This window comes from Crinia signifera, chromosome 1, assembly GCF_055691185.1.
Source record: "Crinia signifera chromosome 1, ASM5569118v1, whole genome shotgun sequence".
Taxonomy (NCBI): domain Eukaryota; kingdom Metazoa; phylum Chordata; class Amphibia; order Anura; family Myobatrachidae; genus Crinia; species Crinia signifera.
This window is the reverse complement of record NC_139217.1, coordinates 476,846,568-476,973,031: the sequence shown is the minus strand read 5'-3', so window position 1 is coordinate 476,973,031 and position 126,464 is coordinate 476,846,568. Positions and strand designations below refer to the sequence as shown.

Sequence of the window (126,464 nt, the reverse complement as noted above, 5' to 3'; positions counted from 1 at the left end):
GCAATAGGTAAACTGAAGTTGGCAAAGGCACCGGGTCCAGACGGATTCACGAACGAATTTTACAAAAAAATGTCACAACAAATTGCCGAACCCCTGACCTTATGTTTTAACGAAATTATAGAAAAAGGAGTACTTCCAGATCACTTTTCAGATGCCACGATTAAGGTAATCCCAAAATCAGGCCGACCCCTAAATTTAACTAGTTCTTACAGACCTATATCCTTGCTCAACGTGGATTATAAATTATTCACTAAAATTATAGCAGAAAGGTTAAAACCCATCCTTCCCTTGATTATACATGAAAATCAAACAGGATTTATAACCGGCCGACATTCAGTTGTTAATGTAAGAAGAGTCCTGGCGGCAATACAACACTCCTCGAGCCATTCTCTGGCCTCCTCGGCGCCCAGCCTGATTATCACGCTGGACGCCGAGAAGGCTTTTGATATGGTCCTTTGGCCCCACCTTTTTGAAACAATGAAAAAATTTGGATTCCCCCCTCTTTTTATAAGAATAATAGGTACTTATGTAGTATCTGGGCTGCCGATTTCTAAATCGGGTCGGATCGGGAGATCGCATCGCATCGCATGCGACCATGCGATTCGATGCGATGCGATGCGATGCGATGACCCGATTTTTCCATAGGAATCAATGTTAAAATGGACTGAGTCCATTTTAACATGGAATTCAATGGGAAAAATGGGTCCTTTTCATACCCCTACTATCCAAGTGGGCATGGAGTTGGATATAAACCTGTGGCGAGCGTAGCGAGCCACCGAGCCCGAAGCGTGGCGAGCGAAGCGAGCCCCGCGAGGGGACGAATACCGTCCCCTCGCGGGGCTCGCTTCGCTCGCCACGCTTCGGGCTCGGTGGCTCGCTACGCTCGCCACAGGTTTATATCCAACTCCATGCCCACTTGGATAGTAGGGGTATGAAAAGGACCCATTTTTCCATAGGAATCATTTTAACATTGATTCCTATGGAAAAATCGGGTCATCGCATCCGATATCGGATGCGATGCGATGCGATGCGATGCGATATCGCATCGCATCGCATCTGATTGTATGCCTTAACTTAAGGCATACAATCAAAAAATCGGCAGCCCAGATACTACATAAGTACCGAATAATACAAACATTATACAAATCCCCCTCTTCAAATATTTCTTGTAATGGCATACTCTCAGAACCCTTCTTGCTTGCCAGAGGAACGAGGCAGGGTTGCCCTATGTCTCCCCTCCTCTTTGCCTTGGCCATAGAGCCATTGGCCATTGCTGTACGAACATCCCCATTGATCACAGGAATAAGTATTGGTAATCAAGAACTAAAGATTGCGTTGTTCGCTGATGATACACTAATTTTTCTTACAGACCCGTCTAAATCACTCCCTGCTTTGTTGCATCTTATTCGCTCGTTCGGAGCTATCTCCGGTTATAAGGTCAACTTAAATAAATCAGAGATTCTCCCAATAGGTCAGAAGTGTGTAGATATAATTAAAACCTTGGATACCCCATTTGCAATAAATTTCTCCCATTTTAAATATCTCGGAGTACAAATCCCAGCTAATCTTGCCAAACTTTATCTTTTAAATTATCCCCCAATTATCTCCCAAATTACAACAAAATTGGAAGCCTGGAAAGATTTACCTCTTTCACTATTAGGCAGGTTGGCTGTAATCCAGGCCATAATCTTTCCGAAAATATTTTATAGCATGCAAATGCTACCCCTTGCTTTATCCTCTTCGGATATTGCTTGATTAGACTCAGTATTTTCCAAATTTATATGGCAGAATAAGAGGCCGAGAATTGCAAAACAAAAAATTAAAACTTTAAAAAAACAGGGAGGACTTGGATATCCTGATCTGAAAGCTTATTCAGACTCAGTCTTTTTTAGATATATATCTGACTGGATAATGACGTCTTCTAAATATACAGATTATGGCCTGGATTGCCAGATATTTATGCCTTACTCCCCCAGTGCTTTGATACATACTGATATAACGAATATTCCCCAAGCGCTAAGAACACATATCCTGCTCCGTGATGCGCATGTGGCTTGGACAAGCATGAATAAAAAGTTACATAGGAACCCCCACATTACCCATTATATTCCACTTTGGGGAAACCCCTCATTTCTTCCTTCTCTTCAGAACAAGGGATATAAAAACTGGATGGAAAAAGGATTAGATACATCATCCAAAATGTTTGATCCAGGAGGAAATCTTTATACATTCCAAAACCTAGCTGTTAAATATGACCTGCCTAACACCCAGTTGTTTATGTACTTGCAAGTTAGACACTTCTTATCATCCCATAAAACCCCCTTAACACCACTCTCTAGGAAAGGTGCTACATTACAGATAACGAACATAGACACATTGTTAGCATTTATTATAGAGAAGCCATATAAGGTTAAATACTTGTACACCCTCCTAATGACTATAGAAATGCCCAAAGATCCACAATGGACTAAACTTTGGTCTAAATGGAAAATGGACATATCATCGATAATAGACGTCACTATTCTGTTAGATTCGTATAACTTGACTATGTCTTCTTTAAAATCTGTATACCTCCAGGAAGTATATATTAGAACGTTGCACCGTGCATATATCACCCCCAATAGACGCAAATACATGGTCCATGAGGAAACTGGAAACTGCATGAAATGTCGAAAGCAAGTAGCAGACTTTTCACATTGCATGTGGGACTGTTATAAACTAAGACGTTTCTGGAACAAAACCTTACAATTTATAAATGTTGTTTTTCACTCCACTTTCAAGCCAAATTTGGCTGCATATATGGGATTATCATTCCAAGCATGGGACCTTCAGAACCTGGATAAACATGAGCTCTCGTTACTTGTAATGATTATAACTACAGCGAGAAAATGTATTTTAGTCCATTGGACAAAAAAGACTGCGCCAACTATACTGGAACTGAAGCACAAACTCCTTCAATTATTATCCTTCGAAAGAAGATATGCTCGGCTCGACTTACTGAGAGGAGCAGAACTCTTCCTCCAGAAATGGTGGCCTTTCATAAATTCATTGGACACTCATCAAAAGAATTTAATTCTTAAAGATATTTAGATATGTTTAGCTGTTGTGTTAGGCACCTTTTATCTTAGAGATTTCCTTTGCAGTGTCTAATATATCCTAGTAACAACTGTTTGAATCAGAAAAACGATACCGACCTAATATAAGAAAATCATAATCTGCAATTCCTCCCCCTCCCCCCCCCCCCTCCCCCCCTCCCCCCCCCTCCCTTTACCTCTTACCTTGTCTCCCCAGTCTATTGTCTAGATGTTATATGTTTAGAGTGTTAGATACAAGGGGCGAAATGTAATAGGGTGTGATTTTTTAGACATGTGCGATTTTTGGTCAAAAACGGCCGAAATCGCACATTTTCCGAAAATCGCACATTTAATAGGTTGAAAATCGCGGTAAAAAATCGCACTTTTTACCGCGAAATCGCACTTTTAGAAGTGCGATTTTTAGTCACATTTCAATTCGCATCCAGATGTTTTCCCATTATAAAGTATACAACTCGCAAATGTAATAGGGTGCGATTTTTGGTCAATGTTACCAAAAATCGCAAAAAAAATAGACCAGGTTCTGACAGGCGAATTTGACAGAACCATGCACAGATCATTGAGATCTGTGCATGGTTCTGTTAATAAAAATGTGTAAAAGTGTTTTTATAAAAAAAAAAACGGCGTGGGGTCCCCCCTCCTAAGCATAACCAGCCCCGGGCTCATTGAGCCGGACCTGGTTCCAAAAATACGGGGGGACAAAAATCATAGGGGTCCCCCGTATTTCTGAAACCAGCCCCGGACTCTTGGACCGGTCCTGGTTCCAAAAATACGGGGGACAAAAAATCTGGGGGTCCCCCGTATTTTGAAACCAGCACCGGGCTCCAACAGCCCGCGGTGTCATGCCACAGCCGGGGGACACTTTTTATACAAGGTCCCCTGGCCAAAACATGAGCACCGTGGCTGGTCAGCCTTGGACGGGGTACCTGGAGGAGTGGGGACCCCCCCAATAAAGGGGTCCCCCCCCCCCCAGGCTTCACCCGTCCAGGGCTGAAGCCCGGGGCTGTCACCGGCGTCCGTGGCCAGTGGACGCCGGCCTGATAGGGTTAAATCCATCATACATATCATTACATTGCTTTTTACTGGCGAACTACAAGTGCCAGCAGACCTCCCCCGCATGCTGGGACTTGGAGAACCACAAGTCCCAGCATGCCGGGCATTAATGGGCCCGCTGGGACTTGTAGTCCACCTGTAAAAAGAATGTTTATAAAAAACACACACACAGAGAAGTACAAGTTTATTACACACACACACCTCACTTTTACACCAGCATACTTACCATTCCTGGATCCAGCGCTGGTCTGGCTGCTTCACAGCCGGCTCCCCCCGCACTGACAGGCAGCGGGGAGAACCGGCTTTCTCCGTTGCCTGTCACCGGCTTTCTCCGTAGCTTCTGTAGCTCTGTCCGAGTGCTACAGAGGCTGAGAGCGCGATTGGCTGAGCTACAGTATGCGTCTCCATGGAGACGCATAGCTCAGCCAATCAGGACTGAGCTATGCGTCTCCATGGAGACGCATACTGTAGCTCAGCCAATCACGCTCTCAGCCTCTGTAGCACTGGGACAGCGCTACAGAAGCTACGGAGAAAGCCGGTGACAGGCAACGGAGAAAGCCGGTTCTCCCCGCTGCCTGTCAGTGCGGGGGGAGCCGGCTGTGAAGCAGCCAGACCAGCGCTGGATCCAGGAATGGTAAGTATGCTGGTGTAAAATTGAGGTGTGTGTGTGTAATAAACTTGTACTTCTCTGTGTGTGTGTTTTTTATAAACATTCTTTTTACAGGTGGACTACAAGTCCCAGCGGGCCCATTAATGCCCTGCATGCTGGGACTTGTGGTTCTCCAAGTCCCAGCATGCGGGGGAGGTCTGCTGACACTTGTAGTTCGCCAGTAAAAATCAATGTAATGATATGTATGATGGATTTAACCCTATCAGGCCGGCGTCCACTGGCCACGGACGCCGGTGACAGCCCCGGGCTTCAGCCCTGGACGGGTGAAGCCTGGGGGGGGGGACCCCTTTATTGGGGGGGTCCCCACTCCTCCAGGTACCCCGTCCAAGGCTGACCAGCCACGGTGCTCATGTTTTGGCCGGGGGACCTTGTATAAAAAGTGTCCCCCGGCTGTGGCATGACACCGCGGGCTGTTGGAGCCCGGTGCTGGTTTAAAAATACGGGGGACCCCCAGATTTTTTGTCCCCCGTATTTTTGGAACCAGGACCGGTCCAAGAGTCCGGGGCTGGTTTCAGAAATACGGGGGACCCCTATGCTTTTTGTCCCCCCGTATTTTTGGAATCAGGTCCGGCTCAATGAGCCCGGGGCTGGTTATGCTTAGGAGGGGGGACCCCACGCCGTTTTTTTTTTAACTTTTTTTTTTTTGCACAAAATCGCATTTATAAAAATGCGCACATTTTCATGACTGAAAATGCGCACATTTTCATGACTAAAAATCGCGGCAAATCGCAGCAAATCGCATTTTTTGCCGCTAATTCGCATCTCATTACATATGCGAATTCGCGGCAAAAAATGCGATTTTTAAAGGTGCGATTTGGTGCGATTTTTTTTTAGTCTAAAAATCGCACCCTATTACATTTCGCAGGAGTCTTACTAAATGGGGCAATTTGAAAAGAGAATCCACATCAGATTCTTATAACTACGTGTATAGTAATAACTAATAGATAATAACGTGAAGACATAAGACCAAGTTATAAAATAATGATGGCAAAATTGTATGTAATATAATGTCAAGAAAATTGTTACAGATAAGTAAGACTCCGATACTGGTTTGCATACCAAATTTGTTTAATTTCTTTCGCATGACAGAAAATTTCAATAAAAATTCATTTAAAAAAAAAAAAATATATATAATTTGTGATCATCCTCTCTGCGTTTACCCGTGACAGGTTAATTGCCTCTTTGACCCATTTGGTGCCATTGAATGGGGTATAGCGCGCTCCTCTGGAATGGGGTATAGTGCGCTCCTCTGGAATGGGGTATAGCGCGCTCCTCTGGAATGGGGTATAGCACGCTCCTCTGGAATGGGGTATAGCGCGCTCCTCTGGAATGGGGTATAGCGCGCTCCTCTGGAATGGGGTATAGCGCGCTCCTCTGGAATGGGGTATAGCGCGCTCCTCTGGAATGGGGGTATAGTGTGCTCCTCTGGAATGGGGTATAGTGCGCTCCTCTGGAATGGGGTATAACGCGCTCCTCTGGAATGGGGTATAGTGCGCTCCTCTGGAATGGGGTATAACGCGCTCCTCTGGAATGGGTTATAGCACGCTCCTCTGGAAAGGGGTATTGCGCTCTCCTCTGGAATGGGGTATAGCGCGCTCCTCTGGAATGGGTTATAGTGCGCTCTTTTGGAATTGGGTATAGTGCGCTCCTCTGGAATGGGGTATAGTACGCTCCTCTGGAATAGGGTATAGCGCGCTCCTCTGGAATGGGGTATAGCACGCTCCTCTGGAATGGGTTATAGCGCGCTCCTCTGGAATGGGGTATAGCGCACTCTTCTGGAATGTGGTATAGCGCGCTCCTCTGGAATGGGTTATAGCGCGCTCCTCTGGAATGGGGTATAGCGCACTCTTCTGGAATGTGGTATAGCGCGCTCCTCTGGAATGGGGTATAGCGCGCTCCTCTGGAAAGGGGTATAGCGTGCTCCTCTGGAATGGGGTATAGCGCACTCCTCTGGAATGGGGTATAGCGTGCTCCTCTGGAATGGGGTATAGCGCGCTCCTCTGGAATTGGGTATAGCGCGCTCCTCTGGAATGGGGTATAGCGCGCTCCTCTGGAATGGGGTATAGTGCGCTCCTCTGGAATGGGGTATAAGGCGCTCCTCTGGAATGGGTTATAGCGCGCTCCTCTGGAATGGGGTATCATGCTCTCCTCTGGAATGAGGTATAGCGCGCTCCTCTGGAATGGGTTATAGTGCGCTCTTTTGGAAATGGGTATAGTGCGCTCCTCTTGAATGGGGTATAGTGCGCTCCTCTGGAATGGGTTATAGTGCACTCTTCTGGAATTGGGCATAGTGCGCTCCTCTGGAATGGGGTATAGTGCGCTCCTCTGGAATGGGGTATAGTGCGCTCCTCTGGAATGGGTTATAACGCGCTCCTCTGGAATGGGGTATCGTGCTCTCCTCTGGAATGGGGTATAGCGCGCTCCTCTAGAATGGGTTATAGCGCGCTTCTCTGAAATGGGTTATAGTGCGCTCCTCTGGAATGGGGTATAGTGCGCTCCTCTGGAATGGGGTATAGTGCGCTCCTCTGGAATGGGGTACAGTGCGCTCCTCTGGTATGGGGTACAGTGCGCTCCTCTGGAATGGGGTACAGTGCGCTCCTCTGGAATGGGGTACAGGGCGCTCCTCTGGAATGGGGTACAGGGCGCTCCTCTGGAATGGGGTACAGGGTGCTCCTCTGGAATGGGGTACTGTGCGCTCCTCTGGAATGGGGTACAGTGCGCTCCTCTGGAATGGGGTACAGCGCGCTCCTCTGGAATGGGGTACAGCGCGCTCCTCTGGAATGGGGTATAACGCGCTCCTCTGGAATGGGGTATAGCGCGCTCGTCTGGAATGGGGTATAGCGCGCTCCTCTGGAATGGGGTATAGCGCGCTCCTCTGGAATGGGGTATAGCGCGCTCCTCTGGAATGGGGTATAGCGCGCTCCTCTGGAAAGGGGTATAGCGCGCTCCTCTGGAATGGGGTATAGCGCGCTCCTCTGGAATGGGGTATAGCGCGCTCCTCTGGAATGGGGTATAGCGCGCTCCTCTGGAATGGGGTATAGCGCGCTCCTCTGGAATGGGGTATAGCGCGCTCCTCTGGAATGGGGTATAGCGCGCTCCTCTGGAATTGGGTATAGCGTGCTCCTCTGGAATGGGGTATAGTGCGCTCCTCTGGAATGGGGTATAGTGCGCTCCTCTGGAATGGGGTATAAGGCGCTCCTCTGGAATGGGTTATAGCGCGCTCCTCTGGAATGGGGTATCGTGCTCTCCTCTGGAATGGGGTATAGCGCGTTCCTCTGGAATGGGTTATAGTGCGTTCTTTTGGAATGGGGTATAGTGCGCTCCTCTGGAATGGGGTATGGTGCGCTCGTCTGGAATGGGGTATAGCTCGCTCCTCTGGAATGGGGTATAGCGTGCTCCTTTGGAATGGGGTATAGCGCGCTCCTCTGGAATGGGGTATAGCGCGCTCCTCTGGAATGGGGTATAGCGCGCTCCTCTGGAATGGGGTATAGTGCGCTCCTCTGGAATGGGGTATAGTGCGCTCCTCTGGAATGGGGTATAAGGCGCTCCTCTGGAATGGGTTATAGCGCACTCCTCTGGAATGGGGTATCGTGCTCTCCTCTGGAATGGGGTATAGCGCGCTCCTCTGGAATGGGTTATAGTGCGCTCATTTGGAATTGAGTATAGTGCGCTCCTCTGGAATGGGGTATAGTGCGCTCCTCTGGAATGGGTTATAGTGCGCTCCTCTGGAATTGGGCATAGTGCGCTCCTCTGGAATGGGTTATAGTGCGCTCTTTTGGAATTGGGTATAGCGCGCTCCTCTGGAGTGGGGTATAGCGCGCTCCTCTGGAATGGGGTATAGCCCGCTCCTCTGGAATGGGGTATAGCGCGCTCCTCTGGAATGGGGTATAGCGCGCTCCTCTGGAATGGGGTATAGCGCGCTCCTCTGGAATGGGGTATAGCGCGCTCCCCTGGAATGGGGTATAGCGCGCTCCTCTGGAATGGGGTATAACGCGCTTCTCTGGAATGGGGTATAACGCGCTTCTCTGGAATGGGTTATAGCGCGCTCCTCTGGAATGGGGTATCGCGCGCTCCTCTGGAATGGGGTATCGCGCGCTCCTCTGGAATTGGGTATAGCGTGCTCCTCTGGAATGGGGTATAGTGCGCTCCTCTGGAATGGGGTATAGTGCGCTCCTCTGGAATGGGGTATAAGGCGCTCCTCTGGAATGGGTTATAGCGCGCTCCTCTGGAATGGGGTATCGTGCTCTCCTCTGGAATGGGGTATAGCGCGTTCCTCTGGAATGGGTTATAGTGCGTTCTTTTGGAATGGGGTATAGTGCGCTCCTCTGGAATGGGGTATGGTGCGCTCGTCTGGAATGGGGTATAGCTCGCTCCTCTGGAATGGGGTATAGCGTGCTCCTTTGGAATGGGGTATAGCGCGCTCCTCTGGAATGGGGTATAGCGCGCTCCTCTGGAATGGGGTATAGCGCGCTCCTCTGGAATGGGGTATAGTGCGCTCCTCTGGAATGGGGTTTAGTGCGCTCCTCTGGAATGGGGTATAAGGCGCTCCTCTGGAATGGGTTATAGCGCACTCCTCTGGAATGGGGTATCGTGCTCTCCTCTGGAATGGGGTATAGCGCGCTCCTCTGGAATGGGTTATAGTGCGCTCATTTGGAATTGAGTATAGTGCGCTCCTCTGGAATGGGGTATAGTGCGCTCCTCTGGAATGGGTTATAGTGCGCTCCTCTGGAATTGGGCATAGTGCGCTCCTCTGGAATGGGTTATAGTGCGCTCTTTTGGAATTGGGTATAGCGCGCTCCTCTGGAGTGGGGTATAGCGCGCTCCTCTGGAATGGGGTATAGCGCGCTCCTCTGGAATGGGGTATAGCGCGCTCCTCTGGAATGGGGTATAGCGCGCTCCTCTGGAATGGGGTATAGCGCGCTCCCCTGGAATGGGGTATAGCGCGCTCCTCTGGAATGGGGTATAACGCGCTTCTCTGGAATGGGGTATAACGCGCTTCTCTGGAATGGGTTATAGCGCGCTCCTCTGGAATGGGGTATCGCGCGCTCCTCTGGAATGGGGTATCGCGCGCTCCTCTGGAATGGGGTATAGCGCGCTCTTCTGGAATGGGTTATTGTGCGCTCTTTTGGAATTGGGTATAGTGCGCTCCTCTGGAATGGGGTATAACGCGCTCCTCTGGAATGGGTTATAGCGCGCTCCTCTGGAATGGGGTATCGTGCTCTCCTCTGGAATGGGGTATAGCACGCTTTTCTGGAATGGGTTATTGTGCGCTCTTTTGGAATTGGGTATAGTGCGCTCCTCTGGAATGGGGTATAGTGCGCTCCTCTGGAATGGGTTATAGTGCGCTCCTCTGGAATTGGGCATAGTGCGCTCCTCTGGAATAGGGTATAGTGCGCTCCTCTGGAATGGGGTATAGTGCGCTCCTCTGGATTGGGGTATAACGCGCTCCTCTGGAATGGGTTATAGCGCGCTCCTCTGGAATGGGGTATCGTGCTCTCCTCTGGAATGGGGTATAGCGCGCTCCTCTGGAATAGGTTATAGTGCGCTTCTCTGGAATGGGTTATAGTGCGCTCCTCTGGAATGGGGTATAGTGCGCTCCTCTGGAATGGGGTAAAGTGCGCTGCTCTGGAATGGGGTACAGTGCGCTCCTCTGGAATGGGGTACAGTGCGCTCCTCTGGAATGGGGTACAGTGCGCTCCTCTGGAATGGGGTACAGTGCGCTCCTCTGGAATGGGGTACAGTGCGCTCCTCTGGAATGGGGTACAGTGCGCTCCTCTGAAATGGGGTACAGAGCGCTCCTCTGGAATGGGGTATAGCACGCTCCTCTGGAATGGGGTATAGCGCGCTCCTCTGGAATGGGGTATAGCGCGCTCCTCTGGAATGGGGTATAGCGCGCTCCTCTGGAATGGGGTATAGCGCGCTCCTCTGGAATTGGGTATAGCGTGCTCCTCTGGAATGGGGTATAGTGCGCTCCTCTGGAATGGGGTATAGTGCGCTCCTCTGGAATGGGGTATAAGGCGCTCCTCTGGAATGGGTTATAGCGCGCTCCTCTGGAATGGGGTATCGTGCTCTCCTCTGGAATGGGGTATAGCGCGTTCCTCTGGAATGGGTTATAGTGCGTTCTTTTGGAATGGGGTATAGTGCGCTCCTCTGGAATGGGGTATGGTGCGCTCGTCTGGAATGGGGTATAGCTCGCTCCTCTGGAATGGGGTATAGCGTGCTCCTTTGGAATGGGGTATAGCGCGCTCCTCTGGAATGGGGTATAGCGCGCTCCTCTGGAATGGGGTATAGCGCGCTCCTCTGGAATGGGGTATAGTGCGCTCCTCTGGAATGGGGTATAGTGCGCTCCTCTGGAATGGGGTATAAGGCGCTCCTCTGGAATGGGTTATAGCGCACTCCTCTGGAATGGGGTATCGTGCTCTCTTCTGGAATGGGGTATAGCGCGCTCCTCTGGAATGGGTTATAGTGCGCTCATTTGGAATTGAGTATAGTGCGCTCCTCTGGAATGGGGTATAGTGCGCTCCTCTGGAATGGGTTATAGTGCGCTCCTCTGGAATTGGGCATAGTGCGCTCCTCTGGAATGGGTTATAGTGCGCTCTTTTGGAATTGGGTATAGCGCGCTCCTCTGGAGTGGGGTATAGCGTGCTCCTCTGGAATGGGGTATAGCCCGCTCCTCTGGAATGGGGTATAGCGCGCTCCTCTGGAATGGGGTATAGCGCGCTCCTCTGGAATGGGGTATAGCGCGCTCCTCTGGAATGGGGTATAGCGCGCTCCCCTGGAATGGGGTATAGGGCGCTCCTCTGGAATGAGGTATAGCGCGCTCCTCTGGAATGGGGTATAACGCGCTCCTCTGGAATGGGTTATAGCGCGCTCCTCTGGAATGGGGTATCGTGCTCTCCTCTGGAATGGGGTATCGTGCTCTCCTCTGGAATGGGGAACAGTGCGCTCCTCTGGAATGGGGTACAGTGCGCTCCTCTGGAATGGGGTACAGTGCGCTCCTCTGGAATGGGGTATAGCGCGCTCCTCTGGAATGGGGTATAGCGCGCTCCTCTGGAATGGGGTATAACGCGCTTCTCTGGAATGGGGTATAACGCGCTTCTCTGGAATGGGTTATAGCGCGCTCCTCTGGAATGGGGTATCGCGCGCTTCTCTGGAATGGGGTATCGCGCGCTCCTCTGGAATGGGGTATAGCGCGCTCTTCTGGAATGGGTTATTGTGCGCTCTTTTGGAATTGGGTATAGTGCGCTCCTCTGGAATGGGGTATAACGCGCTCCTCTGGAATGGGTTATAGCGCGCTCCTCTGGAATGGGGTATCGTGCTCTCCTCTGGAATGGGGTATAGCGCGCTCTTCTGGAATGGGTTATTGTGCGCTCTTTTGGAATTGGTTATAGTGCGCTCCTCTGGAATGGGGTATAGTGCGCTCCTCTGGAATGGGTTATAGTGCGCTCCTCTGGAATTGGGCATAGTGCGCTCCTCTGGAATGGGGTATAGTGCGCTCCTCTGGAATGGGGTATAGTGCGCTCCTCTGGATTGGGGTATAACGCGCTCCTCTGGAATGGGTTATAGCGCGCTCCTCTGGAATGGGGTATCGTGCTCTCCTCTGGAATGGGGTATAGCGCGCTCCTCTGGAATAGGTTATAGTGCGCTTCTCTGGAATGGGTTATAGTGCGCTCCTCTGGAATGGGGTATAGTGCGCTCCTCTGGAATGGGGTAAAAGGCGCTGCTCTGGAATGGGGTACAGTGCGCTCCTCTGGAATGGGGTACAGTGCGCTCCTCTGGAATGGGGTACAGTGCGCTCCTCTGGAATGGGGTACAGTGCGCTCCTCTGGAATGGGGTACAGTGCGCTCCTCTGGAATGGGGTACAGTGCGCTCCTCTGAAATGGGGTACAGTGCGCTCCTCTGGAATGGGGTACAGTGCGCTCCTCTGGAATGGGGTACAGTGCGCTCCTCTGGAATGGGGTACAGTGCGCTCCTCTGGAATGGGGTACAGTGCGCTCCTCTGGAATGGGGTATAGCGCGCTCCTCTGGAATGGGGTATAGCGCGCTCCTCTGGAATGGGGTATAGCGCGCTCCTCTGGAATTGGGTATAGCGCGCTCCTCTGGAATGGGGTATAGTGCGCTCCTCTGGAATGGGGTATAGTGCGCTCCTCTGGAATGGGGTATAAGGCGCTCCTCTGGAATGGGGTATAGTGCGCTCCTCTGGAATGGGGTATAAGGCGCTCCTCTGGAATGGGTTATAGCGCGCTCCTCTGGAATGGGGTATCGTGCTCTCCTCTGGAATGGGGTATAGCGCGTTCCTCTGGAATGGGTTATAGTGCGTTCTTTTGGAATGGGGTATAGTGCGCTCCTCTGGAATGGGGTATGGGGCGCTCGTCTGGAATGGGGTATAGCTCGCTCCTCTGGAATGGGGTATAGCGTGCTCCTTTGGAATGGGGTATAGCGCGCTCCTCTGGAATGGGGTATAGCGCGCTCCTCTGGAATGGGGTATAGCGCGCTCCTCTGGAATGGGGTATAGTGCGCTCCTCTGGAATGGGGTATAAGGCGCTCCTCTGGAATGGGTTATAGCGCGCTCCTCTGGAATGGGGTATCGTGCTCTCCTCTGGAATGGGGTATAGCGCGCTCCTCTGGAATGGGTTATAGTGCGCTCATTTGGAATTGAGTATAGTGCGCTCCTCTGGAATGGGGTATAGTGCGCTCCTCTGGAATGGGTTATAGTGCGCTCCTCTGGAATTGGGCATAGTGCGCTCCTCTGGAATGGGTTATAGTGCGCTCTTTTGGAATTGGGTATAGTGCGCTCCTCTGGAATGGGGTACAGTGCGCTCCTCTGGAATGGGGTACAGTGCGCTCCTCTGGAATGGGGTACAGTGCGCTCCTCTGGAATGGGGTATAGCGCGCTCCTCTGGAATGGGGTATAGCGCGCTCCTCTGGAATGGGGTATAACGCGCTTCTCTGTAATGGGGTATAACGCGCTTCTCTGGAATGGGTTATAGCGCGCTCCTCTGGAATGGGGTATCGCGCGCTCCTCTGGAATGGGGTATCGCGCGCTCCTCTGGAATGGGGTATAGCGCGCTCTTCTGGAATGGGGTATAACGCGCTCCTCTGGAATGGGTTATAGCGCGCTCCTCTGGAATGGGGTATCGTGCTCTCCTCTGGAATGGGGTATGGCGCACTCCTCTGGAATTGGTTATAGTGCGCTCTTTTGGAATTGGGTATAGTGCGCTCCTCTGGAATGGGGTATAGTGCGCTCCTCTGGAATGGGTTATAGAGCGCTCCTCTGGAATTGGGCATAGTGCGCTCCTCTGGAATGGGGTATAGTGCGCTCCTCTGGAATGGGGTATAGTGCGCTCCTCTGGATTGGGGTATAACGCGCTCCTCTGGAATGGGTTATAGCGCGCTCCTCTGGAATGGGGTATCGTGCTCTCCTCTGGAATGGGGTATAGCGCGCTCCTCTGGAATAGGTTATAGTGCGCTTCTCTGGAATGGGTTATAGTGCGCTCCTCTGGAATGGGGTATAGTGCGCTCCTCTGGAATGGGGTAAAGTGCGCTGCTCTGGAATGGGGTACAGTGCGCTCCTCTGGAATGGGGTACAGTGCGCTCCTCTGGAATGGGGTACAGTGCGCTCCTCTGGAATGGGGTACAGTGCGCTCCTCTGGAATGGGGTACAGTGCGCTCCTCTGGAATGGGGTACAGTGCGCTGCTCTGAAATGGGGTACAGTGCGCTCCTCTGGAATGGGGTATAGCACGCTCCTCTGGAATGGGGTATATCGCGCTCCTCTGGAATGGGTTATAGCGCGCTCCTCTGGAATGGGGTATAGTGCGCTCCTCTGGAATGGGGTATAGTGCGCTCCTCTGGAATGGGGTAAAGTGCGCTCCTCTGGAATGGGGTACAGTGTGCTCCTCTGGAATGGGGTACAGTGCGCTCCTCTGAAATGGGGTACAGTGCGCTCCTCTGGAATGGGGTACAGTGCGCTCCTCTGGAATGGGGTACAGTGCGCTCCTCTGGAATGGGGTACAGTGCGCTCCTCTGGAATGGGGTACAGTGCGCTCCTCTGGAATGGGGTACAGCGCGCTACTCTGGAATGGGGTATAGTGCGCTCCTCTGGAATGGGGTATAACGCGCTCCTCTGGAATGGGTTATAGCGCGCTCCTCTGGAATAGGGTATCGCGCTCTCCTCTGGAATGGGGTATAGCGCGCTCCTCTGGAATGGGGTATAGCGCGCTCCTCTGGAATGGGGTATAGCGCGCTCCTCTGGAATGGGGTATAGCGTGCTCCTCTGGAATGGGGTATAGTGGGGTATAGCGCGCTCCTCTGGAATGGGGAATAGCGCGCTCCTCTGGAATGGGGTATAGTGCGCTCCTCTGGATTGGAGTATAGTCAGAAAGTAGCAGTAGGTGTGAAAGTCCTTTTTATTTATAATCAATAACATATGTAATTAATGGATGCTTGACATGTCAGATGAAGAAACGAGAATTGTGTAACAAACTGGAATTGAAACTGATTTGAGGACTGAAGAATAAAGAGCAAAGACTGGACCGGATTTGGAAGCTGTAAAATTCTAGCTGAGGATTAACAGATGTGGCAATTCTCTCTCACTCCGTCAGCGTGCCATCCGCTCGTATCTGGTGGATGGCGAGCACCGGTAGATATGGACACGCGAGCGCGTCCATTGACAAGATTGGGGTGCACGAGCGTCTCTGATGTACGCAGGCCCCATTCGGCAGATGGTGAGGGCTGGCGGGCAGCGATCTGTAATAATGAGGAGCTCAGCACAGAGCTGCATGCACTTTTATAGTGACATTGTACTGGCAATTTGAGCCAGTCAGGAAATGGAAATTATAGGGTAGAGTCTGTGGTGATTGGCCATTGTGGTCAGCTGACTGAAAACTGCCCTCAGATTGGTAGTGGTGAGTCATGTGACAGTATAACTGGAGTTCTGTAAGGAATCTTGGTGTGCACTCTGAACCCTGCATTAATGGAGAGTGAGCTGAGCACTACAGGAGGTTGCGCACTGAGAGTATAGCGACAGTGCTGACCATTCCTGAGATGTGCGGACAATGAAGATGGCGCATCTATCCTAGTGTCACCCGCAGGCAGCTGGAAAACCAACATAGAGGTAAGAAAGCATTTAAAATAATCCAAATCATGACAACTAGAAGATGCGGACACCACAGTCACTGTATTATCTTTATTGTCACAGGACATAAATACAGATATATAATTATAAGGCATTGCTCTGTAATAAGACACATCCACTGTCATTGGCTGATGCAGAGATCCGGCATCACTGGGCTGGGGATCCGTCTGCTAGAGGCTGAGCTGGTGACATAGGCTCATTTGGAATCCCAGCCATGGAGTACATTGTGTCTGGCTGCGGACGGTCATATGGAATCCCAGCCGTGGAGTACATTGTGTCTGGTGGATTCTTAGGTGACTCCTACAACCAAGAAGCCATGAGAAAGTTGGGTGATTGATCTCGATCCTAGCACAACCCCATGTTACCACATGTTATTTTATTTTAAAAGATTTTCTGATTTTAAATGAATTTTTATTCAGTCTACTGTAAATATCTTATTGCAGCAATACTGTCACCATCAGGTAATACTTTATTGGAAGCATCATACCAATATACAGAAGGAGCCACGCTCGTCTAGCCTGCCTATGGCATATGGCCCGCCAATCCGCCACATTGCACCTAGTGTTTGGTGAATGGTGTTACCGGATTAGTGCAGTACCAGCGATCATCCACCAGATGTTGTTTTTTAAAATCACCACTGTGCATGCGTCAGATGTCTAATGCAACGCTACAGTGAAAGAATCAGCATTGCATGTGCATGAAGTGTCCAGTGAAATGCACTATAGCGCAAGAACTACTTCACTGTACATTACTGTACTGTATGTTAGACACTTTCTTCTGAAAATACGATCATTATGCTATTTATAATGGGCTATGGGGATACAGTACTTTCACAGAGAAAGTGTGTGTGAGATGCTTGTGCAAACAGCGCACTGAGAAGGTTCGCTGTGGTGCAAAAGCAGAAAAGACAACCGTGGATCCATATGGAAGATCCCACTTGTGTAAGGGCACTGCTGTCCGTGCGTCTCATTATGCTACACTGGTTAAACACAGAATTACGCTACAGTAGGAATGACAAAGTACGGGCAGGCCAGACTTGTACACTGAGGGGGTTAACAAAATGGCTACCGAGCCTGAACCATGGAGCGAGCAACAGATGCTCAGACAACTCCCCCATTGTCTGTGTTATAGCTAGCATAATAAGACGCTGGTTAATGCTGACTGGTCACCCCGACCTCTCCCCTTCCCGAGGAGACTGCTCTTTTCACAGTCAATGAAGCCAGTGTGAATACTCTAAACTTCATCCAAGTCCCCTAGCTTTCAGGGCACACTGACTGGAGGACGAGAGCTGCGGGCTGATCCAAGTCCCATAGCTTTCCGGGCACACTGACTGGAGGACGAGAGCTGCGGGCTGATCCAAGTCCCATAGCTTTCCGGGCACACTGACTGGAGGATGGGAGCTGCGGGCTGATCGTTGCGTCATCTGTGCTTTTGTCAGCAGCCCTTGTGTTTTGAAATAGCGGAATAAGACGCACCTTCAGCATTCCCCTTAGACATGCTGCTGCTCACTTCATAGATGTGGGTTCACGTTCGGTAGCCATTTTGTCAACCTGCTGGGTGCTTCAGTCTGGCCTGCTAGGAACAGTACGGTGACTGTATGCTCGCTCTAACCCCATAGCCCCTATGTGTTTTAAATAGCGAAATGAGACGCACATACAGAATTGCCCATACACGTACATGCATAACCCATGCAATAGCATTTTCTGAGAATATTATCTATATAACATACAGTACTGTACATTAAAGTAGTATGAATAACTGTATGAATGAGAGACAAAAAAAAATTGTCACTTAGAAAATCAAACCCAGGTCTCTGAGCAAGGAGAGTGGCACACTTATCCACTAGCCCATGACACCTGGTATTAGCGACCTGTGCTCATGAGTCTACATATGTACAAAGGGATCTCATGCCATCGGTTATACTTACTGTATAACCAGACTAACCACCTGACCACTGTACATTACCCGGCCCATGTGCCCGAGCTTGTATTGTACTGTACTGTACTGAGGGATCTCATGCCATCGGTTACTGTATAACCAGACTCACCACCTGACCACTGTACATTACCCGGCCCATGTGCCCGAGCTTGTATTGTACTGTACTGTACTGAGGGATCTCATGCCATCGGTTACTGTATAACCAGACTCACCACCTGACCACTGTACATTGCCCGGCCCATGTGCCCGAGCTTGTATTGTACTGTACTGTACAGAGGGATCTCATGCCATCAGTTACTGTATAACCAGACTCACCACCTGACCACTGTACATTACCCGGCCCATGTGCCCGAGCTTGTATTGTACTGTACTGTACAGAGGGATCTCATGCCATAGGTTACTGTATAACCAGACTCACCACCTGACCACTGTACATTACCCGGCCCATGTGCCCGAGCTTGTATTGTACTGTACTGTACTGAGGGATCTCATGCCATCGGTTACTGTATAACCAGACTCACCACCTGACCACTGTACATTGCCCGGCCCATGTGCCCGAGCTTGTATTGTACTGTACTGTACAGAGGGATCTCATGCCATCAGTTACTGTATAACCAGACTCACCACCTGACCACTGTACATTACCCGGCCCATGTGCCCCAGCTTGTATTGTACTGTACTGTACAGAGTGATCTCATGCCATCAGTTACTGTATAACCAGACTCACCACCTGACCACTGTACATTGCCCGGCCCATGTGCCCGAGCTTGTATTGTACTGTACTGTACAGAGGGATCTCATGCCATCGGTTACTGTATAACCAGACTCACCACCTGACCACTGTACATTACCCGGCCCATGTGCCCGAGCTTGTATTGTACTGTACTGTACAGAGGGATCTCATGCCATAGGTTACTGTATAACCAGACTCACCACCTGACCACTGTACATTGCCCAGCCCATGTGCCCGAGCTTGTATTGTACTGTACTGTACAGAGGGATCTCATGCCATAGGTTACTGTATAACCAGACTCACCACCTGACCACTGTACATTACCCGGCCCATGTGCCCGAGCTTGTATTTTACTGTACTGTACAGAGGGATCTCATGCCATCGGTTACTGTATAACCAGACTCACCACCTGACCACTGTACATTGCCCGGCCCATGTGCCCGAGCTTGTATTGTACTGTATAGAGTGATCTCATGCCATCAGTTACTGTATAACCAGACTCACCACCTGACCACTGTACATTGCCCGGCCCATGTGCCCAAGCTTGTATTGTACTGTACTGTACAGAGGGATCTTATGCCATCGGTTATACTTACTGTATGACCAGACTCACCACCTGACCACTGTACATTACCCGGCCCATGTGCCCGAGCTTGTATTGTACTGTACTGTACAGAGGGATCTTATGCCATCAGTTACTGTATAACCAGACTCACCACCTGACCACTGTACATTACCCGGCCCATGTGCCCGAGCTTGTATTGTACTGTACTGTACAGAGTGATCTCATGCCATCAGTTACTGTATAACCAGACTCACCACCTGACCACTGTACATTGCCCGGCCCATGTGCCCGAGCTTGTATTGTACTGTACTGTACAGAGGGATCTCATGCCATCGGTTACTGTATAACCAGACTCACCACCTGACCACTGTACATTACCCGGCCCATGTGCCCGAGCTTGTATTGTACTGTACTGTACAGAGGGATCTCATGCCATAGGTTACTGTATAACCAGACTCACCACCTGACCACTGTACATTGCCCAGCCCATGTGCCCGAGCTTGTATTGTACTGTACTGTACAGAGGGATCTCATGCCATAGGTTACTGTATAACCAGACTCACCACCTGACCACTGTACATTACCCGGCCCATGTGCCCGAGCTTGTATTGTACTGTACTGTACAGAGGGATCTCATGCCATCGGTTACTGTATAACCAGACTTACCACCTGACCACTGTACATTACCCGGTCCAAGTGCCCGAGCTTGTATTGTACTGTACTGTACAGAGGGATCTCATGCCATCGGTTACTGTATAACCAGACTCACCACCTGACCACTGTACATTGCCCGACCCATGTGCCCGAGCTTGTATTGTACTGTACTGTACAGAGGGATCTCATGCCATCGGTTACTGTATAACCAGACTCACCACCTGACCACTGTACATTGCCCGGCCCATGTGCCCGAGCTTGTATTGTACTGTACTGTACAGAGGGATCTCATGCCATAGGTTATATTTACTGTATAACCAGACTCACCACCTGACCACTGTACATTGCCCGGCCCATGTGCCCGAGCTTGTATTGTACTGTACTGTACAGAGGGATCTCATGCCATCGGTTACTGTACAACCAGACTCACCACCTGACCACTGTACATTGCCCGGCCCATGTGCCCGAGCTTTTATTGTACTGTACTGTACATAGGGATCTCATGCCATCAGTTACTGTATAACCAGACTCACCACCTGACCACTGTACATTACCCGGCCCATGTGCCCGAGCTTGTATTGTACTGTACTGTACAGAGGGATCTCATGCCATCAGTTACTGTATAACCAGACTCACCACCTGACCACTGTACATTGCCCGGCCCATGTGCCCGAGCTTGTATTGTACTGTACTGTACATAGGGATCTCATGCCATCAGTTACTGTATAACCAGACTCACCACCTGACCACTGTACATTACCCGGCCCATGTGCCCGAGCTTGTATTGTACTGTACTGTACAGATGGAGCCGCATTGCCTTTCATCCAGAATAAGACGAAAGAGCGGCTCAATTGCAATCATGTCCCATTCTCGGCAAATGGCAGAGCTCCATCTTTACTGTAAAATATATCAATCCGCCGCTGGATTAGTGGAGCATTAGAGCGCTACAAAAGTGGCATGCCAAAACCCTCGCCTAGGCGCACTGAGCTTGGCTTCATCTATATTTACAGAGTATTTGACAAGACGCAGAGGAACAGAAATGACAGAGAGAACAGCTACAGATCCCCGGCAGGTTCAACTATTCCAAACATTAACCCTATGAGTACCGACCTCTATGTGAGAGATGTGCAAAATATCTGCTAAAGACGTCAGCGTCTCTCACATTTGCTATATAAATTCTAAAAAAAATGTTATGTAAAAAAATTATATTTCCTATATAAAAGTTAACCAAAAAAGTCATTATGATGAATACAAATGTGTGCTGGGCAATTTACTGTATATACCTATTATGTCAAACTTACTTGGCACTCAAAGGGTTGAAAGGAAAACAATATGTATACAGATACAAAAAAGAGGGGTTATCAATCGCACTGGAAATTCAATTAATGGTTTAGGATCACCTCCTTATTCTTATCAAACTATTAATTTAGTATTTGACGCGGTGTGTTACCGCAAGACAGTAAACAAATACAATTGGGGAACCAACAGAAGGTCTTTTTTTGCGGTGCACAATAGAGAAAGAGATATAAAATATAACTTTTATGGTTCACATCTAAAAGTACCCTCATTTGACAAACACCACGTAGTCCTATATATTATTATTCAGATTGAATCACATATGCCCACCCCCGCAACAGTAGGGATATTATTTCCTTTTTAGACTATGTCTTCAGTCTATAAATTTTGTTTGTATGTTTTTAAATCTTCGCAGTTATTTTAGATGTGAACAATAAAAGTTATATTTTATATCTCTTTCTCTATTGTGCACTGCAAAAAAAGGCCTTCTGTTGTTTCTCCAAATGTATACAGATACAGTATATCCACATACATTTGTCCTCCTTGTGCATTAAGTGGTCCTTTTAGACGCACCACAAAATGATTCCATTTTTTTACATTATAATTAAAAAGATTCTTATTCTCATCACTATGTGAACATCATGCCACAAGCAGCTTCTGCTGAGTAAAATATGTGGCTTCTGCTATTCTGTGTGAGCCACAGCTGTATCTGCTACAGATTGCTACATTACAGTGTTTTCCTCACTGTGAATAAGAAGTATTTTAGCCAAAACATTCACCCAAAAAAGATGCTTGGTTCTACCGACTCACAGGATGGCATAGCAAGGATAGATGTATGTGCACCCACCTGTATATAATAATATTCACAGAATTATTCAAGCTTGGAGAGAATAAAAATGGGAGCGCTAAAGTATCAGCAAAGCAGCTTCTACCTTATATGTTACAGGCTATGATAATAGCTGGATGGATGGTAGTTTATCTCTCCCCGAGCTTATATTAGACCTTATTCTGATCTTATCACATGTTGCAGAGGCTCTGGTGAATCTATTGCAGCATTATCGGTGGGATAAAGCAAACGTTCAGACCCATTGTGCACTGCCATCAGTTTCCCTGGTCATTGCAAACTGCGCAGTGTGAAATTACCCAGCGGACATTATCCAGGATGAGCCCACACATCTGTAACCTGCTGCTGGATGCTGGTACAGTTATCCAGACTCTCCACGGGGAATTCAGCGGTTATCAGCACTGCAGCAGGTCCAGGATCTCTTGTAGCACAGAGCATGGCTGAACCACACAGATGGGTAATTTGGCCTCCTGCAGACAAACGCTCTGGGTATATTACTGATAGTTCTAGTTGGTTGATTCTTATCTTGATTAAAATCTATCATAATTAGGCTTTCCATACTAACCCTGTAAACCTGTATTATCTCCATGTTCTCTATATATTATGAAAAGTTTTTCTGTCCTGCATTGTCTCTGTCCTGCTTCAGCACGAGCGATAGTTTATTCTTCTTATTATATTATTATAATACTCACCACAGGCCCATCGTCTATATCCTGGTAAAGGTGGTGAGATTTGCTGAGTGCTGGTGAATCCCCGGTCACGTCTGGCTCATTGGCTGTGGCATAGACGGTCGTCACAGTTTTCTTTGGCTCCATCTGTCACAAATAACATCAGACTAATTGAATTAACTTCTATGAGGAAATCAGTAAGCGGCTGGATTTAAGGTAATCTGTTGATGTGATACTGCTTGATTTTGCTAAAGCTTTTGACACGGTTCCTCATAAAAGGTTATTAATGAAACTATGTAATTTGGGGTTAGGAGATAAAATTTGTAATTGGCTTAAAAACTGGTTGCACATTCGGGGACAGAGAGTGGTGGTAAATGGCATACATTCCATCTCGGGTAAAGTCCAAAGTGGAGTCCTGCAAGGTTCAGTATTGGGACCCACCTTGTTTAATATATTCCTTAATGATATAGGAAGTGACATAGTGAGTAAAATTGCAATATTTGCGGACTACATGAAATTGAGTAAGGAAATGAACTCAGGAGAAGATGTGGATACACTACAAAGTGATTTAAATAAACTGGAAAGGTGGGCAGAAAGGTGGAAAATGCAGTTTAACGTTGATAAATGTAAATGATTTAATTATGGGAGCAAAAAATGAACAAGCTACTTATAGGCTAAATTGAGTTATTATAGGGAATTCTGCTGTATCTGGGAATTCTGTGGTCATCATAGATAATAAATACTGTGTAATAGTGCACACTGCTCAAATGCAGCAGCAAAAGCAAACCAGGCACTGGCATACATTAAAAGGGGAATGGATTCAAGGGATACCAATGTGATAGTGCCTCTTTACAAGGCATTGGTGAGACCACACTTGGAACACTGTGTTCAGTTCTGAGCACCGCACCTTAAAAAGGATATACTGTATATGAATTGGAACAGGTACAGAGAAGGGCGACTAAGCTAGTAACAGGTCTGGAATCACTAGAATACACAGATAGGTTATACCAGGCTGAATATGTTCTCACTGGAGAAACGGAGGCTGAGAGGTGATATGATTAGTATGTTCACATACAGGATTGGGAATCATATGGAACTGGGAGATGATTGGTCACTAACAGGCCTATACTTAGGACACGCGGGCATGTACTGAGGCTTGAGGAATATAAATTCCATCCTGAATTAAGAAGAGGATTCTTCCCCATTAGAGCAGTAACATTCTGGAACTCATTGCCGGTGGGGTGGTTACAGCAACTACTAGTAATGAATTTAAATCAAAACTTGATACATTTGTGGCCACTAAGGGAATCCTACAGATATGACTTAGTTACGTCAGTAGTTACAAGTCAGATAGTTTGAACTTGATGGACTAACGTCTTTTATCAGCCTTAATTACAATGTTAATACTGTATGTATAAATAGAAGCTTGGGTGGAGGGCGCACTGTGGCATATGTCCTATGCCCGTTACTGGCCGCCATTGGCTGGGCTGGTATATTTCTGCACCTCTGTATACCAAGGACCCAGTGATGCCGTTTTAGACTGTCCGCACTATTTTGTGCGGACAGTTAAAAATGCCCACCCCCTCCCCACCAATACATATGGAAAATATTTTTTGGTGCTTGCCAACAGAAGTGTGAATTTGTGAAAATGGGTGTGGCCTTATGGCAGGGGGTGTGGCCTTTCAGACAAATTCTCACTTACCCCCCAGCCCCCTACCAACCTGCATGTATTACGCCCTGCCCCCCACCCTGCATGTATTATGCTCTGCCCCCCTACCCTGCATGTATTATGCCCCCCAACCCTGCATGTATTATGCTCTGCCACCAACCCTTCATGTATAATGTATTATGCTATGCCCCCACCCTGCACGTATTATGCTCTGCCCCCCTTCCTGCTGCCTAGTAATGCCGCTGGTTCTGCTGTGAGCTGCACTGCTACTGATCTTTCTTCCTTCCTCACTGGCTGCCTGGTAAGATGGTGGCCACTAATGCCTCTAAGGCGCCCCCTTAGTGCACAGCTATGCGCAGCCACCTACTATCCCCTAGTACTCTGCTCGGTGGGTAGATTTAGATGCCTCTGCATCCTCTCATAGCAATGTCCTTCAGAGTAACTCCGCCCACCAAGCAGAGTACTAGGGGTGGGAAGGATGAGGGAGAACCTGGAGCCGCTCTTTGCTCAGAGACAGTGTGTGGCGGTGGGAGGTGATTGGCCCAGCAGCAGCACTGCAGTAGTGAGTAGTGTCGCTGCAAGTGCGATGGTGCATCTGTAAGGAGGGCACTGCCATGACCACATTGTGCCACCTCTCATTATCTCATTTCAGTCATCTGTTTCTTAGCATTTGATGCACCCATGTGTGTCACGATTCATCACATGATCGACCCGATCTGAGCAGAAAATGATGGCTCTCATTATGTGTTTTAAAAATATATACCTTATAATCATTCTTTTAGCTTAAATGTGACCTAGGACTGGCACAAAATGGCTGTGTCCTGTGCTTTAGATGGCAAATTCTGTCTTCTGATTGGCTGCCAGACCAGGGTTGGAAATCTTAGTGAGGCTAGGATGTTGTCACTCTGAGGGGACACAGAACATATCTGTAGAGTACTCTGAAGTCAGTCTATCTGATAAGGATCTGAGGCCCCTTGTAACCCAGCCCCTGGATCGTCCTCATTCCAGTTAGGAGGGACAGGATTCAGATCTCATTATCAGACCTTGCATCCTGTCTGTTGCATTCCAATGTGTAAGGAGTTTGTACATGGAACTTAGAAGTATAGTGGAATCTTCCTTTCATGTGCAAAGGATCAATTATTTAGGGACATTCATTAGTGTCCAGCAGGGAAATGGTCAAAATCTCCAAGGTTGGGGGAGGAATCTGCAGGTAAAATTACTCTTCTCTCCCAATAACCTGTGTTCATTTCTTGGGGACTTCAGCTATATGGTGGGAATGACCATACCTCTTTATATGTCAAATTCCCCCACAGTTTCTTGGTACTTGGAGTAAGTTAAGATTCTGGATTTTCATTCCTTTTTCATTTTGTTTGAGATTGTTTTCTTCTGTGTGTATTAAAATATATTTAATCATCTTTGTGAGCATTTTTGTAACTAAAGCTCTAAAGTATTCTTGGAAATAATAATAATTATAATAATGATTCATATTTCTAGTCCTGAATCTGTGTTCTTAGGATCAATGCCTAGAGCGGTTTATGCTACAACCGACTTATAATATATTGTGTGGTCAGATGCGAGCAAGGCGTACCTTGCGCAATTTGGAAGCACTAAACCAGTCTTTGCTGGTGGCGGCATACCTTATGTCAGGCATGTCCAAACTGTGGCCCTCCAGCTGTTGTGAAACTACACATCCCAGCATACCTTGCCATAGGATTAGCATTCCCTAATAGCAAATCTGTAGCGTTTCTGTATATAATGTATACTGACTGTAATTGCTGATGTTACATGTATAACCAGTGTGTAAAATAAAGGTAATACTTTTGTACCTTTGCTATTGTGTATTTCTGTGCGATCTTTGGAACTTGGAAGGAACTAGGGTGCTATGCGAGAGGCATAAGGTGCGCTGCACAGCTGCATAGATCCTGGGGTCCTCACAACCCTTCCTCCTCATCCCCTATACCTTGAAAAAGCCTTCCTTACAGGCGAAACGCGTTGGTACCGTATGGTACCGTATGGACTGTTCTATATGTTCGTTCCCTCCCCAGAAGTTTTATTTACCCAAAGCACCTATTGCTATTACCTATGTATATCTACTTTTTACAGATTTTATAAACAATATTATTATTTTTTATTGTAGAATAATAAATTATCTCTATCCGATTAATATTGGCACCTATTGATTAATTTAATTTAATCTTTTTATCCACCAGCGCAGTGTACACCCCCTATTCATTTTGTCCCTCCTCATCCCCGGCCTGGTACCCTTCCGCTTCATCCCAGCTACCTTCACCCACTTCATTCCACTGAGACTGCCTTAGTGAAAGTCACCAATGACCTGCTGTCAGCAAAATCCAGGGGTCACTTCTCCCTGCTTATCCTTTTGGACCTATCTGCTGCCTTTGACACTGTGGATCACCCTCCCCTCCTCCACACACTCCAAAAAATTGGCCTCTCTGGCACGGTCTTCCTCTTACCTCTCCAACCATTCCTTCTCAGTCTCTGCCTCTGGCTCCACCTCCCCAACCTCCATCCTTCCTGTCGGGGTCCCTCAGGGTTCCGTTCTTGGCCCCCTGCTGTTCTCCCTGTACACCTCTTCTCATTTGGCTTCCAATATCACCTCTATGCGGATGACACCCAAATCTACCTCTCCTCTCTTGATCTGTCCCCCACTGTTCTCTCTCAGGTTTCCAACTGCCTCTCTGCCATCTCCACCTGGATGTCTGAGCGATTTCTGAAGCTGAATATGGACAAAACCAAACTTATTATCTTTCCCCCACCCAGAGCTATGCCCCCTACTGATATCTCTATCACTGTTAACAACACCATCATCTCACCCATTCCCCAACTCCGCTGCCTGGGTGGCACTCGCGAATCCTCCCTCTCCTTTGCACCCCACATCCAAGCCCTGGCCCATTCTTGCCAGTTCCAGTTACTTGCTCGCATCAGGCCTTTTCTCTCACAGAGTGCAACTAAGCTTATCATCCACTCACTGGTCATCTCACGACTCGACTACTGCAATGCTCTCCTCACTGGCCTCGCTCGATCCAAACTGGCTCCTCTCCAATCTGTCCTCAATGCTGCAGCCAGGCTTATATTCCACTCCCACTGCTCTAATTCTGCCACTCCCCTTCAACAAAATCTGCACTGGCTCCCATTCCCCTACATAATCCTCTTCAAATAACTCACACTCACATACAGGGCCATCTCTAATTCCATTGCTCCAAATATCTCTAACACCCTCCCGCCCTCTACAGTTGGCCAACGACTGTCGTCTCTCCTCCACCCTGATCACTGCTTCCCATGCTAGAGTACAGGACTTTGCCCGTGCTGCACCCCTTCAGTGGAACGCACTAACTTGCTCCATTAGACTCTTCCCGACCTTGCAAAGCTTCAAACGGGCATTGAAAACTCGCCTATTCATCAAAGCATACCCTTCCACTGCATAAACCAGCTGGTTCTCCGACCCCTTGCCTGTTTACATCCTGCTATCTAGCCACCACCCACTTGCTTGCACCTCTTGTAATCTGTCTGTCTCCCCTTCCTACTAGATTGTAAGATCCTCCGAGCAGGGCCCTCTTCCCTCTTGTTGTTAAAGCCCTCTTCTCTTCACATTTCACTCACAGCTCTCCTATACTCAAACACTCAGTAACCTTCTTCGTCCACATACTCATCTCCATCATTGGCCTCAAGCCTCTAGTTGTATGTTGATTGAGTCCTCACTACTTACATTTAAGCTGTGATACCTTCAGCTTAAAAATGCTCTAGGTACCCAATTTAAAGGTCAAGTCCCAGAATTTGGAACACCACCCATTAAAAAAGATATTAGCTAAAACTAATAAGATCTCTAATATATATAAGCACTTTCTGCAAGTTAAAAATGAGGACGGGCTGAGTAAAATAAAAGAGAAATGGGAGGAGGACTTTGGACAGATGAGCGGGGACGAATGGACTAGGGCCATGAATTCGATTTCCAACTCGACAAACTCAATCAAGGTACAACAAATACAACTATATATATTACACAGATCATATTTGTCCACAGGGAGGATGATGAAATTTAAAGCAATATCATCAGACAAATGTCCAAAATGTAACAATGCTCCAGGGTCATTTTTCCATCTGCTATGGGATTGCTGGGTGGTCCAGGACTTTTGGATAAGGGTTGAAAGGTATTTGGTTGAAATCGGGGTAAAAGAAAATATTCTTACGCCCAAATGTTGCCTGTTAAATATAGTGAGCGATGGAGGAATAGACAGCGATGAGAAAGCTTTTATTGCCAACCTGTGCTCCCTAGCCAAGGTAATGATAGCCAGATCTTGGATGGCGAAAACAGGACCAGAATTTGAAGGTTGGACAGCACTAATAGAGTACACAGCACGGCACGAAAGACATATTTACAAGAATAGGAAGACATTGGGGAAGTATAAAAAGATATGGAGTAAATGGTTAGTAAAAAACTAATGTCACATATACATAATTTAATTAATAATAATTAGTAGACGTAGAGATTAATCACAATTAGGTATAAGAAACTAAATACACAAAGTAGCTCAGATATACTAAATTAACTAAGTAATGTACACAATCACAAATATAAATACTACAATAATAATAATAATAATAATAATAATAATAATAATAATAATAATAATAATAAAAAAAAAACATATCTAATAAAACTTACATTTAAGCTGTAATGTGTATTGAACTGTGGCGCTTTTTATTTGTACTCTATTTTTGTTATTCATTCAATGTTATGCCAAGTTTTGTCTCCCTGTATTGTTCCTTTGTACGGCGCTGCGAAACACTTGTGGCGCCTTATAAATAAAATAATAATAATAATAATAATCCCTGCCTGGTACCCTTCCTACTCATCCCCTGCCTGGTACCTTTCCTCCTCCTACCCAGCCTAGTACCCTTCCTCCTCTTAACCACCCTTCATTTGCCAACCCTGCCTGGTACCCCTCCTCCTGCTACCCTTCCTGGGACCCTTCCTCCTATCCTGCCTGGAACCCTTCCTCCTCCTACCCTACCTGGTACCCTAACTCCTCCCACCCTGTCTGAGACCCTTCCTCCTCCCGCCCTGCCTGAGACCCTTCCTCCTTCCACCCTGCCTGGTATCTTTCCCCCTCTCACCCTGCCTAAATCCCTTCCTCCTGCCACTCTGCCTGGTACCTAACTCCTCCCACCCTGCCTAGGACTCTTCCTCCTACCGTACCTGGGACCTTTCCTCCACCTACCCTGCCTGGTACCTTTCCTCCTCCTACCCAGCCTGGTACCCTTCCTCCTACCCTGCCTGGGACCCTTCCTCTGGCTACCCTTCCTACTCCTACCCTTCCTGGGACAATTCCACCTCCTACTCTGCCTGGGACCGTTCCTCCTCCCACCCTGCCTGAGACCCTTCCTCCTCCCACCCTGCCCGGGACACTTCCTCCCCCTACCCTGCCTGGTACCGTTTCTCCTCCTACCCTGCCTGGTACCCTTCCTCCTCCTACCCTGCCTGGGACCCTTTCTCTTCCTGCCTGCCTGGGACCCTTTCTCTTCCTGCCCTGCCTGGGACCTTTCCTACACCTACCCTGTCTGGTACCCTTCCTCCTCCTACCCTTCCTGGGACCCTTCCACCTCCTACTCTGCCTGGGAGCCTTCCTCCTCCCACCCTGTCTGAGACCCTTAATCCTCCCACCCTGCCTAGGACCCTTCCTCCTACTACCCTGCCTGGGACACTTCCTCCCCCTACCCTGCCAGGTACCATTCCTCCTCCTACCCTGCCTGGGACCCTTCCTCTTCCTGCCCTGCCTGAGACCCTTCCTCCGTTCACCCTGCCTGGTAACTAACTCCTCCCACCCAGCTTGGTTCCCTTCCTCCTCCCACCCTGTCTGGTACATTTCCTCCTCCTACCCTGCCTGGGACCTTTACCCCTTCTCACCTGCCTGGCACTCTTCCCCCTCCTCCCCTGCCTGGCACCCTTCCCCCTCCTCCCCTGCCTGGCAAGCTTCCCCCTCCTCCCCTGCCTGGTACCCTTCCCCCTCCTACCCTGTCTGGTTCCCTTCTTCCTCCCCTGCCTGAGACCCTTGCCCCTACTACCCTGCCTGGTACCCTTCCCCCTCCTACCTTGCCGGGTACCCTTCCCCCTCCTCCCCTGCCTGGCACCCTTCCTCCTCCTCCTCCCCTGCCTGGCACCCTTCCCCCTCTTACCCTGTCTGGTTCCTTTCCTAATCCTCCTCCACCCTTGCCTGAAACCCTTCCCCCTCCCCCCATGCCTGTTAACTAACTACTCATCCCCTGCCTGGCACCCTTCCCCCTCCTCCCCTGCCTGGTTCCCTTCCTCCTCCTCCCCTGCCTGGCACCGTTCCCCCTCCTACCCTGTCTTGTTCTCTTCCTCCCCTGCCTGAGACCCTTCCTCCGCCTACCATGCCTGGTACCCTTCCCCCTCCTTCCCTCCTCCCCTGCCTGGCACCCTTCCTCCTCCCCTGCATGGCACCCATCCCCATCCTACCCTGCCTGGTTCCCATCCTCCTACCCTGCCTGAGACCCTTCTTCCTCCCACCTTGCCTGGTCCCCTTCCTCCTCCTACCTTAGTATAAATGACATTACTAGAAATGCTAGAGATCCGGGTCAGTAATAACTCACATACAACACTTACCTCCACACTGCTGTCACTTCTGGCAGAATACGTTCTCTGCTTACCTAGAAAATCAGCACACAATGGTATTATATTCCTGTACGAAGTGAATAATATATCCGAGACTCCATTAGGAAGTCACCCCACCCCTTGTATCCAGGGCTGGCATTAGAAATCTTGGGGCCCCATACATTGATATCTGTGGGGCCCCTACCCCTACCTAGTTAAGCACTAGCGTGGAGAGTTAGGCCCTAGTTGGGAGGGTTAAGCTGCTAGGGTAGGGGGGTTAGGCTGGTAGGGGAGGGGGACTAGGCTGCAGGAAGGGAGGATAAGGGGGGCAGGGGGAGGGATTCCAACACCTGTCATCCAGATGTACCCCATATACTGTACCTACACACACATATAAACATATATATATATATATATATATATACACACACACACACATATATATATATATATATATGTAAACCCCCCACACACACATGTACATACGTACACACATAAGCATATATACCTACACATATATACATTTGACATACTGTGAAATGGTGAGGGAAGGGTACTATGACCCATGGGTACTCACTGTTGGTACAGACAGGATGTCTCTTAGCTGTAGGGACCAAGGGCCCTCAGCCTTTGGCTGAAACTTTGTAAGAGTGGAGGCCAACTCGGACTGCGCACGAACCCCATCACTGCCAGGAGAAGATCGGGACGGGGATGTCCCTCGTATCCTCTGACATCTGCTTCCTCCAACTGCACCGCAGGCTGCGCATATTGCTGGGTGGGCAACGGCGCTAATGGCTGGCAGCGGGGCTCCTGAGCGGACACAGCGTTGACATCATGTCTCCTGACGGGGACAGTTCAGTGGTGGGGCTGCAGGGGGCTGACGGCAGCTGCTGCCACTGCCTTGCAGTAGTTCCTGGCGCAGGCAGGAGACGGGGCTGCTCCGCGAACATCCTCTGCGTCAAGTGATTTGTAAAGGTCGGCACAGCGTAATCGGAGCGGGACTGGGTAAGGGAAAGGGGAGGGATGTTGGTGCAGCCCCCGTACACCCTGTAGGTGTCCCTCATATCTGACCCTTGGGGCCCCTCTGACCCTTGGGGCCCGGTACGGGTGTCCCCCTTGACCCCCCCCCCTGTCGCCGGGCCTGCTTGTATCAGCTGCTAGGAGATATTTGTCACTTACGATGGCACTTGTATTTCCATAACCATAGGACAGCACCTGCTATAATCAGGATTAGCAGTATAAGAAGAATGGGTAGAAGGATCCGGCCGTCACGGGATCTAAGAAAAAATATATTATATTTGTGTGGCTGAAATGTTCTCTGTGCAATATAACAATGTAATATAATGTACTATAATAATATAACAATGAAATGTAACAATGTAATATAACAATGTACCATAATGTAATGTAACAATGGAATATGTTAATGTAATGTAATAAAGTAACAATGTGATATAACAATGTAGCGTTACAATGTATTTAAAAATGTAATGTACTATCACAATATAATGTAACAATGTAATATAAAAATGCAATATAAAATGTAAAAATGCCATGTAATGTAACAATGTAATATAATGTAACAATGTACAGTAATGTAACAATTTTATGTAGTAGTATAACAATGTAATGTAAGAGTAACAATATAATATAACAATGTAATGAAACAATTTAATGTAATATAACAATGTACAGTAATGTAACAATTTTATGTAGTAGTATAACAATGTACAATAATGTAACAATGTTTTGTAATAAAGTAACAATGTGATATAGCAATGTAATATAACAATGTAATGTAACAATGCAATACAGTGTAACTATGTAATGTACCAATGTAATATAACAACAGTGGCGCACGCAGGGGGGGTTTCTGAGTACCCAGAAACCCTCCAGAAGTCTAAGGGCCCTAGGCTGAAAGCTGAGAGTCCCCTCTTTCCATGGGTACAAGAATTTTAAAAATTGGCTATATCTCACTTCAAAGCAGTGGTCCCCATCCAACTCTCTCTGCACATTTTGCATATGCTCCCCTGCAGTGCACATGGTTTTGTCCATCTAAGAAGGATTTTGTCAGAAAGAGTGAACCAAAATAAGGCCCAATGTAAGGGTCAGTTATGTGATGGTGTACAGTAATGTAACAATGTAATGTAATATAACAATGTAAGGGTCAGTTATGTGATGGTGTACAGTAATGTAACAATCTCTTATATATTTGGCTACATCTGTCAATCAAAGTGTGTCTGGAGCTGTAACGCTGGGTGGAGCCTCTGACTCACATGACTGACTCACATGACAGAGAACCAGCCCAGTGAGCCCACAGACAGTGCCAGACACCCTCTGCCTCTCCATGTTACACAGCAAAGACACAGCTACTCACCAGACACACCAGGGAGGTTAATATGGTTGGTGCGGCCAAACGTGCGTACGTTCTATATTAGCGTACGCTCTCCGTACGCGGCCGTTGGGGTTAAGTCCACCCACAAATCAGCCGCATACGTACGGGCATAAACAACGTCGAAGGGGAGTGGCGTACAATTGAGCGTACGCCAACGTACACGGACGGATCAGCCCTTAGACTCCGACAACTGGCGTACAACAGAGCGTACGCCACCGTTTACGGACGTCTCACGTCCGTCTTCCCGCCGACTTCTTGCGGAAATCTGAACGTACGCCAGCTTGCACGGATGGGTCGCTATTGTTTTCAATGGAAAACTCAGCTTATGTCACCGCTCGTGAGAGTGAGCGTACGTCCGTGTACGCTGGCATACCCTTCACATAGATGGACCTGCAAATCTTGCCTTTCAACTATAATTCAGACAATTAATTAATTATTCTAATTGTTATTCAATTATTGTTTTCTATTAACTCAATTGTCTACCTTAATAAAGACCCTAATAAAACAACATTTTAACCCTCATTACATGTATATTTGTTATGTTCTAATGTGGCATTTTAATCACTATCTATGTGTCCCCACATTGCTTTTACTTGTAAATACATTTATGTTGGTGTTTGTGTATATGTACTAAATTATGTCCCTAATTAGTTTGATCTGATTTTTTTAACATGTATACCTACCCTGATGTTATGTGTGATGTTTTCATCTAAAAACAATAAAAAATCATGCCTTTTCACTATGTGTTATTTCACCCCAAAACACACACATTCACACATCATTCATTACCCCTCACCTCAAATGACCAATAAAACTTACATGACACATCTGTATGTACCTGCCCTTACAAACCCACTCACATAATATTTATGATTAAAAACACAGCCAACTTCTAACTGAACATCAACTTTTTTTATTAATAATAGAAATTAACAATATGAAAAAAAAATTAAAGAAGGGCCTGCAGTTGGGCGAAAAGAATATGCAGGTACAGGATGGTCAGGAACATTTCTTGGAGTATATGGGCCACCTCTTCCTGGTGCTGTTCAGTGTCTGTAGTAAAGGGGAAAAACACATTATAATTAATATATCATATACATAAATGTTTATTGCATTGTAACATAATATGAATTTGTGAGTTAAGTGTGAAGGCCACATACATTTTTCCACTACATTGAAGATGGGTCTGCTGTAAACATGGTCCAAAATACTATTCTGTTGACACACACATACTGTACATATTACATAAAAATATAAAAATTACTCCTTATTGGATGAATGTATGCTGTATCCCAATTGGTAGTTTGGTTTTGGGGGACTCACCTCTAACCTCACAATTAGGCTGTGCTATTTAAGGGTTATGACATTGTTGCGGCTTAACCACTCCTTACTTAGTAAAATGTTGACCATTGCTGTACAAATTATAGGCCTAAAGCTATGTTTGTAAAGCATGCATCCGCATGGCCTCACACACTATTAACAAAACAATCTATAAATTAATGTTGCACATCATGCTGGGAAGTGGAGTTACACAACACCTGGACCCACATAACCTCCACACCACTAATGTTGGATATGTCATTGGATGTACTGTTATGTCAATTATTCAAGGGGTGAGGCATGGCCACACTCCAAAAAACCACCAAGGGGACCCTTGTTCCTGGAGAAGGACAGGCCACACCTCATGGTCGCCCTGCAGTGATATGTTGCAACTAATGTTGATGTTGGATACACATATGTGGTTGTTGTGATTGTTTATGTGTAGAAATGTGTAGGTAAACATTAGCCACATTATTTACTTACGGCTAGTAGAGACATCCTGCTCGCCGCTGGTTGGGTCTGCGGTGGTTGGGGGGGTCAGGAGCAAGGGGGATGGGATAGGACTTGGGATACAGGTAGTGGGTTGGAGTGGGGATTGGAGAGGTTTGGGGGTGGGTGGTGGGGAGGTGTAGGGGGGTTGGAAATGGGGTGGGGAGGGGGTGGGGGTAGGGGTGTGGGTGGGGTAGGGGTGTGGGTGGGGGTGGGGGTAGGGGAGGGGGTGGGTGTAGGGGTGTGGGTGGGGGTGGGGGTAGGGGAGGGGGTGGGGGTAGGGGAGTGGCTGGTGGAAGGGGATGTGGAAATTTGGTGGTCACCAGCAGGACCCATAGTCTCCTCCTCTTCCTCCTCCTCTTCCTCCTCCTATTCCTCCTCCTCTTCCTCCTCCTGGGCTGCCTGCTCCCGGGCTGCCTGCTCCCGGGCTGCCTCCTCCTGGGCTTCCATGCGTGCCCTTGCCCGTGCTGAAATGTTAATGTTGATGGCATAGAAATCGAAGGTTGGGTTTCATAAAAATGGGGGAAAGAAAGATTTGCATTAGTCATGCTCATAACCTTACAAATTTTCATTTCTGTTATATTTCAGACATTTATCATGCTAAATAATTGATATGCTACACCCAAAAACAGAGCGACTAATTATACCCCCCCCTATACACCCCATATACACCCCTATACACCCATATACACCCCATATACCCCCATATACACCCCATATACACCCCCTATACACCCCCTATACACCCCCTATACACCCCATATACCCCCATATACACCCCCTATACACCCCATATACACCCATATACACCCCATATACCCCCATATACACCCCCTATACACCCCATATACACCCATATACCCCCATATACACCCCCTATACACCCCATATACACCCCATATACACCCATATACACCCCATATACCCCCATATACACCCCATATACCCCCATATACGCCCCCTATACACCCCATATACCCCCATATACACCCCATATACCCCCATATACACCCCATATACACCCCATATACACCCATATACACCCCATATACACCCCATATACACCCCCTATACACCCACATACTCATGAACATATTTATAAAAAGTACAGAAATCATTGCAAAAAAACGCAGACATACTAGTTAATAAAAACTTACATCGGGCAATATGGCGGTGAATCGAACTCAGCATCACTGGCTGGCGCCGGCGCAGGTCAGACCAGCGCCGCTCGACTTGTGCCAGGCTTCTCTGGACGCCGGTCCGGGCGTATATTAGCCGGCGGGCAGCATTATATGCCCGCCGCTTGTCCATGTTGGACACATATGGGCCCCTGGACCCCAGGCGCCGGTCCATGACCTCAACCAAGGCCACCAGCTCCTGGGTAGAAAACGCGCTAGCCCTGGTTGAAGTCATATTGGCAATGGCGCAGTTATTAATTGCAGGTACATATATCACTTTTGGTGCTTGCTGATTGGTCTAAAAACTTGTTTGTTTAGTATTAACTTTATTAATCCTTCTTACATTAACAAACTGGATGCGAATAGAAACTTACGCGGACTGTTCTGATATACACACACCATAACCAACAGCATGCTTTCAATGTATAGAGAGACGTACTGTATATACAGTGTGCTGAAAATAATACACGCAACCGTCTACTAATAAATACGCTGCTAAAAAAGGCACAATGCAACATGTTGGTGTATGACAATTTCATACTCATTACATATGTAAGGAAAGCATTATAACGTGATGTTTTGAAATGTCATTCAGAAAGCATACACGAACTCCAACAGATACCAGCTGACAACACTCATCATTGGAATGACAGGTGCACACATTTCACCATGTAGCACACAATGCTCCACAACCTGTGTATGTGCATATACAGGTGAATGTTCAGGTGCGTTGAGACCTGCGTAATTTAAGCGGGAATTATTGCCGGGAAATATCGGCGTAAATTAGCTACTACATTGCGGGGAAAAATATACGCCCCCTTGTTCATGGCAGGAGATTACCATATAAATATTCAGTCAGATGCATGCCAGAATTGCTGCAAACATGTCTAGCTCAGATGATTCCGCAGCTGAGGACGCTCTACAGAGAGCTACAGCAGAATCCCTGCTTGAAGCTTTGCAGAAGAGGGAACAGGAGCGGAGAAGGAGGGCCCAAGAGAGAAGTAGCCTGCAAGACCAAGTGGGCCCCTCACTAACAGGCCCTGTTCAAACTCCACCAGCTCCACAAGGGCCAAGCAACCAGCCAGAACAAGAGGTTGCATCTCTCCAAACAGGTGTGACCCAGCAGGTGCATGGTGAGAGAACTGGGGCCACCAGAAAACGAGCTGCAACATCTAGGGTGAGGACTGAGCAGGATACCACCACCAAAAAGAGAAACCCTGCATTTGTAGAGGCAGAATTGAGAATTTTAGTGCCCAGGGCACGCAAATGGATCGAATTGCCAACCAGGAAGCCGGGTGCCAGTGCAAGGAGAAACCTTTGGGACAAGATCACAGAGGAAGTGAACCAGGTGTCACCAGTGGTCAGAGATTGGCTAGCGGTGAAGAAAAGGCAAGTGTGTTTCTCCCCCTGATAATATCATATGTGTGTACATATGTTACATGTATGTTTTGAGAATAATAGGAAGGTGTGTTTGTAGATAGTGCTACACTTCAATGTCACATGTGAACACAACCATGTCTAATAACCCACATTTATATATGAAACATGCACCATTGGTGTGATGTGAGGTTATGGGCACAGTTATGCTCATGTGAAGTATGTGAAGTATGTGATGGGACAAGAGAAAGCGTGTTTTTGAAAAAGAGTTGTTGTAACATGTTCCATATGATGCTACTGAAACAAGAATGACCAAACTGTGCACATGTAGCTGGTGAGAAACTACACATCCCAGTATGCCTTCCCATAGTTAAATTACTCCATAATAACCACACTGTCAAGCTATGGTGGAATGTGTAGTTTCACAACAGGTGGAGGTGCATAATTTGGTCATGGATGATGTCATTTCTGCATAGTGATCTATGTATGTGCATTTAGTGGCCTAATGAATGAGATGAGACACTGAAATGCCTCCTAGTGGAGACATTAATGTGTGTGTGTGGGACACATATGGCTAAAAAACATAAGATCACCCACACTAGGAAATGTAACGTAGTCATGATGTTCACTAGCACAGTGGTGCACATATCTCATGGTGATATTTGTATTTTTAAACTTGTAGGTGGACAGACTTCAAAACGACACTGAAGAGGAAGATGACTGACCGGTACAACCACAGCATGTCCACCGGGAGGGGGCCTATGCCAGACACCTTGGAATATACCCCCCTGGAGCAGGAGGCCTTGGATGTAATTGATGTGGCCGAGGTCAGGGGGATATCCAATATGGATAGTGAGCTCCCGGTGGAGGTCTTTGCTGCTGCTTTTGATGGTAAGTCACAGTAATGCATTGTATTTGGAAAGATATTTTTTAGTGCGTATGTGATGGTGACATTGTTTTCAATTATTATCCTAGAAGAAGCAGAAACACAGGATGAACCGGCAGCATCTTCCTCTGCAGAGCCACAGGTGGAGCAAGTGGTCCAGCCTCCACCAACACGACACCCCCAGCCACAGGACACATGGGATGCCAGGTGGATGGTGATGCTGGAGAGGATCGAGAAGCAAGGGGTGGAGGCTGCGGTCCGTCAGCAGCAGGTTGGGGAATTTCTGGCGGATTGGAAGGCCACAAACAGGCAGCAGTGTGAGGCCTTCAACCGCACGAATGACACTCTGGCAGCTGGCATGCAAAGCATTGCCCAACAACTCAGCCGCCTGAATGAAATTCTGGTGGAGCTGCTCACCACCGCCAGGTCCCTAAGGGACAATCCCCCATCTGTTGGGCCACCCCAAGCTGCTCCCCAACCTTCCACCTCTGCTGACCCTCCTGTGTCCACTATGGGAAGACGCCGCAAGCCATCTGAGCCAAAGGCCCCTGTCCCCAAGGCCCCATCTAAAAAGGGGAAAAAAGGGCCCAAATAATGAGACCTGGTTCACTTCCTCTGCGGTTGGACCCCAAATGTTTAAATTGCACTGGACATCCACTTCCTGAGTTGGCCATCGATCCATTTTCGTGCCATGGGCATTAAAGTTCTTATTTTGACCTCTACAAATGCAGGATAAATTTTTGGTGGTGTGTATCTTGCTTAGTATTCACCCTGGTTGTTGCAGTACGTATTCTGGTGTCCCCATTTCTTTCACCATTGCATTTGCAGGGTAACACATGTTTGGAGATATGCAACCTCTTGTTCTGGCTGATTTTTTATTTTTGTGTATATTTTATTTGTTTATTTGATTTATGACATTAAAGTGTCAAATAAGCTGTGATGCTGAACAGCAAATAAATTTATTTTACCAATTAAAACACAATTGTTGTATGTGTAATTTCTTGTGTGAAACAAATACTACATTTATGTGTACTTACTGACCAGGGTATTTTTGAGCATTTCTTGAAGTGTGGTAGAAGTTTCCCATGTGTAACCCTCTCCATGGCCATTCACATGTTCCTATCCAACTTTTCCCTGCTAATTAGTTTGTGTCAGCACATGTGCAGAGCAACTTAATAGGTGAGAAAGCAGTTTGTGTGCAGGTGAGGTAGCTCCTACATTAGTAGGTAAAAGCAGGTCCAGAACAATGCTTTCCTCATGGAGTGGGTGAGGCAGACAAACAAGGGTCAAAAGGTACATTTGTGTAGGAATGCATATGTGTCCTCCCTAAAAAAAGATGTGTGAATCGGCCAAACATGAGAAAATTGCTTGTGGACAAACATGTTTAACTTTGTACATATATATGATTTTACAGTGTCATAAGCAGATGTAGGAATCCTTTGTTAGAGAGATGTGAGTGCAATAATGTGATTGGTGGCATCTTACATCCAGAGTGTAGTAAAATCCAATTCATAGCAGATCAGATAGTGGTACAGGTCTGTATTTTGGGTACTATACAAAGATTGTGTGCAAAATAGTGGGCATGGGCTTAAAACATTGCTGAAACATCCTTTGTAGGTGTTAGATGTGGTTTATGTTATTGTATCATAAATACAAAACCTATGTTTGTATTAGAGTGAACACGTTGACACATGTCGACTTGTGTAGATTGAGTGTGCTACTGTGTAAAGTCTATGAAAGCACGTAGTGAATGTGTATAACTGTTTAACAAATACCTACCTTAGCATATATAAGCAGGTCTTAAAAAGATTCTTACCTTAAATTAAACAAACCTTTAAATGTAGAGAAGTATAGAAAGATAAGCTTCCAATGTGTTTGAGTGCTGTGTGTAGGCTTGCAGGTAGTGAAATCATGGTTTGGACTTAATAGACTGCAGCATTGCTTATTACATTCAGGTGTATGTGTTTGAGTAGTAATCAGCGTAAATTAGCAAACCCAGGCGCACGCTGGCATGCGGTATCTGTAGGGGTGGTCTGAGGTGGCGGTTGGCGGCCGCCTGTTTTGTGTCCGAAATGAACGGTGCTTTAGCCGATCGTGCGGTAGTAGCACCGTTCATTTTTGGTGCACACCCCCGTGTACGCCCATATTTACGCCCATTTTCCCTCATTATTTCGGCCGCTCCCCTCATCACGCCCCTATGCCGCCCCCAATGCCCGTACTCTCGCGTACAGGTTTTTTCGCACGGAGAGACCCGTCCGTAAGCGTTGTGGAGTGTTCGCGCCTGCGCATTGGAGATGGTACGCATGCGCAGATCATTAAAAACCCCGGAACGTACGCATACGGGACGGCCGCACCAACCAGAATAAGGCCCCAGGTGAGCGCCCAGGGGCGTAACTATAGCACCGCAGCCCCCGCGACCGCTGGGGGGCGCTATGCATGTGCGGGCGCCGGGGGCTGCAGTGCTATAGTTACGTTACACCCCGCCGCCCGCCGCACCATCCCCAGTCTTTACCTGTGCAGGTGGGGGGGATGCTGCGAGGCGGCTGGGGGGACGGACGCTGCGGGGGACACAGCTGCGGCAATTACTTACAGCTGAGCCGGGCAGGGGGAGCCGGGAGCTGTCTGTACTGAAGAAGAAAAAAAAAGCCCATACAATGAATGGGCAGCCTGTGATTGGCTGCTGAGCGCTCTCTCAGCCAATTGCTGACTGGCTGAGAGAGCGCTCAGCCAATCACAGGCTGCCGATTCATTGTATGGGCTTTTTTTCTTTTTCTTCCGTACTGACAGTGACAGCTCCCGGCTCCCCCTGCCCGGCTCAGCTGTAAGTAATTGCCGCCTCTGTGTCCCCCAGCCACCTCGCAGCGCCCCCCCCCCCACCTGCATTGACGGCTACCTGGGGGAGCGGCAGGCAGCGTAGATGGAGACCGGGGGCGCGGCGGGAGACCGGGCGGCCGCTGATTGGCTGAGAGCTCAGCCAATCAGCGGCCGCCCGGTCTTTTGAATAGGATTTCTTCCTATTCTCCCGCCGCGCCCCCGGTCTCCATCTGCGCCGCCTGCGGTCCTCGCCTGCCGCTCCCCCAGGTACCCACAGATACAGTATATCCGATCTGAATGCGGGGGTTGGTGCGGCGGGCGGCAGGCGGAGAGGCGGGTGAGTGGCTGGGCGCCCTCCCTTTAACGGCGGGGGGGCGCCCAAAATGTAGTTACGCCACTGTGAGCGCCCCACACCTCCATACCTCCCAACATGACCCTCTCCAGGAGGGACAGAATGCTCTGTTTGTGGACTTCCATCTTAATTTATGATTGTCATCACCTGTTTTAAACAGGGTAATTGATAAGAAAGGTGGTTAAGCACAGGTGATGGTAATCCATAAATTAAGAAGAAAGTCCAGAAACAGAGCAATGTGTCCCTCCTGGAGAGGGTCATGTTGGGAGGTAAGTACCTCCCTCCCCCCCCCCCCATTCACGGCATCCCCATGATTAAATGGCACATGCAAAACACTGACATGGCTATGGTCGACAATGAAAAAGGTTGACAAGATTTATTTTTCACTTTTTCAATGTTTTCATATTCATTCTCATGTGTCGACATGGACACCAATGAAGTGCCACACTTATGTCAACATTTACATGTGTTGAACTTTCTGTGTTGATTTTTTCTTGTGGCGATCCGCGGCACCCCCCGCGACCCCCCACCCGCGATTTGCAGCACTCCCCCCTCAATTCGCGGCACCCCCGGTGACTCCCGCGATTCGCGGCCCCACCCCGTGACACACCCCCCCCCTGCGATTCGCGGCACCCCGCGACCCCCCCCTCCCGCGATTCGCGCCAACCCCCCGGGCCCCCCCTCACGAGGTTCACGGTGCCCCCCACGACCCCCCAACCGCGATTCCCCACCCCTGACCCCCCCTCCTGTCATTGCGGCAACCCCCCACCCCCGCGACCCACCCTCCCGCGATTCACTGCAACCCCCCGCCCCCCCACCCACGATTCGCGGCACCCACACCCCCCCCCCCGCAATTCACAGCATCCACCCATGACCCCTCCTCCCATGATTCGCGGACACCCCTCACCTCCTCCCCCCCACCCCCCACCCCCGCGGCAACCCCAGGATTAAATGGCACATGCACGGCTATGGTCGACAATGAAAAAGGTTGACATGAGTTTTTGGAGATTTATTTTTCTTTTTTTGAATGTTTTCATATTCATTCTCATGTGTCGACATGGACACCGATGAAGTGCCACACTTATGTCAACATTTACATGTGTTGAACTTTCTGTGATTTTTTCGTGTAGCAATTTTTTTCCAGTGACAACTATGTGCACGTCAACCTACACATCATCAACCAATTCTTTGTATAATATATAACACCTGTTCTGTTTTACTGTAGGTGTTTTAAGTCAGACCTTTTACTGCTACTATTACTGTTTATGTAAATGCATTCTGATTGACAGCAACATCCTACCATCCTTCTACAAGAATATATAACCAACTAGGTGATTCATCGCGCCCCTGCCCCCCCCCCCTCCCGCAATTCACGGACCCCCTGCACACCCCCCCTCGCGCAATTCACGCCCCCTCCCACGCTTTGCGGACCCCCGCCCTCTCCCGCGATTCGCCGACACCTGCGCCCCCTCCCTCCCTTGATTCATGGCACCCCCCGCACCCCTCCCGCAATTCACGGCACCCCTAAGCCCCTCTTTAGTCCCCCGTATACTCACACACCCCTATCACTACCCAGCTTCCTGCTCTCCTGAACCGTAACTTCCACCACTGGGGAGTCGCTGACGCTGTTTTGCCCACATGCCCCTATCATGCCTCATAGCCCAGCCTCCTGCTCTCATGCACCCGAACTCCCACCCAGTAGGAGGAGACACTGACTAAGGGCCACCATCCTGTACTCCTGTACTGCCACGCTGGACCCTCACCCACTGGCAGAAGCTGCACAGTATCTCCCACCCTCCTCTTTAGTCCCCCTTATGCCCACACACCCCTATCACTACCCAGCCTCCTGTTTTCCTGTGTCGTGACCTCCGCCAGTGGGGAGCCGCTGACTCAGAAACACCCTACTATACTATTGCACACACACACACACACCTAAACAACATGCACACACACCCCCCCCCCCACACCCACAAATGTCACTGTACCCTCCACACTATCAATGTACATCTTACTCTGTAACCGCTTTTTAATTAAACAAAACAATACACACCCCCTTCCAAATCATATGCTCTCTATTTAACACATTTCACCTATAACTCAAGTTGCAATACAGGCATCTTTCATACAATTCTAACCATCTTTCTCATATACAAATGTTCCCAAATTAAGGGGGCGCAGCCCCTTACGACGGTGTGAAGAGCGCCCGTAGGGCGCGATGAATCACCTAGTAATGTAATATAACAATAAGGGACAATTATGGGATGGTGTACAGTAATGTAATATAATAATGTAATATAACAATGTACGGGTCAGTTATGTGATGTGTACAGTAATGTAATATAATCATGTAATATAACAATGTAAGGTTCAGTTTTGTGATGGTGTACAGTAATGTAACATAACAAAGTAATATAACAATGTAATATAACAATGTACTGTTCAGTTATGTGATGGTGTACAATAATGTAACAATCAGTTATGTGATGGTGTGCAGTAATGTAATATAACAATATAATGTAATATAACAATGTAAGGGCCAGTTATGTGATGGTGTACTGTAATGTAACAATAATGTAATATAACAATAAGGGTCAGTTATGTGATGGTGTACAGTAATGTAATATAATCATGTAATAAAACAATGTAAGGTTCAGTTATGTGATGGTGTACAGTAATGTAATATATTCATGTAATATAACACTGTAAGGTTCAGTTATGTGATGGTGTACAATAATGTAACAATCAGTTATGTGATGGTGTACAGTAATGTAATATAACAATATAATGTAATATAACAATGTAAGGTTCAGTTATGTGATGGTGTACAATAATGTAACAATCAGTTATGTGATGGTGTACAGTAATGTAATATAACAATATAATGTAATATAACAATGTAAGGGTCAGTTATGTGATGGTGTACAGTAATGTAATATAATAATGTAATATAACAATGTACGGTTCAGTTATGTGATGGTGTACAGTAATGTAACAATCAGTTATTTGATGGTGTACAGTAATGTAATATAACAATGTAATGTAATATAACAATGTAAGGTTCAGTTATGTGATGGTGTACAGTAGGAGGAGTGTGCCTTTATTGTTGCCGGGGACTTTAATCAGGCTAATCTAAAAACGGTACTTCCAAAATTTGTCCAAAATGTGAACGTCCCGACGCGTGGTAATAACATCCTGGACCATGTGTATACAAACATCAGGGACGCTTACAAGACTATTCTGTGTCCTCATATTGGTCAATCGGATCATTCCTCATTGTTCTTAGTCACTAAGTATTTACCAGTGTTTAAGAAGTCTAGGCCAGTTATCAAGAATGTTACGGTCTGGCCTGAGGGGGCCTTGTTGGGTCTGCAGGGATGTCTGAAATGCACAGATTGGGACCTATTTTTTGAGGAGGCAACCTGTGGTTCTAGCATCAATGTAGACTCACTGGCTTCTATGGTTTTGATGTACCTTAAATTTTGTATAGAGGGTGCTACTAAGGAAAAGAGAATACGTATATTTCCAAACGAGAAGCCTTGGATGAATAGTGAGGTCCGTTCCCTGCTAAGATTAAGAGATAGGGCCTTTAAATCTAAAGACACAGTTGCATATACAGTTGCCCGTTCTAATCTAAAGAGGGGCATTCTGTCGGCAAAAAAGGCTTATTTGGCAAAAATTGAAGGTCACTTTAGAGAATCTGGGGATGCCAGATCTATGTGGCAGGGGATTAAAAATATCACGAACCGTAGTGGTTCCAATTCTGGTCTATGTAAAACTAATGGGCCTTCTGCGGATGAGTTTAATCAATTCTATGCCAGGTTTGAGGAGGAGAAATTGAATTCTGTAGTTAAATTACATAAGCGGGAGTCCCCACTGGAATTAACAGAGTCAGAAGTTAGGCTGTGTTTACGGCAAACTAATGTTAGGAAAGCCCCTGGCCCAGATGGCATTCCAGGCAGGGTCCTACGTGTTTGTGCTGACCAATTAGCAGGAATTTTTACAAAGATTTTTAATTTATCGTTAGCATCCTGTACTGTTCCACAATGTTTTAAAGTTACAAAAATTATCCCAGTCCCTAAGTTGGCAGGAGCATCTTGTTTAAATGATTACCGCCCGATTGCCCTCACCTCTCTAGTTATGAAGTGCTTAGAGAGAGTGGTTTTGAATCACTTAAAGAGCGTCATCCCGATGGATTTTGACCGTTATCAGTTTGCGTATAGGTCAAACCGATCCACCGAGGATACTGCTCTTCATAGGATTCTCTGTCATTTGGAAACTAGGGACTCCTATGTTAGACTGCTATTTGTGGACTATAGCTCCGCTTTTAATACGGTTGTGCCTGCGGTACTGATTGCTAAGCTTCGGGAGATAGGTTATAGTCTTCCCATCTGCGACTGGCTGATGGACTTCCTCAGTCAGTTAGGGTGGGTTCTTCTTCCTCGTCAGAACTTGTCCTGAACATAGGTGTCCCTCAAGGGTGTGTCCTAAGTCCCTTTTTGTACTCTTTGTACACTTCAGACTGTTTTTCAAACTCAGAGTCTAATCTCATTGTTAAATTCGCTGACGATACTACAGTGGTCGGTTTGATTAGTGGGGGTAAGGAAGAAAGCTATAGGTCAGAGGTGCAGCATTTGATTGAGTGGGGCGAGGCTAACAACCTACTCCTGAATAGTAAAAAGACCAAGGAGGTGGTTGTTGATTTTAGAAGATCCAGAAGTTCAATCACCAGTCCTTTGGTCTTAAATTGTGAGGAGGTGGAAAGGGTTACAGACACTAAATTTTTGGGTATTACATTTTCGGAAGATCTGTCCTGGTCCAAACATACCGCGTTGGCAGTTGGGAAGGCTCAGCAACGCCTTTTTTTTCTGAGAAGATTACGAGCAGCTGGTCTATCTAGGCCCATGCTCATGAATTTCTACAGCTGTGTAATTGAAAGTCTGTTGACTTATGCCATTGCGGTATGGTATGGAAATTCCAGGAGCTCTGATCGAAGATCTTTAGACAGGATTGTCAAGGCTGCTGAAAAAGTTATTGGCCAACCCCTACCTAGGATGGCAGAAATCTTCTTAAAGAGAGGGAAAGCGAAGGCTACAAAAATTATCTCAGACTCTAGTCACCCATGCTATTCTCTTTTTTCTTTGTTGCCTTCTGGGAAACGTTATAGGTGTTTGAGCTGCCGTACGAGTCGGTTGCGGAATAGTTTTTTTCCATCTGTTGTTGTATGTTTGAATTGTAGTATGTGATGTGATGAGTATTTTTTCCTTATCTCTCTTCTCTTTTTATTTTGAATTTCACTTATGCATTTTTTTATGTTGTAAGTGACAATAAATTATTATTATTATTATTATTATTATTATTAATGTCACAATCAGTTATGTGATGGTGCACAGTAATGTAACAATCAGTTATGTGATGGTGTACAGTAATGTAACAATCAGTTATGTGACGGTGCACAGTAATGTAAGGTTCAATTATGTGATGGTGTACAGTAATATAACAATCAGTTATGTGATGGTGCACAGTAATGTAACAATCAGTTATGTGATGGTGTACAGTAATGTAAGGTTCAGTTATGTGATGGTGTACAGTAATGTAACAATAAGTTATGTGATGGTGTACAGTATTGTAACAATCAGTTATGTGATGGTGTACAGTAATGTAACAATCAGTTATGTGATGGTGTACAGTAATGTAACAATCAGTTATGTGATGGTGCACAGTAATGTAACAATCAGTTATGTGATGGTGCACAGTAATGTAACAATCAGTTATGTGATGGTGTACAGTAATGTATCAGTTATGTGATGGTGTACAGTAATGTAACAATCAGTTATGTGATGGTGTACAGTAATGTAACAATCAGTTATGTGATGGTGTACAGTAATGTAAGGTTCAGTTATGTGATTGTGTAAAGTAATGTAAAAATCAGTTATGTGATGGTGTACAGTAATGTATCAATCAGTTATTTGATGGTGTACAGTAATGTAATATAACAATGTAATGTAATATAACAATGTAAGGTTCAGTTATGTGATGGTGTACAGTAATGTAACAATCAGTTATGTGATGGTGTACAGTAATGTAACAATCAGTTATGTGACGGTGCACAGTAATGTAAGGTTCAGTTATGTGATGATGTACAGTAATATAACAATCAGTTATGTGATGGTGCACAGTAATGTAACAATCAGTTATGTGATGGTGTACAGTAATGTAACAATCAGTTATGTGATGGTGTACAGCAGGGGTCTTCAACCCATGGCCCGCGGGCCACGAGTGGCCCACAGAGCTGATCTCAGTGGCCCTCTGCCCACCGGCCAGCCATGCACAGGATTTTATTTTATTTTTTAAGTAAAATAAAACGCTGCCGAGGGAGGCAGGGTAATGGAGTCCCCCCGGGTGCCGCCTACCCGATTTTTCATTGGCTGCAGGCAGGGCAGAGGAGTGGATCCAGCGCGGCTGAGGGAGGAGGAGGCACGTCTGGTGGGAGCTGGGGAGTTGGGACCCGGCGAAGCTGCGGGAGGAGGCGACGCAGCTGGCGGGAGCAGGGGACCTGGCGCAGGAACTGCAGGAGGAGGAGGCACAGCTGGCGGAGGGGACCCGGTGAAACTGCAGGAGGAGGCATGGATGGTGACCCGGCAAAGCTGCATGATGAGGAGGTACAGCTGGCTGGAGCAGGGGATTTGGCAAAGCTGCAGGCATTACTGGGGGCCATTGTGTGTGGGGCACTGCTGGGGCATTGTGTGTGAGGGGCACTGCTGGGGCATTGTGTGTGGGCACTGCTGGGGCATTGGGTGAGGGGCACTGCTGGGGCATCATATGTAAAAGCAGGAGTACTGCTGGCATTATGGTCTGTGGCATAATGGGCATCAGTGTGGGGCATAATGTGCAATGGGCATAATTTTGTGTGGATTAATGTGTAATGGGCATCACGGTGTGCGGCATAATGTGTAATGGGCATTACGGTGTATGACATAATGTACAACAGGTATTACGGTGTGTGGCATAATGTCTAATGGACACTATGGTGTGATGCACAATGTGTAATGGGCATTACGGATAAACAGTGTAACAGTTTATATTGATTTAAGTAGCCTTTCATTGTTTGGGCTTGATCTGTGAGGCATACTAGTTCACTGTGTTGGGCCTTCATGCTTCTATGTCACTGTGCAGCCTTCAGTCAACTTAAGCGTGTGAGGACAAAGACCATTCCTGCGGTAACCAATGTCTGGTCATGCAGGTTGCAAAAGAGATGTCAGGTAATTGTTTTCCTGCTAGTTCACACTCTTTAAAATTAGACCACGCCCTTATAATTAGGCCACACCCCTTTTTGGGAGCGCGCCTACGGCGCGTGCAATTTATTCAATATCAAATTATATATGGGGGGGGCCACATATTTCACTGTTTGCACTGGATCCCAAATGGCTGCTGATGACTATTGGGGTATGTGTGTGTGTGTGTGTGTGGGGGGGGGGGTTGTGCTGAGTATGGGCGGCTGTGCCAACTATCTATGAAGGACTGTGCTGATGTTATAAGGGAGCTGTGATTCTATGGGGCTGTCCGAAATACCGCAGTTGAGTTTAGTGGCCCTCGGGCTTCACTGGATTTCTTTAGGTGGCCCACGTTGTCTTAAAGGTTGAAGACCCCTGGTGTACAGTAATGTAACAATCAGTTATGTGATGGTGTACAGTAATGTAACAATCAGTTATGTGATGGTGTACAGTAATGTATCAGTTATGTGATGGTGTACAGTAATGTATCAATCAGTTATGTGATGGTGTACAGTAATGTAACAATCAGTTATGTGATGGTGTACAGTAATGTAACAATCAGTTATGTGATGGTGTACAGTAATGTAACAATCAGTTATGTGATGGTGTACAGTAATGTATCAGTTATGTGATGGTGTACAGTAATGTATCAATCAGTTATGTGATGGTGTACAGTAATGTATCAGTTATGTGATGGTGTACAGTAATGTAACAATCAGTTATGTGATGGTGCACAGTAATGTAACAATCAGTTATGTGATGGTGTACAGTAATGTAACAATCAGTTATGTGATGGTGTACAGTAATGTAACAATCAGTTATGTGATGGTGTACAGTAATGTATCAGTTATGTGATGGTGTACAGTAATGTATCAATCAGTTATGTGATGGTGTACAGTAATGTATCAGTTATGTGATGGTGTACAGTAATGTAACAATCAGTTATGTGATGGTGCACAGTAATGTAACAATCAGTTATGTGATGGTGTACAGTAATGTAAGGTTCAGTTATGTGATGATGTACAGTTTTGATTCTGATGGTCTACATATTGTATTATTGGCAGCCAATATCACTGATTTTTTTTCTATCACATTGCCCATAAATAATTTTATTTGGTCCTGTACCACCAATTTGAGGCACCCCTACAAGAGCTTTGAGGCACCCCAGGGCTTCTAGGCACACAGTTTGGGGACAACTGCTATAGCCCCTGAAGTACTGCAACACCAGGATTAGATGCATTTCCTGTAGTAGTTATAATGTTGCGTCTGGCATTGGATTGGTTGCTCAGTCCCTCCTCTCAGTCCCTCCTCTCAGTCCCACCTCTCAGTCCCGCCTCTCAGTCCCACCTCTCAGTCCCACCTCTCAGTCCCACCTCTCGCTCCTTCCTCCTCAATCCTTCCTCTCGCTCCTCGCTGTCCCTTACATGAGTGGGACTCCTCAGCCTACAGACAATATCAGGATGTAGCAACTCTCAGGGGCACATTGAAGATGGGCTGTTGCCCATAGCAACCAATCAGACTCTACTTGTGTATTTAGCACCTTCTAGAAGATAATAGATATACTCTGGTTGCTATGGACAACATCCCATCTTCAATAGACCTCCCAGCTAGATAGCCGATGAGAGTGAGGGTAGGGGGAGCGATATCAACATTTGGTATCGATACCGTAAATCTGACATTGTATTTGTCCCTTCACAACATGACCCCGCCTCCTTAGTCTGTCACCAGACTTTTGTTACCTTTAGAGCACAATGTATATTACCCAATGTTAGTTACACAATCTGTAATGACACTCAGGATCTCTGTTACAACTTACAATCGGGTTCCTGGCTCTTTTTCCTTATTCCTAGCAAAGAGAAAATGTGAAAGTGATCAATAGCAAACTATAAAAATGTCACACTGCCACATAGTGGCCATATTGCTCAATACAACATTATCCAACCCTAAAATTAATAAGGGGCTCTACTGTGTGGTAAAATGTGAATAAGGGGCACCACTGTGTGGCCTACTTCCTGTAGCTCACAGGATAACACAGAACAAAGAAGTACGCACAGGAGACACCAACCTTGGGGCATACTGGATTGTTAAAGACATACTGTACTATAAATATTTGTTACACCCTCACATTCTGCCACCCCTAAACCTCTCTCCTACATATCTGCACCTTTTACTGTCTCCTTCCTTCTCTTACCCCTGCACCTCTCACTCCCTACTTCACTCTCACTGCTGAGCCTCTCCCTTCTTCCCTCTCTCGCCCCTGTACCTCTCACTCACTTCTTCCCTCTCACCCCTTTACCTCTTACTCCCTCCTTCCTTCTCACACCTACACCTCTCCCTCCCTCCTTCCCTCTCCAACCCCTGTAACTCTCACTCCCTCCTTCCCTCTCACCCCTGCACCTCTCACTCCCTCCTTCCCCTCTCACCTCTACACCTCTCACTCCCTCCTTACCTCTCTCACCCCTGCACCTCTCTCTCCTTCCCTCTATCACCCCTTCACCTCTCCCTCCCTCCTTTCCTCTCTAACCCCTGCATCTCTCACTCCTTCCTTCCTTCTCACACCCTGCACCTCTCACTCCCTGCACCTCCCACTCCCTCCTTCCCTTTTTCTCACCACTGCTCCCCTGACTTCCTCCTCCCCTCTCTCCCCTGTGCCTCTCACTCCCTCCTCCACTCTATCACCCCTGTACCTCTTACTCCCTCCTCCCCTCTCTCACCCCTATACCTTTCCCCCCTGTACCTCTAACTCCCTCCTCCCCTCTCACACCCCTGTACCTCTCACTCCATTTTTCCCTCTCTAACCCCTGCACCTCTCACTCCCTCCTTTCCTCTCACCCCCTGCACCTCTCACTCCCTCCTTCTCTCTCTCACCCCTGCATTTTTCTCCCTCCATCCCTCTCATTTTGCCACAAAAATCAGATAGACACAACAAATTGCAGCAGAAATCAGAGATGTCTCATTGTCACACTTGGTGGTTTTGGTGGATCTGAGTTTGGTTGTTGACTTGGGGGGGGCATTGGTATGTGAAAGGGAAAAGGTGGCTGGGCAGATGTACACATAAACTGATCAAATGTGGGAGATGACAGAACTCCTACGCAAAGGCGCGGAGTCTTACTTGCCAGCGGTCTTCCCCAGGCATCCCTGCAAGGAGGTTTAGATTTTGCTGCAGGTTGCAGCCCCTTGCTAGGATTACTCAAAGTTAGATCGGAGAATGGCAACAGGGCAGGAACTCAGTCGGAGGCTCAGGACTATAACTGCATTAGTGATAACATGAAACGGCTTAGAACAAAGGTAACGAGGCTTAATCCAAGGATGCCGGAGTAACACAAATAACGCCTGGACTTGGTGAATACAACTGCATCTGGGAACGCCAGAGTAACTCAAAGGTAGCCTGGACTTGGCGTAGAATAACTGGAACCGGGAATGCCGGAATAGCACAAGTAGTCTGCATTTGGCTTTGTATAACTGGATCCTGTGATACCAGTGCCTGGGTTTGGCGATATCAGCTGGATCCGGTTATGTCGGAATAGCCACAGCGACTGGACACAGAGATAGCTGCTTACTCCGGAGGTAATAGGATAGCGGAAGATACAGACTTGGCGAAAGAGGACTCCCACACACCTGCTGAGAGGAAGTTGTTCCAGCACAGGGGGATCCTGACAAAGGGATTTAAACCCTGGAGAGGGCTGTCATAGGTCAGGGATAACAGCAGGGATTAAAAGTAGGCCATTTGTCACTGGGCATCATGTGACCAATCTAAGATGGTGGCACTCGTCTCCGGCAAACCAGCAGAGGATGCTCCACCCCTCACCCCACCATGATCCACCAGCTGAACGCCATCTGGCACAGGGACTGGAGTACCTTGGAAGGTGAGAGGCCTAGTCCAGACGGTGACATTTATATTGCAGCAGAAATGTCTCAGAGGGCCTAATTCAGAGCCGACCCTTCCCATCATTTCCCACCCGGCTGAATTGGTGTAATGGGAAATGGTGCTATGATGTGTCCACGACCCTACGTGTTCATGGCTCGATTCCTACATGTTCCTGGCTCGGTCCCTACATGTTCATGGCTCGGTCCCTACATGTTCATGGCTCGGTCCCTACATGTTCATGGCTCGGTCCCTACATGTTCATGGCTCGGTCCCTACATGTTCATGGCTCGGTCCCTACATGTTCATGGCTCGGTCCCTACATGTTCATGGCTCGGTCCCTACATGTTCATGGCTCGGTCCCTACATGTTCATGGCTCGGTTCCTACATGTTCCTGGCTCGGTCCCTACATGTTCATGGCTCGGTTCCTACATGTTCATGGCTCGGTCCCTACATGTTCATGGCTCGGTCCCTACATGTTCATGGCTCGGTCCCTACATGTTCCTGGCTCGGTCCCTACATGTTCATGGCTCGGTTCCTACATGTTCATGGCTCGGTCAATACATGTTCCTGGCTCGGTCCCTACATGTTCCTGGCTCGGTTCCTACATGTTCCTGGCTCGGTTCCTACATGTTCATGGCTCGGTCCCTACATGTTCATGGCTCGGTCCATACATGTTCATGGCTCGGTCCCTACATGTTCCTGGCTCGGTCCCTACATGTTCCTGGCTCGGTCCCTACATGTTCATGGCTCGGTCCCTACATGTTCATGGCTCGGTCCCTACATGTTCATGGCTCGGTCCCTACATGTTCCTGGCTCGGTCCCTACATGTTCCTGGCTCGGTCTCTACATGTTCATGGCTCGGTCCCTACATGTTCATGGCTCGGTCCCTACATGTTCATGGCTCGGTCCCTACATGTTCCTGGCTAGGTCCCTATATGTTCATGGCTCGGTCCCTACATTTTCCTGGCTCGGTCCCTACATGTTCATGGCTCGGTCCCTACATGTTCATGGCTCGGTCCCTACATGTTCATGGCTCGGTCCCTACATGTTCCTGGCTCGGTCCCTACATGTTCATGGCTCGGTCTCTACATGTTCATGGCACGGTCCCTACATGTTCATGGCTCGGTCCCTACATGTTCCTGGCTCGGTCCCTACATGTTCATGGCTCGGTCCCTACATTTTCATGGCTCGGTCTCTACATGTTCATGGCTCGGTCCCTACATGTTCATGGCTCGGTCCCTACATGTTCATGGCTCGGTCCCTACATGTTCATGGCTCGGTCCCTACATGTTCATGGCTCGGTCCCTACATGTTCCTGGCTCGGTCCCTTCATGTTCATGGCTCGGTCCCTACATGTTCATGGCTCGGTCCCTACATGTTCATGGCTCGGTCCCTACATGTTCATGGCTCGGTCCCTACATGTTCCTGGCTCGGTCCCTACATGTTCCTGGCTCGGTCCCTACATGTTCCTGGCTCGGTCCCTACATGTTCATGGCTCGGTCCCTACATGTTCCTGGCTCGGTCCCTACATGTTCCTGGCTCGGTCCCTACATGTTCCTGGCTCGGTCCCTACATGTTCATGGCTCGGTCCCTACATGTTCATGGCTCGGTCCCTACATGTTTATGGCTCGGTCCCTACATGTTCCTGGCTCGGTCCCTACATGTTCATGGCTCGGTCCCTACATGTTCATGGCTCGGTCCCTACATGTTCATGGCTCGGTCTCTACATGTTCATGGCTCGGTCCCTACATGTTCATGGCTCGGTCAATACATGTTCCTGGCTCGGTCCCTACATGTTCCTGGCTCGGTCCCTACATGTTCATGGCTCGGTCTCTAAATGTTCATGGCACGGTCCCTACATGTTCATGGCTCGGTCCCTACATGTTCCTGGCTCGGTCCCTACATGTTCATGGCTCGGTCCCTACATGTTTATGGCTCGGTCCCTACATGTTCATGGCTCGGTCCCTACATGTTCATGGCTCGGTCCCTACATGTTCATGGCTCGATCCCTACATGTTCCTGGCTCGGTCCCTACATGTTCATGGCTCGGTCCCTACATGTTCCTGGCTCGGTCCCTACATGTTCCTGGCTCGGTCCCTGTTTGGCACATGTTTGTTCTATGATAGTTATGGCACATGTATGTACTATGATAGTTATGGCACATGTATGTACTATGATAGTTATGGCACATGTATGTTCTATGATAGTTATGGCACATGTATGTACTATGATAGTTATGGCACATGTATGTACTATGATAGTTATGGCACATGTATGTACTATGATAGTTATGGCACATGTATGTACTATGATAGTTATGCCACATGTATGTACTATGATAGTTATGGCACATGTATGTACTATGATAGTTATGGCACATGTATGTACTATGATAGTTATGGCACATGTTTGTTCTATGATAGTTATGGCACACGTATGTACTATGATAGTTATGGCACATGTATGTACTTTGATAGTTATGGCACATGTTTTTTCTATGTTAGTTATGGCACATGTTTGTTCTATGATAATTATGGCACATGTATGTTCTATGATAGTTACGGCACATGTTTGTTCTATGATAATTATGGCACATGTATGTACTATGATAGTTATGGCACATGTATGTACTTTGATAGTTACGGCACATGTTTGTTCTATGATAGTTACGGCACATGTATGTTCTATGGTAGTTATGGCACATGTATGTACTATGATAGTTACGGCACATGTATGTACTATGATAGTTACGGCACATGTATGTACTATGATAGTTACGGCACATGTATGTACTATGATAGTTACAGCACATGTATGTACTATGATAGTTATGGCACATGTATGTACTATGATAGTTATGGCACATGTATGTACTATGATAGTTATGGCACATGTATGTACTATGATAGTTATGGCACATGTATGTACTATGATAGTTATGGCACATGTATGTACTATGATAGTTATGGCACATGTATGTACTATGATAGTTATGGCACATGTTTGTTCTATGATAGTTATGGCACATGTATGTACTATGATAGTTATGGCACATGTATGTTCTATGATAGTTACGGCACATGTTTGTTCTATGATAATTATGGCACATGTATGTACTATGATAGTTATGGCACATGTATGTACTTTGATAGTTACGGCACATGTTTGTTTTATGATAGTTACGGCACATGTATGTTCTATGGTAGTTATGGCACATGTATGTACTATGATAGTTACGGCACATGTATGTACTATGATAGTTACGGCACATGTATGTTCTATGATAGTTACGGCACATGTTTGTTCTATGATAGTAATGGCACATGTTTGTTCTATGATAGTTATGGCACATGTTTGTTCTATGATAGTTACGGCACATGTATGTTCTATGATAGTTACGGCACATGTATGTACTATGATAGTTACGGCACATGTATGTACTATGATAGTTATGGCACATGTATGTACTATGATAGTTATGGCACATGTATGTACTATGATAGTTACGGCACATGTATGTACTATGATAGTTACGGCACATGTATGTACTATGATAGTTATGGCACATGTATGTACTATGATAGTTATGGCACATGTATGTACTATGATAGTTATGGCACATGTATGTACTATGATAGTTATAGCACATGTATGTACTATGATAGTTATGGCACATGTATGTACTATGATAGTTATGGCACATGTATGTACTATGATAGTTATGGCACATGTATGTACTATGATAGTTATGGCACATGTTTGTTCTATGATAGTTATGGCACATGTATGTACTATGATAGTTATGGCACATGTTTGTTCTATGATAGTTATGGCACATGTTTGTTCTATGATAATTATGGCACATGTATGTACTATAATAGTTATAGCACATGTTTGTTCTATGATAGTTACGGCACATGTATGTTCTATGATAGTTATGGCACATGTATGTACTATGATAGTTACGGCACATGTATGTACTATGATAGTTATGGCACATGTATGTACTATGATAGTTATGGCACATGTATGTACTATGATAGTTATGGCACATGTGGACTCACCGATCGGGGGATCCCCCTTTCGTCTTGTCATCGCCTTTCCCCCTCTCCTTGTCACCTTGGCATTTACCAGTACAGGGCGTACAGGGTTTTGGTTTGCGGTGTGACGTCTCCTTGCTGGATGTCCGATCTTCCCCGCTCCCATTTCTTTCCCCGCTGTCTCCTCTCCCGCGGTTCTCACTGGGGGTGTTGGGAAATGCTGGGCGGTGTAGGAGAGCACAGTACATTGGTGTGTGACACTATTGCTGGAGCACATTTATAATAACACTCGGGTTGTCACGTGTGTGATATCTCGTACAATGTATGCAATCTATAAACATTCTATGCCAGAGCAATCAGCGATGTCGCAGCCAGTATCGGTTCCCGCGTGTGCAGCATTTATAAATGGCGCTGTAAATAATCATTAGCAATCTCTGTAAATGGTAATTTACCTGATATACTGTACATGTATCTGTACAAACCCCTCCCTGTATGCTCTACACTAATGTAAGGGATCAGTGTTCCTCATTAATTCCACAAATCAGGTGCTCTGTATCAGATGCACAGAAGTGAGTGACAGACGTCATATCACATCAGCCGACACAGGGGTGATTCAATAACAATTGGGAAGCAGCAGTCGTGCGCTAGTTACCTAGGCGACTTAACACCACCCGGCTAACCCCCCCACCCCCTGCGTCACCCGAATCCCCCCCGGGACCATGCGAGGGGATGGGTACTCTCAGGAGAGATCATCAGTTGGAAGTGACGTTTAATTATGAGCACCAGCCTTCCTGAGTGTTTTAAATAAAATGCTTAATGTTCACACGGGCCAGAAGGAGTGAACCAGAATAACCCCCACTATGACGGCATCCTCTGTAAACTTCTCAGCACTGTGCTAGAGCTTTCCTGTGGAGCTCAGCCGTGTCATACCGCAGTGCGCTCAGCCGTGTCATACAGCAGTGCGCTCAGCCTTGTCGTACAGCAGTGCGCTCAGCCTTGTCATACAGCAGTGCGCTCAGCCGTGTCGTACAGCAGTGTGCTCAGCCTTGTCGTACAGCAGTGAGCTCAGGCTTGTCGTACAGCAGTGCGCTCAGACGTGTCATACAGCAGTGCGCTCAGCTGTGTCGTACAGCAGTGCGCTCAGCCTTGTCGTAGAGCAGTGCGCTCATCCTTGTCCTACAGCAGTGCGCTCATCCTTGTCGTACAGCAGTGCGCTCATCCTTGTCGTACAGCAGTGCGCTCAGCCTTGTCGTACAGCAGTGCGCTCAGCCTTGTCGTACGGCAGTGCGCTCAGCCTTGTCGTACGGCAGTGCGCTCAGCCTTGTCATACAGCCGTGTCATACGGCAGTGCGCTCAGGCTTATAGTACGACAGTGAGCTCAGGCTTGTCGTACAGCAGTGAGCTCAGGCTTGTCGTATGGCAGTGCGCTCAGGCTTGTCGTACGGCAGTGCACTCAGCCGTGTCATACCGCAGTGCGCTCAGCCTTGTCCTACGGCAGTGCACTCAGCCGTGTCATACCGTAGTGTGCTCAGCCATGTCATACCGCAGTGCGCTCAGCCGTGTCATACAGCAGTGCGCTCAGCCTTGTCATACCTTGTCATACAGCAGTGCGCTCAGCCTTGTCATACAGCAGTGCGCTCAGCCTTGTCGTACAGCAGTGCGCTCAGCCTTGTCGAACAGCAGTGAGCTCAGGCTTGTCGTACAAAAGTGCGCTCAGCCTTGTCGTACAGCAGTGAGCTCAGGCTTGTCGTACAGCAGTGCGCTCAGCCGTGTCGTACAGCAGTGCGCTCAGCTGTGTCGTACAGCAGTGCGCTCAGCCTTGTCGTAGAGCAGTGCGCTCATCCTTGTCATACAGCAGTGCGCTCAGCCTTGTCGTACAGCAGTGCGCTCAGCCTTGTCGTACAGCAGTGCGCTCAGCCTTGTCGTACGGCAGTGCGCTCAGCCTTGTCGTACAGCAGTGCGCTCAGCTGTGTCGTACAGCAGTGCGCTCAGCCTTGTCGTAGAGCAGTGCGCTCATCCTTGTCATACAGCAGTGCGCTCAGCCTTGTCGTACAGCAGTGCGCTCAGCCTTGTCGTACAGCAGTGCGCTCAGCCTTGTCGTACGGCAGTGCGCTCAGCCTTGTCGTACGGCAGTGCGCTCAGCCTTGTCGTACGGCAGTGCGCTCAGCCTTGTCATACAGCCGTGTCATACGGCAGTGCGCTCAGGCTTATCGTACGGCAGTGAGCTCAGGCTTGTCGTACAGCAGTGAGCTCAGGCTTGTCGTACGGCAGTGCGCTCAGGCTTGTCGTACGGCAGTGCGCTCCCGCCTGTACACTGGCCTTCCTTCCTGACCTCTGTCTCACACACTGTACCACCTTATCCTGGATATCCCCGCACCTACCAACCTGCGGATCTCTGTCTTCATCAGTATATTCCCGCAAACAGCTACCATCGCCTGGTAATCCAGGGCACGTTTCCAACAGCATATCAGATAAACCTCAAACTGCAGATTACAACTGGTCAGTCCCTGTACTGCATACAGATAACCAGCTGCCATTACAGATCCTACCTGCAGAGGGCGCATGTACAGTGCGAGAGTGCATGCTGTTCTTCTCGTTCTTATCATTTGCACTCACCTTTGGCAAGCGTCTGAAGATAGGGGGTGCGGCCTCTCAGTCAGGGGGCACGGCCTATGATTCGAAGTACTCCCATTAGGCCACACCCTTGTTTTAACTGCTGTATGAGCTATGGCCAGCGCTTTAAGATGTGCTTGCCATGCCCCCCAGCCCCTCTGTCTATTCCCCACTGCTCTGCTGAGCACCGGGCAGGGGGGCTCCCAACTGTCCCCCTACCACGGAACACTGGCAGCTCCGGATGTGATGAAGGTCAGTCCCTAAAAATGGGCCTGTCGCGCAAACATCGGGACAGTTGGAGGCATGCTATTATCAAAAGGCATTAGCGACTGAATATGCGGGTGATTATTAGCGCAATGGATTTGCAGGTTTACTGGCAGGAAGCTGGCGGTTGGGAGTGGGAACCACCCGCTTTCTGGCGCAGACCCACACGCACAATATGGCTACTTAAAGGTAAAAGGTTTCTTAGCACCTTTTTCTGTACTTGTTTCCTAGCACGGCCACAATCTTTAAGTTAAGGTACACGATCCACACGATGGACCCGATTTCCTTTGAAATCAGGTCCATTTTGCCGGCTAAGACACAATATCGGGGGCATCGCGTCGGTCGGGACCATTAACATTGGTCCCGACGCGACCGACGCGATGCCCCCGATTTTTCCATAGGCTTCAATGTTAAAAAATATTTTAACATTGAAATCGTGTCGGGAAAGGTAAAATATCGGGGGCATCGCGTCGGTCGGGACCATTAACATTGGTCCCGACGCGATGCCCCCGATTTTTCCATAGGCTTCAATGTTAAAATATTTTTTAACATTGAAATCGTGAGAAAATGTGAAAAATGTGAAATGGGCCAATATGACCCATTTCACATTATAGATGTCCCCGTCGTCACCCCACGATAGACGCCAACCCGAAGCGTGGCGAGCGCAGCGAGCCCGCGAGGGGCGGCAGTGCGCGTCCTCCGACCTTTTCATTCCCCTATTATCCACGTCGGCGTGGAGTTGAGAATAGAATAGTGTGGCGAGCGCAGCAAACCACCGAGCCCGAAGCGTGGCGAGCGCAGCGAGCCCCGCGAGGGGACGCGTATAACTTCACAGGTATATGCGTCCCCTCGCGGGGCTCGCTGCGCTCGCCACGCTTCGGGCTCGGTGGCTCGCTGCGCTCGCCACACTATTCTATTCTCCATGCCGACGTGGATAGTAGGGGAATGAAAAGGTCGGAGCACGCGCACCGCCGCCCCTCGCGGACTCGCTGCGCTCGCCACGCTTCGGGTTGGCGTCTATCGTGGGGTGGGGTTTACGCCGTTAAATTTGGGGGGGTTGGGAATATTTTACATTGAATCCAATGTAAAATCGGGTCCCAGGGACCCGATTTACATTTCATTCAATCAAAAAATCGGGTCGGTCGCGTCGATCACATCGCATGCGACCAAATCGCATGCGATGCGATCAACGCGATTTTTCCGACACGACCACCCCGATGTAAATCTCATATCCACGCCACTATTGCACGTCCTGTTGAAAAGGTCCTTGGACCCTGAAACGCAGCGGTGTAGCTAGGTGTCATGGTGCCTGGAGCAAGGGCATATTTCGCGCCCCCCCCCGGTAATGAATTGGGGGCGTGGCTAACATGTGTTGGCATGTTACATTTGAAAAGAAAAAACTTAAAAAAACACTGTAACGGAATCTGCTGCGCTATATAAGACACTGTAACGGAATCTGCTGCGCTATATAAGACACTGTAACGGAATCTGCTGCGCTATATAAGACACTGTAACGGAATCTGCTGCGCTATATAAGGCACTGTAACGGAATCTGCTGCGCTATATAAGACGCGGTAAAGGAATCTGCTGCGCTATATAAGAAACTGTAACGGAATCTGCTGTGCTATATAAGACACTGTAACGGAATCTGCTGCGCTATATAAGACACTGTAACGGAATCTGCTGCGCTATATAAGACGCTGTAACGGAATCTGCTGCGCTATATAAGACGCTGTAACGGAATCTGCTGCGCTATATAAGAAACTGTAACGGAATCTGCTGCACTATATAAGACGCTGTAACGGAATCTGCTGCGCTATATAAGACACTGTAACGGAATCTGCTGCGCTATATAAGACACTGTAACGGAATCTGCTGCGCTATATAAGACACTGTAACAGAATCTGCTGTGCTATATAAGACGCGGTAAAGGAATCTGCTGTGTTATATAAGACACTGTAACGGAATCTGCTGCGCTATATAAGACACTGTAACGGAATCTGCTGCACTATATAAGACACTCCCCCCCCCCCCCCCCTCGGGCTCCACGAATCCACCAAAAAAAAAAAGCATATTATTAAGCATGTTTATTGTAAAAACTTTTTTAGCTTTAATAGAAATTAAAAACACTCCACCTTCAACAACAGGATAAGGCACGGGCTTCGGGCGGCAGCCAGCAAGGCACATTCTCCTCCTCCAGGCTACAGCCAGCGCTTGGGAAGGCTGATGAGTGACGCTGCTGTAGCCTGGGATGGGGTCAGAGACAGGTGACTCTGGCTGTCGCTGGGAGTGACTGGGAGGGGTCTGTACAGTGTGTCACTCAGAGTCAGTGACAGATAGTGCTGCTAGTAGTGCTACGCTGCCTGCGCTGCCCGGAAGCCGGACCGAGCAGCAGCAGCAGCAGCAGCAATTCAGTGACAGCCGGAGGACATAGCCTAGGGGTACCGCCGGTACGAGTCCGACGTGTCAGCCCGCCGCCCGGCCTCACCGCCCGTGACGCTTTGCGGCAGGGACCAGGCGAGCAGGCAGGGCAGGAGGCAGCAGGCGCCGGGATCATTTGCGGAGGGGGGGCGGGCCGGTGGCGCCAGTCAACCAATCGCCGCCCGGAGCATGAGCTCCGGTGGCTCCGCCCTCCCTACGCCTCTGCTGAAACGTTGGCGAGGATGTAATCGTGCACCAGGGGTTAATGCTGCCCCTGTCTGTACTAGGGCGATGCACTAAGATGCCGCTGTTATGTTACAGGACCGGTGCTAAATGCAAGCAATAATAATAATATATGAGATGCATGATCCCAACAGCTGGGCCACTACTATTCTCTAGGAACATGTGTGTACCAAAACTCGCAAGATCCAATCCTGGGGTGAGGACATTGGGGGTTATTCTAATTCCTTCGGTCCTCCGTGCATTCGCACGGAGGACTGATGTTGTGCGTCTGCCGTGTGCTCGCACCCTACACACAGCGTGGGGGGGGGCAGAGAAAGGCGGGGGGCGCCGGCTGCCCCATTACATTATGGGAATGCCCATCATTCCATGAATTTGCAGCCTTGCGAATAAACCAAAATAACCCCCATTGTGCCTTGATTTAGAATCCGAGTCTGGCAGGAAAACCGGAGCCATGGTTCGGATCCTGGACGTTTGGGTGGGCAGTTCCCTGGAATCGCTATTATTTACTGAGCACATACACATCCTATACCAAATAAGCCCCTAACCGCGGTGGAGCATCTCAGCAGCCCCCGGCATCTCGCAGCAGTCAGGTGAACGAGGACACATCTGGGAGTCTACGCTGTATATATTACACAGTATTTATTGCCCTGATTTCCAATATGCGACACAAATGTGCCGGCTGCACCTGAGATGAGACGTACCTGGGTTGGTAGAGGGTGCAGGGAGCGCGGAGGCCTGGACATCTCTCTGGCAATGGTAAGATAGACTGTCATTAGCTTCGGACGCTGGTGTGCAGTTATATCCCTCTGTATTATACAAGATGTAAATGCCGCTCTTACAGTCTCCTCTGTCTGCGAACGTGATGGTGATGTTCAGATTCCTGGGGGATGATGTCCCTGTGCCAGTGACTCCTGGATATAAGAGACATTTACCATAAGTCACGTTATCCTCTGATCACATATTATTATCTGTATTAACCATTATATGGCATAATACGTACATAAATATAATGCTCTATAACATTCTCCCCGCCATCTGCAAGTGATATGTTAGTTCGATGCTCTTTGCAGACAGGCGTTTTTCCTGAACCACTAAAGGAAGCAATAGTCAGACCACTTCTTAAAAAATCTAATTTAGACCCTGACTGCATGACCAACTACAGGCCAGTATCAAATCTTCCTTTTCTAGGAAAGGTTATTGAGAAAGTGGTTGCAACTCAACTAGAGACCCACCTGTTAACCCATGACATATATGATCCATTCCAGTCAGGACTGAGGAGAAGACATAGCACAGAAACAGCTCTGGTATGTGTGCTCAATGATCTTCTAAATGCAAGGGATAGAGGAGACTGTTCAATCCTAATACTTCTGGACCTCTCTGCAGCATCTGACACCATTGACCATGGGATTCTAATTGAGCGCCTGAAGAATTTCTGTGGCCTGGGTGGCACAGTCCTTAGCTGGTTCAAATCATTTCTTGCTGGCAGGTCACAGAGAGTGTCATCCGGAGTATACTCGTCACCACCAGTGCCATTGTCCTGTGGTGTCCCACAGGGTTCTATACTATCTCCCATGCTTTTTGCAGTATACATGCTCCCACTTGGTGACATAATCAGTCGCCATGGCCTGGTCTACCACTGCCACGCAGATGATACCCAACTGTACCTGTCCTTTGCTCCAGGCACCGATAACCGAATAACAACCTTAAATGGCTGCCTAGCTGAGCTCCAGGAGTGGATGATGCCAGTTGGCTGAGACTGAACCCAGATAAAACAGAAGTCCTGATGATAAATCACAGGAGAAGACGGTAGCATAGCCAACGGACAGGTCTTACGCTGGGGTCACAGCATTAAAAAACTCTGATCATGTGCGGAGTCTTGGTGTTGTCCTGGATAATGGCCTGACACTTAAACATCAGGTGTCAGCCGCAATCAAATCCTCATTCTTTCATCTAAGCAATATAGCCAGAATCAAGCACTTAATTCCCTCAGAAGACCTGCCTAAAGTCATACATGCATTTATATCATCACGCCTAGATTACTGCAATGCTCTCTACCTGGGTCTTCCAGCAAAAGAATTGCAGCTGGTACAAAATGCAGCTGCCAGACTATTAACTAACCAGCCCCGCTCCAGCCACATAACTCCCGTTCTCTACAACCGTCACTGGCTACCTGTAATATGGCAAATCGTTTTCAAGATTGGCTTACTCACGTTCAAGGCCCTACATGACCAGGGCCCAAGGTACCTGCAGCAGCTGCTGATCCCTTACTGTCCTACTCGATTACTACGATCCACTGAAGGACTACTAACAGTACCCAGAATCTCCCTGAATTCATCTGGGGGACGAGCTTTCACCTTTGTTACTCCAACTCTATGGAACTCTCTCCCTCGCACAGTGTGAGAAGCCCCCACTGTAGAATCCTTTAGGAATAGACTAAAGACTTTCCTATTTACTCAGCATTTCACTGACATCTACTGTTAAGCTTGTTGTGTATTTTGAGCTGTAAAGACAATGGTGAAGCACTAAGGGCCTTATTCTGGTTCACTCTTTCGGATACGCGTTCGTTCAAAAATGACCGAACTCAATGCACGGACCTTCAAAGAACACAGGCCTACATGTTGTCCGCATTCGTTCGGACGGACTTTCAAAGAAGACTGTATCCACACGTGTGCGGTCAGAACTCAAAGATTCAGCATGGTCCTACTGGGTCCGAACGGACAGGAAGCTGACCGTACGCACCGAGTTGGGGTTTTTGCGCCCACCTCACAAATCTATTCGGAAATCATGCTTCACCCACATTACACACTTATCCAATATTGCTACCTCCTAACATATGTATTATTTACTAGGTGATTCATCGCACCCTACGGGCGCTCTTCACACCGTCGTAAGGGGCTGCGCCCCCTTAATTTGTGAACATTTGTATATGAGAAATATGGTTAGAATTGTATGACAGATGGCCTTTATTGCAACTTCAGTTATAGGTGAAATGTGTTACATAGAGAGCATATGATGTGGAAGGGGGTGTGTATTGTTTTGTTTAATTAAAAAGCGGTTACAGAGAAAGATGTACATTGATAGTGTGGAGGGTACAGTGACATTTGTGAGTGTGGGGGGGGGGCTGTGTGTGCATGTTGTTTAGGTGTGTGTGTGCAATAGTATAGTAGGGTGTTTCTGAGTCAGCGGCTCCACACTGGCGGAGGTCACGACACAGGAAAACAGGAGGCTGGGTAGTGATAGGGGTGTGTGGGCATAAGGGGGACTAAAGAGGAGGGTGGGAGATACTGTGCAGCTTCTGCCAGTGGGTGAGGGTCCAGCGTGGCAGTACAGGAGTACAGGATGGTGGCCCTGAGTCAGTGTCTCCTCCTACTGGGTGGGAGTTCGGGTGCATGAAAGCAGGAGGCTGGGCTATGAGGCATGATAGGGGTATGTGGGCAACACAGCGTCAGCGACTCCCCAGTGGTGGAAGTTACGGTTCAGGAGAGCAGGAAGCTGGGTAGTGATAGGGGTGTGTGGGCATACGGGGGACTAAAGAGGGGCGCAGGAGTGCCGTGAATTGCGGGAGGGGCGCGGGGGTGCCGCGAATCAAGGGAGGGAGGGGGCGCAGGTGTCGGCGAATCGCGGGAGAGGGCGGGGGTCCGCAAAGCGTGGGAGGGGGCGTGAATTGCGCGAGGGGGGGTTGCGAATCGCGGGAGGGGGGTGCGCGGGGGGTCCGTGAGTTGCGGGAGGGGGGGGGCACGGGGCGCGATGAATCACCTAGTTGGTTATATATTCTTGTAGAAGGATGGTAGGATGTTGCTGTCATTCAGAATGCATTTACATAAACAGTAATAGTAGCAGTAAAAGATCTGACTTAAAGCACCTACAGTAAAACAGAACAGGTGTTATATATTATACAAAGAATTGGTCGATGATGTTTAGGTTGACGTGCACATAGTTCATAGTTGTCACTGGAAAAAAATTGCTACAAGAAAAAATCAACACAGAAAGGTCAACACATGTAAATGTTGACATAAGTGTGGCACTTCATTGGTGTCCATGTCGACACATGAGAATGAATATGAAAACATTCAAAAAAGAAAAATAAATCTTCAAAAACTCATGTCAACCTTTTTCATTGTAGACCATAGCCGTGTCAGTGTTTTGCATGTGCCATTTAATCCTGGGGTTGTCGTGAATCGCGAGCGGGGGTGGGGGGGAGGGAGGAGGTGAGGGGTGTCCGCGAATCACGGTAGGAGGGGTCGAGGTGGATGCCGTGAATTGCGGGAGGGGGGGTCGCGGGGGGCGTGGGTGCCGCGAATCGTGGGAGGGGGGGACGCGGGGGGTTGCAGTGAATTGTGGGAGGGTGGGTCGCGGGGTTGCCGCAATGACAGGAGGGGGGTCAGGGGGGGAATCGCGGTAGGGGGGTCGCGGGGGGTGGAGGGTACCGCAATCCGCGGGAGGGGGGCCCGGGGGGATGGCGCAAATTGTGTTAGGGGGGTTTGCGGGGTGCCGCGTATCGCAGGAGGGGGGGTGTCACGGGGTGGGGCCGCAAATCGCGGGAGTCGCTGCGAATTGCGGGTGGTGTGCTGCGAATCGCGGGAGGGGGGGGGTCGCCGGGGGGTGCCGCGAATCGCCACAAGAAATAAAGGTCAACACATGTAAATGTTGACATAAGTGTGGCACTTCATTGGTGTCCATGTCGACACATGAGAATGAATATGAAAACATTGAAAAAGTGAAAAATAAATCTTCAAAAACTCATGTCAACCTTTTTCATTGTCAACCATAGCCATGTCAGTGTTTTGCATGTGCCATTTAATCGTGGGGTTGCCGTGAATGGGGGGGGGGGGTGGAGGGAGGGAGGTGCATACCTCCCAACATGACCCTCTCCAGGAGGGACACATTGCTCTGTTTCTGAACTTTCTTCTTAATTTATGGATTACCATCACCTGTGCTTAAACACCTTTATTGTCAATTACCCTGTTTAAAACAGGTGATGACAATCATAAATTAAGATGGAAGTCCACAAACAGAGCATTCTGTCCCTCCTGGAGAGGGTCATGTTGGGAGGTATGGAGGTGCGGGGCGCTCACCTGGTGTGTCTGGTGAGTAGCTGTGTCTTTGCTGTGTAACATGGAGAGGCAGAGGGTGTCTGGCACTGTGGGCTCACTGGGCTGGTTCTCTGTAATGTGAGTCAGTCATGTGAGTCAGAGGCTCCACCCAGCGTTAGAGAGTCAGACACACTTTGAGTGACAGATGTAGCCAAATATATAAGAGATTTAGTATTGCCCCATTTAGTCAGCAATGACTTAGTGGTTCCAATAGAAGCTGTGGAAAGAGTGTAATTAATCAGTAATGACCAGAGGACTGGATTGTATTGTGCTCAGCTGCGAGTGTTAAGGTGCGGGCGTACTAATTGGGCGATCCGAATGCCTAGTGCATGAACCATTGCCCTCAGAGAAGTGAAAGCTGCTTATTGACACCGACTGCCGTGTTGGTTCGCTTGCGCTCGGTGTCCGGTCCGAATGCACGCCTACCACAGTTTGTGCACTCCCATGTCTACGCCCACATTAACGCACAGTTTCGCCCACTTTGAGACCGTGCCCTTATACACGCTAACGTGACACCCATATTACGCCCATCTTTCCTGAGAGTGTTCGGTGGACATTTGTAGATTGTTTTGTTGAGAATGAGTGCGGAGACACAGCGTTTCACATGCGCATTGCGTTGCTCACACATGCGCAGGTAGCTAAAAGTCACTGTCTGACAGAATTCGGAACGGACCGACTCAACCAGAATAAGGCCCTAAGTCCTATTGGGAGAAAAGTGCTATATAAATATCATTATCCAGGGGAGTGGTGCCCGCACCCCCCCCCCCCCCCCATGGGGGCCTGATCATCAGAGGCAGCCACACCCCAATCCCCCTCCACACAGAGCAGGTGGGCTGCGGCTGCATCTACACCCTCTACAGAGAGCGGGTGAGCAGGGAAAGGTGGGCGGTGGTCGTCTGGGGTGCAGACATGGCTTGCACCAGCCTTGGGCAGACCCCTTTATTGGGGGAGCCCCACTCCCCCAGATACCCTGTCCAGCGTCCCCTTACTGTGGGAGCCTGTTACAAAATATGGGGGTCACCCAGTCTTTTCCCGATCGCTTAGAAAACACCCTGAAATCACCCTCTGTGCAGGTCCCATAAGTGTAAAATGGTTCCTGACAATCTCATACCTCCCAACTTTTCCATGGCAAGAATAGGGACGTGCGAGCGACCGAAAAGGGGGTGTGGCTTATGCAAATTAGTTGTAATGTATGCAAATGAGGGCTGTGCACTGCATCTATTCTGTCAGATTTAGGGCAGAGGGGGGACTCCCAACTGCCCCCCCCTCCGCCGCAGTGGGACACTGCCGGACGCGGGAGGGACGCAGGAACGTCCCCAAAAACCTGGGACGTTCCCGCGTTTAGCAATCTGTGTGTCTGCGGCTTCATGGGAATGGAGCTTTTCAAAGCTGAATCTTATAAAGAAGGATATGAGCTCTGGGACAGACAGCGCCTTCTGGTCTTACTATCAATATAACGGCATTGACGCTGATGAAGTGACTCCAGGTTCGCAGATCTGCGGCCAGGAAAGGGGTTCGGGTATTTTGTTGAGATATTTGCTAAATGCAAAAATCTTCTTTATTTCTTACTGATAATGTTGTTATGTTATTATCAGAGCCAAATTTCCCGTGAGGCACGTGCCTAGGGGCGGCACATGTTTGGGGGCGGCACCTGGATGCCTGTGATTGTACTGTCAGCCCAAAATGTACCAATAACTGCAAAATATCCACTGTACTACATTCCATCTTATATAGAGTGTAAATGGACAGGACATGCAGATACTGCCCCTATAAACTGTCCTACTTAGTAATGTATTCATAATAAAGAACATGTCACAGTTAGTGGCTTTTTTATAAATCCATTATATTGGCTATTATCAAATGAGGGCTTATATGTGATCAATAAAAATAACAGACAGGGATGGGGGGCGGCGTTATTTTTGTGCCTAGGGGCGCTGTCATCCCAATATCCGCCCCTGGTTATTATTAACAAATTATTAAAGGTGTGCAAATGGATATGTGTGATATACTCTTCTTATAATCAATATACAATGGTTTAGCATATTTACCATATTCTGAATTTATTTTATTTATTTCCAGTTTCTTTTATCGTGCAGCAGATTCCGTTACAGCGTCTTATATAGCACAGCAGATTCCGTTACAGCGTCTTATATAGCGCAGCAGGTTCCGTTACAGTGTCTTATATAGCGCAGCAGGTTCCATTACAGTGTCTTATATAGCGCAGCAGGTTCCATTACAGTGTCTTATATAGCGCAGCAGAATCCGTTACAGTGTCTTATATAGCGCAGCAGATTCCGTTACAGCGTCTTATATAGCGCAGCAGGTTCCGTTACAGTGTCTTATATAGCGCAGCAGATTCCGTTACAGCGTCTTATATAGCGCAGCAGATTCCATTACAGTGTCTTATATAGCGCAGCGGATTCCGTTACAGCGTCTTATATAGCGCGGCAAATTCCGTTACAGTGTCTTATATAGCGCAGCATATTCCGTTACAGCGTCTTATATAGCGCAGCAGATTCCGTTACAGCGTCTTATATAGCGCAGCAGATTCCGTTACAACGTCTTATATAGCGCAGCAGATTCCGTTACAGTATCTTATATAGCGCAGCAGATTCCGTTACAGCGTCTTATATAGCGCAGCAGATTCCATTACAACGTCTTATATAGCGCAGCAGATTCCGTTACAGTATCTTATATAGCGCAGCAGATTCTGTTACAGTGTCTTATATAGCGCAGCAGGTTCCGTTACAGTGTCTTATATAGCGCAGCAGATTCCGTTACAGTGTCTTATATAGCGCAGCAGGTTCCGTTACAGTGTCTTATATAGCGCAGCAGGTTCCGTTACAGTGTCTTATATAGCGCAGCAGGTTCCGTTACAGTGCCTTATATAGCGCAGCAGATTCTGTTACAGCGTCTTATATAGCGCAGCAGATTCCGTTACAGTGTCTTATATAGCGCAGCAGATTCCGTTACAGCGTCTTATATAGCGCAGCAGATTCCGTTACAGCGTCTTATATAGCGCAGCAGATTCCGTTACAGTGTCTTATATAGCGCAGCAGATTCCGTTACAGCGTCTTATATAGCGCAGCAGGTTCCGTGACAGTGTCTTATATAGCGCAGCAGATTCTGTTACAGTGTCTTATATAGCGCAGCAGGTTCCGTTACAGTGTCTTATATAGCGCAGCAGGTTCCGTTACAGTGTCTTATATAGCGCAGCAGGTTCCGTTACAGTGCCTTATATAGCGCAGCAGATTCCGTTACAGTGTCTTATATAGCGCAGCAGATTCCGTTACAGCGTCTTATATAGCGCAGCAGGTTCCGTTACAGCGTCTTATATAGCGCAGCAGATTCCGTTACAGCGTCTTATATAGCGCAGCATATTCCGTTACAGCGTCTTATATAGCGCAGCAGATTCCGTTACAGCGTCTTATATAGCGCAGCAGATTCCGTTACAGCGTCTTATATAGCGCAGCAGATTCCGTTACAGCGTCTTATATAGCGCAGCAGATTCCATTACAGCGTCTTATATAGCGCAGCAGATTCCGTTACAGCGTCTTATATAGCGCGGCAGATTCCGTAACAGCGTCTTATATAGCGCAGCAGATTCCATTACAGTGTCTTATATACCGCAGCAGACTCTGTTACAGCGTCTTATATAGCGCGGCAAATTCCGTTACAGCGTCTTATATAGCGCAGCAGATTCCGTTACAGCGTCTTATATAGCTCAGCAGATTCCGTTACAGCGTCTTATATAGCGCAGCAGATTCCGTTACAGCGTCTTATATAGCGCAGCAGATTCCGTTACAGCGTCTTATATAATGCAGCAGATTCCGTTAGTGTCTTATATAGCGCAGCAGATTCCGTTACAGCGTCTTATATAGCGCGGCAAATTCCGTTACAGCGTCTTATATAGCGCGGCAAATTCCGTTACTGCGTCTTATATAGCGCGGCAGATTCCGTAACAGCGTCTTATATAGCGCAGCAGATTCCATTACAGCGTCTTATATAGCGCAGCTGATTCCGTTACAGTGTCTTATATAGCGCAGCTGATTCTGTTACAGTGTCTTATATAGCGCAGCTGATTCCGTTACAGTGTCTTATATAACGCAGCTGATTCCGTTACAGTGTCTTATATAGCGCAGCTGATTCCGTTACAGTGTCTTATATAGCGCAGCTGATTCCGTTACAGTGTCTTATATAGCGCAGCTGATTCCGTTACAGTTTCTTATATAGCGCAGCTGATTCCGTTACAGTTTCTTATATAGCGCAGCTGATTCCGTTACAGTGTCTTATATAGCGCAGCAGATTACATTAGTGTCTTATATAGCGCAGCAGACTCCGTTACAGCGTCTTATACAGTGCAGCAGATTCCGTTACAGTGTCTTATACAGCCCAACAGATTCCATTACAGTGTCACGGCTAAAGGGCTGGATGGAGTCGTGTGGTGCACAGGAACCGGAGACGGACCAGGAGGAGTAGGATTGAAACGTGCAGGTTTAATAACGGATTTCATAAATGATAAACTTCACTCAAATACTTCTTTAAGTGACAGTTGGAATAAATTAAATTCCACAATACTAATAACGGGCAGGGAAATCTGGAAACGTATACTTGGTGAGCCAGAGTACATAGATGAGGATCCGGAAGGAGGTTGATTTGATGACAGAAGAAATGGATCCGGATGACTGAAAGATGATGGAATGAATGAGTTGTATGAAGGAGGACAGCGGGAAGCTGTGCAGGGTAATTCTGGGACACAAGCAGGAACAAGCACTAGGTAGGACTTGCAGCATTGGTGTCAGGAGAAAACTTCCTTGTAGCAAGATGCAGGGAGCAAGGCACCAGAGTCAGGAGAGAAAGAGCCAGGATCCGGGAATCAGCTAGGAGTTGTGAATGACTCCAAAGACTCATTGCACTGACACTGAACAGCCTAGGCAGATCCCCTATATCCCCAGGGGATGGCTGCCATTGGCTGTCAGCACAGGATGAGGAGGGAACCTCCACTCTGGGCCAATCTGTCTCCTGCCCTCAACCAAGATGGCGACGCCGGCCTCCCGGCACCACTACTACTGCCATCCCTACCCAGAGCTGCCGCTACCCGCACACCGCAGACCGGAGCCTGCACACGCTAGCCGGCGGCGGGCGCGGACGGGTGAGTACTGTACCCGCCGCGCTCCGTCGCGGCTACGTGTGACAGTACCCCCCCTTTTCAGGGTGACCCCAGGGCGCCTATGGGCCTTGTGCGGATTTCTCTGGAGAAATTGCTTTACCAGTTTTGGAGCGTGCAAATCAATGGAATCCACCCAAGAGTTCTCTTCGGGACCAAACCCAACCCATTCCACCAGATACTGGGTACGAGAATTGCGGCAACGAGAGTCTATAATGCGTCTTACCTCGAATTCAGCCCCACTTTCGGAGTTAATCTTGGGCGGTTTGGGAATCTTCTTTTGATAAGAGTTCAACCTTAACCCCTTCCCGACATTTGACGTACATTTACGTCATGGCCGGGAGGTACTTCCCGACACATGGCATAAATGTACGTCATGAGTTTAAACTGTCACTGCGTCTCGAGACGCAGTGACAGAGGGACGATGTCTGCTGTCCCTGACAGCAGACATGTCCCTAAATGCCCAGGGGGGGCTGCGATGTCGCCCCCCCGTCGGCGATCGCTGTGATTGGCTGTTCAGTGTGAACAGCCATTCACAGCGTTTTCCTGTGTTACCAGCGAATCGGACGCTCGGTAAGTAGTAGTAGTAGTAGTAGTACGTTTATTTATATGGCGCCGCAAAGTGTCCGCAGCGCCGTACATAGCAAACAAAAAAAAATGACGAGGTAACGTACAGGGTGTGTTGAAAAATACAGTATAAATGGGGGTATAGCTGGTAGAACTAAAATCAGCATCAGTTCAGAAGTAGGTGTCAAAATTGTCAAGGAGACTAAAGATGAAGTAGAGGAAGGGAAGAACAGGACAGGAGCACAGGTGAGGTAAAGAGGTAGGGTGAGTACGTGAGGAAGGAGGGCCCTACTCATAAGAGTTAACATACTAAAAATAGGTGGGTGGACGAACGAAAAACAATAGGATAAGTAGGAACGGAGGGGAACGGAGGCAGGATAAGAGGATCAAAAGAGGTTAGGAGGAGGGATAGGCTAGTCGAAAAAAGTGGGTTTTGAGGGAGCGCTTGAAGGAGGTAAGGGAATCAGAAAGCCTGATGGGTGGCGGGAGGTTGTTCCAGTGCAGGGGGGCAGCGCGAGAGAAGTCTTGGACACGGGAGTGGGAGGAGGTGATTAGGTGAGAGGTCAGTCGGCGGTCAGTGATGGAGCGAAGAGGACGGGAGGGAGTGTGGATAGAGATCAGTGAAGAGAGGTAAGGAGCGGTGGAGGAGGAGAGAGCTTTGTAGGTGGTGGTGAGGAGTTTAAAGAGAACTCGGAAAGGAATGGGGAGCCAGTGAAGAGATAGACAGAGGGGGGAGGCGGAGGTAGAGCGGCGGGAGAGGAAGATGAGCCTAGCAGCAGCGTTAAGAATGGATTGGAGAGGTGCGAGGCGGGTGAGAGGTAGCCCGGAGAGAAGGATGTTGCAGTAGTCAAGGCGGGAGATGACAAGAGAGTGAATGAGAATTTTGGTCGCGTCAGTGGAGAGGAATGGTCTGATGCGTGAGATGTTGCGTAGGTGAAAGCGGCAAGACTGTGAGAGAGCACGAATGTGGGGGGTGAAAGAGAGGGAGGAGTCAATGATGACACCAAGGCAGCGCGTTTGGTCGGTGGAGGTGATCTCGGTTTCACCAATACTGATGGAGATAGTGGGAGAAGAGGGGATGTTCGGGGGATGGAAGATTAGAAGTTCAGTTTTAGCCATGTTTAGCTTCAGGAAGCGTTGGGTCATCCAGGCTGAGATGGCTGTGAGGCATTCAGAGACCTTGGACAGGAGTGATGGGGATAGATCGGGGGAAGAGAGATAGATTAGGGTATCATCAGCATAAAGGTGGTAATGAAAACCATAGGAGCTGATGAGAGTGCCCAGAGAGGTGGTGTAGAGAGAGAAGAGGAGAGGGCCAAGGACAGACCCTTGGGGAACACCGACTGGCTGCGGGGTAGTAGGAGAGGAGGAGCTCGGAGTGGAGACGGAGAAGGAGCGATCGGAGAGGTATGAGGTGAACCAGGAGAATACCGTGCCAGTGATGCCAAAGGAGCGGAGTGTGTTGAGCAGGAGAGGGTGGTCAACAGTGTCAAAGGCAGCTGACAGATCAAGCTGGATGAGGATAGAGAAGAGGCCTTTGGATTTAGCCGATATTAGATCGTTAGTGACTTTGGTCAGGGCAGTTTCAGTGGAATGTAAAGGGCGGAACCCGGATTGGAGGGGGTCGAGAATGGAGTTAGCAGTAAGGTGGTTTAGGAGACGATTATAGGTCAGACGTTCTAGGAGTTTGGAGGCAAAAGGGAGGAGGGAGATGGGCCTGTAGTTGGATGGGGAGTTGGGGTCCAGATTTGTTTTTTTGAGAATTGGGGAGACAAGAGCGTGTTTGAAGGAGGAAGGGAAGATCCCAGAGGATAGGGAAAGATTAAACAGGTGAGCCAGGTGAGAGCAGACTGACGGACTGAGACGACGGATAATATTGGAGGGGATAGGATCAAGCGGGCAGGTGGAGGGAGAAGCGGATTGAAGGATAGAGTGGACTTCAGCAGCAGTGGTGGGGTAAAATGAGGACAGGGGTTGGAAGGAGGGGAGTGGGGATGTAGGAGGGGAGGAGGGAGAGGGTGGGGTCATGGCAGCAGTGATGGCAGTCCTGAGAGAGGAGATTTTGGTTGAAAAGTAGGTAGCAAAATCAGCGGCTACGATGGAGGACGGAAGAGCTGGAGGAGGGGGGGAGAGCAAGGAGTTGAAGGTGGCGAAGAGCCTGCGGGGATTGGATGATTGGGAAAGGATGAGGGACTTAAAGTAGGATTCCTTGGCCAGAGCAAGGGCAGAGCTGAAGGAGGAGAGAATGAATTTGAAATGGAGATAATCCGCGAGGGAGCGTGATTTCTTCCAGAAGCGCTCAGCAGTGCGAGAGCACTTTTTAAGGAATCGGGTGATAGGCGAGTGCCACGGTTGGGGGTTGGAGCATCGAAGGGGGATAGAGGATGGAGGGCAGGCAGAGTCCAATGTCGAAGATAGGGTGTCATTATAGAAGGAGGCGGCGAGGTTCGGGCAGGACATGGTGGTGATTGGGGCGAGAAGAGGACACAGCGTGTTAGAGAAGGCAGCAAGATCAAGTGTGTTGACGTTATGCCGTGAGACAATGCGCTTGGGAGGGGGAGTGGGAGAGGGGGAAGCAGTGAGGGAGAAGGAGATGAGGTGATGGTCAGAAAGAGGAAAAGCCGAGATAGTGTAGTCAGTAAGGGAACAAGAGCGAGAGAAGACGAGATCGAGGGAGTGTCCTTGGATGTGGGTGGGAGAGGTAGTCCACTGAGATAGGCCAAGAGAGGAGCAGAGAGAGAGGAGTTTGGAGGTGCCAGGATCAGCGGGGTTATCCAAGGGGATGTTAAAGTCACCAAGAATGACAGATGGCAGGTCAGAGGAGAGGAAGTGTGGGAGCCAGGCGGCGAAGTTGTCGAGAAATTGGGAGATAGGGCCAGGGGGGCGGTAGATTGCAGCAACACGGAGGTGGTAGGGGTAGTATAGACGGATAGAGTGAGACTCAAAGGAGGAGAAAAGGAGAGAGGGTTCAGGGTGAATGACACTGTGGGTGCATGAGGCTGAGAGGAGAAAACCCACACCGCCACCTTGGCGACCATCCGGCCTGGGAGTGTGAGAGAAAGAGAGGCCACCGTGGGAGAGAGCAGCCGGAGAGACAGAATCAGAGGTGGAGAGCCAGGTCTCGGTGATAGCAAGGAGGTGGAATGCTCTAGAGATGAATAGGTCATGGATGGCAGGGAGTTTGTTGCAGATGGATCTGGCGTTCCATAGTGCACAGGAAAGAGGGGGGGTGGGTTGTGTATTTATGTGGATAAGGTTTTTGGGATTGCAGAAGCGAGGGGGGGTCGTTGGGAGGGTGGGGGTGCGGGGGCGAGTGTTCAGGATAGGTATGGGATGGGAGGGGGGAGGAGCAGTTGGAGAAAGTGAAGTTGAGAGATTAACAGCCATGAGGAACCGAAGGTGAGAGGGTAGGTTAGTGAAATCAGACAGAGGGATTTGGGAGGACAGACAGCGTCTGTAGTAGATTTGGTAGAAAACAGAGTGAGAGAGAAGGTAACAGGCAAGGAACTACTGTCAGAGAGGAGACAAGTGGGTAAAATCAGGTTGATTGAGTAATCCAATTAAGTATGAAACAGCAACAAGTGAGAGGATGAAGGGAACAGAGAAGGTCAGAAGTGAGGCAAATGTGAGCAGGCGTGAAGAGGGAACCAGAGTGCAATAAATGTGTGGCAAAGATAAGAGAAGATAATAGTGAATGAGTAAAATGAAATACAATGTTGGAGAAAATATAGATAAAAATGAATTAAATGTCAAAATTGAGCAACAGGTTGCAATACGATAGAAAGAAGATGAGTATAATACAATAAAATAGAAGATGAAAATTTAGACTGTGTTCAAACTCACCTTTTTCAGTTTCCAACTCACTTAAGTAATCAAGCTTCACTTTAGTCAGAAAGCTTCCCTCTCAATGAGCCAGCTCAAAATGAGCTCTGCCCCTCCTTATATAGTATGTTAGTCAGCTGTTACACTCAGCTCCTCCCCCTAATCTCTCTTAACACCTAGATTTAACTCCTCCTCCTAGTATCAGTTCACACCTAGTAACAATACACTATACAGATACAGGCACAACCAAAATCACACTCAGATTTCTCCCTCAAAATTGCAGTCTATATATAGAAAGACAGATAAAGAATACAAGACAGAATGCAAGTCACCTGCTTCAGTTTCCAACTCACTTAAGTAATCAAGCTTCACTTTAGTCAGAAAGCTTCCCTCTCAATGAGCCAGCTCAAAATGAGCTCTGCCCCTCCTTATATAGTATGTTAGTCAGCTGTTACACTCAGCTCCTCCCCCTAATCTCTCTTAACACCTAGATTTAACTCCTCCTCCTAGTATCAGTTCACACCTAGTAACAATACACTATACAGATACAGGCACAACCAAAATCACACTCAGATTTCTCCCTCAAAATTGCAGTCTATATATAGAAAGACAGATAAAGAATACAAGACAGAATGCAAGATAACTCACCTGCTTCAGTTTCCAACTCACTTAAGTAATCAAGCTTCACTTTAGTCAGAAAGCTTCCCTCTCAATGAACACAGGTGTCAATCACCGCCGGGCGTCAGGGGGCATGAGGGGGTCATCGGTGACGATGACACCTCACCCCACCCTCACCCCACCTGCCCCCAAGGCTGTGATTGGTCCGTGGGACCCACGGACCAATCACAGCCAAGGCGCGACATTTAAACTGACGGTGACTGCGCTGCAGACGCCATTCCGGTCTGGAATAGCGTGCAGAACGGTCACCGTGCCTGCCTGCCGTGAATACCGACCTGATCCTTGCTAATACTTACCTGATCCTTGCAAATACCTTACCTGATCACCTTATCACTGCTTGTAGCGTGCTGGACGCTTCCTGGATCTGACTTCCTGAGACTTCCTGCTGCTGCTGCAGTGTGATAGAGAGATAGAGAGATAGAGAGAGAGATAGAGAGAGATAGAGAGAGATAGAGAGATAGTGACAGAGAGAGCTATATTTTGTGTCTGCTACCCCCCCTTTTTGGGGGTGCAGGGGTTTTCTATATATATATAACTGTCAGTGCTGCTGCTGCAGTGTCATACAGTGATAGATAGTGATAGATAGTGATAGATAGTGAGAGGTAGAGAGATAGAGAGATTTGTGTCTGCTACCCCCCCTTTTTGGGGGTGCAGGGGTTTTATTTTATATATATAACTGTCAGTGCTGCTGCTGCAGTGTCATAGAGTGATAGATAGTGATAGATAGTGAGAGATAGAGAGATAGAGAGAGATAGTGACAGAGAGTGATAGAGAGTGTATATTTTGTGTCTGCTACCCCCCCTTTTTGGGGGTGCAGTTTTTTTTTATACATATAACTGTCAGTGCTGCTGCTGCAGTGTCCTAGAGTGATAGATAGTGAGAGATAGTGAGAGATAGAGAGATAGAGAGAGATAGTGATAGAGAGTGTATATTTTGTGTCTGCTACCCCCCCTTTTGTGCTGATCAGTATATCTGTGCTGATCAGCAACTTTTTGGGGGCGCAGAGGTTTTTTTTTTTATATATATACCTGTCAGTTGCTGCCAGTTGCACTGTCAGTTGCACCAAAGGTTGTGCACCTGCTGTCCCTCACTGGTAATCAGTGTCGCATCACTGATCACCTTTTTTTTTTTTTGTGAGTGCTGTGGGGTCTTTTTTTAATTTTTTTTTTACACACACTGATTTTGTGGGTGTCCTGTGGCCACTGTGCGCCGATCAGTGACGTACATCACTGATCAGCTTTTTCGGTACAGGGTTGATCAATTTTTTTTTTTTTTTTGATCAGATTCCTGTTGCCTTTGAGCGCTGTTCAGTGACAGACGTTACTGACCAACATCTGTGCTCAATTTTTGGCGCAGGACCTTTTTTTTTTTTTTTAACCCCTTCAATTTTTTATTTTTAACCCCTTCATTTTTTTTTTTTTTATTGGTATAAAGTATTTTTTTTTTTCTGCACCACATACACACTACATACCCCCCGGATTGAAATAAAGTTTGTACCCCCCCCTACACTATACACGTGTTGAAACATTTCACTACCAGTAACACAAAAATAAAAATGGCATCCCAAATGTCCTCCCAAATGTCCTCCCAAATGTCCTCCCAAATGTCCTCCCAGTCATCCAGGAGAATGTATTCAGTGGAGGAGGCATATGCCATGCTTGCTTCTGACTCTGACACAGCCAGTGATGCAAGCGGGGAATTTGAAGGATTCGTCTTAAGCTCCTCTTCCTCCTCTGGTGATGAGGGACCCCCTCAAAGACGCCCCCGTAGATCAGCTGAGATTCCCCCCCCAATAATTGATCTAGTATGGACCCCACCACCAGACAATTTTGAGCCCCAGGTTCCTGAGTTTTTGGCCATGCCAGGAATCCAATTTGATTCCACAGGTCTCAGAGAAATTGACTTTTTCAAATTATTTTTCTCTGATGATTTTATAAATTTAATGGTGGACCAAACTAATTTATATGCCCAGCAGTTTATTGCTCAAAACCCCACGTCATCATTTGCTAGGTGGACCCCTGTAGATGCAGTAGAGATGATGACGTTTTGGGGTCTGGTGTTTCATATGGGCATAGTAAAAAAGCCAGAAATTAGGCAATATTGGAGTACAGATGTTCTGTACAGTACTCCATTTTACCGTATGGCCATGCCCCGGACTCGATTTGAGACAATTCTTAAATTTATACATTACACCGATAATGCACAGTGCCCACCCAGAGATGATCCCACCTTTGACCGGCTATTCAAAGTCAGGCCGGTCATTGATCATTTCAGTGCCAAATTTGAAGAGGTGTACATCCCTGAAAAATTTATTTGTATCGACGAGTCCCTTATACATTTTAAAGGAAGGGTTAAATTCCGCCAGTACCTTCCCAGTAAGAGGGCAAGGTATGGCATAAAAATGTATAAACTGTGTGAAAGCACCTCAGGGTACACCCACAGGTTTAGGGTTTATGAAGGGAAGGATTCAAGAATTCAACCGCCAGAATGCCCCCCCTCCCTCGTAGGTGTTAGTGGGAAAATTGTCTGGGATTTAGTGCACCCCTTCCTGGATAAAGGTTATCACCTCTATGTGGATAACTTTTACACTAGCATCCCCCTGTTTAAGGCCCTTGGTTCAAGAGGTACAGCAGCTTGCGGTACTGTGCGCAAGAACCAAAGAGGCCTCCCAAAAACGCACATTGCCCAAGTAATGAGAAGGGGTGAAAGCAGGGGAATATGCACCGAAAATATGTTGTTGGTCAAATATAAGGACAAGAGGGATGTCCTTATACTGACAACAATTCACGGAGACAGTACCACCTCCGTCCCTGTACGAGGTACCAGTACCCACACCTCCAAACCTAATTGTATCCTGGATTACAATAGGTACATGGGCGGAGTGGATCTTTCAGATCAGGTACTGAAGCCGTACAGTGCCCTGCGGAAAACAAAAATCTGGTACAAGAAGGTGGCCGTGTATATCATCCAGAAGGCACTGTATAACGCTTACGTGCTATTCCGTTCTACCGGCCAGAGGGGGACATTTATGCACTTTCAAGAGGAAGTCATAAAGGGCCTAATATTTGGGAACCAGCAGGCAGAGGGCCCCAGTACTTCTAGTACTGGCCCCCGTATTGTACCAGGGCAGCATTTTCCTGATGAAATCCCCTCCACTGGAAAAAAGGGCAGGACACAAAAAAGGTGCAAAGTTTGCTATAAAAAGGGAATAAGAAAGCAAACTATTTTCCAGTGTGACACTTGCCCCGACAAACCCGGCCTATGTATAAAGGAGTGTTTTAAAATATACCACACATCTATGGAATATTAGGTTCATAATTTCACCGTGCTTCGGGGGTCTTGCTAATGCCACATAGCACCCACCATTCATTCCACCAGAATCTGAGCCGCAAAATCCAAAAATCACTCCTTCCCTTCTGAGTCCTGCCATGCACCCAACTGGTATTTTTTGGTCACATGTGAGGCATTGCCATACTCGGGAGAAATTGGGGCACAGATTTTGGGGTGCTTTGTCTCCTTCATTCCTTGTGAAAATGAAAAATTTTGAGCCAGAACTGCATTTTTGTGTAAAAAAATGTAATTTTTCATGTTCACTGCCCAGTTTTATCAAAATTGGTGAAACCCCTGGGGGTTTGAAATGTACACTATACCCCTAGATGAATTCCCTGAGGGGTGTAGTTTGCAAAATGGGGTCACTTGTGGGGGGGTTCCACTGTATTGGTGCTTTGGGGGTCTTGCTAATGCGACATAGCACCCACCATCATTCCACCAGAATTTGTGCTGCAAAATCCAAATATCACTCCTTCCCTTCTGAGTCCTGCCACTTTTTGGTCACACATGAGGCATTGCCGTACTCGGGAGAAATTGGGGCACAGATTTTGGGGTGCTTTGTCTCCTTCATTCCTTCTGAAAATGAAAAATTTTGAGCCAGAACTGCATTTTTGTGTAAAAAAATGTAATTTTTCATTTTCACTGCCCACTTGTATCAAAATTGGTGAAACCCCTGGGGGTTTGAAATGTACACTATACCCCTAGATGAATTCCCTGAGGGGTGTAGTTTGCAAAATGGGGTGACTTGTGGGGGGGTTCCACTGTATTGGTGCAACATAGCACCCACCATTCATTCCACCAGAATCTGTGCTGCAAAATCCAAAAATCACTCCTTCCCTTCTGAGTCCTGCCATGCACCCAACTGGTATTTTTTGGTCACATGTGAGGCATTGCCGTACTCGGGAGAAATTGGGGCACAGATTTTGGGGTGCTTTTTCTCCTTCATACCTTCTGAAAATGAAAAATTTTGAGCCAGAACTGCATTTTTGTGTAAAAAATGTAATTTTTCATGTTCACTGCCCACTTGTATCAAAATTGGTGAAACCCCTGGGGGTTTGAAATGTACACTATACCCCTAGATGAATTCCCTGAGGGGTGTAGTTTGCAAAATGGGGTCACTTGTGGGGGGGTTCCACTGTATTGGTGCTTGGGGGGTCTTGCTAATGCGACATAGCACCCACCAAAATTCCACCAGAATCTGAGCTGCAAAATCCAAAAATCACTCCTTCCCTTTTGAGTCCTGCCATGCACCCAACTGGTATTTTTTGGTCACATGTGAGGCATTGCCGTACTCGGGAGAAATTGGGGCACAGATTTTGGGGTGCTTTTTCTCCTTCATACCTTCTGAAAATGAAAAATTTTGAGCCAGAACTGCATTTTTGTGTAAAAAATGTAATTTTTCATGTTCACTGCCCACTTGTATCAAAATTGGTGAAACCCCTGGGGGTTTGAAATGTACACTATACCCCTAGATGAATTCCCTGAGGGGTGTAGTTTGCAAAATGGGGTGACTTGTGGGGGGGTTCCACTGTATTGGTGCTTGGGGGGTCTTGCTAATGCCACATAGCACCCACCAACATTCCACCAGAATCTGAGCTGCAAAATCCAAAAATCACTCCTTCCCTTCTGAGTCCTGCCATGCACCCAAATGGTATTTTTTGGTCACATGTGAGGCATTGCCGTACTCGGGAGAAATTGGGGCACAGATTTTGGGGTGCTTTGTCTCCTTCATACCTTCTGAAAATGAAAAATTTTGAGCCAGAACTGCATTTTTGTGTAAAAAAATGTAATTTTTCATTTTCACTGCCCACTTGTATCAAAATTGGTGAAACCCCTGGGGGTTTGAAATGTACACTATACCCCTAGATGAATTCCCTGAGGGGTGTACTTTGCAAAATGGGGTGACTTGTGGGGGGGTTCCACTGTATTGGTGCAACATAGCACCCACCATTCATTCCACCAAAATCTGTGCTGCAAAATCCAAAAATCACTCCTTCCGTTCTGAGTCCTGCCATGCACCCAACTGGTATTTTTTGGTCACATGTGAGGCATTTCCGTACTCGGGAGAAATTGGGGCACAGATTTTGGGGTGCTTTTTCTCCTTCATACCTTCTGAAAATGAAAAATTTTGAGCCAGAACTGCATTTTTTTGTAAAAAAATGTAATTTTTCATTTTCACTGCCCACTTGTATCAAAATTGGTGAAACCCCTGGGGGTTTGAAATGTACACTATACCCCTAGATGAATTCCCTGAGGGGTGTAGTTTTCAAAATGGGGTGACTTGTGGGGGGGTTCCACTGTATTGGTGCTTGGGGGGTCTTGCTAATGCGACATAGCACCCACCAAAATTCCACCAGAATCTGAGCTGCAAAATCCAAAAATCACTCCTTCCGTTCTGAGTCCTGCCATGCACCCAACTGGTATTTTTTGGTCACATGTGAGGCATTGCCGTACTCGGGAGAAATTGGGGCACAGATTTTGGGGTGCTTTTTCTCCTTCATACCTTCTGAAAATGAAAAATTTCGAGCCAGAACTGCATTTTTGTGTAAAAAATGTAATTTTTCATTTTCACTGCCCACTTGTATCAAAATTGGTGAAACCCCTGGGGGTTTGAAATGTACACTATACCCCTAGATGAATTCCCTGAGGGGTGTAGTTTGCAAAATGGGGTGACTTGTGGGGGGGTTCCACTGTATTGGTGCTTGGGGGGTCTTGCTAATGCGACATAGCACCCACCAAAATTCCACCAGAATCTGAGCCGCAAAATCCAAAAATCACTCCTTCCGTTCTGAGTCCTGCCATGCACCCAACTGGTATTTTTTGGTCACATGTGAGGCATTTCCGTACTCGGGAGAAATTGGGGCACATATTTTGGGGTGCTTTTTCTCCTTCATACCTTCTGAAAATGAAAAATTTTGAGCCAGAACTGCATTTTTGTGTAAAAAAATGTAATTTTTCATTTTCACTGCCCACTTGTATCAAAATTGGTGAAACCCCTGGGGGTTTGAAATGTACACTATACCCCTAGATGAATTCCCTGAGGGGTGTACTTTGCAAAATGGGGTGACTTGTGGGGGGGTTCCACTGTATTGGTGCAACATAGCACCCACCATTCATTCCACCAGAATCTGTGCTGCAAAATCCAAAAATCACTCCTTCCCTTCTGAGTCCTGCCATGCACCCAACTGGTATTTTTTGGTCACATGTGAGGCATTGCCGTACTCGGGAGAAATTGGGGCACAGATTTTGGGGTGCTTTTTCTCCTTCATACCTTCTGAAAATGAAAAATTTTGAGCCAGAACTGCATTTTTGTGTAAAAAAATGTAATTTTTCATTTTCACTGCCCACTTGTATCAAAATTGGTGAAACCCCTGGGGGTTTGAAATGTACACTATACCCCTAGATGAATTCCCTGAGGGGTGTAGTTTTCAAAATGGGGTGACTTGTGGGGGGGTTCCACTGTATTGGTGCTTTGGGGGTCTTGCTAATGCGACATAGCACCCACCAAAATTCCACCAGAATCTGAGCTGCAAAATCCAAAAATCACTCCTTCCCTTCTGAGTCCTGCCATGCACCCAACTGGTATTTTTTGGTCACATGTGAGGCATTGCCGTACTCGGGAGAAATTGGGGCACATATTTTGGGGTGCTTTGTCTCCTTCATACCTTCTGAAAATGACAAATTTGGAGCCAGAACTGTATTTTTGTGTAAAAAAAATAATTTTTCATTTTCACTGCCCAGTTGTACCACAATTGGTGAAACCCCTGGGGGTTTGAAATGTACACTATACCCCTAGATGAATTCCCTGAGGGGTGTAGTTTGCAAAATGGGGTCACTTGTGGGGGGGTTCCTAACTTTTAGCATCTTATGGTGCCTAGAAACCTACATGGTGCCTAAAAAATAATCTCATAAAAAGGAGGCTCCAAAATCAAGTAGGTGCTCCTTCTATTATGAAGCCTGTGGTTTGGTCACCGTGCACACTAGGGCCACATATAGGATATTTATGAAAACAAAAGAATTGGGGGAATCAATTTTCAGTCACATTTCTCTAGTAAAATGTACTGTGTTCCTTAGAAAAATGTATTAAAATTGCAAATCTGCAAAAAAAAAGAAATTTTGAAATTTCACCTACACTTTGTTTTAATTCCTGTGAAACACCTAAAGGGTTAACAAACTTCCAAAATGCTGTTTTGAATACTGCGAGGGGTGCAGTTTTTGAAATGGCATCATTTATGGGGGTGTCTCACATACAAGTCCCTCAAAGTCACATCAGAACTGAACTGGTCCCTAAAAAAATCAGTGTTTGAAATTTTCTTGAAAATTTGAGAATTTGCTATTCATATTTGAAGCCTCCTAGTGTCCCAAAAAATTAAAAGGAAGTTGAAATAATGATGTCAACATAAAGTAGACATATGGTCTATGTTAGTTATTCACTATTTTGAGTGGTAAGATTATTTGTCTCACAAGCAGAAAATTTAACATTTTGCAAATCGCTAAATTTTCCATTTTTTCACGATATTTTGGTATTTTTCACAAAAAAACACAGACTGTATCGACCCAAATTTACCACTAATTTGAAGTACAATGTGTCACGAAAAAACAATCTCAAAATCACTGGGATAAGTAAAAGCAAAAAAAAGTTATCCCCACTTAAGTGAGACATGTCAGATTTGAAAAAAAGGGCTCTGTCAGGAACGCAAAAACTGGCTCTGTCAGGAAGGGGTTAAAGGCTTGAGGAGGGACACATGGAAGGAATTCGAAATCCTTAGGGAAGGAGGAAGTTGAAGTCTATAAGCGACAGGATTAATGACTTGGATGATAGGGTATGGCCCAATGAACCGGGGAGCCAGCTTCATAGAGGGCAGACGGAGGCGTATATGGCGGGTAGACAGCCATACCCGGTCTCCGACTTTCAATCTGGGCGCTGCCCTTCCGGAGGAAGAGTGATAGGAGTTGTTATGCATATATTCTGCCCACGGGAGAAGATCCACCCAGTCATCTTGGGAAGACGAGACAAACAGTCGGATAAAGGCCTCCAAGTCTTGATTCACCCGTTCTGTCTGGCCGTTGGTCTGGGGATGAAAGGCAGTGGAAAACTTGAGTTTGACCTGTACCGCGGCACAGAGAGCTCTCCAGAACTTTGCAACGAACTGTACTCCGCGGTCGGATACAATCTCTTTGGGCAGTCCGTGAAGTTTAAAAATGGTTGAGATGAATAGCTGAGCCAGTACTGGAGCAGAGGGGAGACCTTTTAGTGGGAAAAAATGGACCATTTTCGAGAATCGGTCGACCACTACCCAGATTGCGGTATGACCTTTTGAGGGAGGTAGTTCGCAAATGAAGTCCATTGACAGATGGGTCCATGGTTCTGTGGGAATGGTTAGAGGGCGGAGAGGACCAGCGGGAGTTGTTCTGGGCACTTTATGCTGAGCACATCTTACACAAGAGGCAACGAAGTTGGTTACGTCGTGGCGGATGGATGGCCACCAATAAGAACGTGACAGGAACATCAAGGTCTTTTGTGCTCCTGCGTGCCCTGCGAAGCGGGAAGAATGTGCCCATGACAATATTTTCTTGCGAAGTTCGGGGGGAACGAACGTTTTACCTGGAGGAGGAGATGGCTGTACGGTTACTTGGGCGAAGACCAGCGGATCGAGGATTGGACGAGGAGGTGTCTCTAGGTCAGAGGTCGTCTCAAAGGAGCGGGATAGAGCGTCTGCCTTAGTATTCGTGGTTCCAGGTCGGAATTTAATTTGGAAATCAAAGCGTTCAAAAAACATGGCCCAACGGGCTTGGCGGGCAGTAAGGCACTGAGCCTGTTTAAGAAAGGACAGATTTTTGTGGTCTGAATACACGGTGATCTTATGTCGTGCCCCCTCCAGAAGGTATCGCCACTCCTCTAACGCAGTTTTGACTGCAAGCAACTCCTGTTCCCCGATGGGGTAATTCTTCTCTGCTGGGAGGAATTTTTTGGAGAGGAAGGCACAAGGGTGTAATTCTTGATCCTCACCTTTTTGTGACAAGATGGCCCCGATCCCTTCCGAGGATGCGTCCACCTCGAGAATGAAGGGCCTGTCGAGGTCTGGTTGGAGGAGGATTGGTGCCGTCATGAATGCTCTCTTTAACTGCTGGAAGGCAGAGGATGCTTCTGGCGACCATCGGCTTGGATCAGCTCCCTTGCAAGTGAGAGCAGTGAGGGGAGCAGCGATAGTAGAGAAGTTCCGGATAAATCGCCAGTAATAGTTTGAGAACCCTAGGAATCTCTGAATTCCTTTGAGTGTTGTGGGGGCTGCCCAGTCTTGGATGGCTCTCACCTTCTGTGGCCGGAGAGCCCAGCACACGGGGTTAATGGCGGCTGCAGCACTGAAGGGGTTAACTATCCGTGCTTTGCCGTTATTCAGAACAAGGGCACTTGCCCTGTTTTAAACTGTATGAGTAGCACTGAGCTGGGACAGGACCCCTGCTGCAGTGCTGATGTAAGTTATAGCACTGAGCTGGGCACCCGGCACACATATCATATGTATTTATGTAATATATGTTTGGCACTGAGCTAGGACTGCATCATATATTGTGTATTGAATATTGAATATTGAGGAATGCATTCTGGACTTACAATGCACTTTGTACATTTCTGGGGGGAAGGAATTTAGCAATCTTGGTGATGAGGAAATGAAATGCTAATTTGCCTCTCTTGCCAGAATGTCTGTAAGTGTCCAAAACACAGCAGGGAGTAGGCTCTGTATCTGAAGCACTGTGTAAAAGGTGATAAAAAGGAAATTTGTGTACCTGAGCCCAGGACATCCTGTGTGTGAGGTGTTGATAAGGCACAGACATTTGTGCTTCGTTATGTAAACGTGTCCAGGAGATAAATATCTCCCCTGTTCCTGGAAGTTATGTATTCTAAGGAAATTGGACTTATCCTTTGTAGTATGTAATCTTGGTTCGTTATGCACTGGAAGTAACATATCAGATTGAGATGCAAATTGTAAATGTATGGGGAGGATCTGACAATGTCAAAGAGTTTTCTGCCTATATAAGCAGGGCTCTGTGAGCCCAAAGTTGTACTCTGTTCTACCTGTCCTGCTGTAAACATTCTGCTGTATGCTGCACTCTCCTATTCTAGGAGAGAGTTCTTTTAAGAACTTTGAGCAAATAAACATCTTCTTGCCTCAAGACGTCTCTGCCATCTTGCGACTAACAGAATTACCGCAATAATTCCGTTCTCCGGCTGTTCTGGGTAAAGGTATCCAGCGTCCTCCAAGCTCCGCTCTGCCAGCTACCGAAGCAGAGGTCTGGTCCGTGAACCAGAGGGGAAGCCACTGACGCCAGCCAGGAGTGTGTCAGCAGCGCGTCAACGCATACACTCCCGCAGGTAGTACTCAGGTGCCAGCAGTTGGCCCTGAGGAGGTAACCGTGGTTCCAGGCGCCACGTATAAGGAGTCTGGTGGTGGCAGCGATACCCCGCCCACTGCGTAGTGGGCGGAGTCAGTAACAGGCGGTTGCTGACGGTAACAGGGAATCCCCAATTGGCACGGTCCCGTGAGACCTGGTACCGCAATCTGTGGACCCGAAGGGCGTAGCCAGAGCTAAGGGCAGGCGTCCGGTCACAGAAATTGGTGGCACAGCGGTGGGATAACCCAGGCGGCTCTTCAGTCACCCGATTGGAGAAGCCGAGTTACTCAGGGAGGAGTAACTGCAGCCAGGAGAACGCGCAAGATGGCGGACTTCAATGGAATGTCGAAGGATGACCTCGAGATCGTGTGTCGGGAGAAGGGTGTGGATATCCCTTCCAAAGCAACTGTAAACGAAATGAGGGCGGCGCTCAAGCGCTTGGAGGAGTCGAGTTGGGAGGAGGTGCAGTACGCTGATGGTGACCGTGTCCAGGAGGACAGCCACACAGAGGACCTTCATCTGGACCCGGTGAGACTCACAAGCCCCGCCCCCTCTAGCAGCAGCCACGTTTCCCAACATTCCCTAGCAGGGCCAGGATCCTCGCGTCCCAGGGTGGACGGCGCGGATAGCCTAGCGGATCGGCTAGCGGAATTAGGGGAGAGGGCAACGGAACAAGAACGCATGCTCATCATCCGGATGTGGCATGCGGAGCGGGCAACACAGGCTGTGGTACCCCAAGGACCGTTGTCAGCTGCTACCCCCCGAGTGGGACGGATTCAGTTTGCCAAGTTTGCCGACAGCGATGGGGACATTGATGGACATTTGCAAGTTTTTGAGAGGACTTGTAAACTCCATGATTTGCCCAAACAGGAGTGGGTAAGACACCTTGTGCCCACCCTGCATGGAGAGGCCTTGGAGGCCTATCGAGGAGTGGCTAATGAGGACTGTGGGGACTATGATGTTGTCGCCAAGGCCCTCCTCCAACGGTTTTTTGTAACTCCTGAGTCCTACAGGAAAAAGTTTCGGGACTTGCCAAAGAATCCTGGCAGCACCCACGAGCAGTTTGCCACCCAGCTGCGGCAGTACTTGGTGAAGTGGGTGCAGGAATCAAAGGCCACAACCTGGGACACCCTGATTGATGTGATCTGCAGGGAGCAGTTCTACCGCAGGTGTGCCCAGGAAGTGAAGGAGTGGGTGCTAGATCGGGAGCCAACGAGCATAAAGATGGCTGCCCAGCTAGCGGACAAGTATGTGGCAATTCGGTCACAGGGGCTGAAACGCCCAAGTAGCAGCCCACTACAAAGGACTGTACCACCAGGGGGACACCCCTCTTCAGCTCATCGCCCCCCAAAGCAAGCACCTTCCAACCCGGGTGCTCTTGGCCAGCAATCGCCCCGCAGCGTCCCTGCGAGTAATCAGGGATCATCGGAGCCCCGACTGGTCAAGAAGTGCTACAGCTGTGGGAAAATCGGACATCTGAGGATGAACTGTCCCACCCTGCCGGCACCCCAGATTCGCGCTACCAATCCGAATGCTGGAGCCCGGCTTGCTTGCTTGACCCGTGGAGATGAGCCCACAGAGACTGTACCTCCTCCAGTCAGTCCGATGGAGTGTGGTGAGAAGCAGGCAGACTCTGCTGATAGAGTCACCTGCATGGCCATGCGGCCTCTACAGAATATGTGGCGGCACCTGCAGTCGGTCCAAGTGGGGCCCCTGCAGGGGGAAGGCCTGAGAGACTCTGGGGCCTCAATCACTGTGGTGAGCCCCAGACTGATTGATCCTGCTGCATTATTGCAGGGTCGCACTGCCAAAGTTACAATGGCAGATGGAGCAGAGCGAGAGGTGCCCATGGCCAGAGTCTACCTGGATTGGGGGGCTGGATCAGAGTTGCGAGATGTTGCCGTCATGGATGGCCTCCCAACAGATGTAGTCCTGGGGAATGATCTTGGGGGTGGAATCGTTACCACATTTGCTAACGCCATCGCCTGGAGTCAAGCTGCCAGACTACAGTCCTTACCATCAACACCAGCACAGCCCAGCCCAGAGGAAAAGACCACAGCGGCCAGACAACCGCCAGCACAGCCAACCACAGCATCAACCAGCCCAGAGGAAAAGACTACAGCGGCTAGATCAGCGCATCTCCCCAGCATGCCTTTTGCCTCTGGTGTGCCTACGTCCCCTAGCAACGCGGAGGATGTATGTGCCAGCTTGTTGTATCCTGTGGGGGTACCCAGCGATGCTCCTGTTCCTAGTGGTTTGCCAACTCCAGCGGTGAGTATGAGTGACCACACTGACCTTGACATGACTGACCCAAACCAGAATGAACCTAGACCTCCCAACCTAGATGCCCCTGTAGAGTGTTCCCCTTTAGGAGAAAGTGAGGGGCACTGGCAGGGGGTTCAGGAGGCTCCGCTCTCTGACCCATCCCTGACAGGCATACGGTGCCAAGCTCGCAGCGGCCTTGATGGGGTGGGGGTGGGGAGTGTGCCCGGGCAGGAAGGGTTCAGGCCCAGGGTAGTCAGGAAGGTAGAAGGGGATACACCAGAGAGGGTGGGTTCCCCAAGACGTAGGTCCTTTGAGGAGGACAGGAGGGCAGGTCTGACAGTTGTTGCAGACGGGTGCCCGGGAGAAGTGACAGGGGTGCAGTGCCTGGAGGATAGTGTGGGAGGAGACAGGGGTAGGCCCAGACCAGGGAAGGTAGAGGCGACCAGAGGCTGTCCCCGGCCCACAACCCCCAGACAGGTACTGACCTTAGAAACTGTAAGGCCCTACAGACCAGTTGTCCCTGACTCTAGTTTGGTAGTGACGTCCCTTACAGTAGTGACTAGGAAGGGTCTTCCCAAGACAGTGGACTGTACACCTGCTTGTGAGTTGGCATTCCAGTCGCTGAAGGAGGCTCTGGTACCAGCTCCAGTGCTGATGACGCATATTTATTACCAGGACATTGTGGTACGGACTATTGCATCATTGCACGGACTGGGAGCAGTACTGAGCCAAGAGGAGCCATATGGGCAGGAGCACCCTGTGGCTTGTGTGAGCAGAATACTGCTATGGTGGGAGGTGGGGTATGCCACAATTTGGACACACTGGGTGGCAATTGTGTATGCAGCAGACCAGCTTTGGCACAGATGGTGCCACTGGCACCCCACTGGGGTGAAGGAACACCCACCTGAGGAAGGTTTGCCCCCTTCATTGGGGGAAACAGACCGACTGTTGTTGTGGGGCCTTGGACTTGGACACTGTGGTGACTGCGTGGACTTTCAGCACCAACCAGATACGGTCCCCTGCAATCTGGATGAACTGTCTAGGCTGGGGCCAAAAATCCCCAGGCACTCCCAGTAACCCCCAAATGGGCTGCGGGACCAGGAGCCAAATCGTTGGGACATGGCCCTCTGGTTTCCCGCTTGAAGGGGGGGGGAGAAGTGTGGCCGGAGAGCCCAGCACACGGGGTTAATGGCGGCTGCAGCACTGAAGGGGTTAACTATCCGTGCTTTGCCGTTATTCAGAACAAGGGCACTTGCCCTGTTTTAAACTGTATGAGTAGCACTGAGCTGGGACAGGACCCCTGCTGCAGTGCTGATGTAAGTTATAGCACTGAGCTGGGCACCCGGCACACATATCATATGTATTTATGTAATATATGTTTGGCACTGAGCTAGGACTGCATCATATATTGTGTATTGAATATTGAATATTGAGGAATGCATTCTGGACTTACAATGCACTTTGTACATTTCTGGGGGGAAGGAATTTAGCAATCTTGGTGATGAGGAAATGAAATGCTAATTTGCCTCTCTTGCCAGAATGTCTGTAAGTGTCCAAAACACAGCAGGGAGTAGGCTCTGTATCTGAAGCACTGTGTAAAAGGTGATAAAAAGGAAATTTGTGTACCTGAGCCCAGGACATCCTGTGTGTGAGGTGTTGATAAGGCACAGACATTTGTGCTTCGTTATGTAAACGTGTCCAGGAGATAAATATCTCCCCTGTTCCTGGAAGTTATGTATTCTAAGGAAATTGGACTTATCCTTTGTAGTATGTAATCTTGGTTCGTTATGCACTGGAAGTAACATATCAGATTGAGATGCAAATTGTAAATGTATGGGGAGGATCTGACAATGTCAAAGAGTTTTCTGCCTATATAAGCAGGGCTCTGTGAGCCCAAAGTTGTACTCTGTTCTACCTGTCCTGCTGTAAACATTCTGCTGTATGCTGCACTCTCCTATTCTAGGAGAGAGTTCTTTTAAGAACTTTGAGCAAATAAACATCTTCTTGCCTCAAGACGTCTCTGCCATCTTGCGACTAACAGAATTACCGCAATAATTCCGTTCTCCGGCTGTTCTGGGTAAAGGTATCCAGCGTCCTCCAAGCTCCGCTCTGCCAGCTACCGAAGCAGAGGTCTGGTCCGTGAACCAGAGGGGAAGCCACTGACGCCAGCCAGGAGTGTGTCAGCAGCGCGTCAACGCATACACTCCCGCAGGTAGTACTCAGGTGCCAGCAGTTGGCCCTGAGGAGGTAACCGTGGTTCCAGGCGCCACGTATAAGGAGTCTGGTGGTGGCAGCGATACCCCGCCCACTGCGTAGTGGGCGGAGTCAGTAACAGGCGGTTGCTGACGGTAACAGGGAATCCCCAATTGGCACGGTCCCGTGAGACCTGGTACCGCAATCTGTGGACCCGAAGGGCGTAGCCAGAGCTAAGGGCAGGCGTCCGGTCACACCTTCTCTGGGTCCATTTCTATCCCAGTGGCGGAGAGAATGTGACCCAAGAATGGAATGGACGTGACCTCAAAAACGCACTTCTCCAACTTGCAGAACAGTTGATTTTGGCGAAGACGTCGTAGGACTTCGGACACTGTCTGTCTGTGAAGTTGGAGATTTGGAGAGAAGATGAGTATATCGTCTAGATAGACTACGATGGAGTGGTACAGCAAGTCCCGAAAGATATCATTTACAAACTGTTGGAAGACAGCGGGGGCGTTACAAAGGCCGAAGGGCATCACCAGGTATTCATAGTGGCCGTCGCGCGTGTTAAAAGCCGTCTTCCACTCGTCACCTGGACGGATCCGGATCAAATTGTAGGCCCCTCGCAGGTCCAATTTAGTAAAGATTGCTGCCCCTCTGATCTTGTCGAATAGTTCTGCGATAAGGGGTAAGGGATAGCGGTTTTTAATGGTGATGTCGTTCAGGCCCCTATAGTCGATACATGGCCGAAGACCGCCATCTTTCTTTTTCACAAAGAAAAACCCGGCCCCGGCCGGAGAAGTAGATGGTCGAATGAAACCTTTGTTTAAGTTCTCTTGAATGTACGAGGACATGGCCTCAGTCTCAGGTAGCGACAGGGGATAGATGCGGCCACGAGGAGGGAATTTCCCGGCCACCAGCTCTATCGGGCAGTCCCAAGGACGGTGAGGAGGCAGGGTGTCGGCACCACCTTTACTGAATACATCTGTAAATGAACGATATGGTGCGGGTATCGACAAGGGTGGAGCTGAAGAGGATGAAGGACAGTTACCCTCACGTTGTGGATGGGTCTGGTAGACCGGAAGGATCTGAGGAATGCAAGTAGACTGGCAATCTGTTCCCCAGGCCTTGACCTCCATATTGGTCCAATCGATGTGTGGGTTATGTTTGGAGAGCCAGGGAAGGCCCAGGACCATTTGGTGTGAGGACTGTGGAAGAATGAAGAATTCGAGGGTCTCTTGATGTAGAGCTCCTATGAGCAGTGTCACCGGGGTGGTCTGATGGGTGATTTGTCCACTACGAATTCGACTCCCATCCACTGCAGTGAGGACCAGCGAGTGATCCAGGGGTTGCACAGGCAGGGCATGTTGGGTAACAAAAGAAGAAGAAAGGAAGTTTCCCGCTGCTCCAGAGTCCAATAGGGCCTGAACTCTTTTTCTCCCTTGGGGACACACAAGGGTAACCGGAATGGTGGAATCAGAAGAAGAGGGAGATGGAAGCAAGACTCCTAATCGGACCTCCCTCGGGGAGATTAGGAGCGGTCGTTTCCCGGCCGCAGCGGGCAGGAAGCCAATAAGTGAGCTGAGGAGCCACAGTACATGCATAGATTCTCTCGCCGTCTTCGGGACTTCTCTTCGAGAGAGAGACGGGAGCGGTTGATTTGCATGGGCTCATCTGTTGACACCGCAGGAGGCGGGGTTGGTTTGGAGGCTGGTGCGACATTGGAAGGAAATCGAGGGCGAAGGCGATCAGAGCGATTCCTCTCAAGTTGGCGTTCTTGGAGTCGCAGATCGACTTTGTTACATAATGAAATGAGTTCAGCCAGGGTGGAAGGAGAATCGCGAGTTGCTAACTCGTCCTTGATGCGCCCGGCTAGGCCGTTCCAGAAGGCAGAAACGAGAGCCTCTTCGTTCCATCTGAGTTCGGAAGCCAGGGTTTGAAATTGTACGACATATTGTCCCACTGAGCGACTGCCCTGACGAATCCTTAGGATCTCCGTGGCTGCGGAGGACACTCTGCCAGGCTCGTCGAAGATGCGACGGAAGGAGGCCACAAATTCTTCATAGTTATTGAGGATGGGATCCGCACGCTCCCAAAGGGGGGACACCCACTCCAGGGCTGGACCCGCCAGTAGGGACACGATGTAAGCCACCCGAGTCTTGGGAGAGGGGAAATTGGAAGGCTGGAGGGTAAAATGGACGTCACATTGATTCAGGAATCCTCGACACCCCCTCGGGGACCCGTCATATTTACTGGGGGTTGACAGGTGTAGCTGGTGAGGAGCAGCTGGCCCAGGGGGAGCAGCAGGGGCCGAAGCTCCGGAGGTTGGTGCTGCTGAAACTGAGGGAGCCGCCTGAGGTGATGACAAGTTCTGGAGAAATTGAGCCACTTGACGCTGGGTAGTCTCTACTTGTTCCAATCGAGCCATGATGCCTTGAAGAACATCCGTCATGGAGGCCTGTGCTTCACCCGATTCCATCGGGTCAGTGCAAACTGTCACGGCTAAAGGGCTGGATGGAGTCGTGTGGTGCACAGGAACCGGAGACGGACCAGGAGGAGTAGGATTGAAACGTGCAGGTTTAATAACGGATTTCATAAATGATAAACTTCACTCAAATACTTCTTTAAGTGACAGTTGGAATAAATTAAATAGAGTCCAGCACAATACTAATAACGGGCAGGGAAATCTGGAAACGTATACTTGGTGAGCCAGAGTACATAGATGAGGATCCGGAAGGAGGTTGATTTGATGACAGAAGAAATGGATCCGGATGACTGAAAGATGATGGAATGAATGAGTTGTATGAAGGAGGACAGCGGGAAGCTGTGCAGGGTAATTCTGGGACACAAGCAGGAACAAGCACTAGGTAGGACTTGCAGCATTGGTGTCAGGAGAAAACTTCCTTGTAGCAAGATGCAGGGAGCAAGGCACCAGAGTCAGGAGAGAAAGAGCCAGGATCCGGGAATCAGCTAGGAGTTGTGAATGACTCCAAAGACTCATTGCACTGACACTGAACAGCCTAGGCAGATCCCCTATATCCCCAGGGGATGGCTGCCATTGGCTGTCAGCACAGGATGAGGAGGGAACCTCCACTCTGGGCCAATCTGTCTCCTGCCCTCAACCAAGATGGCGACGCCGGCCTCCCGGCACCACTACTACTGCCATCCCTACCCAGAGCTGCCGCTACCCGCACACCGCAGACCGGAGCCTGCACACGCTAGCCGGCGGCGGGCGCGGACGGGTGAGTACTGTACCCGCCGCGCTCCGTCGCGGCTACGTGTGACATACAGTTTCTTATACAGCACAGCAGATTCCGTTACAGCGTCTTATATAGCGCGGCAAATTCCGTTACAGCGTCTTATATAGCGCAGCATATTCCGTTACAGCGTCTTATAGCGCAGCAGATTCCGTTACAGCGACTTATATAGCGCAGCAGATTCCGTTAGTGTCTTATATAATGCAGCAGATTCCATTACAGCGTCTTATATAGCGCAGCAGATTCCGTTACAGCGTCTTATATAGCGCGGCAAATTCCATTACAGCATCTTATATAGCGCGGCAAATTCCGTTACAGCGTCTTATATAGCGCAGCAGATTCCGTAACAGCGTCTTATATAGCGCAGCAGATTCCATTACAGCGTCTTATATAGCACAGCTGATTCCGTTACAGTGTCTTATATAGCGCAGCTGATTCCGTTACAGTGTCTTATATAGCGCAGCTGATTCCGTTACAGTGTCTTATATAGCGCAGCTGATTCCGTTACAGTGTCTTATATAGTGCAGCTGATTCCGTTACAGTTTCTTATATAAGCGCAGCAGGTTCCGTGACAGTGTCTTATATAGCGCAGCAGATTCCGTTACAGTGTCTTATATAGCGCAGCAGGTTCCGTTACAGTGTCTTATATAGCGCAGCAGGTTCCGTTACAGTGTCTTATATAGCGCAGCAGGTTCCGTTACAGTGCCTTATATAGCGCAGCAGATTCCGTTACAGTGTCTTATATAGCGCAGCAGATTCCGTTACAGCGTCTTATATAGCGCAGCTGATTCCGTTACAGTTTCTTATATAGCGCAGCTGATTCCGTTACAGTGTTTTATATAGCGCAGCAGATTCCGTTACAGCGTCTTATATAGTGCAGCAGATTCCGTTACAGTGTGTTATATAGCGCAGCAGATTCCGTTATAGCGTCTTATATAGCGCAGCAGATTACATTCGTGTCTTATATAGCTCAGCAGACTCCGTTACAGCGTCTTATACAGCGCAGCAGATTCCGTTACAGTGTCTTATACAGCCCAGCAGATTCTATTACAGTTTCTTATATAGCGCAGCAGATTCCGTTACAGCGTCTTATATAGCGCAGCAGATTCCGTTACAGCACCTTATACAGCGCAGCAGATTCCGTTACAGCGTCTTATATTGTGCAGCAGATTCCGTTACAGCGTCTTATATTGCGCATTAGATTCCTTTACAGCGTCTTATATAGCGCAGCAGATTCCGTTACAGCGTCTTATATAGCGCAGCAGATTCCGTTACAGCGTCTTATATAGCGCAGCAGATTCCGTTACAGCGTCTTATATAGTATACATTTTTTTAAACCCTTTAATATACGTCAGATTTAAAAAATTTAAAGAATTCAACAATACAAAAATCAATTAATAATACACGTAATTACTTGGTCATGGCATGCAAATAATATTCACATTATTCATTTGATAGACATCAAAGATATCATCAGTGAGGCGAAAATGATTTGCTGGGTGATATCCAAAGTGTTTGGTTAAGAACAAGGCTAATGGCTTAATGCCATTCAACATTAAATCAGTAACAATCAATCTGTAATAAATAATTCTTTGGATACTGTACACCTATTGGTCTGGTGTTTGATATATTGTAAAATTGTACTTTTCTTATAATAGCCTCTTCAAATAACAGGAAGAAGATGCACAAGGATTTGGTCCACTAGGTTTGAGAATTATAGAGGAATACCTCCCTTAAGGTCAGCTGGTGCTTCTGCTGACTGGGGGGGGGGGGGGGAGATTCTCTAAACAAGAAATGCGGTAAAAACCCTGTTATCGGGTTTTTACCGTATTTTGGGATGTATTATGGGCTTATAATAATGGGCTTCTACCGCAACCCTCTGCCGCCCCGAACCGACCCGCATCGCCCCCTCACCTGTGTCCAGGCAGCACAGAGCTGTGCTGCTCGGACCTTTTGACCTCCTCCCTGCACTGATCCTCTTCTGGGTGCAGGGAGGAGGAGAGCCCGGCGCAGCAGCAGCAGCGCCGGGTGTGCGAGGGAGGGGGGAGCCGCCGGGACCTGCTGGGACCCGGCGACTCTCATTGACCCGTGATTTGGTGCAGTGATTAGATTACATCGCTGCCGGTCAGCGCGCTAGGAGTCTTCACGCTGCATGCGCTGTCATCTTACCGGGAGCTGACCGCTGTCAGATACAGCATCCGAAAGTCAGCGCGTCTGAGAATGCCGGAACCGACCGCTGACAAACAGCGCATACGTAGATCAGCGCGTCTGGGGATGCTGTGTGTCAGACCAAGGTGCATCCGTCAAGAAGCCTGCTGGGATCCCCGAAGGACACGTGTTTCGCCTACGAAGGCTTGTTCACCATGACGTGTATTGATGGGATTCCCATTATCTGTATTTAAGGGAATACAGCTGACCAATAGTAGCATTAGTCATTGATAGACACATATGTGAACCAATCAAGGAGTGAGTAAGACGGTAATTGGGGAGCCTTCGAAGTGACTACATCTGTGTGAGATTACTGATGGACAGATTTGAGCTGGTGTCTAATCCCAGGGGTCATAATTGTCCTGATATAATCTAAAAGTAATGAAAAGTGTTTATGATTGTTGATGTGACCACAACACTGGTAAGTTGTCATATTAAATCATTTTGAAATACTTGGTTTCGGTATTTGTGAAGTTATACAGTAACTACTGGCGCAAATATCAGTCTCAGGTCTCATGTGAAAGATACAATACATTTCTTGGAATTAATAAAAGATATCCAGTGGAAGGATACGTATTCGTTTTTAACTTTTAGATGTCTCAAGTGTCACAGATGGAGGACTAGGTAGGTTCGTGTGGTGTTCAGGAACTACTTGACAACCAGGAGTAGTAGGGTTGAAACGAACTGGCTTTATTATAGAAGGTTTCACAAATAATAATCAGAACACTTTTCAAATACTGCTTTGAAATCGTGAAATAAGGAAAGTCCCAAGTAAAGTCTTTGAGAGGTATCCTAGAAAGGAAATGGGCAATACGTCTTGCAAAAAGTCTCTGTAAAACCAGCGGCACTGAGGGAGACCCCGAGTTTTTGGAGAAGAGGGGTGTATGGCTGAATAGACGAGCTTATGGTGAAGGACTGGGGTGGATGAAGGAAACTGAGTCCAGCAAAGGCACGGTAAAGAAGTGAGTGATGATCCAGGTAATTTATGGGAAAGACTGCAGCGTAGGAGATCTCGGGGTATCCGAGCGTGGAAGTCGGGTACGACCGACGGAGGCTGAGTGGTAACAGGAGACCAGGAACTGAGACCACGGACTGGAGACCAAGGAGACAGCGAGGAGGTCAGGATACCAGAGACATAAGCAGGGCAGACTGAACTGTGGACCAGCAGAGACCTGGAGTAAGCCAGAAGTATCCACCTGCACTAGGCAAGAAAGACCTTTGCACTGACATAGGTAAGCCAAGGCAGATCCCCTAAATACATAGTGGGCGGCTGCTATTGGCTAGACAGTGCAGGGAGGCAGGACACTTTTGCCAATTTGCTTTTGCTTTTGCCCAAAACCAAGATGGCGGCACCAGCCTCCTGGCGCCGCCTCAGCCACAACTCCCCCAAGCCTCCCGGGACCTGCCCCCAGCATGCAACGCTCCCCAGCAGCCCGAGACCCGTAACCCTGATGGCGCCCGGCATCCAGCCTCAGCACGGACAGGCGGCGGGCGCGGAGAGGTGAGTACCGGACCAGCCGCGGCCCCCCTGCGGCCGTCCGTGACAGTACCCCCCCCCCTTTTTGGGTGACTTCCAGGCACCTTCGTGACTTCAGAGGATTCCTTCGGATGAAATGCTTGACCAGACTTGGGGCATGAAGGTCAGAAGCATCCACCCAAGAATTCTCTTCAGGACAATACCCGGCCCATTCCACCAAGTACTGAAGTCGGGAATGACAACAACGACAGTCAAGGACCCTTTTAACCTCAAACTCAGCATCCTTTACGGTGGGAATTGGTGGAGTCTTGGGTGGTTTGGGATGGTACGGGTTCAAACGTAAAGGTTTTAGGAGAGAAATATGGAAGGAGTTGGAGATTCTCATTGAAGGAGGTAATTTTAGTTTGTATGCTGCAGGGTTGATGACCTGAATGATAGGATATGGACCGATGAAGCGTGGAGCCAGTTTCATAGATGGTAATCGGAGGCGCAAGTTGCGCGTTGACAACCAGACCAGATCTCCAACTTTCAGACGAGGGACAGCTTTTCATTTTTTTGTCCACGAATCTCTTGTAACGGACTGATGCCTTCCGAAGCGAATGGTGAACATCTGACCAGATTTTTGAAAACTGAAGGAGCGAAGAACTTACTGCTGGAACCTCTACTGCTGGCAAGCTTGTGAATTCAGGAGAACGGGGATGTCGGCCGTAGACGGTGAAGAACAGGGTGGTTCCAGAGGATGAATGGTAAGAGTTATTATGGGCGAACTCTGCCCATGGGAGCAGGTCTGCCCAATCATCTTGTGCGGAGGAGATGTAAAGACGCAGGAAAGCCTCTAGGCCCTGATTGCCTCGTTCTGTCTGACCGTTGGTTTGCGGATGGTAAGCTGAAGAGAATTTTAATTTGATCTGCAGCGAAGAACACAAGGATCTCCAGAACCTGGCAACGAATTGGACACCGCGATCAGATACAATTTCAGTAGGAAGTCCATGAAGTTTGAAGATATGAGAAATAAAGAGCTGAGCCAGTACTGAAGCGGATGGGAGAGACTTCAACGGAATAAAGTGAGCCATTTTGGAGAACCGGTCGACCACGACCCAAATCACTGTGTGTCCTTTGGATGGTGGGAGTTCAGAAATGAAACCATGGAAAGATGAGACCAGGGTTGTCGAGGTGTGGGGAGTGGTCGCAGGGATCCAGCTGGGGCCGTCTGGGATATTTTATGTTGTGCACATTGAGGGCAAGAAGAAATGAAGCTACCAACATCAGTGCGCATGGAAGGCCACCAGTTGGACCGCTGTAGAAAGGAAAGTGTCTTATGAGTCCCGGGATGTCCACGGAAGTGTGAAGAATGAGCTCACGTGAGGATTTTTCTTCGCAATTCAGAGGGCACAAATGTTTTCCCCGCAGGAGGTGTGGGATGGAGATTAGTTTCATTGAAAACTAGAGGATTTAGTATAGGCTGGGGTTCTGAAGCATCTTCAGTTGTAGAATCAAAAGATCGGGATAGTGCATCTGCTTTGCAGTTTTGAGAACCAGGACGTACACTATTTGGAAATGGAAGCGTTCGAAGAACATGGTCCATCGAGCTTGCCGGGAGGTAAGACATTGTACGTTGCGTAGGAACGAAAGGTTCTTATGGTCGGAGTATACGATGATCCGATGCCATGCCCCCTCCAGCAGGTACCACCATTCTTCGAATGCCAACTTTATCGCTAAAAGTTCCTGCTCTCCGATGGAATAGTTCCTCTCAGCCGGGAGAAACTTTTTAGAAATATAGGCACAGGGTTGGAGTTTGAGATCTTCACCTATTTGAGAGAGAATAGCACCGACTCAGTCTGCTGATGCGTCTACTTCTAGAAAGAAGGGTTTGTTAGTGTCGGGCTGGAGCAGTATTGGTGCGGTAATGAAGGCCTGCTTCAGTAATTGAAAGGCCCGTACGGCCTCTGGAGACCAGCGAGATGGGTCTGCTCCCTTTCGAGTAAGTGCAGTGAGAGGAGCAGCAATGGAGGAAAAGTCCCGAATAAATCGTCGGTAATAATTAGAGAACCCCAGGAAACGTTGGATTCCTTTCAGGGTTGTTGGCTCAGTCCAGTCTTGAATGGCTTTGATCTTAACGGGGTCCATTTCGATACTGGTGCTGGAAAGGATATGACCTAGGAACGGAATTGTTGGTACCTCAAAGACGCATTTCTCTAATTTGCAAAAAAGATGATTCTTACGGAGCCGGCTCAGTACCTCTTTTACAGTGTGACGATGGGTGGAAATATCGGGGAAAAAGATAAGTATATCATCGAGATATACTACCATGGATTGATACAGCATGTCCCGGAAGATATCATTGACGAACTGTTGAAAGACCGCAGGTGCATTGCATAACCCGAACGGCATGACCAGATACTCATAATGGCCATCACGAGTGTTAAAGGCCGTTTTCCACTCGTCCCCTGACCGTATTCGAATTAGATTGTAGGCACCCCGAAGATCTAATTTGGTGAACACCACGGCCCCTCTAACTTTGTCGAACAATTCAGTGATTAAAGGGAGAGGATATTATTATTATTATTATTATTATTATTATTATTATTATTATTATTTTATTTATAAGGCGCCACAAGTGTTTCGCAGCGCCGTACAAAGGAACAATACAGGGAGACAAAACTTGGCATAACATTGAATAAATAACAAAAATACAGTACAAATAAAGAGCACCACAGTTCAATACACATTACAGCTTAAATGTAAGTAGTGAGGACCCAATCAACATACAACTAGAGGCTTGAGGCCAATGATGGAGATGAGTATGAAGATGGTCACTGAGTGTTGGAGTAAAGGAGAGCTGTGAGTGAAATGTGAAGAGAAGTGGGCTTTGACAACAGGAGGGAAGAGGGCCCTACTCGGAGGAGCTTACAATCTAGTAGGAAAAACGTTTTTTTATCGTGATATAATTCAGACCGCGGTAATCAATGCAGGGTCGGAGTGTTCCGTCTTTCTTTTTCACAAAAAAAAACCTCAGCTCCAGCAGGAGAGGTGGATGGGCGAATAAAGCCTTTCTCAAGATTTTCTCAAATATATACGGACATTGCCTCAGTCTCCGGGACAGAGAGAGGGTATGTGCGGACCATGGGAGGAGTCTTTCCGGGAATAAGTTTGATGGGACAATCCCAACTGCGATGGGGCGGCAGGGTATCTGCTCCTCCTTTACTGAAGACATCTTTAAAGGGAAAATACTGTGGGGGTAACGAAGCGATGGGGTCATCTGGAAGTGTTTGCTGAAGTGGTAGCACTCGAGGAAGGCAGGTAGAGAAGCAATTGGGACCCCAAGCTTTGATTTCCATGGTGCCCCAATCGAGGTGGGGATTGTGCTTGGTTAGCCACGGTATACCTAAGACGAGGTCGTGGGAGGATTTGGGTATAACAAGGAAGTCTATAATCTCACGATGAAGAAGGCCAACTTGAAGTAATAGGGGACCAGTCCGATGGGTGACCTGCCCTTGGAGCCATCAACAGCGGTTAGGTATAACGACTGTTCCAATGGGAATACTTCAATGGAGAATCGGGAGATTAACTCAGCCGCGAGGAAATTGCCAGCCGCCCCAGAGTCTAATAACGCCTTCACTGGCATCAGTCCTTGCGGAATGGAGAGGTACACAAGGATAGAGGATTCTGATGTAGTAGGAGAGGTAACCAATACTCCTAACCTGGCCTCCCCTTGAAAGAGTGAAATGATCCTCGCACTGGTTGAGGAATCCTCGACACGCCTTTGGTGATCCGTCAAATTTATTGGGAGTGGGCAAATGAAGGTGAGCCGGGACAGTTGATGCAGAAGCCCCACCAGAGGGTGCTGTTGAAGATCCTTGGGCCGGAGATGCCGGAGTGACAGGTGCGGATGGCTGTGGCGGTGACAATGTTTGCAGGAATTGAGCCACCTGCCTTTGAGAGGCCTCCAGCTGTTTCAGACGGCTCATGATCCTTTGTAAGAGGTCTGTCGGTAGTCCTTGATCCCCACTCGAATACATGGGGTCAATGCAAACTTTCACAGATGGAGGACTAGGTAGGTTTGTGTGGTGTTCAGGAACTACTTGACGACCAGGAGTAGTAGGGTTCAAACGAGCTGGCTTTATTATAGAAGGTTTCACAAATAATAATCAGAACACTTTTCAAATACTGCTTTAAAATCGTGAAATAAGGAAAGTCCCAAATAAAGTCTTTGAGAGGTATCCTAGAAAGGAAATGGGCAATTCGTCTTGCAAAAAGTCTCTGTAAAACCAGCGGCACTGAGGGTGACCCCGAATTTTTGGAGAAGAGGGGTGTATGGCTGAATAGACGAGCTTATGGTGAAGGACTGGCGTGGATGAAGGAAACTGAGTCCAGCAAAGGCACGGTAAAGAAGTGAGTGATAATCCAGGTAATTTATGGGAAAGACTGCAGCGTAGGAGATGTGGGGTATCCGAGCGTGGAAGTCGGGTACGACCGACGGAGGCTGAGTGGTAACCGGAGAACGGGAACCGAGACCACGGACTGGAGACCAAGGAGATAGCGAGGAGGTCAGGATACCAGAGACACAAGCAGGGCAGACTGAACTGTAGACCAGCAGAGACCTGGAGTAAGCCAGAAGTATCCACCTGCACTAGGCAAGAAAGACCTTTGCACTGACACAGGTAAGCCAAGGCAGATCCCCTAAATATATAGTGGGCGGCTGCCATTGGCTAGACAGTGCAGGGAGGCAGGACACTTATTCTGGCAGCCAATCTGCTTTTGCCCAAAACCAAGATGGCGGCACCAGCCTCCTGGCGCCGCCTCAGCCACAACTCCCCCAAAGCCTCCCGGGACCTGCCCCCAGCATGCACCGCTCCCCAGCAGCCCGAGACCCGGAACCTGATGGCGCCCGGCATCCAGCCTCAGCACGGACAGGCGGCGGCGGGCGTGGAGAGGTGAGTACCGGACCCGCCGTGGCCGTCCGTGACATCAAGCCTCTATTCGAATATAGAGGCTCTATTCGAATATGCCACTGAAAGGGGTTAATATTTATCAATACAGATGGTCAATAGTACAGGCTGTTTCAAACATTTAAATAAGATAAGTGGTCAGGAAAAGGTTAAATATATCATAATAAATACACAAATATAATAGAAACAGTACTGCACTTTAGAAGCTCACAATCGCAACCAGAACCCCCCTCCCCGCTTTTGCCTATGCATCAATCTCTTGAGCAACAGTATGGAAACACTTATATCAAGAGAGCACAGGTGTTGCAAATCAGCAAAACCATGGTCATATCAGTTTCCCTGCTGCTGTTGCTTACCTAAAACCTGGACTTCCACGGGAGCACTGGACACTAGACAGGAATAGCACCAAGCAGGGACAGGTCAGAGGAACCTATAACCAGTGTCCTCATGATTTCCCCATTGGTCAGCTGATCACAGCACGGGTGACAACAGACACCAGCCTCTGCCCACATCCCGGCCGCCCGTGAGCAATGGCCATTGTCCCTTCATGACAACTGCTTAAGGGAGGCCGGGGGACAGCCGCAGACCCACATCCTCCCGGTTCCTAACATACACGATCAGCGTCTTCTTCATACATCTGATTCAATGTGCAAAACGATTACAGGTACATTCACAATTGCTTCATTCATTCAGACAGAGTGTAGCTGATCCAATCAAATCAATGCCCAATGCGATGGGCCTAAGGCTTCATCAGGGGTACGTACAAATCTAGGATTGCGCTTCAATAAAACACTGTAGTATCGTCAAATCTCATCAGCGTAGTGGCCCATATATGACTGGTCCTGGAAGACCACTTAATCCTATGTCCTATGTCCAGTAATAGTAAATCTATGGGGGTTTCTGGTGACCAGGTGATGAATGAGTAATAATGACGGGCAGAGCACAGTCGGTAATGATGACATGCTACGGTAATGATGACACGATACGGTGTGCCGGCAGGACGTTACTTAGTGCTCATGTACTGGATTTTAGCAGCACTAGGAAATCTATGTAAACATTCTACAAAACCTGTTTGTGAATAAAGGTTCCACAATCCCAGGTAAGAAATCTCATCATTTGTATCCGGTGTCATAGACTTACCCGCAGATAGCAGAATAACCCAGGTGTAAAAGGGGCTCATTCTTCTTCTCCGGGGCTCACATTTAGTAGTAGACCTCTGAGAAGATTTAGAGAAATGACACAAGTTCCAGTTTTGCAACTACGCAGCGAATCCCTCTCATGTCACCATATAGAGAAGGAGGACAGGAAGCTGACGTTTCCCAATATGTGCTGTCTGTGACACATCAGACGTTATATATATATACAGATCTCACCGACATGTCAGCTATGTACTAATACCACAACGAGTCGGGTTCAGCTTCAACTCATTCCTACAAATGAACAAAAAATTAGGTTTCAGGTTAATAGATAGAATTTTAAATGATCTTATGTTTACAACCAATTTAATTACTCATTATAAATTGTTAAATGTCAGATACAGTATAAATAGCAGCAGATAATGAGTCAGATCACGGATGTGGCGGAGAACGCGGGATCACCGACATGGCTGAGAACACGGGATCACCGACATGGCTGAGAATACCAGATCACCGACATGGCTGAGAATACCAGATCAAAGACATGGCTGAGAATACCAGATCACCAACAGGGCTGAGAATACCAGATCACCGACATGGCTGAGAATAACGGCTCACCGACATGGCTGAGAATACCAGATCACCAACAGGGCTAAGAATACCAGATCACCGACATGGCTGAGAATACCGGATCACCGACATGGCTGAGAATACCAGATCACCGACAGGGCTGAGAAGACCAGATCACCGACGTGGCTGAGAACACCGGATCACCGACGTGGCTGAGAATACCGGATCACAGACAGGGCTGAGAACACGGGATCACCGACATGGCTGAGAATACCGGATCACCGACAGGGCTGAGAATACCAGATCACCGACAGTGCTGAGAATACCAGATCACCGACATGGCTGAGAATACCAGATCACCGACAGGGCTGAGAATACCAGATCACCGACAGGGCTGAGAATACCAGATCACCGACAGGGCTGAGAATACCGGATCACCGACAGGGCTGAGAATTCCGTATCACTGACGGGCTGAGAATACCAGATCACCGACGTGGCTGAGAATATCGGATCACCGACAGGGCTGAGAATACCAGATCACCGACAGGGCTGAGAATACCGGATCACCGGCATGGCTGAGAATACCAGATCACCGGCATGGCTGAGAATACCAGATCACCGACAGGGCTGAGAATACCGGATCACCGGCATGGCTGAGAATACCAGATCACCGACAGGGCTGTGAATACCAGATCACCGACAGGGCTGAGAATACCAGATCACCGACGTGGCTGAGAATACCAGATCACCGACAGGGCTGAGAATACCAGATCACCGACAGGGCTGAGAATACCAGATCACCGACGTGGCTGAGAATACTGGATCACCGACAGGGCTGAGAATACCGGATCACCAACAGGGCTGAGAACACTGGATCACCGACATGGCTGAGAATACAAGATCACCGACGTGGCTAAGAACACTGGATTACCGACATGGCTGAGAATACCAGATCACCGACAGGGCTGAGAATACCGGATCACCGGCATGGCTGAGAATACCAGATCACCGGCATGGCTGAGAATACCAGATCACCGACAGGGCTGAGAATACCAGATCACCGACATGGCTGAGAATAACGGCTCACCGACATGGCTGAGAATACCAGATCACCAACAGGGCTAAGAATACCAGATCACCGACATGGCTGAGAATACCGGATCACCGACATGGCTGAGAATACCAGATCACCGACAGGGCTGAGAAGACCAGATCACCGACGTGGCTGAGAACACCGGATCACCGACGTGGCTGAGAATACCGGATCACAGACAGGGCTGAGAACACGGGATCACCGACATGGCTGAGAATACCGGATCACCGACAGGGCTGAGAATACCAGATCACCGACAGTGCTGAGAATACCAGATCACCGACATGGCTGAGAATACCAGATCACCGACAGGGCTGAGAATACCAGATCACCGACAGGGCTGAGAATACCAGATCACCGACAGGGCTGAGAATACCGGATCACCGACAGGGCTGAGAATTCCGTATCACTGACGGGCTGAGAATACCAGATCACCGACGTGGCTGAGAATATCGGATCACCGACAGGGCTGAGAATACCAGATCACCGACAGGGCTGAGAATACCGGATCACCGGCATGGCTGAGAATACCAGATCACCGGCATGGCTGAGAATACCAGATCACCGACAGGGCTGAGAATACCGGATCACCGGCATGGCTGAGAATACCAGATCACCGACAGGGCTGTGAATACCAGATCACCGACAGGGCTGAGAATACCAGATCACCGACGTGGCTGAGAATACCAGATCACCGACATGGCTGAGAATACAAGATCACCGACATGGCTAAGAACACTGGATCACCGACGTGGCTGAGAATACCGGATCACCGACAGGGCTGAGAACACTGGATCACCGACAGGGCTGAGAATATCGGATCACCGACATGGCTGAGAATACCAGATCACCGACATGGCTGAGAATACCAGATCACCGACATGGCTGAGAATACCAGATCACCGACATGGCTGAGAATACAAGATCACCGACGTGGCTAAGAACACTGGATTACCGACATGGCTGAGAATACTGGATCACCGACATGGCTGAGAACACTGGATCACCGACATGGCTGAGAATACAGGATCACCGATGTGGCTGAGAATACCGGATCACCGACAGGGCTGAGAATACCAGATCACCGACAGGGCTGAGAATACGGGATCACCGGCATGGCTGAGAATACCAGATCACCGACAGGGCTGAGAATACCAGATCACCGACAGGGCTGAGAATACCGGATCACCGGCATGGCTGAGAATACCAGATCACCGACAGGGCTGTGAATACCAGATCACCGACAGGGCTGAGAATACCAGATCACCGACGTGGCTGAGAATACCAGATCACCGACAGGGCTGAGAATACCAGATCACCGACAGGGCTGAGAATACCAGATCACCGACGTGGCTGAGAATACTGGATCACCGACAGGGCTGAGAATACCGGATCACCAACAGGGCTGAGAACACTGGATCACCGACATGGCTGAGAATACCAGATCACCGACGTGGCTGAGAATACCAGATCACGACATGGCTGAGAATACCAGATCACCGACATGGCTGAGAATACAAGATCACCGACGTGACTAAGAACACTGGATTACTGACGTGGCTGAGAATACTGGATCACCGACATGGCTGAGAACACTGGATCACCGACATGGCTGAGAATACAGGATCACCGACGTGGCTGAGAATACCGGATCACCGACAGGGCTGAGAATACCAGATCACCGTCAGGGCTGAGAATACCGGATCACCGGCATGGCTGAGAATACCAGATCACCGACAGTGCTGAGAATACCAGATCACCGAAAAAAAGGGGGGGGCGTCACAAGGGTGACTACAGGGGAACATACGTAAGGTTTTTGGGGCACACTTGAAAAAAGGTATATATGATAATAATATGAGTTAGTGGTTAGTTGAGTAATTAGTAAAACTAATTACTCAACTAACCACTAACTCATATTATTATCATATATACCTTTTTTCAAGTGTGCCCCAAAAACCTTACGTATGTTCCCCTGTAGTCACCCTCGTGACGCCCCCCCCCCCCCCTTTTTTTCAGTCTAACCACTGAACATCTTTTGGGAGCACCACCAACCTAACACTGCTAAGATTGCCTGTAAGCAGTAAATATGTTGGTTATTTAACAAATATATTTATCATGTAACTCTATAGAAGTTTATGACCAGTGCCAATCCCTCCCGCTAATCAACTTAATACCAGATCACCGACAGGGCTGAGAATACCGGATCACCGGCATGGCTGAGAATACCAGATCACCGACAGGGCTGTGAATACCAGATCACCGACAGGGCTGAGAATACCAGATCACGACGTGGCTGAGAATACCAGATCACCGACAGGGCTGAGAATACCAGATCACCGACAGGGCTGAGAATACCAGATCACCGGCATGGCTGAGAATACCAGATCACCGACAGGGCTGAGAATACCAGATCACCGACAGGGCTGAGAATACCGGATCACCGGCATGGCTGAGAATACCAGATCACCGACAGGGCTGTGAATACCAGATCACCGACAGGGCTGAGAATACCAGATCACCGACAGGGCTGAGAATACCAGATCACCGACAGGGCTGAGAACACTGGATCACCGACATGGCTGAGAATACAGGATCACCGACCTGGCTTAGAATACCAGACCACCGACATGGGTCAAAAGGTCGACAGGGTGAAAAGGTGGACATGAAACAGGTCTGCAGGGTCAAATTGTCAACATAAAAAAACGGCACATGGGTTTTCCTGGACAGTGATTGGCTGGTGGGGCGAAGTCCTGGTCTGGGGGCGGAGCTCCTAATGTAAACAAACATGCCCCCAGCGTTGCAGGGATCCGGAGAAGTCCCGAAGATCAGCGTGGTGAGTATGTTTTCCTTCCACATGTACAGCCCCATGGATTCTACTGGAGAAGGGGACCGATCTTCCATCACGTCAGGTGAGTTGGAATGTATGGGCTCTGTATGTAATAAATGTAGTAAATGACTTGTAGTGCCACAGCAATACAAAATAGTTTATCCTTTTTGACACTATAATCAGCTCGATGCCCACTACCCTGCACCATTGAGGACAGCCCGGGGCTTCAGCATGGGCAGGTAAGTTCTGGAGGGGGGACCTCTTCTTTGGTGGGGTCCCCACTTCCCCAGGAACAATGCCCATGCTGACCGGTCAGGGGGACAATGCTTTGGCCGGGGGGACTTATATAAAAAGTCTCCCCCCGGCTGTGGCATTACCCTGCTGGCTGGTTGGGCCCGGTGCTGGTTCTTGAAATACGGAGAACCCCTAGTCATTCTGTCCCCCGTGTTTTGGGAACCAGGACCGGCCCTTGAGCCTGGTGCTGGTTTTGTAAAATCATGAGGAACCCTACTCGGGTTGACCCGTGATTTTATAAAACCAGGACCGGCTCTTTGAGCCCGGGGCTGGTTATGCTCAGGAGGGGGGACCCCCACATCATTTTTTCCTGTTTTTTTGTATGTAACCCTTTTTTTGGACAGAACCATGCACAGATCACAATTATCTGTGCATGGTTCTGTCAAATTTGTCAGAACCTGGTCTAATATTTCGGCAATTTTTGGCAACGTTTACGAAAAATCGCACCCTATTACATGTGCGATATGTATACTTTATAAAGGGAAAACTTCTGGATGTGAATTGAAGTGTGAATTAAAATCGCCACTTCAAAATGTGCAATTTTGCTGCAAAAGTGAGATTTTAGCGATTTGATTACATTTTGCCCATTTGCAAATAGGGGTAAATTTTTTTTTTAGAAATGTGCGATTTTTGTTAAAAAAAACGTCCGAAATCGCACGTTTTCCAAAAATCGCACATGTAATAGGGTGTGATTGCGAAATGCGCACATTTTAACCAGTCGGTTTTTTAGACACACTAAAAATCGCATTCAGATGTTTTACCATTATAAAGTATGTAAATCGCATATGTAATAAGGTGCGATATCCAAAATCGCATGCCTCAGCTTATCAAAAATCGCCCAAAAAATAGACTAAGGCTGGCGATTTTATTGTCAGCATGTATATAAATGTGAAAAAAAAACACAGGTGAAGCTTCTAATCACTCACACCACCCCATTAAATAGGACACCCTAATCATTAGCACCTGTGAGAAGTTAGCAATGGAGATGATGCAGTGTGGCTTCGAGCTTGTGGTGTTGGAGTCATAGGCAAATCTAGGGGGTGGTCCGGGGGTGCACCGGACCACCCATTAGCCCATTTTGTAGCTGAGGAATGGGGCTTTCCAACGAGCCCAACGTTTTAAACAATCAATTAATATACACTTCAGCGCTACTCCATAGAAGGTGACCCTCTGTGTAGGCTCACTCCCGGACTTTCCTGGTGTTCTCTGTATTTCTATATACCATCCAAAGGACACCTACTGACCTTGAAATAGGTCCCTATGTTCCCATAAAGGTTTCTTTCTCTTTAACAGATAAGTGGTACTCCCAATTGGCAATGAACCTGAATGTGCAACCTCTACTGACCTTATGTTAAGGCCCTATGTTCACATAAAGGTATCTCTGTCCAACTGGTCCCACCAATGGTCTGTGTAGGCTTCCCTTCAAATCTGACAAGGATAATCACAGGATACCCCACTCACCTCAAAGAGAGGCCCTATGTTCATAGAAAGGTATCTTTTATGCGTCCACACCCGATCCTCCCCAGACAATGACACTCGGATACCACCGTATCAGTGAAAAATTTAATCCAGGACGTATACGATAAAACATACAATAAAAGTACAATTAAAAATACACACAGTCTCAGGTGAGCCCCAAAATACTCTCTCCCTATATCCGGATACAAGGAGGAGCAGAACCAGATGAAGACTGGTAAAGGGTCTCACCTGTGCTGTGGATTCAGTCCTCTCACCAACGCGTTTCAGGCTTGAAATCAGCCCTTTTTCAAGGTGTGAGGAGTGTGGGGATGGAAGGACATTTATACCCTCTAAACAATTGAACATATTAAAAACCCGGCCTGGGGTTGTAATTACCCCCTCCGGTATTCACCTAAATACCTCGCTAATACAACATTTTGCCTCTCTATACACCTAAACATATACACCGCTAAAGTCATACATGTCAGAAAAAGATAGAGAGGGGAGTGTACCGCGAGAAACAACATGCATTTGTCAGTACATATGTTGATCCGGGGGTCCCAGTTTTCTTTTGTGCTGCGCCTCGGTTGTGCCGATCAGCTGACCCGGAAGTCTGAGTATCCGGAGGTGCGTCACCGCTTCTGTCATGCAGCGTCCCTTCCTGAGGTTTGGAACGCATCCCTCCGGAGTTCCGGTATTGCACAGCGGGCGCCATTTTATGTGTGATTTTTCCTTGACATTTAGTACCCCTTCAATGTGTTTACATATATGCGTCTTCTCCCATGCGCCATATTGGAGATTCCTCCGCTCCATATACAGAAATAATTGACCACAAAACAACATATAAAACGATTATTAGTATTTCATGTCCATCATCCTAATTTTGCTTACAATGTTAATTACGGAAGGGTTATTACAATTATATAGAAAAAATCATCCATATCTAAACTGTTTATATATATAAAAAGGGTCTATATAAAAACGTAAATCTAAAAAACTTTGCTAAAAACACTCTGCAGATGCTCATAAAAAAACATTTTAGTTCGAACCCAATATTCAAACCTCGGGGCTCAATGGTTTTATGTAAGTATATTTTTTTCATTTCCAGACATGCCAATCTTTTTTCTTTGTCATTAAACCTCCAGTTGTCTTTGATTACATTAATACCACAAAAGGATACAAGGTGTTTAGTATCCATATTATGTGTTCTCTTAAAATGGGCCGAGACATTGTGGGTATCCACCCCTTTCTTTATATTTCTAACGTGCTCGGCCAGACGAGTTTTTAACATTCTTGTAGTTTTACCTATAAACTGTTTCTGGCACGAGCATTCGATTAGATATATACAGAACTTGCTACTGCACGTAATAAAATCATCGATTGGGTACCATTCATCAGCTTGCGATACTTTGAACTGGTTTATCGCTCCTCCTCCACCCTTACATACTCTGCATATAGAACAGGTCCCACACCTATAGAAGCCTTTTGACTTAATATGATTGTATGAGGAGGGGGTATTGATTGCACTTTTTACAATCAGGCTTTTTAAGTTATTTGCCTTTCTATAGATGAACTGTGGGTTTTCACTTAAATATCGTTTTAGCATGGGGTCCCCCTTGAGGATCCCCCAATGTTTTCTAATGATTTTTTCAATTTGTTAAGATTGACATGTATACCTGGTGATAAAATGTACTCCATTTTTTTTTTCCTTTTGAGGCTTAGACGCCATTTGAGTTCCAACCTGATTCCTCTGTACCGATTGTCTGCCCTTATCTCTGGCTAATCAATACAGTACATACCCCATGCAGCATCAGCAGCATGAGCCTGACAGCCGGGAGGCGGGCGGATCATCCTTCCCGGCTGTCAGGTATACACACAGCAGCAGTGGGCGGCCCAAGTGCTGCATGACTTTACCGGCCTGGGGGGCACATGGCCCCCTGCCCCCCGGCCCAGCCCGCCACTGCTTTCACCTCAGCCTGCCCCCCCTTTAATCATGTGGTACAGGCGCCCGGCGTGCTTCCCCGATGTCACTCACAACAACAGCGCACACAATATTTCAAATGTCCACTCGGCTAGAGGGGACACCAGGAGGGGAGTGGGAGCGTGCTCTGCGCTGCGCTCTGCTCCTCTCCCCATAGAAGCAGCTGCACCGCTCTCCATCTCTCCCTGCAGCAGCAGCGAAGGCTCATATAAAAATTTACAGTAAGCGGCACTTTTGGGGGCATTGCTTAAGGGACGCTACAAGTGGCGGTATGTGGGGGCATTACGCATAATGTGTGGCTTAATGTGTAAGGGGAATTACGGTGTGCAGCATCATGTGTAAGGGGCATTATGTGTGCAGCATCATGTGTAATGGGTACTATGGTGCGCGGCATAATGTGTAATGGGTACTATGGTGCGCGACATCATGTGTAATGGGTACTATGGTGTGCGGCATCATGTGTAATGGGTACTATGGTGCGCAGCATCATGTGTAATGGGTACTATGGTGTGCGGCATCGTGTGTAATGGGTACTATGGTGCGCGGCATCGTGTGTAATGGGTACTATGGTGTGCGGCATCATGTGTAATGGGTACTATGGTGCGCGGCATCATGTGTAATGGGTACTATGGTGTGCAGCATCATGTGTAATGGGTACTATGGTGCGCGGCATGATGTGTAATGGGTACTATGGTGTGCGGCATCATGTGTAATGGGTACTATGGTGTGCGTCATCATGTATAATGGGTACTATGGTGTGCAGCATCATGTGTAATGGGTACTATGGTGTGTGGCATCATGTGTAATGAGTACTATGGTGTGCGGCATCATGTGTAATGGGTACTATGGTGCGCGGCATCATGTGTAATGGGTACTATGGTGTGCAGCATCATGTGTAATGGGTACTATGGTGCGCGGCATCATGTGTAATGGGTACTATGGTGTGCGGCATCATGTGTAATGGGTACTATGGTGTGCGGCATCATGTGTAATGGGTACTATGGTGTGCGGCATCATGTGTAATGGGTACTATGGTGTGCGGCATGATGTGTAATGGGTACTATGGTGTGCGGCATCATGTGTAATGGGTACTATGGTGTGCGGCATCATGTGTAATGGGTACTATGGTGTGCGGCATCATGTGTAATGGGTACTATGGTGTGCGGCATCATGTGTAATGGGTACTATGGTGTGCGGCATCATGTGTAATGGGTACTATGGTGTGCGGCATCATGTGTAATGGGTACTATGGTGTGCGGCATCATGTGTAATGGGTACTATGGTGTGCGGCATCATGTGTAATGGGTACTATGGTGTGCGGCATCATGTGTAATGGGTACTATGGTGTGCGGCATCATGTGTAATGGGTACTATGGTGTGCGGCATCATGTGTAATGGGTACTATGGTGTGCGGCATCATGTGTAATGGGTACTATGGTGTGCGGCATCATGTGTAATGGGTACTATGGTGTGCGGCATCATGTGTAATGGGTACTATGGTGTGCGGCATCATGTGTAATGGGTACTATGGTGTGCGGCATCATGTGTAATGGGTACTATGGTGTGCGGCATCATGTGTAATGGGTACTATGGTGTGCGGCATCATGTGTAATGGGTACTATGGTGTGCGGCATCATGTGTAATGGGTACTATGGTGTGCGGCATCATGTGTAATGGGTACTATGGTGTGCGGCATCATGTGTAATGGGTACTATGGTGTGCGGCATCATGTGTAATGGGTACTATGGTGTGCGGCATCATGTGTAATGGGTACTATGGTGTGCGGCATCATGTGTAATGGGTACTATGGTGTGCGGCATCATGTGTAATGGGTACTATGGTGTGCGGCATCATGTGTAATGGGTACTATGGTGTGCGGCATCATGTGTAATGGGTACTATGGTGTGCGGCATCATGTGTAATGGGTACTATGGTGTGCGGCATCATGTGTAATGGGTACTATGGTGTGCGGCATCATGTGTAATGGGTACTATGGTGTGCGGCATCATGTGTAATGGGTACTATGGTGTGCGGCATCATGTGTAATGGGTACTATGGTGCGCGGCATCATGTGTAATGGGTACTATGGTGCGCGGCATCATGTGTAATGGGTACTATGGTGCGCGGCATCATGTGTAATGGGTACTATGGTGCGCGGCATCATGTGTAATGGGTACTATGGTGCGCGGCATCATGTGTAATGGGTACTATGGTGCGCGGCATCATGTGTAATGGGTACTATGGTGCGCGGCATCATGTGTAATGGGTACTATGGTGCGCGGCATCATGTGTAATGGGTACTATGGTGCGCGGCATCATGTGTAATGGGTACTATGGTGCGCGGCATCATGTGTAATGGGTACTATGGTGCGCGGCATCATGTGTAATGGGTACTATGGTGCGCGGCATCATGTGTAATGGGTACTATGGTGCGCGGCATCATGTGTAATGGGTACTATGGTGCGCGGCATCATGTGTAATGGGTACTATGGTGCGCGGCATCATGTGTAATGGGTACTATGGTGCGCGGCATCATGTGTAATGGGTACTATGGTGCGCGGCATCATGTGTAATGGGTACTATGGTGCGCGGCATCATGTGTAATGGGTACTATGGTGCCCGGCATCATGTGTAATGGGTACTATGCTGCGAGGCATCATGTGTAATGGGTACTATGGTGCCCGGCATCATGTGTAATGGGTACTATGGTGCGCGGCATCATGTGTAATGGGTACTATGGTGTGCGGCATCATGTGTAATGGGTACTATGGTGTGCGGCATCATGTGTAATGGGTACTATGGTGTGCGGCATCATGTGTAATGGGTACTATGGTGTGCGGCATCATGTGTAATGGGTACTATGGTGTGCGGCATCATGTGTAATGGGTACTATGGTGTGCGGCATCATGTGTAATGGGTACTATGGTGTGCGGCATCATGTGTAATGGGTACTATGGTGTGCGGCATCATGTGTAATGGGTACTATGGTGTGCGGCATCATGTGTAATGGGTACTATGGTGTGCGGCATCATGTGTAATGGGTACTATGGTGTGCGGCATCATGTGTAATGGGTACTATGGTGCGCGGCATCATGTGTAATGGGTACTATGGTGCGCGGCATCATGTGTAATGGGTACTATGGTGCGCGGCATCATGTGTAATGGGTACTATGGTGCGCGGCATCATGTGTAATGGGTACTATGGTGCGCGGCATCATGTGTAATGGGTACTATGGTGCGCGGCATCATGTGTAATGGGTACTATGGTGCGCGGCATCATGTGTAATGGGTACTATGGTGCGCGGCATCATGTGTAATGGGTACTATGGTGCGCGGCATCATGTGTAATGGGTACTATGGTGCGCGGCATCATGTGTAATGGGTACTATGGTGCGCGGCATCATGTGTAATGGGTACTATGGTGCGCGGCATCATGTGTAATGGGTACTATGGTGCGCGGCATCATGTGTAATGGGTACTATGGTGCGCGGCATCATGTGTAATGGGTACTATGGTGCGCGGCATCATGTGTAATGGGTACTATGGTGCGCGGCATCATGTGTAATGGGTACTATGGTGCCCGGCATCATGTGTAATGGGTACTATGGTGCGCGGCATCATGTGTAATGGGTACTATGGTGCCCGGCATCATGTGTAATGGGTACTATGCTGCGCGGCATCATGTGTAATGGGTACTATGGTGCGCGGCATCATGTGTAATGGGTACTATGGTGCGCGGCATCATGTGTAATGGGTACTATGGTGCGCGGCATCATGTGTAATGGGTACTATGGTGCGCGGCATCATGTGTAATGGGTACTATGGTGCGCGGCATCATGTGTAATGGGTACTATGGTGCGCGGCATCATGTGTAATGGGTACTATGGTGCGCGGCATCATGTGTAATGGGTACTATGGTGCGCGGCATCATGTGTAATGGGTACTATGGTGCGCGGCATCATGTGTAATGGGTACTATGGTGCGCGGCATCATGTGTAATGGGTACTATGGTGCGCGGCATCATGTGTAATGGGTACTATGGTGCGCGGCATCATGTGTAATGGGTACTATGGTGCGCGGCATCATGTGTAATGGGTACTATGGTGTGCGGCATCATGTGTAATGGGTACTATGGTGTGCGGCATCATGTGTAATGGGTACTATGGTGTGCGGCATCATGTGTAATGGGTACTATGGTGTGCGGCATCATGTGTAATGGGTACTATGGTGTGCGGCATCATGTGTAATGGGTACTATGGTGTGCGGCATCATGTGTAATGGGTACTATGGTGTGCGGCATCATGTGTAATGGGTACTATGGTGTGCGGCATCATGTGTAATGGGTACTATGGTGTGCGGCATCATGTGTAATGGGTACTATGGTGTGCGGCATGATGTGTAATGGGTACTATGGTGTGCGGCATCATGTGTAATGGGTACTATGGTGTGCGGCATCATGTGTAATGGGTACTATGGTGTGCGGCATCATGTGTAATGGGTACTATGGTGTGCGGCATCATGTGTAATGGGTACTATGGTGTGCGGCATCATGTGTAATGGGTACTATGGTGTGCGGCATCATGTGTAATGGGTACTATGGTGTGCGGCATCATGTGTAATGGGTACTATGGTGTGCGGCATCATGTGTAATGGGTACTATGGTGTGCGGCATCATGTGTAATGGGTACTATGGTGTGCGGCATCATGTGTAATGGGTACTATGGTGTGCGGCATCATGTGTAATGGGTACTATGGTGTGCGGCATCATGTGTAATGGGTACTATGGTGTGCGGCATCATGTGTAATGGGTACTATGGTGTGCGGCATCATGTGTAATGGGTACTATGGTGCGCGGCATCATGTGTAATGGGTACTATGGTGCGCGGCATCATGTGTAATGGGTACTATGGTGCGCGGCATCATGTGTAATGGGTACTATGGTGCGCGGCATCATGTGTAATGGGTACTATGGTGCGCGGCATCATGTGTAATGGGTACTATGGTGCGCGGCATCATGTGTAATGGGTACTATGGTGCGCGGCATCATGTGTAATGGGTACTATGGTGCGCGGCATCATGTGTAATGGGTACTATGGTGCGCGGCATCATGTGTAATGGGTACTATGGTGCGCGGCATCATGTGTAATGGGTACTATGGTGCGCGGCATCATGTGTAATGGGTACTATGGTGCGCGGCATCATGTGTAATGGGTACTATGGTGCGCGGCATCATGTGTAATGGGTACTATGGTGCGCGGCATCATGTGTAATGGGTACTATGGTGCGCGGCATCATGTGTAATGGGTACTATGGTGCGCGGCATCATGTGTAATGGGTACTATGGTGCGCGGCATCATGTGTAATGGGTACTATGGTGCCCGGCATCATGTGTAATGGGTACTATGCTGCGAGGCATCATGTGTAATGGGTACTATGGTGCCCGGCATCATGTGTAATGGGTACTATGGTGCGCGGCATCATGTGTAATGGGTACTATGGTGCGCGGCATCATGTGTAATGGGTACTATGGTGCGCGGCATCATGTGTAATGGGTACTATGGTGCGCGGCATCATGTGTAATGGGTACTATGGTGCGCGGCATCATGTGTAATGGGTACTATGGTGCGCGGCATCATGTGTAATGGGTACTATGGTGCGCGGCATCATGTGTAATGGGTACTATGGTGCGCGGCATCATGTGTAATGGGTACTATGGTGCGCGGCATCATGTGTAATGGGTACTATGGTGCGCGGCATCATGTGTAATGGGTACTATGGTGCCCGGCATCATGTGTAATGGGTACTATGCTGCGAGGCATCATGTGTAATGGGTACTATGGTGCCCGGCATCATGTGTAATGGGTACTATGGTGCGCGGCATCATGTGTAATGGGTACTATGGTGTGCGGCATCATGTGTAATGGGTACTATGGTGTGCGGCATCATGTGTAATGGGTACTATGGTGCGCGGCATCATGTGTAATGGGTACTATGGTGCCCGGCATCATGTGTAATGGGTACTATGGTGTGCGGGATCATGTGTAACGGGTACTATGGTGTGCGGCATCATGTGTAATGGGTACTATGGTGCGTGGCATCATGTGTAATGGGTACTATGGTGCCCGGCATCATGTGTAATGGGTACTATGGTGCGTGGCATCATGTGTAATGGGTACTATGGTGCCCGGCATCATGTGTAATGGGTACTATGGTGCACGGCATCATGTGTAATGGGTACTATGGTGTGTGGCATCATGTGTAATGGGTACTATGGTGTGCGGCATCATGTGTAATGGGTACTATGGTGCGCGGCATCATGTGTAATGGGTACTATGGTGCGCGGCATCATGTGTAATGGGTACTATGGTGCCCGGCATCATGTGTAATGGGTACTATGGTGTGCGGGATCATGTGTAACGGGTACTATGGTGTGCGGCATCATGTGTAATGGGTACTATGGTGCGTGGCATCATGTGTAATGGGTACTATGGTGCCCGGCATCATGTGTAATGGGTACTATGGTGCGTGGCATCATGTGTAATGGGTACTATGGTGCCCGGCATCATGTGTAATGGGTACTATGGTGCACGGCATCATGTGTAATGGGTACTATGGTGTGTGGCATCATGTGTAATGGGTACTATGGTGTCATGTGTAATGGGTACTATGGTACACGGCATCATGTGTAATGGGTACTATGGTGTGCGGCATCATGTGTAATGTGTACTATGGTGTGCGGCATCATGTGTAATGGGTACTATGGTGTGCGGCATCATGTGTAATGGGTACTTTGGTGCGCGGCATCATGTGTAATGGGTACTATGGTGCGCGGTATCATGTGTAATGGGTACTATGGTGCGCGACATCATGTGTAATGGGTACTATGGTGTGCGACATCATGTGTAATGGGTACTATGGTGTGCGGCATCATGTGTAATGGGTACTATGGTGTGCGGCATCATGTGTAATGGGTACTATGGTGTGTGGCATCATGTGTAATGGGTACTATGGTGTGCAGCATCATGTGTAATGGGTACTATGGTGTGCGGCATCATGTGTAAGCGGCATTATGTGTGCAGCATCATGTGTAAGGGGCATTATGTGTGCAGCATCATGTGTAATGGGTACTATGGTGTGCGGCATCATGTGTAATGGGGACTATGGTGTGCGGCATCATGTGTAAGGGGCATTATGTGTGCAGCATCATGTGTAATGGGTACTATGGTGTGCAGCATCATGTGTAATGGGTACTATGGTGTGTGGCATCATGTGTAATGGGTACTATGGTGCGCGGCATCATGTGTAATGGGTACTATGGTGTGCAGCATCATGTGTAAGAGGCATTATGTGTGCAGCATCATGTGTAAGAGGCATTATGGTGTGCGGCATCATGTGTAATGGGTACTATGGTGTGCGGCATCATGTGTAATGGGTACTATGGTGTGCGGCATCATGTGTAATGGGTACTATGGTGCGCGGCATCATGTGTAATGGGTACTATGGTGCCCGGCATCATGTGTAATGGGTACTATGGTGTGCGGGATCATGTGTAACGGGTACTATGGTGTGCGGCATCATGTGTAATGGGTACTATGGTGCGTGGCATCATGTGTAATGGGTACTATGGTGCCCGGCATCATGTGTAATGGGTACTATGGTGTGCGGCATCATGTGTAATGGGTACTATGGTGCGCGGCATCATGTGTAATGGGTACTATGGTGCCCGGCATCATGTGTAATGGGTACTATGGTGCGTGGCATCATGTGTAATGGGTACTATGGTGCCCGGCATCATGTGTAATGGGTACTATGGTGCACGGCATCATGTGTAATGGGTACTATGGTGTGTGGCATCATGTGTAATGGGTACTATGGTGTCATGTGTAATGGGTACTATGGTACACGGCATCATGTGTAATGGGTACTATGGTGTGCGGCATCATGTGTAATGTGTACTATGGTGTGCAGCATCATGTGTAATGGGTACTATGGTGTGCGGCATCATGTGTAATGGGTACTTTGGTGCGCGGCATCATGTGTAATGGGTACTATGGTGCGCGGTATCATGTGTAATGGGTACTATGGTGCGCGACATCATGTGTAATGGGTACTATGGTGTGCGACATCATGTGTAATGGGTACTATGGTGTGCGGCATCATGTGTAATGGGTACTATGGTGTGCGGCATCATGTGTAATGGGTACTATGGTGTGTGGCATCATGTGTAATGGGTACTATGGTGTGCAGCATCATGTGTAATGGGTACTATGGTGTGCGGCATCATGTGTAAGCGGCATTATGTGTGCAGCATCATGTGTAAGGGGCATTATGTGTGCAGCATCATGTGTAATGGGTACTATGGTGTGCGGCATCATGTGTAATGGGGACTATGGTGTGCGGCATCATGTGTAAGGGGCATTATGTGTGCAGCATCATGTGTAATGGGTACTATGGTGTGCAGCATCATGTGTAATGGGTACTATGGTGTGTGGCATCATGTGTAATGGGTACTATGGTGCGCGGCATCATGTGTAATGGGTACTATGGTGTGCAGCATCATGTGTAAGAGGCATTATGTGTGCAGCATCATGTGTAAGAGGCATTATGGTGTGCGGCATCATGTGTAATGGGTACTATGGTGTGCGGCATCATGTGTAATGGGTACTATGGTGTGCGGCATCATGTGTAATGGGTACTATGGTGTGCGGCATCATGTGTAATGGGTACTATGGTGTGCGGCATCATGTGTAATGGGTACTATGGTGTGCGGCATCATGTGTAATGGGTACTATGGTGTGTGGCATCATGTGTAATGGGTACTATGGTGCCATCAAGCAAGAACCCTCTAGCAATGAGCACGTAGGTAAGCAGCACTTAAGTGGCAAATATGTAATGGGCATTACGGTTTGTTATATAGTATGTAATGGGCATCATGATGTGTGGCACAATGTGTAATGGGCATTATGGTGTGTGGCACAATGTGTAATTGGCATTACGGCGTGTGGCACAATGTGTAATGGGTATTACGGAGTTTGCTAAAATGTGTAATGGGCATTACTGTATATGGTCTAAAGTGTAATACCACACCCCTTTTTGTGATGCCACGCCTCCTTCCCATGAGGCCACACCCCCTTTTTGACTACGCCGAGCAAAGGTCCCCCTGCTGTTATGTCTAGATCTGGAACCACTCATTACCATAATTCTAGATTCGCCTATGGTTGGAGTATATGAGGATTGAGGGGCTGCGCAGGAGGAGGCGCAGGGCCAGAACCACGTACTGTGCCCATTCCACTACATGCTGTACAGGCCTGCATAGTTACATAGAGTAGTTTACATGTGTAAATAAATGTCTGCAGGAACTGTCAATAACTAATTAGTTAATCTGACTGTTTCATGTACAGTATACACATTTTGGACACAGCAGTGTAATATACATAGTTCATTTAGTTAAATCATGACACTGACACATTGAGTACAAAACTAAGCAGCTACCAATACATGTAAATGTGTCAATAGTGAATAAGGTACCTACCCAGTAACCATCCCTCTGCCATGTCTCCTCCATAGAATTTGGCATAGAGGGAAGACTGACTCAGGATATAGCAGTCATGGCAGGACCCGGGGTAGCCTGCCAGCACACTGAGAATACCACCTGCACATTGAGGGAGTGACGGCCCCCTCCTGTGTGGTGCCCGTACCTCAATGTGGGTGCAATCTATGGTTCCCTGCATATTCGGAAATGCTGAGAGCCAATAGAAAGCCACCTTCAGATCCTGCCACTCGGACTCACAATGTGGGAATCTGATATATTTGCGCCACAGCTTCTTTAAGGCAGATAGCACGCAAGACAAATGCCTGGAGAAAGTGTCTGTGTGATCCCCAGTGACCAGGAGCTGAGTGACTGGAAGAAGTACAGGGCACACATTCATTTATAGGTTCTAGAGGTTTGTGCGAGTCAGCCTAAACATCTGCACATCCTCCCGATCTGAGAGGGAGGCCAGGTAGACCCTTGTACACAGAGCCGGCACTAGGCATAGGCATACTAGGCAATTGGCTAGGGCATCACATTTGTGATCAGTGGGGGCAGGGCAGCCGTTTGTCAGTGCAGCAAGGGTGAAATGAGAACTTCCCCGCTGGTGCCCACCAGCAGTAGCGCCAGAGTGGTGCTTGGTACTGTGGCTGCCGGAGGGGCTGCGACGCTGTATGTTACACATGCTGGCACCGTCTATACACGGCGGGAGGGAGCATCCGGCATGGCTGCGGACTGAGCGCGAACTCCACAGCAGGATCTCACTGGCTGCTAGCGTCACCTGGAGGAGGAATGCTGCAGCTAAGTGCTGGGGAGGCGAGTGCTGCTACTGAGGGCTAGGGAGGAGGAATGCTGCAGCTAAGTGCTGGGGAGGCGAGTGCTGCTACTGAGGGTTAGGGAGGAGGAATGCTGCAGCTAAGTGCTGGGGAGGCGAGTGCTGCTACTGAGGGTTAGGGAGGAGGAATGCTGCAGCTAAGTGCTGGGGAGGCGAGTGCTGCTACTGAGGGTTAGGGAGGAGGAATGCTGCAGCTAAGTGCTGGTGAGGCGAGTGCTGCTACTGAGGGTTAGGGAGGAGGAATGCTGCAGCTAAGTGCTGGGGAGGCGAGTGCTGCTACTGAGGGCTAGGGAGGAGGAATGCTGCAGCTAAGTGCTGGGAAGGCGAGTGCTGCTACTGAGGGTTAGGGAGGAGGAATGCTGCAGCTAAGTGCTGGGGAGGCGAGTGCTGCTACTGAGGGCTAGGGAGGAGGAATGCTGCAGCTAAGTGCTGGGGAGGCGAGTGCTGCTACTGAGGGTTAGGGAGGAGGAATGCTGCAGCTAAGTGCTGGGGAGGCGAGTGCTGCTACTGAGGGCTAGGGAGGAGGAATGCTGCAGCTAAGTGCTGGGAAGGCGAGTGCTGCTACTGAGGGCTAGGGAGGAGGAATGCTGCAGCTAAGTGCTGGGGAGGCGAGATCTGCTACTGAGGGCTAGGGAGGAGGAATGCTGCAGCTAAGTGCTGGGAAGGCGAGTGCTGCTACTGAGGGCTAGGGAGGAGGAATGCTGCAGCTAAGTGCTGGGAAGGCGAGTGCTGCTACTGAGGACTGGCAGCACCACACCTCCATAGCCTGCCCCCATTAAAATGAAAGTTTACATCCACACAGAGTGCTGGATGATCTGTAATAAATGTGAGAGTAGGGGCGAGATTTATTGTGTTGACCGTTTTTGTGAAAATGCGATTTAAACTCAAATCGCCGTGTATCGCCATTTTTTTATATCGCATTTTTTCCCAGAAATCGCGTATTGAATGGCTGGCGCAAAGCCGCCTGAAAAGTGCGATACATGGCGATAGACGGGGATAAGGTGCGAATTGAGTCGATGTAATACGCCATAATAGTGCGATTTCCGGGTTAGGTCATGTGCGTATTTGCGGCCAATCGGAATGCGATTTACACCAATACACCTGATCAGCCCATACAACATGCTAACCTATTGGCCCACCTTAGTCCCTTGCAATACGCATCACACCCCCTATATAAAGGGACGCAGACGCCATTTTACCCTTTGAAAGGGAGTAAGGCGTTTGAGATGGAGAGGAGCAGTGATAAGGTGCAGAGGAGGCAGAGGGACAGGCAGCTTGGGCCCAAATACCCCAACCACTGGGAGAGGTAGGGGAGTGAGAGCCAGCACTGCCAGAGGCAGGGAGAGCCAGCATGCTCCCAGCAAGAGCTGCGCCAGGTAGAGGCCACATGGTGGAAGCTGAGCAGGTGGCTATGGAGGATGAGGAGGAAGCAGGCACAAGCCAGGTGTCCTCACAGGAGGAACAGAGTGCCAGGCACACAGAGGAGGAGCTGCAAGAGGGGGATTTCTCTGAGGTGGACTGGCCTGTGCAGGAGGCAGAGGAAGCTGACTTGGAGGTGCTGGGGGAAGAACCAGGACAGGAGGAGGAGGAAGAGGGTGAGGCTGAAAATGTGGAGGAGGATGATGCAGCTCGTACAGCTAGTGGGAGGAAAGTCAGGTTCTCATATGAGGAGAATATGGCCCTGGTGCGTGCACTCTTGCCCCTGTATGACCACCTACTTGGTCCTCACCATCATCGCACAAGTGTGGCAAGAAAGAAGGGGATGTGGGACAGTATCACCTCCGCGGTAAATGCAGTTAGCACACACAAGAGGAGTGTGCGCAACGTCAAAAAGCGATACAATGACATCAAGCGCCTCATCA

General features: G+C 48.3%; 1 protein-coding gene across 3 annotated transcripts; it reads right to left on the bottom strand.

Annotated features, from left to right (window-relative positions):
• Positions 1-16,006: 16,006 nt before the first annotated feature.
• LOC146032589 (uncharacterized) lies at positions 16,007-106,155 on the bottom strand. 3 transcript variants are annotated; one of them, XM_083158500.1, is made up of 8 exons: positions 106,020-106,123; positions 63,183-63,392; positions 56,965-57,160; positions 50,848-50,877; positions 32,129-32,226; positions 30,962-31,005; positions 22,674-22,796; positions 16,009-16,251 (listed from the first exon to the last, which is right to left on the bottom strand). In XM_083158500.1, the coding sequence occupies exons 1-8, from the start codon at positions 106,057-106,059 to the stop codon at positions 16,099-16,101; spliced, it is 894 nt and encodes a 297-aa protein (XP_083014626.1). In that variant the 5' UTR covers positions 106,060-106,123; the 3' UTR covers positions 16,009-16,098. The 3 variants fall into 3 exon arrangements, with proteins under 3 accessions (XP_083014628.1, XP_083014627.1, XP_083014626.1); XM_083158502.1 differs by lacking the exon at positions 63,183-63,392 and having other exon boundaries at positions 16,007-16,251; positions 106,020-106,155; XM_083158501.1 differs by lacking the exon at positions 50,848-50,877 and having other exon boundaries at positions 16,007-16,251.
• Between the last annotated feature and the right edge of the window lie 20,309 nt (positions 106,156-126,464).

What these genes read in the sequence shown, in the direction of transcription:
- LOC146032589 (XM_083158500.1), bottom strand. Translation starts at nt 106,059, where the DNA reads ATGAGCCCCTTTTACACCTGGGTTATTCTGCTATCTGCGG. An exon ending in GAAGTGACAGCAGTGTGGAG is followed by an intron (nt 22,797 to 30,961) that starts GTAAGTGTTGTA and finishes TATTTGTGACAG; the next exon opens with ATGGAGCCAAAGAAAACTGT. An exon ending in ATATAGACGATGGGCCTGTG is followed by an intron (nt 16,252 to 22,673) that starts GTGAGTATTATA and finishes TCTTGGTTGTAG; the next exon opens with GAGTCACCTAAGAATCCACC.